The sequence below is a fragment of the Leuresthes tenuis genome, unplaced genomic scaffold (assembly GCF_036924035.1).
Source record: "Leuresthes tenuis unplaced genomic scaffold, fLeuTen1.0.hap1 SCAF_12, whole genome shotgun sequence".
NCBI lineage: Eukaryota > Metazoa > Chordata > Actinopteri > Atheriniformes > Atherinopsidae > Leuresthes > Leuresthes tenuis.
Window position 1 is genome coordinate 2,702,287 of NW_027325366.1, and position 144,179 is coordinate 2,846,465.

Consider the following 144,179-nt stretch of genomic DNA (forward strand, 5'->3'; position numbering starts at 1 on the left):
AGTGTGTGTGTGTGTGTGTGTCTTTTTATGAGAGAGAGAGAGTCTCTAAGGAGGGTGTAGATGAGCCATTGACTTCCTGGGCTCGAGGCCAGGATGAAACCATTCAGCTCTGGTATTCACAGACAGAACAACAGAGGGGATTAGAGCATACAGTGCCTTGAATAGAAATATAATGGACAATATATTTGCTTTTATTATTTTTGCAAAGGTATGCGGAGGATTAATTTATAGAGTGAAATAAATTGGACATGGAACTATATTTGCAGGATATTACTTTTGTCTTGAAACCAAAGACACAAAGAATAGAGAAAAGAAGACATTTCTTTATAATTCCCTTTATCAGAAATTGAAAAAAAAAATGTGCATCCACCAAGCTCGGATGCATGCATCCAACTCGGATAATCCTTGCTCTTCTCCAGATTCATCAGCCAACCTAAGTAGAGTTTTGATTAAATTAGTTAAATTGAAAACAGCTCTGGCAGACAGCAAAGGCATTTTGTCTGAGGGGAGTTCCTGGCAACATTCTGAACAACACCCAAACAACAATTGATCTCGCTGCCTTTCTCTGCTGCTGAATCCACATCTCGTGGAAGTTGGTGGTCTGGAACATTTACATATATTTCTTTAATTACATCCATCAAAGAAAAGAATCCCATTTTTCTAAAGTGGGGATGCAGTCACTTCCGTGTGTTCACTGAAAACTCACAGCATGCTGTGAGGACACTTGTGAGCCAGTCCTCCACAGCTGGGCCTTCTCTGTATGCCTTGACCCAGGAAGAGTGAATATCTATCTATCAATCTATTTCCATTTCCCGTTTAATCCAATTTAGGGTTGAGGCGGGGTCGGGGGGCTGGAGCCTATCCCAGCTGTCATTGGGTGAGACGCGGGGCACACCCTGGTCAGGTCGCCAGTCCATCACAGGGCCACACAGAGACAAACGAGACACACACACGCTTACACTCACCCTTAGGGTCAAATTAGAAACATCAATTAACCTAACAGAGTGAATATATCCCTTAAAATATGTTCTTTCATTAAATGGAGAAGCTGTACAACATAGTGTACACAACAATGTGTAACTGCAGGGACATGAAATCTCAAAGACTGCACTCATATGTTGTGCAGGATCACTATAATCAATTAACAGAACTTCCGTTTTGTATTTGAGGAAGAAGATCTTCTGTCATTTGTTTTAAAAGTCATTCTGCAGATGTCCAAGTTAAGTCTTCAAGACAAAACTGAGTTTTACATCTGGTAAATCCTATCTCTTGTCAAGTATCAAATGTACAGGGTAAGTTCAGGTCAATTCTTCACTGCAGTGTTGAATAAGACGTAATTCCATTTAAAACCATTTCGGTAGTATGTGAGTTACTAATGCTGCTTCAGATCTTTGAAGAAATTATTCCAATTTATGAATCAGTTAGGCCATTAGAACATTTTTATTGTAACATAATCATCAATGATCACATTAGTGCATGTTTCTTACATTTACTTTTGTACATATTGTGAATGTGATGTTATAAACTGAAGACTCAACTAGCCTGTTCTCTCTCCATCAGCATCAGGTGTCATATCTTGCCAAAGTATTCAACAAAGTATTGTTTAAGCAAGATTTCAGGTCTGAGGGTGTTGAATGATTTTTCCATATACCTTGCCAACCACTTTAAAGGTGCATGGCATTTTGAAATGTGAAACAAAGTCAGAAAACAAACAAAAAAAGAATGAAAAATAGAAATTTGGTTGGATTTTGCACAACTGTTCACTACAGCAAAGTTGATACTTTTCAGAACATCTTTTTACACCATTTGCAGCTGCAGGTCTTTTGGGGGATATCTCTACAAACTTGAGACATACAGCCCCTGGGATTTTTGTCCAACCGTCCGAAAAAAAACAAAACTGCTCCAGTTCCTTCCAGCTGGAAAAGCCTTGCTGGTGTACAAAAATCTTTAAGTACCTACGATTTTCAATTAGATTGAAGTCTGTGCTTTGATTGGGCTTCTCCAGTACATTTAAATACCCCCCCCCAATGAAAAACATTGTCATGACATGATGCTGCCATTACTATAGATGGAGCAGAATGCAAAAATGGTATTTGCAAAGGCACAACTATCTGTTTTAATGAATATTCATCTGTGAGAACAGTGGCTAAGCTGACAGTGTGCTTAGTGTAAAATAGGAGTTGTAATTGATTGGCTGCGGTCTACCAAATAGTTTCACAAATCCCTACTTTGTAGCTAGTTATATTTTGCCCATGAGAGCCTGTCCTGCCTTTTTGTCGAGCTCCTAACAATCACTCTGTTACACATTGTGTCAAGAGCGGTGTTGAAGGGAGGACCCAGATGCAGAACTCAAGAAAAACGAGATTTATTCAGAATTTCAAATTTAGAAAAAAGCAAGAACAAAAAAGCGTGGCTGAGCCGGATATCAAAAAGCTTAACTGTGGAAACAAAACAAGACTAGACTAAATAAACAAGACTAGACTATGAGGCAAAACCTGACCTGACAAACCGTGAACATACGTGACTCGAACCATGGGAAGTAAGGTGAGGATTCTGCTATGACTTAGGGAAACCTGGAAACTAAATACTGTGGGGAGGTGATAAGTGATGTTGTGCAGCTGTGAACAAAAACAGGGGACGTGAGTGAGCCTAACGTGACAGGGGAAGAAACATGACAAGAGAAATTAACCTAAAACCTGAAAACAAGACCAAAGAAAACAGAACTCAAAACGTGACACACTGAGGAGAAGATGGTGCACAGATGTTAGAAAGAGAGAGAGAAATGGTGTGCGGATTACTAAAAACCATGGATAAAACAACGTCAAGATGGTGAGGAATAAATAAAACAGTCACTTGAAGCAGTTGCATCAAAGTGCATCAAAATGACAAACCTTTTGGAGTTGCTCCTTCTTCTGCTGGAATGATAATAATAAGAATAATAAACTTTATTTATAGAGCACCTTTTAAAAACAGAGGTTACAAAGGGCATTACAGACCAGAGAATCCAAGTGAGTTCCCGTTCAGACAACCAACAAGAGGGAATAAAAGCACCACATCAGTGGAATTCAATGTGATAATAGCAGTTACAATAAGTTAGTTAATGAATTAAAAATAATAATGAAAAATAAATGGATAGATGAATAATGGATATAAAAGATAAATGAAAAGACACTGTCTCCTGAATGCCAATCTATAAAAATGTGTTTTAAAAGAACATGTTTTCAAAGCTTCTCGGTCATCCAGGTCACAGTCAGGAGTTTTAATAAGGGCAAATAAACTTCTTCTTGGATCGTGAAGATGTTTCATCCTCTCATCCGAAAGGCTTCTTCAGTTCTAAACTAGATGGTGGGGAGTATCGGCTTATAAGCAGAGAAGGTTGTTACAGTCGCATATTTCACTGAACTCCCTGACCAATATGCGTGTTGTTTGAGCCATTATCACCTATCAAGTGTCTACCTGCCTGAAAGGGCGAGTTTTGGTCACAGGATCCAAGGTGTGAATGGTTGTGAAAATGCCTGGGGAGGAGAGATAAAGCTGCATTGTAGGTGCTGGGAAGGTGATACCTGAGACCACCTCCTCTGTTCAGAGATGGTTTCAGTAAAATCAATTCAAAAACGTAGAGTTTAAACCAATGAGCTTAGCTGCTGCATTCTGGTCCAGTTGGAGCCATAATTATTTTGGCTGATCTCAGTGAGGAGGGAGTTACAGTAATCTCAACTGGAAAATATGAATGCATAAATAACTTTTTCGAAATCTGAGGAGGGAAGTAGAGCTTTTATTTTGGACAATGTTCTTAACTTTATACATGCTTCCATTAGGTAACATTATCAGACAGCATGGCATAAATTTCCATTGTTATGCTGATGATACTCAGCTGTACTTATCTATGAAACCAGATGAAACCTACAGGTTGGTCAGGCTACAAGCCTGTCTTAAAGACATAAAGACCTGGATGACTCAGAACTGTCTGCTTTTAAATTCAGACAAAACTGAAGTTGTTCTCTTTGGACCTGAGCGCTTCAGGGAGAAATTGTCTAGTTATATAGTTACTCTAGATGGTATTTCCTTGGCTTCTAGTTCTACAGTGAGGAACCTTGGAGTTATTTTTGACCAGAATTTATCATTTGACGCACATATAAAACTGGTTTCTAGGACTGCCTTCTTTCACCTTCGTAATATTGCTAAAATCAGGAACATCCTGTCTCAGGGTGATGCAGAGAAACTAGTTCATGCATTTGTTACTTCAAGATTGGACTACTGTAATTCCTTATTATTGGGCTGTCCCACATATTCTCTGAAAAGCCTCCAGCTGATCCAAAATGCTGCAGCCAGAGTTCTGATGAGAACTAACAGGAGAGATCATGTTTCTCCAGTTTTAGCTTCTCTTCATTGGCTCCCTGTTAAATTCAGAATAGAATTTAAGATTCTTCTTCTGACATATAAAGTTCTTAATGACCGAGCTCCATCATATCTTAAAGATTTAATTGTAAGATATTTTCCTAACAGAGCACTTCGCTCCCAAACTGCAGGTTTACTTGTTGTTCCCAGAGTTTCTAAAAGTAGAATGGGAGGTAGAGCCTTCAGTTATCAGGCCCCTCTCTTGTGGAATAAGCTGCCAGTAAATGTCCGGGAAGCAGACACCCTTTCCACTTTTAAGATTAGGCTTAAAACTTTTCTTTTCGATAAAGCTTATAGTTAGGGATGGCTCAGGTAATCCTGAAACATCCCATAGTTAAGCTGCTATAGGCTTAGACTGCTGGGGGACCTCATCTGTCACACCTTTCCTCACTTTGCTCTCTTTTTCCCTGTTTAATTTCAAAATTGATTTTATGTACATGTGACATTATTGTGGTTATTAACCTATGTTTCCCTGTTCCAACAGATATCCTTTGAATGGCGTTATGGTGTTTTTCCCCCCTCTTTTCCCTCTTTTCTGTCTTCTCAAACCCCAGCTGGTCGAGGCGGATGGCCACCCTTCCTGAGTCTGGTTCTGCCAGAGGTTTCTTCCTGTTAAAGGGAGTCATTCCTTTCCACAGTTGCCACAGGCACGCTCAGGACGGGAGATTGGACTGAAGACACATTTCGGTGCAATCTGTTGGTTTCCTTAGCTAGGATATTAATTTTTTGAATTAGCTCTATATGAATTAATTGGATTATGATTACAATGAATTGAATTCCAATTGGCTTGAATTGGACTATATTACTTAAGTGCCTTGAGATGACAATTGTTGTAATCTGGCGCTATATAAATAAAATTGAATTGAATTGAATTGAACTAAAGGAAAAAAGATTGGAAAACTTTTTTCATGTACGGGTGAAAGGTGAAGTTTCTGGCTTAGGGATGCATGTTTATGGATAAGGGACCAAGATTATTTGTAAAGAGATTGGTGGAGTTTGAGGGGTAGAAAACTAAGATCTCAGTTTTGGACTTGTTCAGCTGAAGAAAGTTGTTGATATCATTTAAGCATTCAATTACAGCGGCTTCTTGGATCATCAGGTCTAAGTGAAAGGCATGTCTGCATAGCAGTGAAATGAGCCATCGTGACACACAGTTATTCTGCCATGGGGAAGCATTTAAATGGAGAATAAAATCGGACCTAAAATAGAACCCTGCGGTATACCACAGGTAGTAGGAGTTGTAGAGGACTTACTGTTACCCATGATGACCAGGTGGGCTCTGTCTAAAAAGGTAAGATTAACTTTCAGTTTCAGTGCTGTGCAAAGCTCTAAAGTCCGACGGAAATTTCTCAGTTAAGAAAATTGGTCTAAAATTGTGGTTTCTTTAAAAGTTGGACAACAGCATGTTTTAAAGAAGATGGGAAAATACCATTTGCTAAAGACGTATTAATAAAATATTGGGAGCAATTGTGCCCAAAAAATCAATAAGAAATTTAGTTGGAATGATATCAAGGCAGCATGTAGCCAATTTCATATTTGATATGATTTTGGCAAAAAGCAACAAAGAAATTAAAATGATTAAGATTAAAATGGCTAAAATAAGGATTTTTCTACCGACCAGCGGGCAACTTTTGTCTGATATCATAGACTTCATTATGGAAAAAAAAAGTAAAAACTCCTCAAAGTTTTTAGGAGGGGTTACTGAAATGGCAGGTTGAGGGATTGCTGTCCAGGTCTATTGCTCTGAATAAAAGTGTTGGAGCCATTAGCTAAATTAAGTTTGGAAAAGAATGAAGCTCTTTCAACTTTTACTGTGGAATGAAGGTATTTCATGGCTACTTTCTATTTCATAGAAAAAAATGTAAACCACCTTTCATCCATTTACATTCTTTTCTTATACATTCTCACTTTAACTCTTGGATATAATCACCCATCCTTTGCTGGGGTTTATTTTTTAAAATTTTATCCTTGTAAGGAGCAACAGAATCAAGCACAGTCAGGCAAGTTTGGTGAAAACAGGAGACCAGCTCCTCTACGTTAAAATTAGGATTGAAAGATGAAAGATGATTGAAAGTAATAAGAGTAGAAAAATTGTAGGTAGATAAAGAGTTAAAAGCCTGGTGAGTTGATGAAGACTTATATGGGATAAAACAACATTAAATAAAAGACTTCATGATCCAGGGCTTTGGGGTGTGTGGGTTGAATGAGAAAAGTTAAAAGATTATAAAATGTCAAAGTCAAGTTTATTTATACATTCTCAGTTACATCAAGTTTATTTAACCATTCAAAGTGCTTTACATAAAATAGAAGCATTGCAGCAGGGAGCGGAAAAAGCATTAAATATACGTAAAATAATATAAAGGGAAAGAAATAAAGTGATTAAAATTAATAAAAACAAGCAACAGTCTCGATAAGTTAAAAGTTACCATGCAGATTTCATGCATAGACACCTGAGAAAAGAAATGTAATCAGTGCCTACATTTGGTGACAGTTTAATCTCCTCTGGCAGTTTGTTCCACTTGTTTGCAGCATAACAGCTAAATGCTGCTTCTCCAGGTTTAGTTTGGACTCTGGACTGGACCAGCTGACCTGAGTCCTTGGGTATAAGAGCTCTGCTGGGTTTATATTCTCTGAACATATCACAGATGGATTTTGGGCCTAAAGTGTTCTGTTTGGTAGCAAAGAGAAGAACGATCTTAGTTTTGTCTTAATTTAATTGTAGAAAATTCTCTCTCATCCAGAAGTTTATTTCCTCCAGACACTGACACAATATGTCTACTGGTCTGCAGTTGTTTGGTGACAGAGACACATGAAGTTGTGTATCGTCTGCATAACTGTGATAATTGATGTTAAAGTTCTGTAATAGCTGACCCAAAGGGAGCATATACAAGTTAAACAGAAGAATTGACCCCTGGGGGACTCCACAAGTCATGGCAACACACTCCGATTCATAGCTGCCAATTGTAACAAAATAACAGTTCATAAAAATCAGTAACAAGAATCTGATCATGTGCAGAATGACCAGAATTAATCAAAGTTGTGATATAGCTGAGACAGGCCATAGATATGAGGACAGTGGGCATCAAACAGAGCCAAACAGCCCTGAATGAAAGCCAGCGTACCCCCCCAAAATAGCTAAGGAGGTACGAGACATGAGTGAGATGGCTACCTTCCTTCGTTTAACAAGCTTTAAAAGAAAAAAACCTCAAAACAAACAAAATACAATTTTAGCAGTTTATATTCTTGCTTGTTTATTAACATGGATCAGAGGGCAGATGTTCCTTGCCTTTTATAAAGTAGTACATGTGGTGTCAGTTTAATCCATATGTGTAACAGACTTCCTCCAATGTGTAGGTTCAGATTCATTGAATTAATCATCTATTAAACTTCAAATCACATAGATGTAAAGTCTGTACAGATTTTTTCTATTTCTTTAGGCCACATCTTGTCACAGGGTTTTTTTTTTACACAAGCTCATTTAAGTTGGATGGGTTCTGCTCGTATGGAGCAATCTTAAGGTTATGCCACAGATTCTCAGTTGGATTGAGGTCTGGTCTTTGACAAGGAGAAACACGTTTAAACGTTTCCCAATGAAACACTGGAGGTTTGCTTTAGCAGTGTGCTTGGGGTAATTATCCAGCAAGAAGGTGAACCTCCTCCAAGTCTCAAACCTTTGGAAGACTGAAACAGTGTTTCCTCAAGACCTGTCCTGTATATAGCACCATCCATCATTTCCTTGACATTTCATTTTCCTTGGGATTTCCCAATCCCTGCCGATGAAAAACCTCACTGCAGCGATATTGTTCTTGGGGTGAAAAAGTTGTAGGTTTAATTTTAGTCTTATCTGACCAGAAGATCATCTTCGATATGCTTGGGGAGTCTCCTACTTTGGCCCTCCACTTTTTCCTCTAATCAGTGCCTTTTTTCTGGCCACTCTTCTATAAAAGAGCCGACTCCGTGGACTGTACAGCTTACAGCAGTCCTGTAAACAGGACTCCCGTCTCTGAAGCTTGTTGATATAGTTCATGTTCATAGTTCACCACCTGAAATTCTGAACTAAGTTCCCAATTCCATTATTTCACACTCATTTATGAGCTCATGAATTATACTCCTTGTCCTCTCAGTGCATAATGTTATGGGGGTGCTGAAATGGGGGCACAGTGGTTACATAGGAAGTAAAATAAGTAAATATCACATTGTGCATCACATAAAAACAGAATATGAAACAAAAAAAAAGTTGAGAAGATACACTTGTATCTCTATATCTACTTTACCACTACCTCAACTTAAACTATGATTAAAAAAATAAATAAAAATCAACGAAAGATGTCTGCTTGTACAGGGACATTTTCTGATTCTGTTCAATTAATTTTTTCTTAGATGTTCTATTTACATCACGACAGCTATAAATATATCTATATGTAAAAAAAATATCAGTCTTCTGGGTCTATCACAGGCATTTAAAAAGGTCAGCCAATCATTGCATTTGGCTCAAATCTATGATTGGATGGCCTACCAGCACCTCTTCCTGTATACCTTCCCCTCTGCCTTTGCATTTGAGCATCACCCATGTCTACAGACAGTATATTTATCACAAAAAAGATCAGCTACTTAAACCTTCCACTGTAATTATTGACACAGGAGCTGAAAAATGACAAGTGAATAAGAAAAGGCTACAATCGAAATTAGGTTTGGATAAAGAAAGAGTCGGAGTCAACATAGGGAAAGTTACTATTTACAGTAGTCTGCCTTCCTCTTGTCTCTTGACCTGTTACGTGCAATCCAACATTTTAGCCCACAGTTTTAAGCCGGCAGAGAGCCAGGGAGTCCTCAGTCCCACAGGTAACAACACACTAACATAGGCTGGGTATTCGGTAACAAGTTTAGGTATTGGACAGCAATTCCAATTTCAACTTTCGTGACCAGATTATTTGGTGCCATTTGTTATTTTCAGCAGTGTATTTAATGGTGCTCCTTTGTATAATAGAGTTCATAAATATAAAGTTTATATACATGGTTTACACTGTGTTTGTGGTACAAATCTCCCCTCCCATTGCTTTGGTAAACTCTTGTGCCTTTCACAACAGGTGTCCCTAGACTCAGATCTTGTGACACATTGATAGAACACAGGTGGAATTTACTGAATTTCTTATGTGACTTCTAAAGTCACAGATGTTAATTAATGGTACTTGTGGACTGACCCTGCGAAGGAGCCGTGTAAACGCCACACAGAGAGGGATATGAAATTCAAACCAGGAACCTTCTCGCTGAAAGGGGACAGGGATAACAAGTCTATTTCAGAAAATTCCAAGCTCTTTATAATTTCAATTGCATATTGTATTTCAACAATAATAGTAACAAAAGGGTACTTGGCTCCTAAACCAACTCGTTTTGTTTATAGTGGGCCAATTAGGAAATTGTGTTGCATAAACTAATGAAGTTATGATGCCAAACTAACCACATAGTGAGTGGAAAGAAAACAAAAAAATCTCATGATTCTAGACTAGAATGAATCTCTCTCTCCCTCCCACCCCGGTCAAAAAGTGATAGCTGTGGCTGTTAAGACACTCGCACCAAAGGGCACTTCATGCATGGCCCTGAAATGCAATAAGACTTTAATTCTATTCAAATTACAGCATTTCTTTCCCAAGGAATTAGAGTAGCTTTGATCAACACTGATTATAAATGAGCCATGTAAATGGTTTTGGTAAAACAACACTAAGAAGCACAATAAAGAACATTTTCCTGCTCCCCCCTCCTTCAATGGCAGGGCCCTAATCAGAGACTGACTCAGTTGACTTAGGTAAGCGATGACTGATTTGAAGAAAAACTGAGAAATGCTCCTCATCCAGCCTCTGGGATGTTGACTCCCATCTTGAAGACAAAGGACCTCAATGAAAACAGATCCAAGGCCGACTGAGTCCCCTTCCTGATGCAAAATCAAACGAAAAAGGGTTCAAGTTCACACAAATGATCTTCACTGACCACAAGACAAAATGAGTTTGCCCAAACTACACCGCATGTGAGCAGATGAACTGGCACCAACTGGAGAACAGACCCAGGCTTAGGAGCAGGAGGGCCGTCACAGGTGAGTTGCATCAATAATCAGCCAGGAACAGGAGGAAACATTATTTCTTGTTTTGCCCCTAAAACAAAGCCAAGTTAGTGAAAACATCCATCCCTCAGCTCATGCATAATACAGCCACAGAGTGAAAGAGGCCAGTGACAGAGTTGCAGACAGGACAACCTCAGACAGGCAGGCAGGTCAGAGTGCTTGGTAAGTTGGTTGGGTCTGTGTGCAGCAGTATAGATTTTTAAGTGGACCTCAAAGGAGTTGGAGTGCCGAGTGTGTGAGAGTAGATGTTAATATTTTATAGAGGGGGTGGTAGTGAACCAGCGTCTGGATACAGTGGACATTCAATGTTTAATTCTATGCAGCACAGCCTTAGATTAGCCTGTTAGAATTTTAATGGGGTATAAAGCTTAATTGGTGGGCATGCTTGTAAGACAGCTATAACGTTTTAATGGCTTAGGAGAGGACAAAAGCAAGAAGAAAATGAATCAGTAATGAGGGGACAGAGTTATCATTTGCTGCTGTTTGGTGAAGAAGTAAATAACTTCAACATGTTTGAAAATGAAAACAGTTCTGCTCTCTGGTTAAAACACTTCAGTGCAGTCCCAAAGAAGAAGTTAAATCTCAGGGAATATGTGACGTGATAAAAGCATTAAGGATGGCGCAGTTAATCGCTCTGCAAGGAAGTTTTGGATGAGAATGGAAGGTAAAGGGGTTTTCTTTCTTTTATATTATCATTAAGTTTGAACAAAAATGCCTCAGTTTGCTTCCTTACTGTCAACAAAACTAAATATTATCACTTTGCATTTTTCACATTTTAACATTTAGAATTGATTTTTGTTGGTTTTTCACATTTCAACCAGGTTTGCATATTTTTTTCTCTGCTCCTTTGTTTTCCAACCCTTTTCCATTGAGTTTCTGTGGCTTCATACCATTAACACCGACTAAGTGGACTCAACCCAACACATCAGGGTGGCCTTGATGCCAAGCAACAAAATGATTGTAAATGGATCAATAAAGTCAGCGCATCTCCTGCCTGGTCATCAGCTCCACTTCCTTCACCAGTGTTCACTTATCCTCAGCTGCCTTCATTCACTAATCACTCTCCCTACAGTATTTAAACTCCTGGTTGTCTTCATTTCTTGGCAGATCCTCGTCGTTGTTCCCATGGCTTTCCCTGTCTTGTTTTTACTCCTGCGTAAAACAGTCTGGTTTTTGCTCATTCTTCTGTGTTTTTGGTTTTCCAAATTTAGTATTCCAGCGTGACTGTGATTTTTGTTTAAATTCCAAAATACCCTGAGTTTAAGTAACCTCCTGGCTCCTGCTCCATGTCTGCACCTGGGTCTTCCTTCCTCGCATCCACGCTGCACCGTGACATCTATGTATTTACAGAGGTTTACAAGCTGATTGATAGGCTGAGACAAAAAAGAAATAAAAGCACAAAGTTGCAACATGCTTATGAAAGTTTCTATATAATAATAAGAACTTTAACAGATTAGATTGAAGTTGATAATGTTTAAGTTGTAATGATACTGTGCCTATGTAGTGTACTTCTATAGTGTTTATACTTAATATATATCCCACTTAATCCAATTTACAGTCGCAGAGGGGCTGGAGCATATCCTAGCTGTCATTGGGCGAGAAGCAGGGTACATCCTGGACAGGTCGCCAGTCACTTAATTCATAGAACAGCCTAAAACTTTCTTTTAATCAAGCACTTGGGATTAAGTGTCAATCCAATGGTTTTCGGGCTACAAAGTGGCTTCGAGTGAATGTTTACTGTTTTACTTTGCAGGCTGTATAGGAAATACTCGGGTTTCATTGTTTTTTCCATTATGATACTTGTATCATGGACATAGATATACATATTTTTGTGGTTGTTACGATGGCTATAAAATATTCCATCAATTCAGATCCATGCAAACACTGAGAGAATTCAGTTTGATTATCTTCCCATGTTATCTCAGCGGCACGGTGTAGCTGCAGGAGAGCCACATCGTGCAGATTCATTGTCATTGCAATCAATTGTGCAAATTACTATTTTTCTTTTCAACCAGAACATCAATCAAATAATACAACAAACATGAGGGATCTTTTAAAAAAAACTTAATGCAAGTCACCTTGAGGACACAATCCAGATGCATGCGTGAGCAGATCACTGATAATTCTAACACTTATCTCAAGCATGCTGAAAATTTGGTGTTAGGATACATCAAACTCCCAATTATCATACTCGCACAGACAATACAAAAAAATGTGTGGGTGGGTAGGCTTTCATTAACTGGTGGGAATGCACTGCTAGCTCATTATCACATCCTAATCGTGGTGATGAAAGAAAAAGTGGAGTAAAGCTGTGTTAGGACATATTTTGTTGCAAATCTTTCAATCAGATTGTGATTGAATGTCACAGCTATATTTAAAACTCACTTTGTCAGCCTCATCCACATATGCTGCAGCACTGAATGTATCTTTCATGTAACTGTTTATATAAGTTTTTCTTCACAATACTATGTTTTATTCAGACATTTTCCGCTTCATCTTACATTTAGGGATGGGATGCTACCAAGGTCATCTAGTGGTCCACAAAAAACTCTATTCAAGAGCCAACAAATGAGTGGAAGAGCTGTATTTGAAAAAATCAGGGCTGGGCACATGTTATTTTTGCGTTAACTAATGAATTCATTATCGCCGACAATTATTTGTTTTTATTATTTTTATTGTAAATGCCTTTTATTTTGAAAAATTCCATCGTGAGTGAGCCAAGTATGTTGTTTACTGCTGCGGCTCACAGGAAACAGTCGGATGAAGTGAGCTAAACAAACATGGAGAAGGTTAGGGGACTTTTACATGACCATTTTCATTTCAAAGTTCTTCCAGACGGCGACAGAGCCAAAGTTATTTATAAGCACTGCAACGTTGAATTGTCTCATCACCGGAGTAGTTCGATCATATGACTGTGCAGTTCCAATAAAAGTGCGTTATATGCTGCTTTTGAATTAATTACTGGATTTTGTGTATAACAATGCGATTAATCGTGATTATTAACAGGAAATCATGCGATTAACGAAATGTTAATATTTGCCCAGCCGTAGAAAAAGTAAAAGCTTCTGATGGAACACCTCCAGCTATTTTAAAGTTAATCCTAACATGTTTAACTATATAGTTTTTGTAGATATGTTGTAAGTATACAAAAAAGAAACCATAGAAAGTCAAATATTTCCGTGTAAATTCTTGTCCATTGAGTTTATGTAAATATCTTAACTATGAGGTGAAAGCACGAAGGTTAAGCATAAAGACATAAAGACAAAAGTTACCCTTAAAAAAAAAAAAAAACTTTTTTCAGTGACCAGTTAAAACACAAGCAGCATTATGTGGAGAAAAAAAGTTATAAAACTGTCCACTAAAACGTTCTTTTGAAAGAAGTTGAAAGCCTAAACACTGAACGTCAAAGAAATTATCACATGATCATCAGGTTATTTTGATACTGATGAATTCAAGAAGAAAAAGAAAGCTGATTCTTGCCAGGCATCAGATGTGTGTGTTCAAACTTTGCTGAGTTCGAACTTTGAGAGGAAGTGAAGTTTTATCTCAGTTTGAGACAGTGAAGGATTCAAAGTGCTCCATCAGCTTACAGCCATGATCTGTACATCTGCAGCTACATCTGACCATTTGTTTAACTTCACACTGATTTTATAAAGCTTGAATGCATGTGATCCCCCAATAAATTATTAAACACATTACTAACAGATTGTATTATAATACAGTAAGAATTACAAATAGGTGTTTGCTGACTTCCTTATTCAAATATTAGTTATGAGTAATCTGCTGGTATTAGTTGACGAAGATTGATGTTGGGGTAGTAGTTGGGTTAGTTTTTAGTCCTTAATGTTTAGAAAACTTCAGTAATAGCCAGAAACTCGTCTTTAACCTTAATGTTTTAATAACTGAATTAATCTATATCAATAATGGAGCAATGCTCTTATTCAGCCAGTGGTAGCCTGATAGCTAGTAACTATTATAATAACTGTGTCCTTTCAACTGAACATAGTCATCAACTCCAAAGATTTTGCACATCAATGAAAAGTCAAATCAAACTCATTCATATCAGAGGCCATCATCTGCAATGGCAACAGACTGAAACAATGTAGTAAATTAATATTAATGATCTCAGGTCAGTACCCTTGTAACAATTACACTTTGCGCATTAGATCACACTTTGTTCATGTTCCCTCTTAAAATCTATTTGCATGCATAATAAAGGATTTGAATAAGAAGCCATCTTTTATTAATACTGTCATTTATATTTATAACCAGTGTGTATTTGTAGCACAAGCACGCTGTCTGAGAGTTCAAGATGAGGACTGCCATTTGATCAGAACTTCAACCAGCCTGGGTAGAATTACAGAACACCTGTGGTTGGATGGGAACAAGATCACAGAGCAAATTTCACTGAAGACACCTAAAAAGCTAACCCATTACAGGGCTGCAAGGTGGAAATTACGAAACAACAATTCAGATTTAGTGTTTTATTTTGGGGCTGCACGGTGGTGTGGTGCTCAGCACCGTTGCCTCACAGCAGAGGGTTCCAGGTTCAACTCCCGGCTGTGGCCTTTCTGTGTGGAGGGTGCATGTTCTCCCCATGTATGCGTGGGTTCTCTCCGGGTTCTCCGGCTTCCTCCCACCATCCAAAAACATGCTGTCAGGTTAACTGGTGTCTCTAAAATTGTCCTTAGGCGTGAGTGTGAGCGTGTGTGTGCTTGTTTGTCTCGTTTGTCTCTGTGTGGCCCTGCGATGGACTGGCGACCTGTCCAGGGTGACCCCGCCTCTCCCCCGATGACCGGTGGGATAGGCTCCAGCCCCCCCATGACCCGACCGACGGAATAAGCGGGTATAGAAAATGGATGGTTTATTTTGTTTTGATGAATTTACAGATTTTATCTCAATTACATCAGAGCAGCCGTATTAGATATCCACTGATAGCTGGTAACAAATGTTTGCCACCATCTTCTCATGATAACATTAAGATGAGGCTGATGTAAGGCTGGAAAAGTTGGAAATATTTACATCTCATAGTCATAGTTCTCACAGCAGCTGGTGGCTAATTCACTGATGCAATGTAATTTTGGGAAAAGGAGTGACAAAAAGCGATTTGCTTTCACTGTATTTCTGTGACGCTTCATCCTACTTCATTTATTGCAAAGAAGTCTCCCACACCTGGAAAGGTTCAGGAAAGGAGGGCACAGACGAGCATAAGATATTACACTGTGCAAAAGTCATCATCGTGGGTCAGTGGTGGAGAAGTATGTGCAGAAGGAAAACACTGGCTCTTTAGTCCGTTCAAACAATAAATTATTTGCTAAATAAGTGTCTCATGCGCTAAAAACACTCTCTGCAATCTTAAATGGTTGCAATCATGACATGAATGTCCATATTTGGAACTATGAAATGTAATGCAGTGAATTAATTTTCAATTTCATGGGTTCCAACCTTTGCGAGAGACATTGCCTTCAATGAGAGCACTGCAGCAGATGGGCGAGTCATGCAAACAGAGTTATTTATACTGTGTTTGACACTGCAAATTCACACAAAAATATCACCCCAGAGAAAGTGGAAAATATGGTGTAAAACAACAAAAAAAATCTTGCACCTTCTCAAAGATGTGTCATACTATAGATAAGAGACTCTGTGCACAGGGAGGGGTATAAAGTTACAGCCCCCAAAATAAACCAAGTAAGAAAAAAGGAGCTTTCACATGACCTCAGTGGAAGCAAAGCAGATTTGCCGCCATCTGTTTGTGGCTCAGACAATGATAGGAACTGAGTTTTTAATATAGTAAAGGAGGCCAGGCAGTACTGTGGAATCCAAATGAGAAGCAGTGCAAACATGTCTGTTCTTATTATATTGAGCTGAGAACACTTTATGCCTGACTACATGTGTGTCAGCCTTTGTGTAAGCTCATGAAGAAGTAAGAGTGGGAGTGGAGATGAGTTCAGACTGAGTTTGTGGTTGTGTGTGTGTGTGTGTGCTAGAGCGAGAGCGAGGACACATTCTTCAGCCACAGGAATGTGGGAAGGTTGAAGATGAAAGTGAGGGAAGCCATCTCCTGGAGTAGAGAAAACAAACATATTCTCACTTCAACATCACTTCACAACTTATAAGAGCGGAGCTGCGTATTCTCTCACACTGAGCATGAGATTCACGCAATTTCCCCTCTTCTCACGGAACACATGCGTTTTCTCACAAAGTGAAACCCTGTGACTAATTGCTAACTGGGAGCACATACATAGACAAGACAAAGCAGCACCTCATTGTACGAGTGAGGTTTATACAACAATTAGGAAGAAATTGAGAAATATTGGGTGAACGTGGCTGCTGGTTCATTCTGACACCATAGCCGTGTGTCTCTGAATGTTTAGTTCATTTATGACATCTGAGCCACTCTAGTATTGGACTGTAATGTCTCTTCTCCCCTGCCTGCGAAAAGGCAGCAGCGCAAGTCGGAGTTTTTATGGAAACATAACTTTGTCGCTCCCTTACTTTGCTTTTCAAATGAATTTACTTAAATTTGTGGCCCTGTGATGGACTGGCGACCTGTCCAGGGTGTAACCCGCCTTTCGCCCGATGACTGCTGGGATAGGCTCCAGCCCCCCCGCTACCCGATTAACGGATTTGACGGTATAGAAGATGGATGGAAATTTGTGGCCTATTTTTTATTTTAGCATTTGTTAGACTTTGAAGTCGACCTATTAAACTTTGCCAATAGGTTTTACACTATTTAGCAGTTTGAATTAGCCAAATCCTTTGGTGCAGTTACGTGTTGTAAAGCATCGATAGGAATGACCATCCAGTGATTAAACATTTTCTGAATAGCTCCGGATCTTATGACAGAAGAAATATCAAAAGCAGATCTATTGTAGTGTAATCACTGTAGTCATGTATAAAACACTCACATAATTATATGACGGCATGATATTTCTGCTCAAAAATCCAGACAAGCAATATTTAGATTTTTTCTGTATTATGTAGGAGAATTGTGTGCTTCACACTACTTTGCACAATAGACTTCCTGCGGTGTGGTACGTGTGTATTTTGAGCACCTTGACAAAGAAAGGGAGCACCTGCACAGGACAGCTAAGTGTTGCCACCGCTTAGCTGTTATGCAGATAATAGATGTTTTTTTATAAGGCAAAGAGGTGAGAGTTCGGTTGGAGTCTCCAGTTGCTACTGCAGCTAAAATGATTTTCCATTTAAGTTCAGGTTGGTGAAGAGAATGGACTTGTACTTGTATAGCGCTTTTCTAGTCTAACTGACCACTCAAAGCGCTTCACTACATGCCGCATTCACCCCACTCACACACACTCATACAGCACGTCTTAAGATACACATAACTACGTGCTTTCTAATCATTCACACACATTCATACCCCCAATGATACACTGGGGGGGCAACGTGGGGTTCAGTGTCTTGCCCAAGGACGCTTTGACATGTAGCCTGGGGAAGCCAGAGTTGAACCACCGACCTTCCAATTGGTGGGCGACTGCTCTTCCTCCTGAGCTACAGCCGCAGGAAATGATTAAACTTGCTTGGAGCACTCTGGAAACCTTTTTTTTTTTAAAGAGAAGAAAGACAAAGCACAGACTAAACACAGATGATAAAAAATTATTGTACTTGTCAAAGATCGACTTTTTTTGGTTACAGGAGATGAATAGAAAAATAACAACTAACTAAAATAATTTAATGAGATGAAACAACTCAATAAAATGACCTAAAAATTGTAGTTTGTAATAAACAGTGTGCAAAGCGGAACAAAGAACAGTGCGTCAGTGCAGAAAACATTATTAATAAGATTCAAGAAAATTTTATGGTAAGCTTGTGCTCAAATATTTGTTCACAGTTCAAAAGTAACCATCTGAGACATGAATTGGTACAAAAATTGACTGGGGCCCCCATTTTCATCCACTTATCCCAGGTCGGGTCATGGAAGCAACCCCAACGACAAGCTCATCTTGGGGGATCCTGAGGCATTCCCAGGCCAGAATGGACATACAATTCCTCCAGTGAGTCCTGGGTCTACCCCGGGGCCTCCTCCCAATAGGACATGCCTGCAAAACCTCAAGGAAGGAGAAAAAAAAACAAAAAAACAGGAGCCTGAACCACCTCAGCTGACTCCGTTCGATGTGGAGGAGCAGCAGCTCTACTTTGAGTTTCCTCTGGATGGCTTAGCTCCTCACGGCTGTGAGGCTGTAGCTCAGGAGGAAGAGCAGTCGGAAGGTCGGTGGTTCAACTCTGGCTTCCCCGGGCTACATGTCGAAGCGTCCTTGGGCAAGACACTGAACCCCACGTTGCCCGTGGTATGAAGGTGTGTGAATGATTAGAAAGCACGTAGTTATGTGTATCTTAAGACGTGCTGTATGAGTGTGTGTGAGTGGGGTGAATGTGGCATGTAGTGAAGCGCTTTGAGTGGTCAGTTAGACTAGAAAAGCGCTATAAAAAGTACAAGTCCATTTACCATTTACCCTACCGCTAAGGCTGAGCACAGCCATTCTCCAAAGGAAACTATTTCAGATGCTTGTATTAACAATCTTATCTTGTTGGTCACTATCCAGATCTCACAACCATAGGTGATGTTTGAAACAAAGGTGGACCAGTAAATTGAAAGCTTTGCCCTCTGGCTCAGCTCCTTCTTCACCACAATGGACTGGAGCAGCATTACAGCTAATGAAGCCCCAATCCATCCATCCATCTCTCGCTCCAACCTGTCATCACTCATGAACAAAATACCCAGATACTCAAACTCCTCTGCCTGAGGCAGGGACTCATTCCCAACCTGGAGACAACATTCATTTTTTCTCCGGTTGCGAACCATGGTCTCGGATTTGGCTGGCTGCTTCGGCTGCAAACTGCTCTACTGTGCTCTGAAGGTCTTGGCTTGAAAAAGCCAACAGAACCACATCATCTGCAAAAAGCAGAGATGCAATCCTGAGGTTCCTAAACCAGACGGCCCCCTGTCCACGACTACAACCTGAGATCATGTCCTTGAAAATAACAGGATTGGTTAAAGGGGCAGTCCAATATGTACTGTAAACAAGTTTGACTTTGTGCCAAGTATGCAGAAACAGCTCTTGCTTTGGTTATGCAGGGACCGGATAGCTTGTAAAAGTGGCTCTGGTACCCCATAATCCCTCAGCACTTCCACGATCCCTTCAGTAAATGCAAGATTAACGATCTAGCACAATGTTCCATGACCTGGGCGTAAACCACACTGCTCCTCCTGAATCTGAGGTTCGACAATAGGTCGAAGCCTCCTCTCTAACACCCTGTAGTAAACCTTCCCAGGGAGGCTGTTAATGGGATCCCCCTGTAGTTGGAGCACACTCACCAGTTCCCTTTCTTGAAAATGGGAAGCACCACCCCGGTCTGCTACTCTACAGGTTTTGCCAGACATCCATGCAACATTGAGGTGCGTCAGCCAAGACAGCCCCAACATGTCCAACATGTCCAGAGCCTTTAGCTTCTCAGGGCAAATCTTGTCCACCCCTGGTGCTTTGCTGCCGGGAAGCTTTTTGATAACCACAACGACTTCCAACAAGGTTATGAACGAGTCTTCCCCCAATTTCTCAGACTCTGCTTCCTCAATGGAGGACATACTATCCGGATTGAGGAGAACCTTAAAGAGCTCCTTCCACCACTCGAGGATCCTCAGTTCAGGTCAACAGTTTTCAGAATAGAATTTAAGATTCTTCTCCTCACATATAAACCTCTTAATGACCGAGCTCCATCATATCTTAAAGATCTCATTGTTGGATATTTTCCTAACAGAGCACTTCGCTCCCAAACTGCAGGTTTACTTGTTGTTCCCAGAGTTTCTAAAAGTAGAATGGGAGGCAGAGCCTTCAGTTATCAGGCCCCTCTCTTGTGGAATAAGCTGCCAGTAAATTTCCGGGAAGCAGACACCCTTTCCACTTTTAGGATTAGGCTTAAAACTTTCCTTTTTGATAAAGCTTATATTTAGGGATGGCTCAGGTAATCCTGAAACATCCCATAGTTAAACTGCTATGGGCTTAGACTGCTGGGGGACCTCATCTGTCACACCTTTCCTCACTTTGCTCTCTTTTTCCCCCTGTTTAATTTCTCAAATGATTTTATGTACATGTGACATTATTGTGGTTATTAACTTGTGTTTCCCTGTTCCAACAGATATCCTTTGAAAGGTGTTATGGTGTTTTTCCCCCCTCTTTTCCCTCTTTTCTGTCTTCTCAAACCCCAGCCGGTCTGGTTCTTCCAGAGGTTTCTTCCTGTTAAAGGGAGTCGTTCCTTTCCACAGTCGTCACAGGCACGCTCAGGATGGGAGATTGGACTGAAGACAAGTTTCGGTGCAATCTGTTGGTTTCCTTAGCTACGATATTATTTTTTGAATAGGCTCTATATGAATTAATTGGATTATGATTACAATTAATTGAATTCCAATTGGCTTGAATTGGACTATATTACTTAAGTGCCTCGAGATGACAATTGTTGTAATCTGGCGCTATATAAATAAAACTGGATTGAATCAGCATAAAGGCTTATTTTACGCTCAATATTTTTGTGTTGGATGCCTTTAATATTTATATCTTGTCTGATAGAAGAAGCTAAAGGTTTGATTAAAGATAGCAAAGAGTGAGGGAGAAAGTGTGCAACCTTGTCTTGTACCTCTCTGCAGACTGAAGCTTAAAGAAGTTTGATCATTTGTCCTGACACATACATTTGGGGAGCTATATAATATCCGCATCCAGTTGATGAAGCATGACCCAAACCCAAATTTGTTTAATGTTGCAAATCTGAATTTCCAGTTAACTCAATCAAATGCTTTTTCTGCATCTGGAGATACGATTATGGCTTCCAAGTTGTTGATGGTAGAATAGTCTGAGATTAATTAGCCTGCATGTGATACTGGATGAGTGTCTACCCTTTATAAAACCCTTTCTGCTCAGGATGTATGATAAGGGGAGTTATTTTTTCTAGTCTCTTGGTGAAGGCGTTACAAGGTCTACATTTATTAGTGATATTGGCTGTTAACGAGTAGCCATTGCTGAATAAATGGATTTATCCCTGGCCCTGTGGAGAGGTATGGTGAAAATCTTTCCATGTGACAAGTGAATCATTACTCCCTTAACACCTTCTTTCCTCTATTCTTCCTTTCCCTCTCCATCTATTCTTTGCCTCTGTCTTACATATCATTAATATGTCAATTTTCATTTTGACAGTTTTTCTGTTCTATTTCTTAAATGCACTAGTGCTGTTTTGTATTTCATTCAACATCCTGGATAGGCTGACCTCCTCCTCCTCTTCTTGCACTGGCTGTCTCTCCTTTATTTATGTGTATAATGAAAGCCTATAATCATATTCTACACGCCCACATACTGTATGAGGCTTTAAGATTATATGTCTGAGGCTGTAAGAACAACAGAATCATTATATTAATGGTAGTGGTGGAAGATTCTAATCATTGTTGCAGTAATGCTTATTATCCACTCTGTCTCTCAAACTTGGCAGTTATTTCCTAGACCTACTGGTGGAGGAGGGAGATAAATGAGACACAACAGATGTCTAAGAACACAGACTCAGAAAACAAATCCATGAAAGCAGCATTCTCTTCAAAATTAAAAAACATATACAAGTCTTTGAGGCTTGCAAAAACTAATTCTCGATCCCTAGACAAACACACCTGAGTCCGAACAGATTGTAGTTAATTTCAACAATCCTTATGAACAAGCTGCCTCCAAGATGATCATTAAATCCTGAGTAATTAGTGCAGAGAGATTATGACATGTAGTGACATGTCATAATCTGATGCACTAGAGTAACAGTATAACGTGTAGTATTCTAAACCTGAATACAAATCTAACCAAGTAGTATTGTTTCCTAAACCTAGCCAAGTACTTTTTGTGCTTAAACCTAACCAGGAAATATTCCTAACTTAGCAAAGTAGCTGTGATGCCTCAACCAAATCAGCCAGAGGGTGACACCAAAAGTGAACAATGAATGAGTAAACTTGCAATGACAAGGTCGTCACAATTGATTAAGTATTCAATTTAAACTTAGCATATAAATGCAGACCATAAAGACATCACTTCTGTATGTCAGCACTCACAAAATTCAAACAGTTACTTATTTCTCCAGTTACCAGCCTGAAAACACTGCATAATGCAGCTGAGGCTAAAAGCACTGTGTTTGTATATATTCCATAGAAGTATATTTACTTTTGTGCACTTGTGGATGTGTGTCACTTCCTAGCAGCTCACTTCGTGTCCCAACCCCAAAACTAAATAATCAGTTCAACACTTTTCCTGCCTCTCAGTCTGTGTAAATAGCCTCTCTGTGATGTTTCTTTCTGTGGGGTCTGTCATCTGTGCTTAGTGTGGCTTCGTCCCTTCTGTACTACATTATCACTGTAGAAATGAGGACTTGCAGTGGGTATTAAATAACTGCTGAGAGAACTAATTGGTCAAGTTCAAGTGTATCACCTGTTTAATTTTTATATTAAATATATTTTAGGGTCAGAATCATTACAAACATAAATTTCCATTGCTTTCAGCCATAAACCCTGGGAACTTGGTGAACACAGACACATACACTAAAGAAAAAAAAATACTGTCTGAAAACCTGATCTTAACACTAAAAAATATCAGACTAAAGTCTCATCTGTACAAGAGAACTTTATTTACTTTATTCAATCAATCAGTTTCAATCATGGGGAAATTATTACATTGCAGATAATAGCAACATGTAGTACAAAAATTGTTTATTGGCTCAAAAACATGACATGTAATCACAATTTTTGCACAACAAATGTGCATATAAATCAAATCAAATTTATTTGTATAGCACATTTCATGTATAAAACAATTCAAAGTGCTTCACATAAAATAAAAGCATTGCAGCAGGGAGCGGAAAAAGAAGCATTACAAATACGTAAAAGAATGTAAAGAGAAACAACTAAAATAATACAAATGAATAAAAACAAGCAACAGTTTAGATATGTTAAAAGATACCGTGTAGATTTCATGCATAGACACAAGAGAAAATAAATGTTTTTAACCTGGATTTAAAATGTCTACATTTGGTGACAGTTTAATCTCCACTGGCAGTTTGTTCCACTGGACTCTGGACTGGAGTCTAAGATCTAAGAGCTCTGCTGGGTTTATGTTCTCTGAACATATCACAGATGTATTTTGGGCCTAAACCGTTCTGGGATTTGTAAACCAGTAGGCTTTTAATATCTATTCTGTGACTGACTGGAAGCCAGAGTAAAGATATTAAAACTGGTGTGATGTGTTCAGATCTCTGAGTCCTGGTTAAAACTCTAGCAGCAGCTTTCTGGATGAGCTGCAGATGTTTAACGCTCTTTTAGGAAGTCCAGTTAAAAGACCATTACAGTAACATTCGAGTCTACTGGAGATGAATGCATGGATGAGTTTCTCCTGGTCTTTTTGGGAGACTTTTAATTCTGTTGATGTTTCTTAGTTATTAAAAAGCTGCCTTGGTGATAGCTTTGATGTGGCTGCTGAAAGTCAGATCTGAGTCTATCAACACTCCAAGGTTACCAACTTGGTCACTGATTGTAAGGGCCCGAGTCTCAAGATATTTACCAATGATGACCCTCTTCTCTTTGCTATCAAACAGAATGATCTCAGTTTTGTCTTCATTTAATTGTAGAAAATTCTCTCTCATCCAGGTGTTTATTTCCTCCAGACACTGACACAGTACGTCTGCTGGGCTGCAGTCATCTGGTGACAGAGACACATAAAGTTGTGTATCGTCTGCATAACTGTGATAATTGATGTTAAAGTTCTGTAATATCTGACCCAAAGGGAGCATATACATGTTAAACAGAAGAGGTCCAAGAATTGACATCTGGGGGACTCCACAAGTCATGGCCACTCGCTCAGATTCATAGCTGCTAATTGTAACAAAATAACTCAGACTTTCTAAGTAGGACCTGAACCAGTTAAGGACTGCTCCGGAAAGTCCAACCCAGTTTTCCAGCCTATGCAACAGGATTCTGTGATCTACAGTATCAAACGCAGCGCTGAGATACAACAGAACCAAAACTGAAACATAACCAGAATCAGTATTCATCCTAATGTCGTTTAACACTTTGACCAAAGCTGTTTCAGTGCTGTGATGACGTCGGAAACCTGATTGAAAGTTATCGAGACTCCCACTTTCATTCAGAAAGTCGTTGAGCTGGTTAAATACAACTTTCACAATAATCTTGGATGTGAAAGGGAGGTTAGAGACAGGTCTGTAGTTGTTCATCACAGAGGCGTCTAGAGTTCTATTTTTAAGGAGTGGCTTAATGGCAGCTGTCTTTAGTGACTTGGGAAAAATGCCTGATGCCAGTGACTACTTTGTGTGCACTCAGATTTAAACAACTTCAACCTTCAATATTACTGAATTTTTATTTCAACTGAACCAAACAAGACAAGTATGAAAGTCACAGAGAAACTTCCAGATGAAAAACTTTGTTTAAATAAAACTGTTATGTTTTGCACTGGCCTTACCTTCAAGGTTCATATAAATAGTGTTATTATAGTTATTGTGAATAGTATGACTTACAATCCACTGGAAGAACACATTTGAGTGAGATGGCCATCTTTTTTCTTTTCTTAGCAAGTTCACCATCTCGTTAAGGACAATTTAAGCTTCCGTGAAAAGAGCAGCTGGAGCTTCAGACTTCTAACCCAAACTCTAATGGGTCGCTCCTTGTCCCACCTGAGCCACATCTGCTTTATTGTATAGTTGGATGTGCACTTGTGTAAGATGGAGGGAGGGAAAAATCCAAAAGAAGACAGAATCAACTGAAACTGAACTCACTGTATGTTAGTTCCCTTCAACATTCAATTTTCCGACTAACACAACTATCCATATAGAATTGTTATCCAACAGCCTTCTCTGTTCTACAATTATTTATTTTCTGTGTTTTCCTCACACTCCCATGCACGCACATACCCACGCTTACAACCACCTATATTTAAATCGACACTACATTGTGTTCACAGACACAAACATACTTTTACTCCTGAGGCCAATTAGTCAAGGTAATATGTCTTCATCTTTCATTTGAGTGTTCAATGATGAGTGTAATTGGAATCAATAAAGTAATTTCATTTGGCAGAGATGGGAGTTTTTGGGACTTGTTTTGAGCATCATCACAGTTGGTTACAGGGGAGGAAACCACAAAATAAGGGTCTCATTAACTGGGTCAATTACAATCGAAAAACATTACCATATTAATCCTCCACTACCTGAAATAATAACGATGTTTTTGTATGTTTCTCAGGCTGCTGCTCATTATGCCTTCAGCACTGCATCCAAACCATATGCTCATTGCAGCATAGCAATGAACCAAATCTATGTCTTACATGGTTGTCTCATTTCTTATTGTATACAATAAACAATGGTTACACTTATCAATGATTTTCAGCTTAACAAAGGATGTGAAGTGTCACAACAATTGTTACTAACTCTTGCAATTCCACTTAGCATCAAGATGAATTTAATTTTCATTCTTTCAACTGACCTCAGAAGCTAGCTGTTTTAACTAAAAAAAAAAGGAGAGAAAAGAACTCTTGTCTACCAAACTTGCCGTGTTAAAAGACTTGAGGGGTAAAAAGATAAAATACAATTCAATTTGATTTAAAAAATAAAATAGATGAAAGCCTCATATTTCTATATATAAAGTTCTTAAGAAAATAGTTGCAGCTTAACTTTGTGATCATTTGAGTTTCAGTCAGGATTCAGAGTGCATCATAGCACAGAAACAGCACTGGTGAAAGTTACCAATGATCTCCTCTTAGCCTCTGATAGCGGACTTGTTTCTGTGCTTGTCCTGTTGGATCTCAGAGCTGCATTTGATACGATCGATCACAGCATTCTGTTACAGAGACTTGAACATGTTATTGGGATTAAATGAACTGCATTAGGCTGCTTTAAGTCATATTTATCTGATAGACTTCAGTTTGTTCTTGTAAATGAAGAATATTCCTCACACACCAGAGTAAGTTATGGAGTTCCTCAGGGTTCTGTGCTTGGACCAAATCTTTTCACTTTGTGCTTCCATTAGTTAACATTATTAGACAGCATGGCATAAATTTCCACTGCTATGCTGATGATGCTCAGCTGTACTTATCTATGAAACCAATACATTGGTCAGACTGTTTTTCTTCAGCTGATGCAGCCCCGTGGCATTATTCAGTCTGGTATTTCTTCATCTGCAAACCATCATTCAGCAGCAACAAAAGGAATTTGGGCTCAGAAGCTGAAGAATAAACTATGAGAGAGTTTTTAAAACCTATATGTTTAAAACATGTTTAGTTTGGAACAACCGTCAGCTGTGTTCTCACCTGCCTCCACAGATCTAAAGCACAGGTTCCCTGTCATAGCTCTACACCTCAACAATGAATCTTAGCAGCCTCACCTACTAATTGTGTCTTCTAAATTAATCAGGACTTGTGGTCGTGCTTTGTTTCCAGTGGCAGAAGCCAGAGCACCTTCTTTTATGTGTGGTTGCCCTCTGCAGGTTTGGAGTGCATCAGAGGACCTTGTGAACGAGCTCTTGTGAATGAATTGGGAATTGGGATTTGACACAACAATGGTTGTTGCTCTCGGTAGGAAGGACCTCCTGTATCTCTGTGCTACAGTGGAAGAATAACCCTTGCACAGATCCCACTCCGTTGTTTTAACACATTCTGAAGAGCAGTGTTTTTCTTTATGTTAATTAACTTGTGTGGCAGTCTTCTTGTAACAATCAGGTCCAGGGGCTCCAGAGCAGTCCCCAGCACAGAGCCTTCTTTATACAGTATTTCTGGGAAGACAGGTTTTAAAGTTGAGCAAAACAAGAAAGAAGGCAAAAAAAAGAATCAAAGAACTATTACATGATTAAATATTGAACAATGGTGATTATAGAGCTAAGACAAAGTCCAGACCCAGAACAACAAAGTCAAATACATTTGAGGATAGTGAAAAGAAGCAGAAATAATTTTCAAAATATTGACACTTTGGACAATAGATATTCATTCTTACTTGACCTCTCCTTAAATAATTGATGATAAAAGGGATGAAGGGTTTTCACAGCTTGAATCAGACTCTACAAACTAATCTTTCAGACTACACAACTTTAATATGAGCAGACAGGTGAGTGTGAATGGAAAATGCCCCCCATAGCTTAGCCGTCTGCCTGTCTGACTCCACACACACAAACATTTCAGATTATAGGTGATCCAAAATAACAAACCTACTGTTTCAGACTGGTGAATGAGAAGATTCTTTGTTCTTCTTTTTTCATTAATACAGTTTGTTTGGCCAGACCAGCAAAATAATCATTAAAAAGCACAATGTAAATTAGAGGTAGTGTGCTTCAACTTCATGCTAATATGTCAAGTCTGGTAGCATGAAGACTCAAGCTCTTTTATGTACTCTAGACTGTAGTAAGCTGTGCCAACATGGAAAACGGTCTCCCTTTGACTTAAATTATTAAGTCAAAGGGAAAGCTAATTTGATGCAAGGAACAAACTTGGGGGACTTGAAATAATTAAGATAAATAACTGGCAGTAAAATAATTATGATATTAATTGTTACCCCCCATCATACTTTGCTAGAATTTGATTTTTTCACACCAGAAAGTTTCATATTTTTTATTACAGTGGATACAGTCTGGTTTGGTTTAACACTGTACTTTAAGAAAGTGTACCAACAAACTTTATACGACATACTGCTGTCATCACCTACATAATAATCCGCCCATCGATCTGTTTTCTATACCCACTTAATCCAACTCAGGGTCGTGAGGGGGCTGGGGCCTATCCCAGCTGTCATTGGGCAAGAGGCAGGGTAGACCCTGGACAGGTGGAGAAATGAGACAAACAACTCTACAGAATCAGCATTTCCCCAAACTTAGAGACAGACATAAGACATAAATATCCAAAGGAAAACAAATCAACAGATGAATTTTGTTTCCAGTGTGATAACATTATTATTGCACTACCAGAAGCACAGACTTAAAGCCCAGAACTCAAGATTAGCCAGAAATATGTTTTCATCATTCAGATAAAATTGCTGCCAACAATCTTCACTGTAACATCAACTGTTCAGCTTGTTGAAGAAGAGTCAAGTATGTTTTCTAACTTCTTATAAAAAGTGTGACAATTTGGAACAAATGAGTTAAGGGTAAAAGTGTAATATGACTGACTGGAAAATAAGTTTTCTTTGTTTTATTCTTTGACATGTTAGTAAATCCAATATGATGTTAGATTGTAATAGTTTGTGTGTGGCCTCTAACAAACAACATTATTTGTTTAAAATATTCATAGATTTCTGTTCTTATCAAAGACCCAAAACAATGAATGACTCTGAGTTCCAAATGGATTCATGGGGTTGCGTATCCTTTAATAGTATCTGAGAAATAGGTTTTGTGATTCACAAAAGCTTAAGATAGCTTTGTGTAAAGTAACACTGGGAAGGGATTTCTTATCTTTTCAGAAGATCACAGGTAAAAATCAATTGAAACAATCACAAACTTTAGGCAAAGAGGGATGAAAAATAGAAGTGTTATGCTTTCAAACGTTTAGAATTGTAAGCACAAAAACCCATTTCTGAAATGATTTGAGACAAGAAAATATCCCTTTCATCTCTGTTTCTGTCTGGTCATGCATCACTCCCCCACTACCTCCTTCCCTCGCTCTCCAGGCAGGCCAGCACAGTGGTCCCATTCAAAGCCGGGAAAGTTGAGAGGGTGGGCTCTATCGACCGTACGGAGGAGAAGTGTGATACCTCAGCGCTCTCCCTGAGTTGCCAGTCATAATGAAGTTCCCACACACAGGGCATCAGGTTTGACTCTCACTCTTGTCTCCTCACTTTTCACCATTCATCCCAAACTCTGATAAGAAGGGAGAGAGAGAATGACAGAGGAGTGGAGTTTTGTGAGGAGAGACAAGAGGGAGGTTGCGAAGAAGGCATAAAGTTGAAAGAAAGCCAAGAGGGATCTTAGGAAAAGCAGAAGCTTTTGGGGAAGAGTGAAAGGTAGTCAGAAAGGAAAGAAGAGATGAGAAAAGGTGGAGGAAAGATTATAAGAGACGAGAATGAAGAAGAGAAGACAAAGAAAGGAGTCAGAATAAAAGCAAAGAAAAGGGAAAAAAGATGACAGAACTGTGAGTCTCTGCTTGTTGAATGTTATCTGAGAGTTGTTCATGCAGGAATGTGTCGCAAATATCTGTCTGTTCCAAGTGATCTGCCCCTCCGAAGTGGTCTCAACCTGAAATGGCATGACACACAACAGAAACTGCCTCTCTGGCTGCGGGAAACCTTTCAGCATGTCTCTGTGACACACACACAAACTTGTACTTATATATTATATATTTCCCAACATTTTAGGAACACCCATCCATTCATTATCCTTTTATCTACGGTTGGATCTGAAACGCAGGGACAATCTTCTCTGGTCGAATCTGGAAGGGATACACAGTCCTTCCAGCATGTTCTGGGTCTGCCCAGACGCCTCCTCCCATTTGGACATGCCAAAAAACTCTGAAGAGAAGCAACTAGGAGTCCTACTTATTTACCTGAACCACCTCAGGTGACCTCACCTCCAAGCTCCCTTCAAATGGTTGAGCTCCTCACCTTCTCTCAGGCTGAGCTCAGCAGCCCTCCAAAAAAAATTCATGTCAAATAAGGAAACTAAGATGGACCTGTAAATCAAAAGTTTCCCCTAACGTCTCGGCTTCCTCTTCCCAACAGGGCATCAGCATATCGCCCTTATTACAGCTGACAAAGCCCCGATCTGGCAAATTTCCATGATTCTTAAACAAGATCCAAAGATATTTCAAAAGATACTCCTCTTCTTGAGGCTGAGACTCATCCCAGACTGGGAGAGAGTACTCCACTTTTTTATTATTAATGTTTTATTGTATTATTATTTAACATTGCTCAAAGCTTTGCAAAACAAAATGATATATTCATATCAAACTTCCAAACCACCAAAAAAAAGATACACCCATCTTGACTGTGATTATTATGGAGGAACGCCGCCGCCGCCGATCGATACAAGAGAGTTTAATGCGAACCAACAGGTTGTTACTGAACTTTGCCACAAAGGTCTCAACAAAAGTCTGGATGAAGATCAGAAGCAGTGGTTTAGACTGAATACGGAGTGGAAAAATAACTTTTGCATGACTCGCAGGTCCTTCAACAAATTGTGTGGGACTATGGAAGGAGTCCTGAAGCCTGAGGTGGTGACTGATACCGCTCGAAATGAGGGTCGTCAATGTTCTGTACAAATTGGCCAGTTGTGCAGAATACAGAGCTGTGGCCAACCAGTTCGGTGTCCACCAATCAACGGTAATGAAGATGGTGTACCAGTTCTGCACAGGAATGGTTACATAATTTCATCAAGGTGTCCACACATAACGTGCTGAGGCAGTCAACGTAGTTTAATGAGGCACATCTGCTACCAAGATATATTAATGCATGCATAAAATAGTATTCATTATAATCCCCGTGTCTTCCACACACACAAGCCTCGTGTGTGACCCTTACTGTTCAGAACACTGCATGAAAAGTGTTGCGTCTGTGGCCAAGCTACTTGATCAATAATGGAGTGAAGCTACTGAAAAGTTGTTGATGCAGGAAATGGTGCAGCTACTGAAAATGTTACTGGCTTAGCTACAAAAAGTGAAACTACTGCCCAGCTCTGGTAACCATTTTGTGTTTTTACTTCAGGAACCAAGAGAGATCAATTGCGTCTGAATCAGCCACTTTTTGTTGGGAGATCCAGCGTATCCTCTCATGGACTGGCTCATGAAAGGCTGCATCCATCACCCTGAGCAGGAGTCATTCAACATCTGTTTAAGCTCTGCAAGGACCACAGAAAAGACTGCGTTTGGGAGACTGAAGTCACGTTGGAGAGTTTTGATGAAGCCTTCCACTTTTCATTCACCCCTAAAGTCATGGCTACCTGTTGTGCGTTGCACAATTTCTGTAAGAACGAGGAGGCGGCTGTGAATCCCACCTGGTTAGTTGAAGCGGCTCCACTTGAATCAGACCTGCCGCAGGCAGGTGTCCGTGCTAACAGCCACACAAATGGACAGAGGATCAGAGCGGCACTCACAGATTACCTGAGTGCAAACGTCCCCCTGCGCCAATCATACCTTTAGATGGGCATTTAGGAAATAAATCTTTACAATTACTGAAGCGTGTTTCTTTTCACAAATAAACAAACACTCATCAAAGTTGTAGTTAAGTGTTTTATTTATAAGAACTGTAAAACAAAGTATAAAAGGTAAAAAAAAAAAAAGGAAACGGGACTTTAAAAAATGTTTGTAAGGTTGAGGTAGACTTGTGCAGTATGATCGTGCTTCATGGCAGCGGTGCAAGGATGGTGGAGAGTCCAGCATTAAATATGAATAATATAAAATATACTGCAGTGCAAAAATATCATTTGGAAAGACAAAACGGGAACGGTTTGGGGTACATGATTATATGTTCGTGCCTAAGTTCCGCATACCCTCCTTCAGTGTGGCAACCATTGATGCATTGCTCTGGAGGATGGTTGCTATTAATCGGTCCTCTCGCGCCTCACTCCTTTTCATATGCCCTTCCCATCTTCGATTCATGTCCCAAATCCCCTGGACAAGCACATCGATGTCCCTCTGGCGTCTCCTTGAATGCTGGACCCTTCTCCCTTAAGAAATAACAGGTATAAAGTCAGTTATGTATCCCTACTGATCAGGCATGTGATGGTATCATGTAATCATCTTGAAATCAGCTGTTTGCTACACAAAATGAGTGGATGCATCACACTCTGATTCTGAATGTGATGCAGCCGGAATATTGCAGAACTTACCAGGTCTATCAGAGGTGACTGCAGGCAGTGGAGTGCTTGATGTAGGTCGGGGAGAGCTAGCTGGAGTCGACCTTGTCGGTGAGTAGGATCCAGGAGGGACTTCAAAGAACGTGGTCTCCTCCAGCTTCACAGTAGTCTCTATAAGAGGGCACAGCACGGTTACAATCAAAGTACACTTTGCATGTTATGCTTGCAAAGGGAAGGTCTACTGCACATGTTTCAACACATATATATTTAGCACTGCTAACACGTTTGCCCCCTCCTCTCAAACACAACAGGCCGGCTAGCAGCTAGGTTAGCATTAAAGTACACTTTACGTTTTATGTTTGTAACTTGTTTTCATCGTGGGTTTAATTCCTCGCAAGTGAGGGGAAAGTCTACTACAAATGGTTCAACACATATTTAGCACTGCTAACAAACCCGTTGTGTTTGAGAGGGGGGGCGCTAGCATGTGGCATCTAGGTTAACTTTAGGGTGATGTTATAGCAACTTACCCGCCGCATGTCGTGCGATTCCCGAATCTATTCCGTGGTGACCGGCTTGAGACTGTGGTCGGCTCCCAAGAAGTTCATCTAAGAGGTCGAAGAACGGGCACAACGTACGACGACGACGACCACTTGCGCCAATGTCTCGTTTGGCACACATGTACGCCTTCTTTACATTTTTCCATCGGATTCGGACCTGCTTCGGGGTCCTCGGAAAACCGGCTTCTTCCATCTTCTGTGCTACTTTTATAAATAGATATTCATTTCTAGTTTTCCTCCCATCCATGAACTTTAAAATGTTTAAGTCCTTGAGCTGGTTGAGCATGAACTGAGTCTGCTCATACGTCCAAAAGTGTGCGCTGCTTCTTGCGTTCTCCATCGTGTTGTTTCTTATTTTCCAACTGCAGCAACAACAACAGTAATGTCGTCACCTTCAACTTCCGGGTGACGATCCCAGGAAAAAAATCTCGAGCATGCGCAGAACGCTCAACCCAATCAACTGAATCTACATGCACGTTCAGTGGGCATTTGCAGGGCCGGCCCTGGGTAAATATTATATTTACAAATAAAAACAGATCATGAAATGTAATTGTACTTCAGTCATATTCCAAAATTGAATAAACTTCCATTCTTCTTCATGGAAAGGCTCAGCTGAAGACTGTGAGGCAGGCGCCCCAGGCAGGCTCCTCAGGTGCCTGTTGTGCTTTCAAATATTTTTTCATTGCACCTGGAAAAATCCAAATATTAAACACTGATTTATTTGCATAATAGGTTACATTGCAGCAAACAGCCAAGCTTACAATAAATAGAGTTTATTTTAGGATTCCTCTCTTACATTCCTGGTGTTTTGGCATTATTCTGAAGCTTTTATCCTCTATTTACTGCACAAGTTCAGACAATGTCAGCTTGGCAGCCGTTTGCAAGACATTTACAATCGTATATTGTAATAGTATATTGTAAATGTACATTTACAATAGTATATTGTAATAGTATATTGTAAATGTACATTTACAATAGTATATTGTAAATGTATAGTAGAGTGTAATAGCTAGGGAACCTGTCTGTGAGTAGTAACTTCAGCAGTACTAACGACAGTATAGTACTGCTATTTATCACAGCTTGCTTAGCTTTGCACTAGCTGTTAGCCAAAATGAAGAAATCAACACCTAATGCTTTAAAAGTGCATTAAAGTTACATACCTCTGCTTTGGACCAGTTTTTCCTCTTCCTCCTCCTTCCTTTGCTTTCTAAAAGCAGCACATGACGGCTTGGGTGCCCTTTTCATTTTAAAAGATGAAAAAAGAAGTTGCAATAAACAACGTCCTTGTTTATTAATTATTATTATCATTATGATTATTATTATTAATGAAGCTGGGATGCGCTGCCCCTCCCCCACCTCATCTTCCACTAGCCTCAGGTTCAGGGCGCATGTCAGCCGGATTTTTCATATTGAGCTTTTCTGTTCTTTTTATTATTTATTTAAAAGAAAAAGTGTCATGAATAATAAATTTCAACCTATTCTTCAAATTTCTTATCTCAGAGGATAATTTTCTTTTTATTTATTTTCACTTTGAGAATTAATTTTTTGTGCCCCTCCAGCAGATGGCACCCCAGGTGACCAGAGCCGGCCCTGGGCATTTGGATCGAGTTACCTCGGGGTCTTAATTTGATCGCAAGTAACCCGATCCGATTTGATTTCTTGTCAGATTAAGGTGCCTTCATGAACTGAATAACTCAATCTTATTCTAATTTAGCCATTAATCCGATCCGATCCGATGGTACGCATGTAACTGCACTGAGTGGTGTCCGTGAAAGATCTCATGGACAGTGACCTCTGCCAGATGTTCCCAGTTCACCCTCCACAGCGCGTTTAGGCTTACCAGGTCTGTCCAGCAGTCTTCCCTGCCAATGGTTTGAACTCATCACTATGTTTCATCGCTATCAGTTTACAGCCCTGCCCCTCTCTTCACCTCAGCATTGAGGACATAAAGCTGCAGGTCTGATGATACAATTACAAAATTGATCACTGACCTTTGACCTAGTTGCCCTGGTACCAAGTACACTTAATTACACTTGAACATGGTGTTTGTGAACTTCAGTTCAGTTCAGGAAAGCTATTCCTCTTAATTAAGATCTTCAAGGTCACTGTGTCATTGTCAACATGGGCACTGAAGTTTCCCAGGAAAACCCAGGTGACACCCCACCAGGATGCCACCTACAAACTCCAAAAAGGCTGAAATGGTTTGAACTTCTGTTATTGTCATACACATAAATCACAGTCAGAGCTTGACTAACCTTCTACCACAAGGTAACCTTCTCACTCACTGGGAAGAGCTCTAACATTTAGGTGCACAGGCTGAGGCTTGTGAATATTCTCTGATTATGAGCCCAGGGTGGCATCCTGAAGCTTCTTCAGGCTGAGCCACCAGATACCCAAAAGTGTTAGTACCAATGGGATGTCTCAGTTTTCCCTTTCCAGGTGAGCTGACTTTAATAGTCTGGTTGTTTTTGAATTGCCCCTGGCCTTAGGAACAATGATAATACATTTCTCGATTTGTCTCTATGACTTGTTTCATGCTCAATTAATTATAAAATGTTTGTTAAAATAAATCTTTTGGGTTTTTTAATGGTTAAAAACAGGAAACAAACAAAGATGCAGTTCAAAATAATGTTACCACTCTGTGATATTTGCACCAACAACATGGAAAAAAGTTTAGAATATTTTCTTTGTTCTGTGACACCTGATAAAACCTCTGACTCATGCCACATCAAGGGGTGTGAAACATAAAAAAAATCTCATGTGGAAAAACATTTGCTTAGAAAATTTTGTCTAACCTCAAGCACAGAGTTGGAGTATTTTGATATGACATAAAATTCCAGTTTCAGTCAAACTCAGAGTCCTATATACATCTAAATAATCTAAAGTAACACAGCATCCGCACTTCGTATACTTAGACAAAGTAACACGAAACCACAAATAAATACTATCAGACGCATATACTCCCAGAGAGGACAACACTCTTGATCTCTCTCACACAGAAAGTCACTACAGGCGAGCAGTCCTTATAATGAAGTGGATTAGTCTCCACAATGCCGTCCTTTATTCCTGATGGAATGTGCCTTTTTGGCAAGAGAGGACCTCCACCATCCTCCCCAATCAGTAAAAACCTTCCAAACTATTTTCACTTTTAAAAAACAATATCATCAATCAAGGCAGGTGGGTGGCTGTCAGGGGGTCAGGAATGCCCTACTTAGCTGTCACATGGTGGTGATTATTATCTTCAACATTGGGGGGAAACACAGGGAAGGGTTATGACAGACTGCTCCAAATAATACATCTATTGTCTCTTTTGGATGAACAGCTCTGCTATCAATTAAGCCCTCCACAAACAATGGCAACATGCTTTTTTCAACCTTTCATTGGTGTTCAAATTAAACTTATAAAAATACAACAATTAGCAAAATAGAAATGTGATCAGAAAGTAAGGCAGCTGCAATCAAGGAACTGATCAGAGAGCTATTTGTTGTTTCTATGGGAAATTCGCAATGTGGCTTTTGCATTTGTCCCAACTCACATAACTGTGAACATCAAGCAGGTTTTTTTGAAAAGAGTAACTTTTGTTTCAAGGCTGTACAATGGACTTCAAGGCTGATCTCCCACTTAAAATCTGACCTATAAATATGCTTAGTTGTGGTTATTACGGTTCAGTGCAACATACACAATACATGCCCCTGAAATAAAAATTAGGGCAAGAAAGAAGCGAGTGACAGAAAAGAATCTTGTGAAAACATTTGTAGCTTCTGTGTCCCTGTGTTACATGTGCAGGCTTTACCCACAATCCATCACTTTCACTTACATTGCATTTCAGTCATAATGCATGAGTCACAAAGTTTGGCTGTCAAATAAAATCGTTGTGTGAGCTGGCGCCCTACATGTTGCATGAACGTAATTTTAAAGGCATATAGTGGTGCAGATGTGATGTGACTGCTGCACGCACCGTAGTAATGAAGTCTGCCTTTGATATATAAAAGTAGACAGACGTAATAAATAATTCCATCAAATGTAAAGCAAAGTTTTGTGAAACTATTTATTCCCTTGGGGGTTTTATAATCTTACCAAGATGTTCAAAACGCCATCGTTTTTACTTTGTAGCGGATTATGGAAGACACCTTGATGTGCACAAAGAATTTAGACAAAGTAGGCAACAGGATCACAAACGATTAGCTTTTCAAGCTGTTACTCCACACTTAACACTTACTGAACAATACTGAAGTAAAATCCCCTCAGAATTTAATTGGATAAAAACCCTTTTCTTTGCAAGGCTTTCATTATGAAGGAAGAGCACATTGTGTGTTAGAGCTTTCTGGACCGATCCAAACTGGTTCAAAGTGAAGGACTCACATATAATACAACCAAATATTTGAAAAAGCATGGTTATTTCATTAAACTGAATGGACAGGTAATAAAAAGCACAATTTTTAGGTTTTGGTATGTACATTGACGAGATTATTCTTTTTCAAACGTTTAATTGGTTGTTTCTTTGAAGCTTATTCTATTTTTACAGGTATTACAGTTTACGAGCTTTATGATAGCCATAGAGCATAAGGATTGGGTGATGTTATGTTGATTTTCCACAGTCGTATTGCTAGTATACCTTCAAAGGCCACTTTAACCACATGAAATGATACAATTCATGTTAATATTCTCTTACAATGTGTTGTCTTTCTACTTCTTCCAAACTCAAACTTTCAAACTTGCATTTAAACGTTCATGCAGGAACACCAGAGAGTGTTATATACAAACAGGAAAGGCTCGTTGATGGGTTCAAAGTAGTTAGTTGTTTTTTTGTAATATGACATTTTTTAGCAGATTAGTTCTGTTGTGTTAAGGTCAGTTGGTGTCTGTCCATTTTCCATAACTAAAGTGCACAGCAAGATAGAAAGGCCAACAAAAAAGTGGAGCAAATACCATCTGAGTCACGTGAGGGTGATGCTAACGGGAGTAATGATGAATGACAGCCGGAACAAGGAGGATAAGATGAGAAAAGCAGTTGTGAATGTATAGATGAATCGCCTGCAGGATCTGAGGGATCAGTTGAGAGAAAGTTAAGGATGAAACTCCTGACATAGCTGAAGGGTGGGAAAAAGGTAGAGATGTCTGGAAAACCAAATACAAACCATGAATATGTCTCAAAACCCCTTTGCCTTAATCTTAAACCTTTTATTCTCCCAGAATAAGAAATATTGGGAGAAAGACACTGTTCAAGTTTGTCATCACCCATTTGTGAAAGGGTTGCACGATGCCCACACATCTATAACTTGTTAAAAAATATGAAAAAACAAACAATAAAAATGATATTAAATATTGCTGTATGTGCCCTTAGAAGTCACAGAGACTTAGACTGTTGAAATACAATCGAGCTGTACGGCACATTATAAAAACGGGGAAAAAAAGTCTCACTGACTCATGAAAAGAAAATGTGACTTTTATGTCTTATTGCTTCAAACATGTGATTTTCCCTTTCACATATTTATCATGTGTTTAACCTGAGCACACGCACCACACACGGATACCAGTCATGCTAAGAAGTGATAAATGGTTAGAAATGGATAGATAAAAGTGCATTCAAAGACACTCTTCTGTCTTTGAGTGTCATGTGTGTGTGTGTTTTCCCTGCCACCAGCTCCAGCAGTGGAGGATCAGTTGAGCAGATGTGTGTGATTTATGAAGTGGCAGAAGCGGTGGTGGAGAGGCCTCCTAAGTATTCACCATTATTAGCCGCAGATGGAGCCTGATGGTGTTTGCATCCAGTGTTCCCACACATCAGGAATTAGACAGGTTGGGGGAGGGAACTACCATTTAGGTTCAGAGAGGCAGGATATAGTCACTCAAACTGTCACAAGTTCTGATTAATGTTTTTCTCCTGCAGGGCATCCTCTTCAGCGTTTTTGCATGAGTAGATCAGTACATCCATTCAACTTTTCATAGAGACTGCTACCCATTCACGACACCTTTCATTTATCCTTGCATCCTTCCACTGGCCAGTCCATCTAGCTGACAAGGCATGTATCCATACCCAATTTTCAGATGACTGCAAGTTGATCCATCCATCCATCCATCCATCCATCCATCCATCCATCCATCCATCCATCCATCCATCCATCCATCCATCCATCCATCCATCCATCCATCCATCCATCCATCCACTTTTTAATATGGCTGAGATCATGCCTTAATGATTTTATACCTTGTTTTAGGGCAGTTGTAAGCTGTTAAAGCTGTTAAAAGTAAACTTCAGATTTATGCTATAGAATTACTGATGATAGTCCCATTTCTTGTTACTCAGTTTCTTTTTATCTTGCAGCTACCAACACAAAGTGACAGAAGCTAAATAGATAATGCTTAAGATTATGTTGTATCCAGATTGTTTCAGGTAAAACACAACATTACATTTAGCAGACACCAAATTAGTTTGTACACGAGGCACACTTTATAAGGACCACGGGGGTCAGTATCATGCGTAAAACATTTTGATATGAGGTCAAGCCAGCAACCCACTGATTTTATAAGAACAACTTCAAAAAGTGATGTTGGTTTTAGAATTTAGCCACTTCAGGCACCTTCTACCATCATCATGTTTATAGTAAACTGCTATGGAGCTGATCAGATGTTCAGTATGCTATCAATGTTTTTACCAAAGTTAAATCGAACAGGACCCTTAAGAAGAGGCTGGAGACTTCTGTACAGATTAACAAATTTATTTCACAAAAGTTAATGTTCAAATAACAGTTGGCGAGTTAAGATTTGTCAGTGTAATGATACCTGATTCCACAGAAGCAGAAGCAGAACTCAAGTAGTCCAGATCACTTCCATTTGGGGATGCATCGATACCACAGTACAAGTACTTACCTTTTTAGTACTTGCCGATATGAGTACTAATCACATTTTAACATTTTATTTCCTTTAGGCATAGTCAACCCAAGTACAACTTTATGCATTTTAGTAATAAACTACTCTTAGAGTAACATATTGTTTTAACATTTTAACTTTCACAACACATTGCAGAAAAATTAAGCTCCTGTCACACTGGTATCGGTTCTGCAGTATCAGAACACTTTAATGAATACTGAGTACGAGAACACGCACATGGTATCGGTACCGATGCTTCCATTGTTCCCAAGTGATGGCCAGGTGTGTGGACTTGCTGTGGCATGACAGGCTCCATTCAAGAGCTCAAAGGCTGAGTTAATGTGTTGACGGTGATACTTTGTTTTTACCATCATTTTAGTTAGTCCACATAAATTAATGCAAGGTCTCAGAGTTCTATCCTTCATAAACATTAAGAAATTCCAGCCCCTAAAGAAGATGAGTAGGAGGAAATCATTCAGACAGCTTGGGACTTGTTGATGTGTTTTTCTGCACAGCCTGCTGGCACCTCAGGCAGCAGGCTTAGGGTAAGGTACAGTAAGGTGGAAGTGAAAGTCTTTTCTCACTGAGGACCTCAACAAGACCAAGAAATGAACAAGGGACATGGGATAAATCCAAATCTCAACAGGGTGTATAAAATAATTTGGTGAAGGGATGGTGGAATAAAGGCAAGCAGAATGATAGGATACACTCCAACCAGTTATCCTGCTAGCTGCCCCATTGACCGTGGGTTACGGGACGTCTGTACCTTTGGAGGAGCTACAGACCTTTCCTTCAACCTCCTTATTCAGTTTTGTTTCTTGTTCATAAGCCAGCACTTTAGAATGCTACTTTCCTGTTGCCTTCTCCTATTGGGTATCACTTACTCCTAAAGATGAATAATTGGCAATCTGCAACAGTTTCACCTGCGTCTGGAAGTGATAATGTCGGGGTTGTCTGTACACTGAAAACTGATTTAAACAAAAAAAAACCCTCCTGACCAAGCATCAGTATGTGACATTGGGAGGTTGGAAATTATAGTGTATTGTCAAAACAGTCTGTGAGATCTTGTACTGAGCAGTTCAGCAACAGGTGGGACAGATGTCTTCATAGGATGACCCAACTTCACACAACCAGCCTCTCTCCGTCTGGATTGCATGCTGACCGATGAAAGTATCTGAGAGGAAATAAGGCTGTTTCGAAACAGAGGCTCCTCAAACCGCCACATCCCAAGTGTCAAACAGCTTCCCCTTTGAAGGTTAAAATCTGTCACACATGTAAAATTGACTGGTAAAAAGGTGTCAAACCAATTAACTCCAAGGACTGTTGCTTAAGCAGGCACAGATGTCTGTCAAATTCAAAGTGTCCAAGCCCTCCTCAGGAGCTCACAGGCAGTGTCCAACCACAGCAGGCCAAAACTACAGAGCACTCTCTGAGCTGTCTGTAGTCTGAAAGCTGTTATGCATGATAAATGAAACCCAACCACTTTAAACTATTAGACACTGTTCCTGCACCAGCTGGTATAGATCAGTTGATCTCAGTTAGTATCGCTGTGACCAAACAACCTAACCCCAACCCAACCACTTTAATTTAAATTTCCTCAATTAGGCTCTGAGGAGATGACAACACTATCAATCTATGCCAAAGAGCCAAGGCGACCAAATTATTGACTACCAGAATTATCCCTTGATTGGAAAGCTGAGGTAGCATCCATTTTCATTTAGACAGTCTAGCACTTACTCTCTTCATGACACCCTCCCGGTTCTTCTTCTGAGATTCCTGTGTACCCAGAGAGACACCTAAAACTTCCATCTATTGGTCTCCCCAGCTGAGGTTACCTGCTAACTTTTGTCTGTCTGTTCACTGTAAAACCTACAGAGCTTTACTTTTATGACAGATCTCTTTGATCCAAACCTAAACTTAAATACTCCATATTCCTCTAATAAGCAGACATAAACAGATAATTATTAATTCCTGTTAGCTTAGAATGTAGTCTATAGACAAAATCTTCACTTGCTACTGAGTGGAGCCATCTTGAAGTATGCCTAATGCCCCTCTGAACATTCTCTGGGCAGCTCAGTCTCCCAAACTTAACAAAACAGAAAAACAGAAATCTTCGTAATACAACAAACTCAACAGTGAAACAATCTGAAATTCAAAAGCAAAAGCTCTAAAAGTGGAAAAAAGAAAATGATCAAGCCTGTCAAAGGCCATATCCTGATCTCAAGAAACAATTCCCACATCATATAAACTATAAAAAAAACCCCACTAAAACTGACAGATATTAATTAAGTCTCCCATAAAAAAAAAGATTGCACATGATCAATCTGTCTCATACACAGTAAGACTGGTGTCTGGATATGATTATTTCCAAACTGCACACTCTAGAACCTCCCAGTGTGCTCCCAGGCATATCCAAAAGTGCTTGTAAAATTTTGTTGGCAATCCATCCAAACCAGGCGCCCTACCAGGAGTAAACTTATTCACAGCAGCCCTCCAAGCAAATGTTAGCATGCAGGACATCCCTATCTGCAGCACTCAGCTGAAGAAACCCCTCCAACAGCAGTCGCTATTACATTCCTCAAGCCTGAACCATGAAAATACCATAAAAATCCACAGTGTGTTGTCTCATTGTAACTGTGTTGGTTGTCATTGTGTCATCAGAGAGGTGAACACGTATCATCTGCTTCGTCTGTCATTCTATGAACCTTCATCTAACTCCAGACAACCTAACTGTTGTTTCTTAGGTTGAAGCATTTGACTGCCAGTACAGTTACTTGTTAACAGACTGTTATAACAATTCATTATTTCATTTCTAACTCCAGAATACATTTTCAAAATGATCACACTCAAATGACTGGTGTATTGTTGACAGAAAACACATATTTCAATCTTACCCACTTCCCAACACTGATTGAGAGATTTAAGATCCTCCTTCCTTCAGAAAACCTAAATTTTTTCCCAAAAGTAATTGTCCTGAGGAAGCTTAACATTTAAGTGTGAATATGAACTGCACCTGTTGGTTTGTAGAACAGTAAAATCTGGGGAGATTAGGTGGTTGTCAGTGAAACTGTGGTTAATAAAACAGCATAACTTCCTGTTTTTAAAAACATGTGCGATATAAAACATTTGCTACTCTCACTGTCTGGAATATCTCTGGAGCTGGAGATATTGTTTTATCTGTGAATGTTTAACCCTACGTAAATCAACCATTCCAAACACAGAAATGAGCGAAGATAAAGGGGTAGATGAATGCAAGTGTGGTACCTTCCCGGTTCTGTCTAGAATAAAACTGACTCTACAGTCCCAGTCTCTCCCCATTACTATACTTCTTTGAGACATTTCTTATTTCATGAAAGATATTCAGCCTGTTTTCAACCTAATTTGGAGCATAAATGTTGAGGAAAAACAACAGATATGTTCCTTAGTCCCTGCCCATCACTATTTCTTTGGTGGAAAAAATGTTCACGTTGAGTCCTGGAAGAATAGCAACACCAGCAGAAAAATGAGTTTTTATTAGTATTTTGTGAAAAAAAAAAGATCAACTTTTTCTGAGTGACTATTTCTGACAGCTCTAACAGCTCTTTTCTGTTGATCCCTCCTATTGTTAACATTCAAAGAGCCCAGCCTCACCTTGTGCAGAAATGACAGAAGAGAGAAAAGGGAAGGTAGAGGGACAGAAAGAAAAAGATCCCCCAGTGCAACACAGTGTCTGAACATTTTTTATCCTTTTCCTTTGTTTCCTTCTAAGATTACACCTGCATAATCCAACGCAGGGTCACTTATCCCAGTTGTCACACCAGTCCATCACAGGAGATGGAAATTCGGGTAAATTTAGAGTCACCAATTAACCGAACATGCATGTTTTTGGGTGGTTTGGATTTGTACCAGGAATCCTCTTGCTGTGGGGCGACAGTGCTAATCACCACACCACCGTGCGGCCCCTCTCTAAGATTCATCATGTTTGTCTTTTTTTAGATGGGGTGGGGTGGGGCTATCCACTTAAGAGCAGCGTCAGCCCCTGTGGAGTTTTCGATGGGCCAGGTTGACAACTCAACCCACTCTTCAGATGGCTTATTAGAACAAGCCATCGGCTTACGTCTTCACATTAAAAGCATTTCACGTTGCCTGTACAAGCATACACCATCTAATGACCTTCTCCATGCATCTATCATGGGGAGTTTCAAAACAGAAACACTGTCTTCTGAAGTCTGAACATGTCTCTCAACCTATGTGCACCAATAGGAATAAACAAGGGAAGACCAGAAATGGTGACTCGGGTGGAAGGACAGTACGCTATGAGACCTGCAGGTACAAATTGTTCAGTGAAAGACTCACAATCAATTCAGTCACTAAACGTTCCTCTTTAAGGAAATCAACCACACCTCTATTCGTGCCACTAAATCTTTTACAGCCAGGAGAACTGTCTCCATCTGGTCCACAGGTCGGGATAGATTCAAACTCCCTGTCACAGACACAGGGAGAAAAGTAACACAGCTTTAAGTACACCAACAGTGAAAAACTGAGTCAGAAAATATTCCTGTTTTTTATTCAAACTAACCGCATGCTCCACCACCAAACTCAGAGCAGAGCAAGCAGTGCATTAAGAAAGACAAAGGAAAAAAAAAGAAAGAAGGGGAAAAAAACGAAGAAAGAAATAAAGACAAAAGAGAAAAAACATAGAAAGAAGAGACAAAAACGGAGAAAGAGATAAAACAAAGGAAGACGAAAGAGAGGAAAAACAAAGACAAAATAAAGAAAAAATGGAGAAAGAAAGACGAAAGAAAGAGAAAAACAAAGAGAAGAAAAAAAAAACAGAAAGAAAGACAGACGAAAGAAAGAGAAAAGAACGGAGAAAGACAGAAATTACTTTCACAGTCCGAATAGAAACATTTTTTGTTTCAGTCACTTTAACTGGAGTCTTTAGAACTGATTTACTTTATTATATATATATATATAATAGAGTATTAGAGTTCTAATCTTTTCCTTTGCCCATCTGCCCTAGATCAGTAATTCTGATCTCCACATATTGAGTTGTCCGTTCTTGTGTACGTCAGGTCAAATGACCACGACCACATACTCCCTGGAAGTATATTTTTTCAACACTGTAGCTGCCAGGAACAACAGTATAATTTTGTTGTTTTATTTCAGTGTGTTTGATGTGTGTTTGGAATTAAACTTGTGTATCTTCACCATGTAAAGTAATACAGAGAGAAGAGGATTAAAGCAACAGTGAATACATCGTTGGAGTGGGGCAGAGGAACAAGGGGATGCTAATACTGACTGACACAGAGGGAGGTTACGGATGAATAAAAAAAGGAAAAGAATGAGCACATAGTCTTGTAGAACACTGAGACACAGAGTGTGCAAGGGTTTAAAGACGTACACAGACAGAGAAAGAGAGACAGATGAGGGCTCAGACTGAGCTGACAGGTGTAATTGGAATCTAAATAGCAGAGAGTGACGTTGACTGACAGCAGCTTAAACCTCCCTGGTGCTGCTCCTCCCACACAGTCTCCCCTACTTCCCCTGATATACAACACTCTTACCCTGTGAAAACAGCAAAAAAAACAAAGAACTAAATCCATGCACCAGCCTCAGGCTTTGACCTTTGTGCTCCTCCACCTCGCCCTGTGACCTCACATTTGCATCTCACCCAGTCAGTTATGGAAATGATGTTATGTGCAATCGATTGCCTTTTCTGATCAACTAAAGCAAAGACAACAGTTTTTTTTTTGTTTTGTTTTAAAAAGCTAAGTTGGGCTTGAATTATATGATGAACCATCTTTAAAAATAAACCTTCTAACAAAACGCTTATTACGTTCACTTATGTTAATTAGGTTCTTGTCAAGAGCTTTAATACTACACCTGTAAAGTTATCCCTCTTCGTAAACTAGCACCAGATCTGTTGTAATTTACACATTAGCCAACCAAATGTGGGTGTATGAAAGGTGGTAAGTCGCCAGTGCTCTGTTAGTGGGGTAATGGTGAAAGACTGTTGCTATGGTAACAGCTGTAACACACACTCACACACCATTGGATCTAATTAGTTAGAAAGCTGACAATGAGATGCTAACGCTGGTAATGGCTAGATGCGAAAGGAGCAGACGGTTTGGAAATGGCAAAGCATCATCTTGTTGAGCCACCTCCTGTTTTTCTCTCATCTCCATCTCCCGCTTGGTCCTCGTTCACTGTCAGTGTAGGCCCTTCACTGTGGTAAACATGAATGTTATAAAAGCCTTTTGAAAAGACTTAAGAGCCAGAATATAATTTCAGAATGCGTATTGATGTATGTCAGCACAGCGGGGACTGCTCTGGAAACACACAGAAAGCATCTATAGTACATTAGCAGAAGAGTAAGGTCCATTAGTATCCAGGAAGCAGAAGGAAAATATCCTCCTGTAAAGAGAATGGAAATTTGTGTTGTTTATCTGTTGAGAAGCCTGAGCAGTGAATGAAAATAAGTCTCAGCTGCATCTGGACACTAACCGATAGCTTATGTGACACGTTCTAAACTCTGACACATGGCATAGGACCAGTCATGATTTGCAAAAGGTTCACTAAAACACAGCATGTATGATGTTAAGTACATTATTTTTGTGTTTTGTTTTGTGTAATTCCTGCTCGTGGGTATTTTCACCGGCTGTTGGCTTTTCTGTCTGTCAGTAGTTGCTGGAAAAGTCTTAGAAATTAGCAGAAAACGGATATCTAATTTTATCCAGCAAAACTGATATGGAATATATTTATTTGGAAATTTGATATTAAATCCAAGGAAATGTTTCGAAACAATATTTATGGTTTTTACAATATTTTATGGTGACATTTTTCATCAGAGAAAAAAACCCACAAAGGCTGAAACCAATGAGCTGATTACATCAGCTCAGTCTCAAACTGTTTAGTAGCTAACTTGGTAGTTTTACAGTAAAATAAGTATAGGGTGGAGTGGTTTGGGCAGAACTTGCCAACGTTGGATAGCTGAAAAGCTGAAAATCTTTATCACAGTTATCACAGTTTATCACAGAGACTGTTGAGAAAGAGTCTTTTTAAAACTTAACCATTTACCAGAATCTAGTCCGATTGCACAATAATTCTGTTTAAATCAATTTACAAACAGCTAAAGATACTTTTCCCTTCTCAATTAAAACTCTTTCCTTTTATTTTCTTCTGACCCTCTTTTTCTTTCCTTCTTTTTGATGCTCAGTGTGAAGGTATCATGCACTGTCTTTTGGTCATTTAGAAAAATAGGTATTTTGACTTCAATGACATTCTATCTGCCTGATAAATAAGATATATGGGGGTTGCATGTTCAGTGTGTGTCAGAAAAAGCACTGCGTAGCCTGTAACACTGATTCAGAAGTGTTGTATGAGTGTGTGTGAATGGGTAAATGCAGTTTGTGGAGGAAAATCACTTACTAGAGACTAGAAAAGCTCGATATAAATGCTCTCCATTTACTCAAAAGGACAACGTTTTTTCTTAATAATGCATACCAATAAATTCTGTTGAATTTTCACTGAACAATAGTGTGAATCATTGTTTGAATGAGTGCTGCTCCTCATTGAGGGGCAAAAAGAGACTTACGCCAATGGTAATGCTAAGGCTGTGAGACTAATACTGTCAGAGATGACGGTATGTCTGCTATATGGGGAGAGGGATGCGAACACTGATCCATATTCTGTACTTGTTGCAATGGTGACCAAACAAAAGCTTTTTAGTATAATTGCGAAGAGTTTAATCAACATTCACCCACAGCATTGATGGAAAAGCAACACCCAGGAGCACATGCTAACTTCTGCTGCGGCTGCTTAGCTCTGAGCTCCCAGAGTGGGCACAACAAACTGTTTCTCTGTAGAAACAACCATAACACATTCACATGGAGAGTTGTGATGGCCCCAGCTATAGCTGTTGGTACCCTGGAACATTTACTTGTGTAAGTTGGGATCAGCCTGTAGGCTGATTTAATGGAGCCTGAATGGGTGGTTCCTGCCCTCAGTGTGGACTCTTTCATCACCTTCCTGCAACCATATGTTTTATTTGCTGTTTGACCTGTTTTTCACTTTACAACTCTACACCATGGGCTGTACGGTGGTGTGGTGGTTTGCACCGTCGCCTCACAGCAGAGGGTTCCAGGTTGGATCCCCAGCTGGGGCCTTTCTGTGTGGAGTCTGCATGTTCTCCCCATGTATGCGTGGGTTCTCTCCGGGTTCTCAGGCTTCCTCCCACCATCCAAAAACATGCATGTTAGATTAACTGGTGACTCTAAAATTGTCCTTAGGCGTGAGTGTGAGCGTGTGTGTGGTTGTTTGTCTCCTTTGTCTCTGTGTGGCCCTGTGATGGACTGATGACCTGTCCAGGGTGACCCCGCCTCTCGCCCGATGACCGGTGGGATAGGCTCCAGCCCCCCTTGTGACCCGACCGACGGATTAAGCGGGAATATAAAATGGATGGATGGAACTCTGCACCATATTAATCATACTGATCTGTTGATTTCATACATACCTTAATGTAAATAAACATTATTCTTTGCTGGCATCTTGTGTGTCTGTTTATTCAGAAGAATAAAACTAAATCAACATCAGTTACCAAAACTATCGCTGGTTTACAAGCAGGGAAGCTAAACAAGGCTTTAAAAGCCTTCTTTGCTGAGGGCAAACCTTTTCGCATTGCACATACATTTCACTTCCTATCCTGTCGTAGACCACATAGGGATTTACCTTTCATATATGCTCACATAATCATTTTATTAAGCATTTTTCCAGTTTCAGTTAATCCAGCAAAAGGTATAGTTACTTGGATGACATGACACAATTTTCGGGTATTTACAATGGGGCTTATTCATGGCTACATTTTCTGCACAGTGAATGCCTGGTTTTCCTGTTACCCCCTCAGAGCCAAGGCCAGTAAGCTTATTTGTGGACCTTCCATTTTGCACCACAACAGTCAGAGGGACTTACAGCCCTCTGCAGGGCTGAACGCTTCTGCAGTGGAGGCTCTGTTATGAATTATGTTGTCTAAACTGAGTCACCTCTGACATTTTCTTTCTTTAATCCTCACAAAGAAAAGTACCATCGCTCATTTTCTTGGAACAGTCTTCATACAGTAATAACCGTAATTAACATGCCATTGTTGGTTATTTGAGTTTTGATTGCCATGGCAACTGATTCACCTAAGCTTGTTGAAGGAGGCTGTTCCCCAGACCCCTAAGCTGCTGCACAGTAATTTATGAGAAGGGGAGGGAGAATAAAAGAGAAAGAAGGTATAAATGAGGGAGAGGGTGTGATAGACAGGAAGGGAGAGAGGCTGCATAATGAAAATGTGGGGGAAAGGAAGGAGAAGGTGTCGGAGAGAGAGGGGGGAAAGACCATAGCTGAGATGCAACACAAACAGAAAAACTGGGGAACAAGAAGTGCTTCATGCTTAATTCACTGAGGTTAAAAAAGATGTGACCAGCAGGTTGTAACCAAGACAAAATGATAGCTGTTTAATTCTATATGACATTGCACCAAATAAAGATATAGAAACAAAGTGAGAATGCATTGTAAACTCTTCCAATGTGTAGGTTCATGCTGCAACCTATATGTTATTGCTTTTGGCAAGCCAGACTAAGAATGATTCACAGGAAACGAAAGAAAGACACAACAACAAATGTAAAAACCTTTCTTCATTTCTGTGAATACTTTTATTGGAACTGTGATGATTAGAAATGGATTACAGCCAATGTTTACAGCTGCATGCAGAAAGTTAAGACATCCATGACATTCAAAAGTCATGAAGGTAAGATGACAAATTTATGTCATTATTCAATTGAAATTGTATATATCTCATTCATGGTTCATCTTTTACTATTTATAAGAACAACCTATGGCAAAAGAAAAAAGTATCACATATTGTAAACTCTTTTTACAGCCAGCCAAATGTTCCCTGTTCCAGAGGCTGCACCACAAGCACAAAGCATGACTGGTTCTTCCCAGTGATAAAGAGTTGTTTCATTGTTGTTTCATTAAATCATTCTTTAGCTCTTTGACTCCCAGCATTACTGCTACCATTTGATAATTAGATTACCAACTTAGAAAATGTCCCTAAAATGATCTTGCTATGCTCTCAAACTCTCCTGCTGTGTGAGCATCAATTATTTCAGTTCAGAGACTCGTATAGAGGAAACCATTTCTGAAGTACGGATTCTTCATCACATGGTCTTTGCTAATGATCATTTTCAACAAACTATAGACCCAGTACGCTGAATGATCAAATTAACAAATCTGTTGAAAAATCTTACACTTTTTGATAATTAGAAAAATTTAGAAATTTTATCATAACTTATTCATTTAACTTTTCAGGGCTACAGAAAGGTCGCCCAAATGTTTGAATCATGTTTGCTAATTGAATTAGTGTCTTAAAAACTCCCTCTTTGATCAACTACTGTCCTTTATCATATAACCAACTGTCGTCACATTCACAGGTTGAGAGAAAGATATGTTGAGTAAAGTCTGATTATGGATCTTTACAGAAACATTGAATGATTCAGCATTTTGTACCTACAACAAAGCAAATTAATTAAATACATGGCAGTGATCTATTTTTGTGTGCATTCGCCTTGACTGATTTGTTTTCTTTTTCTTCAATGGACTTAAAGGTTACCTCATATTATTCAGGACTCTCTATCATAACAAATGTCTTTGGACAGCTTCCTCACAGTGCCTCACTACATCAGCGTTAAACATGAGTGAGATTTGTTGTTCGTCTGAATTACATTGATTTTACATGACTGTAACATCCAGGGCAAGAGGGCAAACTCAGCTGTGACAGTGATGTACAGAGAGAGAAAAAAAGAAAATAATCAGTTTGCTGCTGTTGCAGTGTGAGTAGGAGTGGGGAGAGACAGAAAGAGAAAGTATACTGTGCTGATCAAATGAGTTTTTTCATTTTTGCATTTTCTGTCTGAACCCTGCAGCTGCCAGGGGAGTCAGATTGGCCGCAGGGTGTCGTGAATAATCATGAGCTTTCTGATAATTTCAAGATGAACATTTATCTAGCAAAGAAAGACAGAAAGAACAACACATACACCCCCTCTTCCCACAACATCTCATTCTCTCAAATCTGTGTGTACTCGCTAATTCTCTGTTTCTCACATACAATATCACATCGGCCTTGATTTGTGCCAAACTCCAGTAGACCAGTTTACCCCCTTTGGCTCATTTCTCCTGGAACTCCTCCAACAAGACTGGTTGTATATCGACAAATGATCATGGGGACAAAGGAAATTGATTCTTACAGAGAAGACATAGCATGGGCTTTACTCGAGAGCAACGTGCTGGAGATCTGCAGGTCATATGTAAATGAGATCAACGTTAACATTTACTTTGGCCAGAGGTGTTGTCTTTTGATGTGTGGTCTTGGATAGGTCCTTTTAACCTGTACAGCTTTTGCAATATTTTCCTTGCAGCTCTATCTTGACATATTTTTTTCTTATTCTGCATGTATTTACTTGCTTTTACTTGGGTAGAAAAAAGGAGACACACATTCAGAAATGGCTGTCTGAAACTGCACAGGGAAAAGAAAAGAATATCAAGGTTTTTTTCAGCTGCTGATACAATGCTGCGTGTGCACTATGCATTACATCAATGAGGTGTTTCTGCATTCTGGTCTTGTAATCTGTCATTTGAGTCTTCCATTTAAACTTGATTGCAACACCTTGATTCTTTTCTTTTTCACACATTCTGCTGTAGATCTGCTGCTGTGTTTGGGATCTTTGTCCTGTTGATGAGCCAGTTTCAGCCCAGCTTTAGCTGTGGGACAGATGGCCTCATGTCTGACTATATAATTCTTTGTTAGAGGACTTCATGGTGGTCTCAATGACTTCAAGGTGCCCGGTTCCTGTGGCTGCCTAGAAACAAGCCCAAATCCTCATCCTCCCATTGCCATGCTTGACAATTAGTATTAGAGGTGTTTGTGCTGATATGCTGTTTGGTTTTTCCCAAATGTGATGCTGTGCATTTAGGGTCAGACTTTTCCACTTTGGTCTTTTCTGACAACTGGACAAGTCCACTGGTCCACTTGTGTTTGAGGTTTGTTCAAATGCAGCTTTGCAAACCTTAGTCATGCTGTCATGTTCTTTTTTTGGAGAAAATAGGCGTTCTCCTTCAACCTTTCCAAACAAACCAGAGTTTTCCTGATTGTACTGTCAGGACGTTGAATAGTTAACATGCTAACTGATGCCTGTAGCGTCTGAGATGTAGCTTGTTTGAGATGCTGGCTGTTATCCACCTACAATGTGAGGTGTAAATGTCTTCAAGGGCAGAGAGGGGTGTGTTTGTGGTCTTCTAGGCAGATTTTATGACATTATGCCTTCTCACAGCTGTAGATCTGTTGCTATAACACACCAGGATCCCACAAATCATAAATAATCCTCTCAGGAGCATCAGTAGGAAAACCAGCAGTGGTTTTGAGAGGTTGACTTTCAGAGGCGTTCTCAGAAAATATAATGTGTTGGGCCATTTTGACTAGAAACTTTGTGTTGACTATTCATGTGAGGTTTTCTCAGATGTGGGTGTTCTTTTTTCACAATCTATCATGACTCATCCCCTTATTCTAAATATGACAATATTCTGATTATGATGTTTCCATGAATTGCATAGAGGATTTTTTTATTCCTATTCCCATCTACATATTATAGAACATTGTTAGATTCATGAGTCATTCACCACTCAGTCAATTTCTGTAGCTCATTTTCTAGAACCAGGAAATACAACCATATTAGTCCAGGGCTCACGTCTCTGGACTGGCTTCCTGTGGCTCAGAGAATAGACTTTAAAACAGTTCTGCTTGTGTACAAGTCTCTTCATGGTCCAGTGCCAAAGTACATCTCTGACATGTTAGAGCCATATGAAGCAGCTGGGACTCTGAGAACCTCAGGGAGGGGTCTCCTGCTGGTGTCCAGAGTCAGGACTAAAGAAGGTGAGGCTGCATTTCAGCTTTATGCTCCTAAAATCTGGAACAGTCTTCCAGAAGATGTGAGACAGGCCTCAACTCTGACAATGTTTAAATCCAGGCTGAAAACAGTTTATTTAGCTGTGCATATGACAACTGAAAGTATTTTAACTGCACTCTTCGCTTTTAATTTAATTAATTAATTATTTTTTATGTTTTTGGAATTGTTTTATTTGCTTTCTTGGGATTTTATGTCGCTGTAAAGCACTTTGAATTGCCTTGTGTACGAATTGTGTTCTACAAATAAACCTGCCTTGCCTTGCCTTACATTAGCAGATTGATAACCTTTTGTGGTCAGCCTCACTGCTATTACTTGTCTGCAAATTTAATAGTACAGTTAAAAGTGTACAGAGAGTCGAGGAAAGGACTGAAAGTGCTCCTATGCTGAGTACGGAATCCTAACTGAATGTTTGTTAAGAAGTTCTGTACCATTGACAGATGTTGTGTTGGAAGCCTAGGTTAGATATATTGTATGCTATGTAAATGAACTGTACTTATATGGTGCTTTTCTAGTCAATCCGACCACTCAAAAGCCCTTTCACACTACATGTCACATTCACCCTTTCGCTCACACACTCACACAGCGTGTGCAGTCGAACCATTGGCAGGCAACTGCGCTTCCTCCTGGGCTACAGCTGCTTATATGTATGTTTTATCAAACACAAATCTGTAGTCCATTAATAAAAGTTATGCATGCTCCACTCTCTTCCTGGTTGAGTTGTATAGTTTTGGGGGACAGTGGAAATGGTGTCATCTGTTGAGCTGTTAGATATGTATGCATAATGGTAGAGGCCAAAAATGTCACTTAATTTACTTGTGCACCAGCCTCTCCAGACTGTAATTACTGAGGCAGCTAATTACAGTCTGCTTAGGAACTACTACCATCATTGATGTCTTAAGGCAGATGGGGCAAGTGTTCAGTAATTGAAATTGGTTGAAGACACTTGGAAATACTCAGTCAACTCTACCGCTCAATTTCTGAGAGCCTGAGACTGTTCAAAGAGACTGGAAATGTCAGTAATGTTTTGGACCTAGTTAATATACACATCAGTCGTCCTCTATATGTAAATGTATTTAATGGCTTTCAGGCATATATATGTTTGTATATATGCATAAATATCATGAAATGTACACTATATTGTCAAAAGTATTTGCTCATCTGTCTCACACATATGAACTTAAGTAACATCCCATTCTTAAACCATAGGGTTTAATAGGACGTTGGCCCACCCTTTGCAGCTATAATAGCTTCAACTCTTCTGAGCAAGCTTTCCACAAGGTTTAGGAGTGTTTATGGGAGTTTTTGACCATTCTTCCAGAAGCACATTTGTGAGTTCAGACACTGATGTTGGACAGAAGGTCTGGCTCACAGTCTCCGCTCTAATTCATCCCAAAGTTGTTCTATTGGGTTGAGGTCAGGACTCTGTGCAGGACAGTCAGGTTCTTCCACACCAAACTGGCTCTTCCATGTCTTTATGGACCTTGCTTTGTGCACTGGTGAACAGTCATGTTGGAACAGGAAGGGGCCATCCCCAAACTGTTTCCACAAAGTTGGGAGCATGAAACGGTCTAAAATCTCTTGGTATGCTGAAGCATTCAGAGTTCCTTTCACTGGAACTAAGGGGCCAAGCCCAGCTCCTGAAGAACAACCCCACACCATAACCCCCCCCCCACCAAACTTTACACTTGGCACAATGCAGTCAGACAAGTACCGTTCCCCTGGCAACCGCCAAACCCAGACTCCTCCATCAGGTTGCCATGGAAACCCATTCCATGAAGCTCCCTACGCACTGTTCTTGAGCTAATCTGAAGGCCACGTGAAGTTTGGAGGTCTGTAGCGATCAACTCTGCAGAAAGTTGGAGACCTCTTCATGGCTGAGCTGCTGTCGTTCCCAATCACTTCCACTTTGTAATAATACCACTGACAGCTGACTGTGGAATATTTAGTAGTGAGGAAATGTCACCACTGGACTTGTTGCACAGGTAGCATCCTATCATGGTACCACACTGGGATTCACTGAGCTCCTGAGAGTGACCCATTCTTTCACAGATGTTTGTAGAAGCAGTCTGCATGCCGAGGCGCTTGAATGGAATGAACACCTGCATTTAATTATTTGGATGTGTGAATGAATACTTTTGGCAAAATAGTGTATGGCAAAAAATCATACAATTGGAAACAGACCATGTAGGATATAATCATCTGAAAAAGATCAAATTATTCATCTGACATAATCAAGGCAAAATGCAGCGTCGGAAGAACAGTACCTGACTGACTGCTTCCTTCCATACTACACTTGATGAGGTGTGAGCACCTCTGTAAAGGCAGAAGTTTTGCAAGTTTGCTGGTCTGGCAGAGCTTCTGCATTTTGGTTTAGTTTTTGTGAAACATATAACGTCTTGATATCTAAAACCTTGGAACTGAAACAGGGTATGTTCTCTTTACCCCTGACTATTGCCAGTATGGGGCTCTTAAATGGTAGTGGTATCATATATGTATATATTCAATAGTATATGGAGCATAGTTGTAAACATAAAGGTCTATGGGTGTCCGCAAACATTTAAAGGTCTCTGAGAAATGACAACTGCGTGAAGTGTAACTATCATAGCAGCGAGATCAAATCTAGAAGTAAATACTGTACTGAGGAGGTACAACAAGACAGCCATTGTTTAGTGTTCATGTGCTTTGATAGCAGTATTCTGAATGGTAAACTTGGATATAGAGGGCAAGATTTGAACAATAGTAAAGATAAAAAAAAGAGATTTCCATTTACAATTTCATTTAATTTACATCACTTGATTACATAAAAAAAAAAATTGACAGAACAGCGGAAAAGAATCAAGACACACTTTTTCACTGACATTCTAAGTCAGAAAGCTGTCTAAAAGAACTTGGAAACACATTTTGCTAACATCTAGTTTTAATAGTTTATGGTGTTGTCATTGAAGCCATAAATACGATAAAGTGCCTTCATTACCAGCCGTGATGCTAAAAGCTTAGTATTTATCAATGCAACTCTGCTGTGCAAGGAAGTTTCACAAAGAACAAATTCTCTGTGAGAGCAGCTATCAGGACACAGTATATCTTTGTAAAATGCTCTGGCAATTAACTTTCACAAAAATACTGGCATTGATTAGAGCAGCTTCTCCAAAGGAAAAGGAGGAGTTGTTACTGCTTTGAGCTTTTATTACCTACATGTCATGATTTATGTCTATCAGTAAAAACTGTGACTGCGCAGTGTGGAGGCAGCTAATGCGGGATGCAAAATTTAGAGAAATTAATAGAGGTGGTTAATCTTTTCATGAGTAAATACGTTGATTTAAACATGAAACAAACAGCATGAATTGTATTTCACAAACACAAGGTTGAATAAGGGCATGTTAATTTGCCAGAGCTGAGCAATTAGGTGGAACACAACGCTAATTTCATCTCTCTAGTCCTCTGGGATATGATAATGGGCTGTGCAGAGAAGCGATACACGGGTATGCACTACATGTCCATGCTTTCAAGTGACTCTTAATTATTCATGCTATATTTTTTAAGCATGTCCAACTGGGATTTTGGCCGACAGCCAGCTTTCTAAATAGAAATATCCAAAAATCTGGATATGAGAATGCCCCGTTACAGGGAAACAAACATCCAAACAAATGTGCTGCTTGATCAGATCAAATATCTAAGGGTGGGTATAGTTTCAAAAAATGCATTTGTTTATGGAATTATCTCATATATCTCTTTCTGAAATGTGTGTAATCCTGAGTACCCAGCCTGTCTAAATGTGATATGGGTAGAGATGAGGTTGTCACTCAGGAGTAGCCCACTACAAAGCAGCTGTGATGAAAAGATGAAAAATAGGGGAAGTGAGTATATTTTTTGCCATGACCTTTTCTGACAAACCGTCATGATGATGGAGTTTAGTGCAGTATACCAAAACACTAAGGGGTCTTCACAAATCAGGTGGCGATGAAAACCATCCTGACTTAAAGTGCTTCTGAAAGCAAAAGCCAAGGGGTCGAAATACTGTGGCTAATATAATTAAACCAGGTTCACACAGGTCTTGAGCCCCAGGCTTTGGGTCAGCCTCTCATCCCAGGGAATGTTTCTGTTCCGGGGACACAGAGCAGAGCTATGGCTCCAAAAACTCCTCATGCCCCCTTCAGACTTGCACATTTTAGTTTAATCCCTGAAACCAGGGGGTTTGGAAAAAGAATGGTAGGAGTACAGAGGCCCTGGCAGTGGGGGAGTAATGAGAGGCACTGTAGAGGTAAGTGTTGTGAAATATAGCAGGGGGAATGAGAAGCAGTCCCAGCTGAGGGGGGTTCTATAGACTCAGGACCCTGTGACTGACCCTTTAACCTATGACCATGCAGATTAGTCCCAGGGGCCTAGAGAACAACTTGGATGTTAAGCAACAGGCCGAGCTTCTTTGAAACAACACAGGAAATTGTCAGAGGAACAAGTCTCAGAACTGGGAAAGCAGCTTTATATTTTAGGAGGTGATAGATGTAGCTACATTAATTTTTAATAAGTAGTGTTTGTTCCTTTTGTAAAAGCCATATTATCTATGCTGCTTCCTGTTTATTTGTTTGAGTAAACCATTCATTCAGTATGCTTCAGACTGGTGGGTGTGTTGATGGGAAGCCAAATAAGGACAGTGTCTCAATTTAGAGGTCTCTCCTTATTCTGTTGTTCCAGCTTATAACAGAGCCCACTATAAACTGAAACAAGCTGCAACATCATCAAACACATAGTGACACATCCCTCTGTGACGTCATGATAATATTACCAATTTAGAGAACATGCTTTAATTAGCAGTCTGCAAAGTTACAAATCAACCAGAGATAACTGTCCTGTGACATCAGCTTTGAGGTCACAGATTAGTGCGACAGGCGGTCAGAGGACTCAGTTAGCAGATGGCAAAGCAGACTGAGAATAAATGCAGGCAAGGAGCTAAGATGAGTGAGCATGGCGAGGTGAGATGAAGGTTGGCAAGCAGATGGTGGAAGCTGGTGTGGCAATATGAGTGGCTGAATGATGGTTACTGTGGCAGGTTAAAGACGGCAGTGTAAAACAAGCAGTGAAGTTGAGTTGAGAAGGCAACAAGTGAAAATTGAGTGGATTTTAGCATTAGAGAAAAATATCAGTTAAAAGCATAAGAAAAGGAACTGTACTGCAAGGGATGAGCCAATGAATCATCCTTATCCATGGAGTGCAGGTGTGATAATTGTGTGTGGAGCCAGCCAGACTACATGTAATCTCCCCACAGACAGACAGAGACCAAAACACACACAAGACCCAATAAGATATGATGGCAATGAGGACATAAATATATTCTGGCTAATCACCTTATTCTAAATAAGACAACATTCTGATGCGGATGTTTACATGAGTTGCATATAGGATGGTTTATTCCTATTGCCATCAACATGTTACAGAACATTGTCAGATTCATGAGTCATGCCCACGTTATATCCACCATTGCTATGTTTTGCATTCATTCCTCAATCCATCCATTTTCCAACATTTGCCAACAGAAACAAGCAACCTGATGCCTTACAACAAGTCCAAATCAAATGACCAAATCAAAAAGAAGTGCAAAGCTGCTTATGTTAACAGATCTGTCAACAGTGGAAATGAATGTTTGCGTGATAAAGCAGCAAAGATGTAATATTGCAATGAACGTGTCTGCATAATGCTCAGTTTTGTGGTTTATTACTCTGAATATGACCTTAGTTGGAGTGATCAGAGAATAGTGCTGTAGTGCATGCAAACATTTCCAATGAGAGGACCAATGATTGTTTCACACGTCTGTTTACATAATTAAGTAGGTGCTAGCTTACAGTACATGGTATTAGATAATAGAAGATGATATGAATGACAAATATTACTACCACACATTGTTCCTGGTATGTTGAAAACTCTAGTATGCAAAGGAGCATCAGGATCAGTTTTTTTTTAGCAGTAGAAGGGCTTCCAAATGTTTGCATGGCAAATCATTTTTATTCTGACAACATCATTGGAGACAGGTTTGTGTTTTGACCCACATGTCACAGCATCTCTCCTGGACAACTAACTGCTGTCAAGTGGGCTCACCAGCGCCTTCCTGAGGACTCAGAGGAAGAATCTTCTCAGACATCCTGGTGAACTTCTACTGCTGCACCATCGAGTGCATCCTTACCAACTGTATTACAGTCCTGTGTTGGGAAAGTTCAATTTCTACATGAACTAGTTCAAAGTTCAGTTTGAAATTGAACTAGTTCAGTTCATTGTTCATAATTCAAAATTTTGAACTAAGCTCACGGTTCCAAAAATGAACTAGTTCAGAACTGCAACTAAGGCTGCAGGTCTCTGACAATATACTGCAAAACCAGGTTCTCCTGCTGTGGCTGGGAGATGAAGCCACGGAGCTGCCACTGAACGCTGTTATTTGGTTTTGTGTGGTAGAGGATCTGTTTTGGCACCCCGGTGCGATGTCTTTTGATTTCTTAGTGACTTGCACATACCTTGAAAGGTGAGCCGGGTGCTTTGTTTCAATGTGCCGTTTCAGGTTTGCTGTTGACGTTGTTGATGTCCGGAGTTACTTCTTGACACCTGGCGGGCCAAGTTTACACAAAAAGGTAAGATTTTGCCTTCTGGAAAGTGCGACAGGAGCCTCCAGACTAAGACCACCAGGTTCAGGAACAGCTTCTTTCCAACAGCCGTCTCTTTGCTGACCTGTGCTTTCCCGTCACTGTAACCCTCCCCCTTTTCATCACCACATGAGCAACCTATATTCTATTGCGCTGCCATTAAGTTCCTGTACTCGATCACTGCACTTTTTGTATACTTTAATATAGTCTAATTGCACTATTGCACGTAATAAATATCCAATTACTGTACCCTACTGTACATATTGTAATCATTCTCCACTGCCTATTGTATATTCTGCATATTTCCCAGTAATAATTTGCACCACTGTACATACTGTACTTACCACTGCAATTTTGTTATGTTCCAGAAACATGACAGTTAAAAATCTTGAATCTTGAACACTGAAATATAGTTATAGTCCACTGTAAATACCTGCACTTTTCCATATATCCTATTATACTACAATTACTGCTTATGCATTTCTGGTTAGATGCAATCTGCATTTTGTTTCCGGTATCTGTGACATGTGAAATGAGAATAAAGTTGAATCTAATCTAATGTAAAGGTGAGGTTTACAGAGCTTGTTAATAACAGATAGTGTAATCCTGGAAATGTCACTGGGAAGGAGTGTCTCAGCAACCCAGAAGTTGAACTGTTGGCTGTGAGTTTCTGTCCATGTTGTCTGCTTTGCTACACTTCAGCTGATTTCATTTGTATTTTGTTAAATTTGACAAAATCATTTCTCTTCAAAAATGTATTTCTTTAATTAATCTGAAGTGAAATGAACTGAATAGAAGATTTTCACTTACACGGTTGAGTTTAAAAATCATTGATATTCCACTTCTCCTTTGTACATGTAAAACAGATAAGTAGAAAACAAAATGCAGTGCTAATCAGATCAGATAAACCATTTATTTAACTGAAAAACAATGTGAACTCTTGCTTTCTTAAAGATAGGAAGGGATTATAATGAATATCATAATATATTGCATCATTCTCAAATCTTTCACAGCATCCCATCATGTTTAGGCTTTAAGTTTGCATTTCCTCACAGGATACCTCCACTTTATTTGAAATCGATCATGTAGAAGCTCATCAGCTGGAGTTCTCAGAGATAGTGTATGCAAAGGAGTTTCTTCAGGACTAATATCCACTTGATATGCACTTGGCTTCCATTGATTTCCCATTCTGGACACCTTTTCCCCTGTGGTGCCAGCCCACATTGAATAAATACCACCTAGTAAGCCATTCAAAGGCTGCTGCCCTGTTAATCTGCCTGAAACCTATTGACCACATAGGAACAATATTGTTCGAGTTCATCTTGCTTTCAGTGAAGGCATAATTATGCAAACTACATCTCTCATTACCTCTTTTCCTTGTCATTATCATTTCAAACCTCCTCACCTTCAATGCTGTTAGAAAATTTGTAAAAATGCTCAACAAGAGAGCAACATGTGACCAGGATGAGAGCAAAGAGAATAAAGCAACTGGAACTGATAATGCTCAAACAGCCAGCCCACAATTACTTTTTTTTCCTTCTGAATTTTTTTTAGTTTTGTTATGAATGTACACGGTTTGGAAAGCAAATGCCCCGGTGATTTGTGGCCTGCAGAGTGATATTATCAAGTGACAATTGAATGCAAAGGTCAGCTTACAACGATCAGCGTTAAGTCAGTGAATAGAAAAACCGCCTATTAATGGCAACATTATGCAAAGCCTGTTTGTGCACCTCTTCCCCACAATCCCACAGGGGATTTAAAACAAAGGTTGTACTTTGCAACTCAATAAAAATAAACCATAGAAGTTCATAAAGATTAACAGTTCATGGCAATTCAAAGAAGATACTTAATGCATTATTCTTGTTAAGTTAGTGTTTTATCTAAAACTAAAAGATCTTCCTCTGTGTGGGGACTGCAGTGACAGCTTTCAGATTATGTGATGCATGCATGTGTGTGTCTGTGTGTGTGTGGACATGTGCCTGTGTGGTGCATGATTAAAGTGAAGCAAATGAGAGAGGAAAAAAGCATTAAAGTCAAATTATTAGTCATACCATAGTGAGGCTAATATAATGGTATTATTAATCAGGTTGTCACTTTGGTCCAGACAGAAACATTTCTTCGAATATTGCATGGCTTGCCAATTTTAGTGGATTTTCACTGGCCGCTCTAGATAAATCCTCTCGAAAGTATGTATCAAACTGTTAACTATAAAGCGAGTGACTAATTATTTTAATAATTTTTTTTTAGCGTTTTGTACAGTTAAGAGATCCAAAAAAATTTTTGAAGATGTATGAATATTCCCTGCTTTGCATAAAACTTCCACTGTGGTCTTTCAGAATGAAATTTGATAAAACTATATACCTTAAAGGGGAACTCCGGTATTTTTAAACCTAGACCTTATTTCTGGCATGAAATACGTTCATCGACTCAACGAGAACAGTTTGGTGAAAGTCGGCGTCCTTCAGAAGATATTTAGATAACTCGCGATCCGTGTATATCCACATAACGGGAAAGAGCAGGGCATAGAAAATACAGCCTCTACATATCTAAATAAGTGTGTGTCTTTATTTCACCAATACCTTAAGCCGAATGAATGAACAAACGTGTACTATAGCTCTGTTAGCTCATAGCTGCTGTGATAGTTTTTAGTCTCTTTTAGGCATTATGACACAGCTCCTTCTGTCGAGCAAACTTCAGAACAATAATGTGTGTGAATATAAGTGTGAGGGAAGTGAATTGTCAAGAGGGAAGACTTGAAAAAGCAAACAACATCATTATGCAGTTTGATGAGATTTCCATTACTGTGGAAGAGGGAGATACGCAGCGAGTGGTCGAGATAAAAAATTAAGAATGACTTGCATGGAACTGACAGGGAGGAAAGGGTTTGGCAACAGCCATTTCATCTGTTCCCTGGAACATGAAAAAAAAAGAAACAAGCTCAGGACCTTGGCTCGAAATGACAGCTGATAAACAGGCTAGGCTGCTGCTTCTATTAGCTATCACTGGATGGCTCACCAATCCGTTTTTCAATACTGCACAGATCCCCTGAGAATGAGGAGGTCAGAATCTTGTTGAAGTGATATGTGATATTTTTCCAATCACTGTCCTGAAGTTACTGTGTCTGGTTATTTTCAGTAGCAGCTCTGAATATTCTCTTCATTCGTATGTTTGCATTGTATTAATTATCACATCAGAGAGTCATCACATCGTTTATTCAGAAACTGCTGAGTTAGTATGCTATTAAGATGTAATACATGAACAGAAATCATCACAGTGATTAAAAAATATATATATAGTAAAAGTAATAAACCAGTTGACCTCCATAAAATTGTATGATTTGGGGCAGAAAAATGGAATTGACCCCCCATTTCCCTACAGATTTGACTGTTCACTTCTTTATTGTGTCTGAGGAAGAAAAACACTAGAAAGTCCCCCCATAGCGAACAATGGCTGCTGAAAACTGGGGATGGCAGGCTAAGATGGATGTCTTTGTTTTTTCCCCCTTCTTTCTCCCACATCTGTTAGAAAAGCGAAGCCATTAAAAGCCTTTACATATGGCCTTGTCCACAGTTTTTGTTTTTTTTGGTAATTGCTTAAGTGCTGCTAATTATCATATACTTTAAAAAGATCACAATAAATCACAATATGTGTAATTAACTTAATAAAATCAAAGCTTTCTTGAAACCTTGAATTTTGCAGGTTTGAAGGTTGAGTATCCTGAAAGTTTGACATCATGACTGTATTGAAAATATCCACACAGAGGTAGAGTGATTTTTCTTCTTGAATACTGAATACTTACTTGAAAATGAATGAGGCTGGAGCTCCGGAGGAAGAGCAGTTGCCTGCCAATTGGAAGGTTGGTGGTTCAACTCCAGGCTTCTTCAGGTCCTTTGGGCAAGACACTGAACCCCACGTTGCCAACCAATGCAGCCATTGGTGTGAGAGGTTCTTATGGAATCTGTGAGTGAAAAGTAAACATTCAAATTACATAATAAACTATTATTATCATTTATTTGATTATTATCAAAAATAGCATGTGATAAAACAGCATGGTGAAAGTCAAGTTTGTCTATTTAAAGTATTTATTTTACATTCAGTATATATTTACACATACTATATATTGATTGATAAAACATATCAACTGTTGAAAGAACAAGGCTTTTATTGAATTTAGATATCGCAAGATGTCTAACGGAGGCAACAGAAGACTTGAAAAGTAGGTGAAACTGAAAAGAGGAATTAGGTCAGCTAACAGGTCAGGAAGATGAATAAAAAGTGCACCTTAGAGAGGCAGAGGATCTCAGACGTAAATACAGGCCGAGGTTCAGCAAACTGCAAAAATCACTGATTATGGAAATATATTTCAGAATAATGTGTCTCACTTTGAATAATAAAACATATTAAATCATATATGTTACATCGAGTTTCCAATAATCTGGAGACATTTCTCTGAACACGTCAGAAAATCCAAACTGGATGCATGTAATGTGAGGGTCAAAGCTTTAACCATGATTCTGTCATCACTGCATGGGCACGAGAAGACTTCAAGAAACAATTTCTCTGAATATGATTCACTGTGTCATCCACAAATGAAGGTTAAGCTCTATCATGCACTGAAAAAGTCATAGGAACATAGTCCAGCAATAACACCGTTTTCTCTGGACCAAAGCTTCTGTAAAATGGATTGAGGCAAAGTGGAAAAATGTTCTGTAGTCAGATTAATCAGAATTTGAACATTTCTTTTTTGGAAATCATGGATGCTGCGTCACTCAGAGGAAAGAGGCCATCTGGCCTGTTGTCCGCTTCTTTAAAAACCTGAATATCTGATGGTATGGGGGTAAATTATTGCTACAGAATATGTAACTTGTAATCATCTGGAAAAGCACCATCAATGCTGAATACAAGTTTCAGAGCAGAATATGCTCCCATCCAGACAACGTCTTCTTCAGGAAGGCCTTGCATGTTTTAGCATATAATGATAAACCACTACAACAGCATGGCTTCGTAGGAGAAGAGTCCGGGTGTTGGACATCTAAGGAGACTTGTTAAAAGAGGGGGATGCTGCAGAGTGGCAAACATGACCCCATCCCAGCATTTTGAGACATGTTGCTGCCAACAAATTCAAGATAGTTTTGTTCAATTGTAAAGTATAGTTAGATATATAAAAGATAGTTTGAAATGTAACTATTTATATGTTTTCTATGCTGTTTTGTGAATAAAACTTTTGGTTTATGCGATTTGATAATTATTGAAATCTGTTTTTATTCACATCTCTCACAGTGTCCCAATTATTTTGGAAAGCCTGTGTAGCTATAAAAATGAAAAAAGCTGACATAATGTAAGGTGTTAAATCTGAAAATGGGTGTTTTGTCATCTTGCTAATGGTGTTATGTTCTAGTGGGATACTAACATAATAATCCCAATGAGTAAATTAAGCTAAATATGACCCTGATGATGACAGAGAGCTGAAGTCAGCATATCTTCAAACTATTTTATTCTATTTAAGGTTTTTATAGCAGATGGAAAGACTTTTTCACGCTCTTTAAAATATAATTAGGATTGAGATGGCCATTGAAGTGTTTCTGTCGACGTGTATGTTGTGTATAAGCATTATCATTTTGTCCAATAATTGAAAGTTTAGCAAAGCGATAAACTTCCCCTCTGCAGCTGGCCTCATAAACAAGATCAGACCCCCACTGACACTGCCCCCCCACACCCTGCACATTACATTAATGCATAATGCATTGATGACTGTCTACACAATACCTGTACATACTTGTTCCATTGTTTCACTTTTACTTAATGTTCTTATTTATTGTTTTTAATTAATTATCTGAAAACAAAGCACCAGCACACCACAACAAATTCCTTGTTTGTGCAATAAAACTGTTTCTTATTCTAAAGAGCTGCAAAACATTTTGGTGCAGTGGGTGCAGGACTCAGAGATTTCCTCCACTTCTTCGGAATGTTGGTTGGAGAATTAAATAAAAAAGTGCCACTACATCTCAGACTCTACAGGCCTCTGTTAGCACGTTAGATGTTAAAGTTCATAAAGCTACGTTTAAAAGAAATGTACATGTTTATGTTTGCGAAGTTGCATCTGAACAAACCACAATACTTCTGGGTGAAAGAGGAGACCAAAGTCCAGATGAATGTTCATACTGCACAGCACCATCTTTGGAGTAATCCAAATGAATCATATTGACAGCAGCATCTCATACCAACTGTAAAGCACGGTGGTGGAGGGCTGATGATCTGGGCTGGTTCTGCAGCCACAGGACCTGGGAACCTTGCAGTCATTGAGTCCACCATGAACTCCTCTGGATACCAAAGTATTCTAGAGTCAAATGTGAGGCCATCTGTCCCACAGCTAAAGCTGGGCTGAAACTGGCTCATCAACAGGACAAAGATCCCAAACACAGCAGCAGATCTACAGCAGAATGTGTGAAAAAGAAAAGAATCAAGGTGTTGCAATGGTCCAGTCAGAGTCCAGATAGACTAAAGGTAATATTCACCTGATTGTAAGACCTGTAAGGACTTGTTATGTAAAACTTTAGAATTGAAAGAGTGTGTACTTTCTTCTTCATGTGACTGGATCCCTCAGTGTTTTTAATACACCTGGAGGATAACCGAAGCAAACTAACAGCTGTGGAGCTTGATCATGGCTAGCTGCTTTTAGGTGATACTTAAACTAGTCCTACTGAAAGTTTTCACTCAACCAAAAATGCCTGCTTCATGACGTCCTGACACCGACTGTAAATACAGGAGTTTTTCGGGTGGAAAAGAAAGTAGTTGATTATCTGACATTGACATCCACCGCTCATAAATCTGCTCAGATAGTGTCACAGTGCTGGCGCCGGCCACTTTAGAATCACTGGCTTCTTTGAGGATTCTGCTTCCTGCAGTGAATAGTCTTGATTTTTTGATGGGGGGTTGTTGTTGGGTTTTTTTCTCTGTCCTGTATGTCATTACTCATCCTCCGATAGTTTAAAGCCTTGCTGCTATGCTCATAATCTGCGGAGGACAGTAAAACTAACACAAAGGCTGTCACGGTTTGGAGGTGGAGGCAAAGGACGACCCCAATGCAGACATGGGTCAGGAGGAAACTTCAACGTTTTATGCATCAGAGAAAAGAAAATCAGAGCCATGCTGGAAAAACCAAGAAACAAAACACCTAAGAAATTAACAAAAAATAGACTGAACATTACGTGGAACAGGGACCAGATAGGCGGGGAAAACCATGGGTAGAATGACAGAGGATCTGACATGACTGAATGACAGCCAGGCGTTTAAATGCACAGGAGGGTGATTAGTGAGTGAAGGCAGCTGAGGGAAGAAACACAGGTGAAGTCAGTGGAGCTTAAAAGTGGCAGGAGGGAACTGAGGAAAGGTGGGGAAATGGCAGGAATAAACCAACTGAGGACGAACAAACAGAAATACACAGATCGTGACAAAGGCCACATTGCTATTGGAAGTTAATGCTAGATGGACACCATGAAAACTGTGCAGAGGGAAAGGAACAGTGCTCAAGATGAAAAATAGTGATGTGTATCAAACGTTTACGTGAACCAAAATGTTTCTGAAGAAAAAGTAAAGTTTACCAGCCATCTTAACAGACCTTTCCAATAACTGAGGTATTCCTTCCGTGAAAAAACACATGGCTTTGTCTTTTCTTTTTTTACTTTGGCTTTGTTTACCGAGTTTGCTCTGAGGTTATAAAGCACAGAGATATGTTTCTGACAATGTCCTGATGGCAGGTTGGGGCAGTTTGCTTAATAAAGGTGAGGCAAAAATCAAATCTCAACAAACATACAGGATGTGACGAGCACGTAAACACTTAAATGCATCTGTTCGTGCAGAATCTATTATTCCAAAGCCACGCTTTCACTTTCCTGTTCCCTCTCTCACAGAAAAGCAGACTATTTAAACAGTGTGGGTGGCATCTGACAGTGTGGCAGGAGAGCAGGCTCAGTGAGCTCAGTGGTGTGTATACACAACTGTCTTAGCCACTTCACTCTGTGTTTGCTGAACTTATCTGCATGAGGAGCCAGGTCACGAGGGGTCACAGCACTTATTTGCCATGCTGATAGACTGCGTAATAAAGAAGAAAAAAACAAGACAAATGCATAGTAGCACTCTTTTGAGTGTTTGCTCTCGGTGTGTGTGACTTTGACACTGCCAGCTGACACAGTTCTTTCTTACTTCAGTTCATTTAAATCATGAATGCTGGTTACATAAAACTAAAGATATATTGACTGAAATCAGATTTATTCATACTTGCTGCACCTGATCTTAAATGATTATGCAGACAGTCTTAACATCGTTTTATACATTTATTAATGTTACTTTGATTATTTATTTTTTTTGTCCACTGCTAATGCTAAATGGATCTTTATCATAACCAGCTAGCATCTTACCGTTTCTGCTTTTTGTTTGTCGCTGCGTAAATAAAGCTTTGCATTGTTTTGTTTTTTTTAACTTGGCTTGATGTCAGAATGACGAGGGCAGTGAAACACAACAAAAACAAAGCAGATGAACAAGCTTTGCAATGCTAAAATGCTACACAGACTGAGGAGAAAAACAGAATTAGCTTGCATTTCTATGGATGATCAACCTGATCACTGGAGAATGGTCAAGGGACTGCATTTATGTGGAACTATCTATTCTTGTTGATCACTCAAAGTCCTGTTACGTATAGGCCTCATGACATACTGTGACCACCTTCCAAGTGACACATCAGAGGTTAAGCACCTTCCCTCAGCTACAGCTTGAACTAACAAAATTAGTGGCCTTCTGGTGAATCACCTCTGCTTAGCTGTTTCTTTGAGTGATCTGCATTTATTTTTCTGGCTAGCTTCAGGATTAATTGTGCTGCTAGTTAACGCACAGATAACTAATTTCTGAAAGATTTAATTTATTTTTGGTCTTAATATTGAATGTTTTCATAAGGAATCTTCAGTGGGAGAATTATTAATTTGAAAAAAAAGATTTATTCAAAGGCTTTAAACCATGACCAGCCCTTAAGTATGAATGTTACATGGACTGCGACCACTGGCTGCTAAGGCTTTCCCAAAAGAAAACTTTTCTCCTTCACATTTGATCTTCTGATGCTTGGTAGGCAAAAGTGTGATTTTGTTTATACATATATGTAGATAGACTGTATATAACATGGCATTGCTTAGTTAAATCTCTCTCATGTTTTTTAAAAGTGTGAAATTAATAAAAATGACATTCATGACGGTAAAAATTATGAATTATAATTATAAACCCAACTAGGCGTGTTGGGTTTCAACTACGTGTTTCAGATGGAATTTATATTGGTGTTGAACATGGCTGAAAGTGTTGCATCATCCAACCGCCTTCCTCTCCCCTTATGCAGACTTTGCTGCTTGTTAAACAATTTACTTGACAGTGACCTCAGCTCTGATGTAGAAATGCATGTTAGCATCTCTAAAGTCAGTTGGTGGGGCAGCACTTTGCAGGATGGAAATATGAGTCAAATTTAAGGCTATGAACAAAGGAAATTATGACTAATTTGAAGTTTGCATATGGCTGCAGTTCAGATGGAGAGCTCACTGATTCCCCTGTCAGAGATCAAAAAGAGGCTCAGATTTTGAGGAGGTCGGAGAATTAGTTTGAGAACTTGATGAGATATTTATTGCAACTTAAAAGGAGGGCAGTTTGAGACTTTGTGCCTCTTACTGTTCTGGAGAAAAAATAATTATAAATAAGCCACATTCTAATTTTGGTCTCACAGAGAACTCATAGTTGTCTGGGAGAAAGAAATGAAACATTGTTTAGATCAATGTTCTTTTCTTCTGGGTTGTGACGTTCACATGTGTGGATGCTGCTCGTCAGTACAAATAATTTTATGAGTTTTGGAAGCACCTTATAATTGATTGAATGATGAAGAGATTTCATGTAGGCTTGTGTTTGATCATTGTCACACACACTCTGATTGTTCCAATGACTCTATCATCTCCTCGTTCTCATTCTCTCTGGTCTGCTGATGTGTGCAATGGCTTTAGTTGATATCTAATCCCATGGCTGACTTTCCATCCCTGTAGTCCATGTGTGGGTACGTGTGAGTCTGCCTGCTCTAACACTTGAAACTGACTTCTCTTCAGCCTGTATCATACAACCCTGCCAAAACATGCTTTTATGTCTACCACTTCAAAAGGTATAATTCATAATATCTCAAGTAAAATCATTGCTAAATCAATAATACAATGCGTTATGTTTTAATATTTGAATGTGTGAGTATGTTCATGCGTGAATAAAATTCAGGTTTATGTAATGAATGACTAACAAATACTCATTTTCACTCCATATTGCGTTTGAACAATTAAGTTTAAAATCTACTATTTTAGTCAACTTTAGCGACTCAAAGCTTTCCTGTGTTAACCTCTCATATGCAGCTTGTGTAGTTTCTATCCAAATGTTGTAAGAAAAAAAAAGAATTTAAAAACTGCAAAAGAATGAATTAGGAGTTTATTTTTCAAGTCAACAGCTGGTGGCAGCAATCTTCCAGTTGGTTCTTTCATCAGTATAACAGTGACGGTTCTAATATATGTAATGAGAAAACATTTAGAAACCATTGTTTGTTTCCTGGATTACATTAAAGCAGGTTCCATTTTCTTTTTCATTCTACACTGTTTCTACAGTGTTTTTAATGGGCTGCATGTCTCCTGTGAAGTGAATTTTGAGTTTGAGGTCAGGTCCTTGTATTTTGTCAAATATTGCTTTTGGTGATCAAGCAATCTTTCCTCACACTATTTAAGTAAGTATTGTAAGTGTTTCTTTTAACAAAGCAGTAACTTTCTGTATGCATGCTCTCCAAGATCTGGTGAAATGTTTGGAGGTCCTGCAGGAGCAGAAAGCACACTCGCTGCTCTCTCACATTGAAGGAAGAGGTGGTTCAGGTACTTGAGAAGGATGCCCCATCGGCACCTCCCTTCAGAGGTTAAAAATGCACAGCCAGCTGGGTGGAGGTCCTGGGCTGACAGAGCAGTCACTTAAGGAAGTTCCACTAACCAGCAGGCCTTGGAGCAGCTGGGGATACACAACACTCGAGATGATGTTGCAAAGGGTTTAATTACTATGGGCAAACCACCTTTGACATTGTTTTCACAGCTGATACTTAATTATTTTGAAAATACGGATGATAGATACTGAAGTGTAAAAAGCTAAGAATCTCAATTTGAATTCCATTTCACTGACCAGTTTCCAAAAACTGAAACAGGGCAGAGTTTTGACATCATTGAGGGGAGAGGTAAATGAGGCCAGTCCTAAAATTGAATTTGCAAACCTTATTATGGCATGAGCCTTTTTTAACACTGGAGACATCCTGGTTAGCTCTCTGTTTCATCTATAGCTCCTTTCCAAATGGCCAGTTCCTTACATCTGGCCTTTGAGTGAATGGTGAAAGCCTTTAATTCCCTTTCAATTCTCCTTTAAATATATCTGCAGTAGTATTTGCTGGCTCAAGCTGCCTTTGTCATTGTTGCCAACACAATACCCTGGATCACATTTTAGTGACAGTGCTGTGTTTAGGGCTGCAAGAATGGGAACAGGTCTGCCTCTCTTCCCAGCTGACGTTAACACCTAACATGGAAGCTCTGAAATTAACTGCAGCATTTTGTTGGGTTGACTGATGTTACCTGTTGGCAAGACAGCTGATCGCTCATTCTTAGACTTACTGTGTGAGCTGTCTTCCACGGTCCAGTCAAAATAAACAAATTTCACAATTTGTGCTTCTAAGAAACTGTGGGCCAACACAACCTGTAGGATACAAAGCAATAGCATCCCCTTCATGCTGTCTTACAGCCTGAGAGGTAGCCGTAACCACTGGATGTAACTGCTGTTCTGTAAGTATGTACACCCTAATACTGGCAATTTTAGACTCAATGTACCAATGATCAATAAACCTATTTAACCACACAACCTTTGGTATGAAAGTGGTGGAATACAGGTAAGTCTTCAATCCTCCATTTAGTTACAACAAGACACCAAATCTTAGTTTTACACATTATTTCATGTAAAAGTTTATATAAAAGATAGTAAAAGTTCCCAAGCAAAGAACACAAAAGTGTTTTTTTATTCATAATAAAGACGTTACATAGCTTCAACCCATCTTTAGCCACAAGGGTAGTACATTTGCTTCGAGTTTCAAATTATTTAATGTACCAAGGAGGTCGGACACTTTGAATTTGTGACACAGCATTTACAGAGGTTACAATTATGACACCTCCTCCCCATCTCCACCTTCTCTACCTGCCCAAGATGGAGCCTCGACAGAAGAGTCTTGACTCCAGGCATTTCCTACCATCCTTCATGTCATGTTCTGCCTTGATTAAGCATTGGAGTCCAACCACCAAACTTTATGCTGGTTCTGTATACACCAAACTTTGTTCCAATTAGTTGCACACCAAACTTTTTCTAATTATTTTACACTGATAAATTTGTGTCAACCATTAATTCCGCCCCTTCTTCTGAAATGGACTAAATTAAATATTTTTGAAAATCAATTATACTGGCTATAATGCACAGATGCTTGATATAAGTGTCATGTCATCTTTTCAACTCTCATTAAAAATGTTATATATAACTGTTATAATTTAGATGTGCTTATCCTTTCCTTCAGGGGTGATTATGTTAGTTCTGTCTATTTGAGGAGAAGCTGAGTTTGTGTTCATTTTTGGCCACAGTGACTAACATCCATATTACATGCAATAAATGTCACAAATATACCTCTTAACTCACTCTGCACATACATAGCCTACATTTTATCAGCTTTTACTTTTCCCCTGTCACTGTTTTTCTCCCTTTTCCTCTCACCATTTCAGACAGCTTCCTTTAGGGAATTCTCAGCCTCTCTATCTGTCACCACAACTATCGTGTCACCGTCTCCCTTTGCATGAGCAATAAAAGCACAGACAGTGCTAACACTAGCCAGAAAAAGCTCTAACTCCTTCAGTCAACCCGATAGGAATCTACTTAAAACTCAGCCGTTCACTGCTCAGCCAAATCCATCAGCGTAGGCTTAAGATCGGCAGCACGTGTAGCACTGATAAGATGTTCTCTGTGGTCAAGGCCCTCTACTCGGGAGCAGAGTAGCATCCACACCATAAACTGGATGGCTATCTGGAGCACTCAGAAAGTGAAAGCACTGATGATGGACAAGAACCATTTAAAGAATTCTTGTGGTTCTGGCTATGGTTTGCTTCTGCCAAACTGGAACTTTTATCGAATTGAGGCACTGGATTATTTCAGTGGCAAATTGTATAATATTATATTTCTGTTGATCTGTTAAAAGACTGAGAGCTAAATTGGATGCCTGCCCTTTATCACTCTTGTTGTCTTTGTCTCTTCTGTCTTTTGCACAGTAAGTTTCACTTAACATTTGAGAGCATAAAAGGAACATTATCTTTAGATTTGCTCTCAGTTGGGTTTGATAACCCTGTCCATTTTATAAGGTATGTATTTTGTGGATTAGCAAAGTCAGACAAACCCATACAGCTGCAAAAACTGGGGACAGATAGCCAAGAATAGAGTGTGTGTTCTCTGAACTCAAGCCTTCACAGATGGTGGGGAGAGAGAAACAGGGGCCTGCTGGGAGTTGAATCCAGGGGCTTGATTAAACACCAGGCCCATTGCAGGGGAGCCCTGGCATCAACACATCAAGGAACCTTGTTGGTAGTGTTTCTGATTCATGGACTATTTACTCATCTATAAATGTTTTTACAGATGAAGTCAGCGGAGATGAGCACAACTAAAATATGCTAAAGATATAACATTTATTTGTTTTATTTCTTAACAGAAGATGGAGCCAGGCAAAACAGAGACTAAGATCAATACGAGGTCAAACTGAATATGAAAACAGAAAAAAAACAATAAAAAGAATATCACAGACATGATGAAAAATGTTTCAATGACTCTGCAGATCTGCAGTGGACTCCTGCAGAGCCACTGCAGCAAACCCTCCAAAAGTAGATTCTACTTCTCCACAACTCTTTGATCAAGGAAATGCCTCGCTTCTGCTTCTCAGCCCACTGCAGAAATGCCAGGTCTCCAGCATCATGATGAAGATTGCAAATAAACAACCTCCCCTCTCCTGTCCTCTGCTGCATGCCTCAAAGAAGATCAGAAATTATTCAGTTGCTCATCTATCATTCATTCTGAAGATGAATGAAGGAGCAGAGTTCTTATCTTCTTTCTGGATTTGCAGAGATCTAATCACGTGGTTTTAGTTTTCCTAATCTCTCTGCTGGATTTTCTTTATCGCGAGCAAATGTTACTCACATTCTTCCTCTGTGATGGGGAAATCTAGTTTATTTATAATTCACCACGCAATCTACCTGTGGTGAGGTTTGTAGACCAACTGTAGAATAAATATGAAGCTCAGCACCCTCAAGGTGAAGAGGCATTCTTAGTCCAGTGACATAAACATGCTTTGTTCCCTTCTGCTCATTTACAATATAAGAGCTACTCATCGAGCTGTTATAAATTAAGTGATATCACAGTGCTAGAGTGTGTGACTTCATCAGGGCTCAGAAACATACCCGGAAACCACACATATAAATAGGACAGCACATGTATGTACATGCATCAAACAACACATTGCTAACCAAATAAAAACACCCTTGAAACCTCCATTAATCCATTCTGTGCACCGGCTTAATCCAATTCATGGGGGCTGAAGCTATCAGTGGGCGGGAGGCAGGGTACACTCTGGACAGGTGGCCTGTCCATCACAGAGCCACACAGATGTAAAAGAGAAACAACCAAAGAAGAACACGCTCACACTCCCTCATAAGGTCCATTTAAATCATCAATAAAACCTCCTTGCATGTTGTTGCACAGTGGACCTGGAGTACCTAGAGATAATCCACGTATTCATGGGGAGAACAAGCAAACTTCACACAGAAAGGCCTGAGCCAGGATTCAAACCAGAAACCTTCCAATTAAATTTAATTACATACGCGTAAACCAACAGATGAAATCAAAACTTCCCTTCGATTTAATCCCTCATCCTAAACATGTACAAGGCGACAGTGGAAAGAAAAAACTTCTTTTTAACAGGAAGAAACCGCCATCAGAACCAGAACCAGGAAGGGCGGCCATCTGCCTCGACCAGCTGAAGCAGTGAATGAAAAACTAAGTGAACCCTAGGCCAGAGATACCTGCTGAGAAACAGAAACACAAGTTAATGACAACAATGATGTCATATGTACATGGAGAATAAAGAGAGCAGAGGGAGGTGAGGTGCATCATGGGAGCTCCCCCAGCAGTCTGGGCCTATAGCAGCAGAACTATGGGATGTTCCAGGATTACCTGAGCCATCCCTAACTATAAGCTTTATCAGAAAGGAAAGTTTCAGCCTGATCTTAAAGGTAAAGAGGGTGTCTGCTTCCTGAAGCCAAACTGGCAGCTGGTTCCACAGAGAGGGGCCTGATAACTGAAGGCTCTGCCTCCCATTCTGCTTTTAGGGGTCTGATAACTGAAGGCTCTGCCTTCCATTCTGCTTTTAGAAACTCTGGGAACCACAAGGAAACCTGCAGCCTGAGAGCAAAGTGCTCTGTTGGAGAAATATCGAACCATGAGATCTTTCAGATATGATGGAGCTCGGTCATTAAGTGGAGAAGAATTTCAAATCATATTCTGGATTTTACAGGAAGCCAGAAAGGAGAGAAGCTAAAACTGCTAATTCTCCTCAGAGCTCTTGGTGCAACATTTTTGATCAGCTGGAGGCTCAAACAATGAGAGCTGCCTGAGAAAACAATAGATTGGATTATAAAACTACTTCAAGGAGGTAATTCAACTCAGAGTGTGGCAAAATATGTTGTTTGTTCCCAGTTAGCTGTGCCTGTGTTTTTGAGTAAGTAGAGGTCAACCAAGGAGCACATTAAAGCATCGATGTTTGAAGGTTTTAATGAGGTCAGCTGGTGTTTATCGTTCCTGCTCAAAACAGCACGTGTCAGTGTTCTTAGAACTGGCTCTAGCACTGGAACTGCTTTGGTTGAAATGGGTTAAGGTGATGTAAATCAGTATGTCCAGACATTGTTATTGGGTGTTTGAAATCAATAACAGGTGTACTTATAGAGAAGATGTGCCTGGGAGACGTGTCCTAAATGTATCACAACGGTGCATAGGCTTCAGTCCCAAGCCATAACAAATGGCTTCTGGATGATTTCAGTTTTATCCTGCAGTCTTTATCATATTTAAGAAAGCTGAATATGCTATCTGAGATATTTCAACAATTGATATTGCTCGAGCTAACAGTGGCCTGGGAGGAAAGGATGGAAGAGGCTCAAGAGAGAAAGAGGGAGAAATGCCAAGAGGTGGTGGAGGAATGTCGGAGGACCAGGTGGAGGGCCGGGTGGAGGACCAGGTGGAGGACCAGGTGTATGCCAGTGGAAGTAGGCTGTCGGGGATTTGCCAGCCACTCTTTGAGCAAGGCCTACAGCACACTGGGCATTACAGGTGCCAACCGAAGAAGAGCCATAAGCAACAAGGTGGAGGCAGCAGAAAAAGCACCCAGATGGCTCTGATTGAAGAGGGGGGAGCAGCGGGGGCAGTAGAATGCCACTTGGACACAGGCTGGGGTCTGATCAGCCTCAGTTGGGTCACCTGGAGTAGGGTGTCTGTTGTTATCCAGGAATCCAGGAAACAACACTGTTGTGTCCAAGGTAGTGCATCAGAAGATGTTTGTGTAACTGATATGAAACAAGGATAGTCTTGGGTTTCCAGGTTTCTGAATAACCTCAAGTGATCACATCATAGAATATAAAACCTTTGGAATATCTGGACGACAGCCCAAAGAAGAATAATGAATGTTACCCAAATAGGACCAAAATCCTCCAAGTCTCAAAGCACTTTACTAATATGAGTAGTACGCAAGATCAATTTAAAAATGCCAGGATGGTGTGTACAATTTAAATAAGAGATAAAATCAACCTCTAATTCACAACATACACAAAATATTAAAAGACATTTTTGCATTTCATGAAAAAACAATCTCATCGGTAACTTGATAGCAGCAACAGGGGCAGCAAAAGGCTGGAAAACTAAGTGGTTCTAATTGGGTTCACTGGCAACAGATCAGTAACAAGATTAGGTATAAAAAAGAGCACCCTAGAGAGGCAGAGTCTCAAAGACAAAGGTGGACAGTGGATCAGAAATCTGCAACAAATCTACAAATTCTAGAGCAAGGTCGGATTAATGTTTCTCAACATAGAATTGCAGAGAATTCAAATATTCCATCATCTACAGTACAAAATATCATCGAAAGATTATGAGAATCTGGAGGCATATCTATGTGCAAGGGACATGACTAAATAGATTTGGGTACCCATGATCAATGGGCACTCAGACGGCAATTTGTTAAAAACAGACACAATTTAGTCATAGAAATCACAGCATCAGGCCAGAAACAACATTGTCTGTAAACAAAGTTCATGTATCCAGCTTTAAATGCAGGCTAAAGCTCCATCATGCATCATTTTCAGAAGCCACATCATCCAGACGAAAAAGGATCATCTGGCTTGATATCATTGCTCAAAAAAAACACACACTAAAAAACATAAGTTCGGATCTTATGAGGATGCATTCAAGCCTATTTAACTGGCAACTTACTCATCTGAAAAAAGGCACCATCAATGCTGGGAGGTATAAAAGTTTATAGCAACGTATGCTTCCATACAGATGATCTTTTTCAGGGACAGCCGAGCATGTTTCAGCAAGAAAAAGTTAAACTGCAGACTACATCTTTTACAAAGGCAATGCTTTGTGATAAAAGAGTCCCGGAGCTGAACAACAAAGAAGACCAAGAACCAAACAGCTTGAATCCCATATCAGACATTAATGGGAAAACATCCCTCTCCCAAAGATGCAGCAGCTGGTCTCCTCAGCTCCCAGATGTTTACAGACTGCTGTTAAAAGAAGAGGGGATGCTACACAGTGGGAAACGTGGGCCTGTCACCATTTTTGAGACATGTTGCTGATATCCAATTCAAGATAAGCTAATCTTTTTAAGAAATGGTATGTCTCACCTTTAGCATTTGATGTTTTCCATGTTCTATTGTAACATAAACACTGGTTTATGAGATTTTCAAATCATTGCATTTTGTTTTTATTAACATATTACCAAGCGTCCCAACTTTTATTGAATTAGGAAAGTACTTGCTGTTGTTGGTTTTCCTTCAGCAACAAAGTCCTCATATGTTTACCTTACATGAACTGCACAAGCATAACTGTGCTGAATCAAAGTATCGTAGATGCCTTTCCTGCAAAGCTAGCTCTGGGAGGCTAATGTTAGCGACTACCATTAGCTATAATGTTATGAGCTAACATTCAGTATCAAAGTGTGACTATCTTGTTGCCCTGCTGATGCATGCTGTTAGTAAATTTCAAGCTGTGCTGAAAAACATGAGTTATTAGCTTGTTTCCTGCAAAGTTGAATAAAAACATTTGTTTATATAGTGAGAGATCCAAGGCAGGAGTGAAATAATAACTATTGTTGAGACGCCACAGAGTCAAATTGCCCCTCATTTACTAAAATCCCTGCTGAAACAAAAAGATTGAAAATTGAAAAAAAGCTCTTGTCATGTGCTTAGGAGCCATCATCAGCAGAATGAGGTGCACTATTTAGGTGATTTATGAGGAAGCAGTTGAGCATCTGTGTACAAGCTGGACTAACATGTACTTTGCATTTAAAGTAAAAATAAAACAACAATAACATAAAAACTCTACTCATCTTTTATATTTCTGTTTTGCTTCTTAGAGCAAACTTGACTGACATCACTGAGTTTTTTGATAGATGTGCAATTATGGATCAGTGATGCTTCTCAGAACCCCTTAGTGCAGCAGTTTTCTGTTCATTTAATGGTTTTCCTAACATCTGCCTGCCTCTTCCTTTACAAACTGCTAAAAACAGACAGAGAGAAAGAGGAGTGTGACAAAAGAAGATAGAAGAACTCAAAAGTAGGCTTATAGTGACAAAGTTTGTGCAGTCACAGCAAAGGAATAAGTTCAGGCTAAGATGAAAAGCAGGTGTAATTAGTGCATATCTGCTTACAATATGTGTGCTTCAGACAAATACACTGATATGTTTAACTGATTTTAACAAGACTGTGTTTTTTTGTGGCTTCTTAAGCTGTCATAAGAGGGAGGCATCAGCCTCACAACAGGAATGCAGGGAACTCTGTCTCCATCTCCCAGTGCTCAACTGAAATATTTGGACCTGCAAGGAGCGCACTCAAACACATTCATACTCACAATAATTCCATTACATGTGAATGTGCATTTGGAGTCAAACAAGCACAGAGAAATATTTCTTGCAAGACATCCTGCCCCCCCCCACACACACAGGTATGCACACATTATCTAAATTCAACATGGGGCCCTTTTATCTGACACACTCAGGTTTGCAGGGACATGAGTACACAAGTAGCTGCAACATGAATAACCGCTGTGAAGGCACAGTGCCTTCGCCTGCCTCCCCTGTAGTTAAACAACATTCAGCATAACTTATGTGAGTGCCAATCACTCCGAATGAAAAGCACAAATTAAACTCTCATGCTCTAATGCATAATTAGACCTCTGACTTGGCAGTGGAGCATGCATGATTGAAGCTGCAGAGATGTTTTTTTCTTCTTTTTTATGTTTGTAGAGGTGGATGCATATGAAACCTTATTATGCTGTGCTGGAGAATGTCACGGGGCAGAAATTCGTGTTGAATGTTTTCAGCAGATAGGGAAACCACATATTCTTACTAACCAAGAACACTTGAAAACCACTCCCTCACTTCCTGTCAGCAAATTTTCCAGACACACTGGAAAACAAAGGCCATGCAGCAGACTAGAAAGTTATGAAAACCTGCAAAAATCTTCAGTTCTATTGCAAAAATTTCAACCAGCCTGGTACATGAAGAGCTTTGTCATATTTTATGTCTGGCTCTTTCTCTACATTCCTAAATCCAAAAGACTCTGCAAGCACAAACACATCCATAAGATAACATTAAAATATTATATTTACATATGTATTATGTGTGATGATATCTAACAGCAACTGTCAGTTGCTGTCACCACCTTGGGTGGCTGCACAGGAAAAAATAAAAAATTCACTGCAATTCTTCATAAAAACTACAAATATTTACTGGGTTGTGGAGATATTTAAAAAATGAATGCTTATATTTAGAGCCCACCAAAACCAGAAGTCATTATTAAGTGTCGGACTCTCCCTGACTTAGGTTTTTCAGCATCAACTCATAATTGGGACCGTGGTCCAATGTACTGACTATGTTTGAAGATTTGTCATGACTGTCAGAGTCAGCTGAGTAAGACATCTTAGTAACTCTTAGAAAAAACTAAAAGGTGCAGCACATAAAACACTCACTTAGAAAACTACAAGCCTTTGAAAAGGCAGAATCACAAAGATCCTGGAAATCTAAACTGAAAGACACTTGGTAGCACTTGGATGTTGGAAATAAAACTAGTCCTGATTTAATCATGAAAGAAATGTGCTCTGTCAAAACTTTAGAGCTTAACTTACAACTTTGGTATGAAACTGTATGTATGAGAACAGCAGCTGGTTTTGTGTTCATGATGAAATCAAATGGTTTTATGATATAAATATCTACAGCACACTGGTGTTGTGCAGGCTTTCAACAGATGTGTTATATCACTTCCTCAAGCTATTTATGTTTTATATCTTTTAATTGAATCTATTGGAATGATGTGCCTAAGAAGAGGGACATTTTAGTCAGTTCATCCTTGACTTACGTTTACGTTTGTTCACATTTTGCTCTGCTTCCAGATGTTTGCTACTCAGCCAGAGCAACCCCAGATTTTCCACAATGCGCATTAACACATATTGCTGACATGGTTAGATTTGTGGCAGCCTAGACAAAGCTATGATTGAAACAACATGGTCCAAAATCGAGGAAACTTTGTCAAACCATGTTGCTTTTATTTTCCAGTCACTGCCAAAGATGGCAGTGTTATGACCTGAAAATGACTTTTAGGCAAATTGATAGTATTCATAATGATAAATCCCGATTCATGTTCAACATACATCCATCTCCATCGCTTCTGTCCATCCTCTCACTCTGTAGTCCGCAGCACGCTCAGATTAAGGCATCCCAAACAAATCTCAGTCCCATGGTCTGACCTCGATCACTGGGTTCTTTCTATAGATCATCTCTTCAGCCCTGCACTTCCTGCAAAGAAAACTGAACGTGGTTAGATACTCTTTCTGTCTTTAGACCCCATGATCACAGATGACAGCTGGAATGTAAATAAAGTGGATAAAGAAACGTTTGCTTCCTCTGTGCAACAGGAGTTATGGAACTCAGACAAAATACTCTGATTTACGACTAAAAATGTTCTTGTACCCAACAGCGACCACACCACCCCTCCTCTTTTTTCAACTTCAATCAACTTCATTACCAGTGTTATCAAGCCAGGATTCAGTTGGTGAATTCCATGAATTCCAGCTCATTACAAACAACAACATAATTAATAATGAAAGTCTTGTTTGCCAGAGATCTGACATCATGCGATGCAAGTTTCGATGTGCAGGGAGTGACATTAGTTTTAGCAAGTTGAGACGAGGAGTACAAGAGAACTTTTTTTTAGTCTTCAGTTGTGGGCATGATATTAACTGACTGTTTGGGTGTCTGGCCCAATTTACAACATAAACCACAGATATCTCATTGGTCTGCAGGGATTTCATATTCAAGATTGTTATATTTATTTTTTCTGCTGACTCGAGTTGAGCTCTGTAGTGCTCAGCTTCTATGATCACTTGTAAAAGACAAATCCCTCTTTAAACCCCTCTTGACTAAACGCAGGTCTATTGCCATTCTATACTCTTTTACGCTCCTCACTTGTAAGTCGCTTTGGATTAAAGCATCTGCTAAATCAATGAAATGTAATAAACACTCACACAGGGATATCGTGTGTATTCTCTGTGTCTGCACAGCTTTAGATGCAATAATAAAAAGCTGATCCCTCCAAGTCAAAAGATAACTGGACAATAAAGCAGTGAGGAGCAATAAGCTGAAGCATACTGTCTGGTACCTTGTAATGGAAAAACAAATCTTTCCTAACTCAAGCCCATTCACTTTTATATCGATAATGCAAATTTATAATGAAAGTCACTTCAGACCATGTTGCAGGAAATGATGTCAGTGTTTAAAAAAAAAAAAACTAAAAAAAACAGTGATTCACACCTAAAAAACGACAGGTCAGCGATATGAGCATGTACAGTCTATGCTTAAGGACATGCCACTAATACTGTTCGAATGTACACTAAAGCATCAATGCTGAAGATTAATGAATATTCTGCTAATGTTTCTGGGTTTGAGTGTTTTGTAATGCATCATATAAACATACATTTACATAAAAGTGTGACTGAGGACCTTTATGTTGACCTCACTTCACTTTGTAGAGTAATAAAATATGACTTGTTTTCAACACAAATAATGAAACTAATTTATAAATAAATAATTACTATAATTCCCGTTTAGATCTTAGTTAGTGGTTACTCAAGACAAACAGTTGGTTGGTTATTCTGACACAAAGAAATACTGAAGACTCCGAATAGCACTGTTTCCATGATATATTTGCTTCCATCATTGGTTTGGGGACGTCCTCGTGAGCAATCGATCTGCTGAAGTCACTGAAGTAGAAAGTGTCCGAAGAGGAAGATCTGAATTGAATCAAGCTCACTCAGGAGGAGGCATCAGCATCATATTTGGCACACTATTTGCCAGAATTTTTGTTTCACAGTAATCCAAGTCTGAGGAGATACAATTCAAGAATAGTGGAATTCCTTGAGCGCACAGACGAAGCGTGAAAGCACATGCAATAACGAAGCTCAGAGGAGACGCACAGTAATGAGGTGAAGCAGAGAATTTTTGCAAATGTAAGAAATCCCATAAATAGTTTGCAACTTTGTTGAAGTGAAAGTCAGAGTCTTCAGTGTCAGGAATGTGGATCTCTTTTAACCTGAATTGATCGCCATGGTAACTGAAACTGTTGAACTGTATTCCACTTTTAAATGTTAATCACATTTAGCATTTTTAATCAGCACATTTCATACATTTAAACAGATTCATTGTGTGCCTCTCATGATATTTAGAGCCATAAATGTTTTACTTATTGTTGCAGAGGGTAAATTTATAAAGACTTTCATTTTATATTTAAAAATAGCTAATGAGGCTGAAGTGCTTTTTAAAAGTAATTAAATAAAGTAGGCTATGCATGAAAAAACGTCATTGTTTCTATAATCACAGTTAATTTTTAGTATCTTGATTGTTAGTAATAAATAGATAAATTGAAAGATGTGCACGGTTTGCTGTGGTACTCATGATCCAGCACTTTATAAAGAACATCATTCAGAAGAGCTCATAAGAATGAGACATGGACATTAACAGTTCATTCTGGGAATGTGAACTTAGTTCAGAACAATGAACATGAACTTATTGAGTAGTTTTTATGAGGTGTGAACAACAGTTTACTGATTAGAGCAAATACATTTAACCAGTGACATTAAGATTAAGATCAGATTTATTGTAATGCACAGGGGAAAACATGACATTTCTCCTCCGCATTTAACCCATCCAGGTTGAACACACACATGCACAGGGTCACACACTCATGCACACAGACGCCACACTCTGGAGCGGTGGGCAGCCATCTTAACTTCTGCAGAACAAAACATACAGTATCCACTTTACATTTCAGGACAGCATTTGAGACTTTTTGACACAAGCACCTGTTATACCTCATCGGTGTTAAACTTTTAAGGTATTTCCACACCAGCTTCGGCTTCAAAATTGTCTTTTGCTGCTCTGTTCAGCAATTAAGAATCAATAAATAATGGTGGGCTACGAGGTAATTTTGGAAATGTGTTTTTTTTTTGTCTTAATCTTAACATTATAGATGCTGGTTTCCCATTGTAAAACCAGAAGAAAATGGGTTGCTATATTTCTTTTTTGAGAGCAGCAAATCCTTCTTAAAAGTATGCTTAAATTCACAAATGTCTTTGACAAGCTCGACTGCTTAACGGACCCAAACAAGGGAAGAATTTCTGAAAGTGCAAAAGTCCTTATTATTTGGACAGATATGGACACTGTGGTGCATATTTTTGTGCAATTGTTCAAACAGTATGGCGGTAGTTGAGATTTCACCGATCAGACATATCATCCAGTATCCTTAAAAGTAGAAATTTATTTCTTCTTTTTTTCAGTGATGTGTTATCTGGTCTATTTCTGTAGCAGGGTGAAACAGTGTGAATAACACACTGCTGCCTTGGAAACAGAAGCCCTGGAGAGGATAGAGAGCTGATTAGAGAGAGGCTGCTTGTCTACAATCAAACCCGATGTCTTGTCTGTTTACAGTGAGCATGTACAGAGAGCTTTTCACACTGACCCTGAGGAGAGATTGGGAGGTCAATATCTTTATTTGCAAACTATGAAAAAATCCAAGGGCAAAGATAATATGTATGTTGGTTTTGCTGAGGATAGACTCTAACCTCAGCTGGTTTCAGATACTGACTCGATCTTTGACATCTGAAAGCACATTTTTTAGCATTGTTTCACCGACATTTCAGCAAGAGAAAAAAACCTGCATTAATTATAGATACCACTTTACTTAAGATATGGACATTTCCAGATTCTGAGGTACATCACTATGTAAACAAATGATTCTGCTTCAATGCAATGGCAGAATTGAATAAAGCATTTGCATGGTGTAAAAATTCAAATATAAAATTTTTTTTTTTAGCCACAGAAGAACAATGAAGCTGTGGTTAAAATGGTGTGTTATGTTCAACGGGAACATAAAACTCAAATGCAGGTTAAAATGTAGCTACAAAAATGATATAAAACACCAACGAAGAAGAAGTTTACACAACATTACGCTAAAGCTATGATGTTACTATGACAAAAAGCAAGGCATGATAAAGGACTGCTGGACACCAGTCAGGTATGAACAACTTTTTGCAAAGCAACCTTGAGAGTTGGGGGAGAGAATCACCAAGTATGCGGCATCTTTATGGCTAAGGATCAATGGAGTTATTTGGTCATAAAGAACCCAGTTTCTCTAGCTACATGAGATCTCAGAGCTGTGATATAATCTGCTCCAACTACAGACTTAACTTTACAGAAACGGCAGCATTTTCCTATTTTACAGCCAAAATAAAGCTTGGTTAAAAGTCTTCGTCTTTTTATTGACAGTAGAACATAGAGAACATAATAATTTGAAAGTGAGAGGTTTTACTATTTCATGAAAAATAATTGCTCATCTTGAATTTGATAGCAGCAACACGTCTAAAAAGAAAGTGACGGGCCCTGTTTCCCCTCTTTCTTCAGTAACTGTCTTAGCAACAGTTCATAACTGGATGGAAACTGAGGAGACCAGTTACTGGACCTTGGGGGCAGGAATCTTGTCCAAGTCTGGTCTGATATAGGACTCTAACTGTTCAACAGTTCAGGTCTTCTTTTTGGTATTTTGCTTTTCTCGATGTGCCAAATGTTTCAATCAGTGAAAAGTCTGAACAGCAGGCAGGTCAGTCCAGCACCCAGACTCTTCCATTTTTATAATAGATGCAGTATAGGTTGTCTAACATTGTTTTGCTGAAACATGCAAGGCCTTCTTTGAAAAAGATATGGATGGCATATAGCACTCTGAAACTTGTATTTAACTCTCAGCATTGATGGTAAATTTCCAGAAAAGTTGCCTGTTCCGTGGGCCACAATGCAGCCCGATGCTTTCAGAGTGCAGGATTTTAAGCTGGGTGCTGACAACAAGGCAGGTGATCCCTATTGTCTTTGGTCCAAATGTATGTAATCAAATAAACAAAGGATTACTTTAATCACAGATTTCCTCAGTCCATCTTAACTATAAGAAGACGCCAGTGTTTCTGGATCATGTTCAAATATGGCTTCTTCTTTGCATGACAGAGCTTTTTCCTGCATTTGTGGATGGTTGGGTGAGCTGTGTTCATAGACAATGATTTCTGGAAGTGTTCCTGAGCCCATGCAGTGATTTCCATGACAGAATCAGGTCTGTTTTCAATCCAGCCACAGAAGAAGGGCATCCAATACTCATTTTTGGCTGTGTCCCTTATTCGCAGATTCTCAGAATGTTTTGATGATATCATGTACCATCGATGATAGAATATTAAAAGTCTTTGCGATTCTATGTTGTTCTATAATGTATTTCAAAGTTTGATATTTTCTGTTGTGTATTGGGAATGAAATATTGGTTTATGAGACCTAAAAATCAGTTTTTTTTATTCACATTTTACACAGCATCCTTTTTGGAATTGGGGTTATGATTGAGGTTGTAGTCAGTTGGATTCTAACTTGTGTTGTTGCATACCGACCTTTTGAATGTGGGTTTCAAATGAATATTGTCTGAATTATATACATGAATTATGTATGAAGACTGTTGGCATTGTGATTTACCATCTTTTGCTGATGCTGGTTCTTATAAGTCATAAACAGGCTTTGTAACACAGCTGGATATAGGTACATGAGGTCTTTCCTCTCCTGTCCTTGTTCTTAGGAGCAGTTAGTGAAGAAGTGATAGGAGCTGGATTTGCTTAAATAGAAAAAAGGCAACGCTGACTGTTTTTGTCTAAACATAAACCTGAGATATCTATCTGTCTTTGAAAGCTGCTCAAATTGACTTAAATATTAAAATTAGTCCTTAAGGAATGTACAATAGCTTTCTGTGTCCTGCTACTTTTGAATAATATTGAGCCTTTTCATAAATAATACTGGGCTGCAGGAGGATTATTTGTTGTAACAAAGATATAGAACATTACCAAAGACATCCTGCATATAAGACATTGTTGTAAATTAACCAGGGTAAAGATGAAATTACACTTCTTTTTAATCACTATTGCACATCCAAGCTGTTGTATGCCAACCCTTCCATTCAAGGAGAAAATCAGCATGCAAATCCACATGGGAAAGATCATCTTACAATGTCTGAGATATGAAGAGATTACGACTCATCCTGGTGGGGAGTGAATACCACAGGTGCATTCAGATCCCAAGCCACTGGGTAGAACATCAGAAAAGTGAGAATATATGTAGACACACTTCACCACACACAGTCTTGAATTAGAAATGAGCATGCGAGCTTCTGAGTACGCGTGAACACACACAGGCAGTGAGAAATGCAGCCCGAGCGCACATCCCTCCATGCTCGTACACAGGCAGACTTGGCTTTATTTTGGCATGCTGCTATGCGGTGAGTGGTGTGAAGGTTTAGAGGGATTGGATGGTGTTGACTTTGCCGTGAACCTGCAGAGCCTTTGCACTCTCGCAGCTGCCTCCCTCATCATTTGCAGAAGGCCTCCAATCACTGTGGAAAATAAGGGTTGGGGAGGGCAGAAGATATATCACTATGTCTCCTTTTCTTTCCAGCCTTCCTCTATCCCCTCTTATGCCTCACCCTCCAGCCGTGAGGGGAGCTTTTTATTGCCTCTACTTCAAGGTGGTTGTCATAATTCACATTTGTTTGAGTTTATCTAATATTCCAATTATACAGCTGCATATTCAACCACTACTTTTAAGAGCCTTCCCAAGGGCACACCTGCAGCTCAAACATTTCATAGCTAGAGGATCACAGCAAGTTGGCTGGCTGTGACAATTGGGTCATATCACAACCTCCCACAGGATTTTAAATACTCAGCCCACTGCAGAATGGAGAAAGTTCAGCACTTTCAACCCGAGGTGTTATTCAGTAAGCACAGCATTTCAGCTGACACTACTGAAACCAGAAACATAGGGGTGGGAGGTTTTGCTTGTCATAGACTGATTTGTTAATTCTGTGGTGATGCACAGAACTGATTACTCATCTTCCTCTCCATGTTATATGTCCTTCCTTTTTTTGTCCCTTTAGTCCTATTGTCCACATCTGTCCTCTCAACTGGATATTTAATTAGCAAAATCCCTATTCATCAAGCTTGTTGAAATTCGACCAGTTACTGTATCATTCTCAAATAGTACTTTAGATCTATACTTTTCCTGGATTTGGCATAATACAAAATGCAATGTTTGGCTTTTTGACTTTTTAACTGCATTATTTAATACTTTTGTATGAACGTGAGATCAAATGACTGTGTATGCTAAGGTATCAAAGGCAGAAACAAAGTCTCAGAGTAAACACAATGCACTTCACTTCGCTTCAATGTTACAAGGTTACACTATCTGCCACTGAGCTGACAGCGAGGGTTGGCAAAAAGCTTCTGAGCATTGTTAAGAATTAAGCTGTTTAAGCTTTTTCAGGCGAGTTGGTGGTAACCAAAGCTGAGCTAAGCCAAGAGTAAATACTGGCGTTTCAGCAGGTGGCTAAGTACATAGCTCCAAACAAGCGTCTGTTTGCAAACATGTATCAAATTCTCAAGATCTATATGTTTATAGCTCTGTAATACCTCTTTAGTAGGAGAGCAAAGCCTTAAAAATAGCCCTTTAAAAATAGACTTAATCATTTCTTTATTCAGATTATATGAGTAATTTATAATCAAAGTGTAATGATACATAACTAAACCAGAAACAGGAAATAAGTCAGCTCTGTCCAGTCCAACAGTACCAAATCCAGTTCCTGGAAACTGGGAAAGTTCTTTCCACACTGGACACATGCCAGGAAAGAAATGCACCATGACAATGTAATTAAGAATTCAAACATACAAAAGTTTAAATACTGCAAATTAATTGGCTATTTTATTTGGAGAAGTATTCAAAAAAGGTGATTTAATTAGTGCTGAATTTCTTTGCTGTTAAAAAGCTGACTCAGCAGAAATCATCTTCTCAAAATCTCTCATATATTACACACAAAAGTTACCCTCTTTATGCCATTGTGTCATACTGAATAGTTTTAGGCACATCTGGATGTGTCCTATGAATCCGATGTGATGGGAGTACAAGTTGCTTATTCATTTAAGATGGTTGATTTTAGTCTTTCATTCCTAATCCTTTTTTTATCATATGCATTTGCATAAACGTATCTCTTCTTTTCTTAATCTCCCTAAATGTATAAATGTCACTTTAATTATGCCACTCTAGTGAGGTGCAACTCATTCTCATTAGTCACAAAATGAAAATAATCTTCTTTGCGCTGACAAGCATGCATTTTGCTGCGTTTATCCTATTTTATGAATTTTACGACATCCTGTACCATGCACAAGGCACTATATGTCAGTGGTAGTCTTTGTGTGTGTGTGTTGGATGTGTGTCACTCAGCACCACCTTTTATGTCATTTACACAAGGGATAGAACCTACCCAGTCAACCAGAAAAAGGAGAGTAGTGTGCAGTAAGCCTTATTTAACCACCTGCATCAAAGCAAGCCATGATGTTTTCCTAAACCAAACCAAGTAGAAAGAAACAGAAAACAACAGAAAGAAACCGGTGGCTAAAATCAAAGTTAGATGGGAGACTAACTCAGGCATGCAGGCTGCGTAAAGAACCACTGGCATATTCTTGGTCTTTCCATTCTCTGTAGTCTGTTCTGTAATCACAACTTTTGCATCTCTGTGCTGTGTGTTGTTTAGTTACTTAGTTAGAGTAAGTTAGTTGGTAAGAGATATTACTTGTTCCTTCAAAGCAAGCAGCAGATGGGGTCAGAGGGGCTCTGAACCTGCTGAGCTTAGTTTGTTCAGTAATCCAATTCTAGGTGTACGATGGATGTTTATCTATTACCTGGAGATGAAAAGTAGGATAGTTTGAAAAAGCAATTGTGTTTAATTGAATTTCTATCCAAATTTTAGTATTCGCCTTTGAGATTGTGTTCTTTGAAAAAAGATTTTTGGCTCAGAAGCAGGTTTGATGCAATGGTTCCTGTATTAATGTAGTGTTAGAAGAAAGGCACCTGAATGGCATATTCAATCTGAGGTGATTAACTATGAATTTATTGAAATATATACTGATAAGAACAAAATTCCTCCAGAGCTTTTGCTCAACACTAGGTCTGAAATTGGATGGAGAGAGTAGCAACAAAGCCAACAGCACTGGCCCTTCTCCAGACTAACCACTAAAGGTATGTTTCCTCAAGCATTTGGCGTTAATACTTGGCCAGATTTCCAGTTGGCAGCTACTGCCTCTCTAAACCAAGACTTAGGTTCGACTTAGCAAGACATATCTTTTTCACATTTACGGACTGAAAACCTCAGCGACAGTGAATAGAGAAATGATCAATTTCAATTCATAATGCAAGCCAAGCAGAATTCTTTTTTAACTGTATATTTTGTTAGTGTCAGTGAAATTTAAGCTTTTCTATTCAGGCCAGGCTGACTAACCAAAAAGAAGAAAGATGAAAAGAAAGAAAGAAAAAAAAGTTTCCAATTGTACTCTTACGCTCCAGGCCTACATGACTTGTTGACCGTCTCTGGGTAACAGTTGCTATAGGTGGACAAGAAAGTCTTTTAGATGGACAGGGCTGGCGTCAAACCGAGACTGTAGCATTTCCGATGTGTTTGCTTTGCTGAACTTCAGCGGCTTCAACCTCCCTGTTGCGGAGCTGCTGCAATGCAGTAACTGTCCACACACTGGCTGAATACAGGGATGCCTCTGGTGATGACTATGAACACACAGATTTGTGAAACCTGTGCTCGATATGACTTGAAAACACAAGGCAAAATGAGCAGAAAATAATTTGTAATCAACATGGGAGCCAGAAGGAACAACCTGACATTCTGCACATGCCATGCTCCTGATGTGTGTAAGAAATTTGTCTGTGTTGAATACAGAGGATTGGAGGGGCTGTTCTGAAGCTTCTTCCATTTGCTCTCATACCTCTGAGATGCCTTATAAGCCACTCAGACCACAGGGCCAATTTCAGGTGTAATTTGCAGGCAGGCCAAAAGCAGCTGCTCTCAAAGACTTGGGCAGAGCTGTATGATCTGAAACCAAATGGAGCTAGAATTCAGGTTAACATCTGGTCAAATTTTAGAACGTGACAGAATTCTCGGAACATGCTGCTTGTTCTTGATGAAGACTGTAGATATGTAAGGCTGTGACACAGCCAAAATGCAAGTTTTTGGTTTCCCATCAACATCAACTTGATGAGTCTAGACCATTAAAAAGCATAAACTCTCATAACACTTGCACAGGCTTGTTGTATTTGGCTCCTGTACATACGTCTTACATGAGTCTGCTGGCTCCAGTCTTTGTCCTTATGGTTAAGGTCTGTGGTAATGTCATGTAAATGTTATGCTGGGGTGGCTTATTTGACATGTTTAGAATTACGGTTATATCTCATTGTTAATTTGGTCCGACACATTTTCCAGTTGAAACATTTGATCATCAAAATCAAGCAGCTTTTACAAAGTCAGCTCTCTTTCGAACAGGGTCTGACTCTGAGTTGCTGCCGGCTGGCCAAGAGGATATTTAGCTGACCTACTAATCTGCTGGTTATTCCATAAATAGAAATCAGCTATTCTGGAGCTCTGTATAAGCAGTTTTGCAAGGACAAGACATGTCCTCACTCTTCTAATAAAAGAGACACAAACCCAAGTTTCCATCCCCTCTTACTAAAAATATGAGCTACACAAAGCATTTCCTGTAAATGAGCCTCCATCAAAATTCCTTGAAAGGAAAGGTGTGGGTTAAAAAAATCAATGTTAAATTATCAGAATGATTAAAATAAAGATGCCATCAGAGAATTACAGAAGCTAGTAGAGAACCAATGTTTGCACATATTTGATTGTAGTGAGGCATGTACCTCATGTCTACATTTCAGTTCAAATTTGGAACTGCAAGTCTTACAGATACTGCATAACAAACAGGGTTTTCCAGTGCTTTCTTCTTTTTTTACTTCATCATTCTGATTCTAGAAAAAATAAATGGATGCCTGACTTTGTCCTCTATAGTATTCTTGCCATGGCATCATGATAAAACCGAATATGTCTTCTACTGTTTCATGTGAGGAAAGTTGGAAACCACTGAATCCTCCCAGCTGTCCCTCTGAAGCTAAAGATCTCAGACACAGTTTAGTTGACACTTGATTTATGAGCGCAACTAAATTAGAAAAATATTTTATGTAGCAATGAGAGGCATTATTTTTTTTATTCAGCTTTTTTCAGTAACTGAGATTAATCAGTCCTTTAGACTCACATGATTTAGCCACAGACTGTTTTAAAACTAATCCTCACTCTATTACCGAAGCACTTTTTAAGTCATTTTTCCTGTTTTTGCCACAGTTTTTGCAGTTGACTTAATTCCAAGGTTGGATGTGGAAGTTAAGTTTTGTTAAACAATTAATGACAGTTTTCTAACTTCAGCCACAGATGTCATAATAAATCTGCACCAATACCTCAAACTGAGATGCTGCTGGTTTACAGAGGAATTTGTGTGAAATTAAGCTCAATACTAGAGTGGATTCATCACAGATCACCTAAACAGTAGTATATTGCATTTGACTGGCATGCCATAATTCAAACAGCTGGAGACTGTAACTAGTTGACTATCCACTTATCCCAATGGATCTTTTATCATTGTCTACGCACCTTTGCTGTGTACGTTGCTGTTGTCTGCATGTGGATACTCAACATTCAGTTGAAAGCCCAGATTCTTGGGAATCAGATGATGCATTTCAAGACATAATCACTACAACGAGTAACACCACCAACAACAAAACATAGAATAAAAAAATGGAGCTTACTCATCTTTGATGTGGGGCAGCACCGTCGCCTCACAGCAAGGTTCCAGTTCCGATTCCTGGCTGGTTCTTTCTGTGTGGAGTCTGCATGTTCTTCCCGTGTATGCGTGGGTTCTCTCTGGGTTCTCCGGCTTCTTCCCACCGTCCAAAAACATGCATGTAGGGTTAACTGGTGTCTCTAAAATTGTCCCTAGGAGTGAGTGTGTTCCGTTTGTCTCTGTGTGGCCCTGTGATGGACTGGCGACCTGTCCAGCGTGTCTCTCTGCCTCTCGCCCAATGACCGCTGGGATAGACTTTCAAAAACTGCTATTGGTTCTTTTAACATCTCTTTAGTATTAACTAGTCATGGCCGCTAAACTTTATTGCTTACTTGGTGTGAAGCACAATGGTCCTGAATAATGAATGCTGGTTAGAAATCTTGTTTGACTTTTGCTGCCCCCGGAGAAGGTCACCCTCTCAGCCCCCCTGGACTGAGGTGGCAGCAGGCTGCACACTGCAGCTTCACTCATGCACATAATATCCTCAGATTAGTAAGTCCATCCTCTGTGGTCATCTCAAGTGTGGATGGCATGACTGAACAATGAGTTTCTACAGTGGACACGAAAATAAGGTCTTCTTCTGCTGAAAGTGTAATTTCCTTTTGTGAACACAATTACCAGCTATCCCTCTGATCTGCAACAGCAGATTTACCGTCTAAAAACAGATCCTCGTGTGTTTGTGATTATTTGATCCATTGTTCATTTGATTGACTTTAGAAAAAAGATTCTTCAATACAATGATTTTATTGTTTATTTCATGTGAAGTGGTGCAAAAATAAGAAAGAAAAACCTACAAAACGCAAATAATGCTATACCACAAACAATAGTAAATGATGAAGAGCTACTGAAAGTAAAACAGACTCATTTTTAGATGTTGATTGATAATATCAACATATAATAATAAGTGATTGATTTTCTAATGTACCTACACTTTGTATCTATATAAACTTTGGCATTATTTCTTGACAGTCTGTACAAACCACCCCATGTACTGCCAAAAAAGAAAATAAATAAATGATTCAATCCTAAATTCCACACCTGGTGTGGCCGAGGACACACAGATGCTGCACAGCCCTGGTGGAAAGAGATGGTAAACGAGGGAAGAGATGTTATGTTCTCCACATTTTCCCCCACATTGTGCCTAACTACAGAGAAATTCACCAGAAGGTTTAATCTCTTGGTTTTGTAAACATATGCCTTTAGCCGACTACAGCTGTGAGTTGTACGTAACCAGAACCACAGCCTGACGCCTTACCAAGTCCTACTCCACATTTAATAAAGCTCTCTCCAAAACTGGCTCCCCATGGTCCACAGAAATGTAGCTGCCTTTAGTTCATCTCCAGACTCATTACTGTCACCACGACTGCTTGTCTCCACGGTGATCTTGTGTAGTGTAGATTCAGTTCTCCTGTCTGTTCTGCCACATCTCAAGCACGTTTGGACTAATAAACCATTCAGAACTCAGTTTCAGTGTTTACCCACGAATGCTGACAGGGTGAGTTGCTACTTCACATAGAGAATTCTTTGCTGGACACATGACGTTACACATGGAAGAAAGATATCATCATTTTCGTCATTTCATCGTTGATATGACTTTAGTCCTTGGGGGTCAGCAGGGTGTTGATGGTCCTCCACGATGCTGTTTTGTTATGTGTTCAATAATTAGCTAAACTAATCATTTTCTGACAGAATTCCTCTCGTCTTCATTCATAAAATTTGATTTCTTTATGAATGAAATGTCAGGTGGCTGGTGTTTTTTATGTGGAAGAAGCAATAAAGGAGACATAAAACATATTTTCTGTGAGCACACACAGAACCTACAGGGGAAGTCTGAGTTAACAGAGAGAGCGTGATAATCGTTGTGGTATCAGTTATCAGTGAGAGAAATCTGAGCTTTACAAGGACACAAGGACAGCCTGACTGTGTCTGTTCGCTTCATATCATACCCTTCAGGTGAGTTGCCTCAATAATGTAATATGTTTTGTTATTCTTTTAGGTGTTGATTCTACTATTTCTAACTGATTACATGATATACAAAGCACGAGATTCCTTGTTTTCTCGTGATATGTTGCATGTGCACTCACATAAAGCACTTGTTAACACAGCAGATTACAGCTGATGGCCCACTGGTGAGCTGGCAGAATGTTCAGGGTTTATTACCCTAACCCTTTTACTGTCTGATATAATATAGTTATTTTGAATAAGCGAAGAGTGAGGTCTTGTTATCCTAATGAATGAGTTGATTTTTCCTTGAAGAATCAGATTCATGTACTATTGGAACAATGACTTGTTGGTGACCTTCAGGCTTCTGATTGTCAACACATCTGCTTATTAGCAACTCTGCACTAATTTGCCCTGATCCTGACAGATTGCTTTTGTCATTCCTGAAATTAGTTGGTTGGACACTCACTCACTATGTCTGATGTGTAAATGTATATTTATGCCTCTTCTGGGCCATAATGTCACAGTCACCCATTGTAAAATGGAGCTTCAAATTCAGAGTTATAATGCCTGATAAGTAAAAAACATGATGTATAATATCTTGATTGTTATGGTCAAACAATTTATTCCCAGATTCACGAATGCCTGACCTATATTTGTATTGGTACCAGATGAGTTGTACTGTTTTAGATGCCATGGAGATATATGAAAACCAAACTTAATGACCTTTTACTCCAAATTGTTCAAGAACAGCCCTCAGATCAATTTAGGAATGGTGTGTGCAGGCGTTTTTTTGCTAATTTTATCTAAGTGACAAGATGCAAGGACATCTGACTAATCAGCTTTATGTTGGTCGCTGGAATGCTGTCAAGCTACGTCCTAAAGTAAAATAATAATAATCAGAAACAGATTTATTGTTTTGAACTCCACACAAGGAAAAATTTAGGCTTTTTTTTTCTCTGCTGAAGGAAGTCCCCAGATGGTACCAATTATGGCATAACAGATCAATAAACCAACACTAAACAATCAAGATGCAATTTTCAGCTGAGGACGTTTTTGCTCGAATGCACTTTTGTTAAAAATGTTGTTTTACTTGGAGAGTAGAGTTTCACATCCAACCCACAGATATGCCTGAATAACTATAAAGTCTTAGCTCCATCATGCACAATTTGCCTGAATCAGAGCTAACATGGAACAAGCTGGTTTACACGTACAGTTTCAGAGTCTTAGTCACCACAAGTTTAAAGACAAAAATTAGCTATTGCAAAGACCCAACTCGAAACCTGGATGAGATATGTAAATACCATTAAATCAGAATTAAATCAGAATTCTGTAATCATTTCTACATTTTGTGGAAGATATAGGTAGTATAAGTATGTTGAGGAAAGGAACCGGGAATGGCTTCCATTTAAAAACAAAAAGCACAGTAATAAATTATGCATGTAAGATGCAATGCAAAGGTTGTAGCATTACACTCTTCTACTCATACTTCTTTGTTATTTTTCTTTCTGCAGCAAACCATTGGCAGATGAATAAAAAGGAAAATGGCTTGGAGCAGTTGCCGCTACTTCTGCAAGGTACTTGTCACGTTACCTTTCTATTCTGTCAGCATTCAGCCAGGCAGTTGCTTTTTATTCTGAGTGTGTCAGTTGTCAGTATCCTGATGTATGCAGGGTGGTTGCCTAGCAGAGCGGATGCAGTCTATTGTGAGTATCTAGGCGTGGTAATGGCCAGAAATGAAAATTACCACGCCATTGTGCTGCCTTTGCTCTGGTTTCCTGTGTTGCCCATTTTGTACTAGCACCCCTTCTTATCTACTATGAGTCATTATCTGATTTATTTGCAACAACATTAGCAGCTGTGAAGCCGTAGTGTTTTTACCAAATGGGTACCCTAATGGGCTCAACATCCACATTACATATTCTTTTCACATTTCCTGTGGTAAACATATGTACAGTCGAGTCCCAAGCTGAACAGGGCAGTTGTCTTGTGGCTGACAGGTCATGACATCATCCCTCCACTTCTCAGCACACACATCAGTTTCTTTTTGTCTGCCTTTGCTGCTGCATAAACACGCTGTCATGAAAAATGTGGGATTTTGAAAGTAAAAACATGTAGTTTTAAAATAAAAAGAGAAATTCTCATGCATTTAAGAAGAGTGTCTTTAATGACTACAGTCGTGTATAAAGGGATGTAAATAATAAGCAGAACACTGATTTTGAATGATGCTGTGTTTTAATGTATGAATTATTAGAATAATAGCACATCTAAGAATAAAACATGGAAATATAAAGGGAAATAAAATGCAGTTTGATCAGTTTTTGCTGTGAGCACTTTTCTTTTAAACAGGACACATTTTTCCCATGCACATATTGTTAAAGCATATTGAAGTTCCAGGTGTTTTGTAGATTTAGGCTGTCATAATTTATTTTGTTTCTTCATACAATAAAGAAAGGGTGACATGAAATGAGGAGAACAGGATACTTCATGACAAAATGGCACTACATTCACTGCAATGCAAGCTGCTGCAAGGTGCAGAGATTTGGGATACTGATTGGTCTAACCACAATACCCGTTTCCATCTATCCCAGACGCCACAGAAGTTGATACTCTGGACAAGGTAATACACTGAAACATTTTTAAGAAAACAGAAATCTGTTTTCCCCTTTTATGATATATACACGTTTCTTTGTATTTATTATTCCTGCCTACCTGAGCTCTGCCTACGTTGGCCAGGACACTCTTGGAAATTAAATTTTAGATCGTAACAGTTTTTTTTCTTTTTCCTGGTTGAATGAAGTTAAATGAAAAAAGTAAATTTCACTTCACAGTTTAGTGTCTAACAAATGTTTTCCAAAAATAATCCCTCGCCTTTGTGGTTATATAATCTGTAGATGGATGACAGATCTTTGGTGAAGTCTGAGGTATCAGAGAGGTCTCTCGTTTAGGCTTACATCCTTGAAACAGATCATCAGGAACAAGGTATTTGGTGACCAATTTCATGAAGACCCTCGGATTGATTATGATGTCCCAAAGTTGCATGTATATGCTTTCATATATTAATATATTATATATATTTTATATATATAATATATTATATATTCAATCGGCAAAAAAAGAGCAGAGACTAATTTTCTCTTTTTTGGGGGGTTAAGTCTCACAGTATTTTTGGAATAGTGTTGTGATGTGGATATGTAGTACATAACTTTGTTCCCATAAGGCAAGGGTCATTCTACCTGCAATAAAACATGGTGGTGAATATACGGTATCATGTGGTGGGGCTGCTTTTCCAGTACTGAGTGGATGTATCACAAAGGACTCATGCAGACTTAAAAGCTTGAGTAAAAACTATGGAGTGGCAGAAAAAAATCAAACGGATACAAAGCAGCTAGAATCATGATCATATTTTGGATTACCATGCCCTGGATGTCTGAGAATCTTTATCAACATAAGGTTTTAGGTGGCTAAAATAAATGTCTAAAGTCTGTATTTGGTGCCAAAACCAAACTTGCCTGTACCTGTCCAGACTACAAATTATCTATGCATTGTTTTCACTGTTGTGCACGGCTCTTTATTTACTTTAGTCGTGGACTTTACTTGGAGATTTTAGTATTTTTATAATATAGTATTTTGTATTTCCTCTGACAATATTGTGAATTAGGCACTTAAAATTTAGGGGTGACAAAAGTTTTAACCAGGATGATATTTTCAGACATGAACGAAGACAGATTTCTTGTTCTCCAGAGTATCTTTGGTAAAAGGTGTGTGTAGGACTGATTAGAAAGCAAATTGGTTTGTGTTCATTGAAATGCACAACTTTTTTTTTCAGGCTGTACAAACTTCTGAAGGATGATCAGTGGAACCAGGATGCACCTGAGCTCACTTTTCAGGGTCATTGCAAACGCTGTGAATACTTATGTAAAAATTTTATTTTTGTTTTTTAGTTTTAATAAATTAAAAACTTGGTCAATATGGGGTATTGTGTGTTGAATTTTGGCTGAATAAGGCTGTAACAGTGGATATTCTGGAAAATGTAATGCTGTGAATACTTCCGGATGCACTGTACAAGTATACCATTAAAAAGTGTAACAGAGTGTGTAACCAATAAATAATGCAACCAAATATGATACAGAGGAAGTAACTAGGACAGAAAAATAAGAGCAACCTGTCAGTTCAGGTCTCCCAACAATCTTTGATGCCATTTAATGTAACCATTATTTAGACACAGCCCTTTCCTTTGACTGAGTGATTTTAGCATAACAGAATCGATACAAAGAAAACAAATTAAATAAAGCTTTAGGCAAAATCATCCCACAGCTGACAAAACTAGGCTAGAGATTCAACATCTTAAATCGTTTTTTGCATAAGTACTGCTTTGATGTTGACTGCGAGCTCAGAATAAAGGATGATAAACTCCTATATGCTGTCACTAAAATTAGAGCATTCCATGCATAGCTACCATGTCGCATGCTAAAACACACAAATGGAAAATTACAGTGTACATTTATTAAGATGAAAAGCATATACAGTAGTAAAAGCAGCTTTAAAGATCACACATGAATAAAGGAGCTATTCACCAATGTGTTCATTTCATGATGAAGAGGCAAACATGAAGGGATGTGTTATTTATTCTCTGCCTCCCTGTTAAGGCCTTCAGCAGTTCTTTAAGATAGAACACTGTTATCTTAGCAACCTGAAACTAGTTGTTTGTGTTGGTTACAAGATAGATTGAAAGATTCAAGTATTTCTTCTTTATGTCTCTTCAATCTCGCTCTCTCTTCAATACATTTTGTGTACACAGAAAAGTTGTGTATAGATTAGTTAAAGGCCTGTTGATGGGCTGTTGCATTGGTACGGGGTTTCACTTTTCACATCATGTGGTTCATCACACAGACACCAACCCATCAGTAATGGTTACACAACTGCAGGAATGCAGGTTGGTGACCAGACTGCTATCAAAAGAGTGTGAGCCAAATATATACACAGGTGCTATTAAGGTGTCCGGAAACAGGTAGGAACAAACAGGCAATCAGAAGGGCAGGGAAAAGAACAAATACTACAGCTAAACAAATGGAAAATTCAATTTGTATTAGACAAAAAAATAATAAAGATGGATAAGAAATACATGTAAAATAGATCAGGTATAAAATCTCTGAGATATGTTTGGTCTTACCTACCAAGTGACTCACCAGCTGTAGGGTGTATCAGTGATGGACAAGAAGCTGAATACGGGGAATTGGTTGAGGTCCAGCAGGACCATAATTAAATTAAATTCGATTCGATTCAAGTCAGTTCTTTGAAAATGATTGAATTTTCTTTTTTTTCTACTGTCATTTATTTCAGGGGAATTCTCTAACGCAACGTGTGTTCATGATCAGGGACTTTTAAGGTCTAAGTTATTTTCCAGCTCTTTGTGTTCATCTGAAGTGGCTGGATTATTTGACTGAGTTAGTAGCACCAATTACCAGGGGCCTCATGTACAAAGGGTACGTTCATACAAAAAAGCGGCGTACGCTCTTTTTCACATCAACGATCAGATGTATCAAGAGCGAAATGACCGTGGAAATGTGTGGAGCCTCACACCAACTTCAGGGCTGGCGTACGCACTTTTCTAGAGCTGTTGATTCTTTGGTGATACTTAGAGGTGATGTTGGGAAACTGTTGTAATGAAAGTGAACACAATTAGTCATCAGACTGAGTGATGTGCATACTTGAGACACATAAACAATTAACACTGATGAACAATTAATACACCCATGTGTCTGCAATTACAGTTAGAGTGGATATAAAAGCATGCGCAAAGTGGTGCAATGCATACTATTAAAAACAATGGCTGCTTTAGCGGTTTTGGAAGACTTTGCAAATGCTGAAAATTGAAGAGAACGCGTGTTCAGAGACAGAGAGGATTTACTGGCACGTGATGGCAACTGGCTCGTCAGCCACTTTAGGTTCCCGAGGACAAGTTCGTCCTGGAACTGTGCGCAGGGCTGCGGCTGGTGTTGGAGCGCAACACAGAGGCCAACCGATTGGGACTGTGCCAGTCGACCCTGAGCTGAGCCATGCCAGCCGAGCGGGACGGAATTATCTGCATCTCAGCAGGTATATCAAATTCCCACAATGCAGTTGAACAGGCCAACATTAAAGCGCAATTTGAAGTGAGAGACGGTTTTCCTAATGTAATCGTTAGGAATTGTTAGGAACAGATTACAAGGTGGTACTGTGTGCCATGGGTGGCTTCTTGGTGAGTAACTTTATTCGTGTAATTGTCCTAATGTTATTCCCTGTGACATTGAGCATGTGAGCCCCCAATTTTTTTCTCTCTTCACAGCATCATTACTAATCTGTGGTAAAAGTTAGTAACTTGCTGTTTTTTGCCGGTTAAACTACAGGTTAAGATCTTTCTAACAAAACCCTGATCGTCTCTGTGTGCAAATGTTAATAACCCCGTTATAATAAAAACTAACACGCGCTCTCTTCGAAGTGTGAAATGTCTTAATCGGCCTCACTTTTATTGTGAGTTACACAATAAACAATGGGGGTAATCAGAGTCACCCATAGTTGTGCCGACTCTCTGTTCAAACAGGGTGGGCCCCTCTTTTCCTGTCCCCCCTGCCTGTTTTGGCCACACTTTGGCGGTGGGCAGCCAGTCTGCGTTCACATCCAAGTTAATGTCGGACCACTTCTTCTTCACCTCTGCTTGTGTGCACTTCTCAGACCCCACAGCGTTAAAGGCCTCTTATGTTTCCTGCTTATATCATAGGACAGCGTGCCAAAGAGCACATTTTTGCGGGCCTCCACTTCAGAAAGTAGCACCTCCATTTTTGCTTTCCGGGAAGTTCCTCTTTTTGCTTTTATTTTCTGATCCTGCAGAGAGGGGGATTGCAGGTGCAGGGCTCATTTAAATATTATTTGCATATTTAAGTAGGGGCGTGGACAGGGAGCAGTCGGGTACTTTGTACATCCCAATCAACGTGGAATTGAGTGCACATGTTCTAAGGAAATGTGCTTGGATTCATGCATACGCACAGATTATTGATATTTTTGTGCATAGGAGGGCATTTGGGTTTGAGCGTACGCCATGTTTCAGTAGGAAATTCACGCAAGTCTTTGTATATGAGGCCCCAGGTCTGGAGCTTGACGGGTTCAGCTCTGCTGTCTTACCCAGCCTGTCTGTGGTAATGTTGCTTTGTCTGGCTGGTTTAATTAGATAGTCACACCAGGCAATATCCTTCTTTTATTGTCTGCTTTAAAAACAACTGGGGGTATGAGGTGATGAGAGTAAACTCCTCTCATCAACACTTTTTTCTCATGTATCAAATGAGAAATCAAGCAAATCATTCAGCTTCTGCATTGCATTTATGTTGCTTTGATCCCTTCAGTGGAGAATGAAACTAAAGTTTAACAATGAACGTTATCTGTACACCAACCTTTACTGAAACCTTGAACAATGTGTATTTGTGGCCCTCTACTACTAAGTAATGACACGAAAAGGGTTTATTGATCTTCAGTTCCCATGGAAGAATGAAACCGTTGATTTATGTTCATGTACTAACACATCTTGCCAAAACAAATAATTTCCTGGGACAGCTGTTATTTTGAAAAATCACATAGTTCATTTCCTGATATTTTTAGCTGATGCATGTTAACTCTACTGAACCAGTTCTAAAAACCCTTTTTTGTTCTATGGCTGCTGCTGTAATCTTTGTCGGGCAGTCTTTGCAATGAATTTAGCTTGGGCTGCTGTTACTATTTTTGCACTTTTCTTCAGCATCCAACGTACTCTTTTAAAGCAGTTGGATGCGTAATCGTGCGATGAAAGCAACACATACGCCACTTTGCTTGACCTATGCTTTAGTACAGGGAATCTGAGCCCTCAAATACCCACTTTAGAAAAAATAACAGCTGTGGACTATTAAGCCATTAAAGGTGCGACGAGAGGCTGTAATACTGCATTACTTAGTCATCTATTTGTATTGAGAAAGGTCTTTGTAATCTGATCTATTTTTTATCATTTACATCATCATTATTCATTTTTAAAATGCTATAAAGTTAAAAGTTTTTCCTCTTTTTACATATTTAGATTTTTCAATGTCCCAACATTTTTGCAAGAGTTTTGAGTCATGCACTCCAGACCTTAACAAGCAACATTTTTAAAATATAATCAGTTATGAGCATATTTTGGTAAATATGTTCAAATGCTGGTTTACTTTTGACATGCCTGCTATGACTGAAGAACATATCTTTTATAAATGTTCCTGAATCTTAATAATTTCTCCCTGGTGCTGAGAAACATTCCAGCAGTAAACCCACGGTTATGATGGGGGTAATCGTCATTTGGAATGGTTGCTAATATATCAGATCCGTCACTGTATGTGACATGTAACAAACAATTCTCAGTTAATCTCAGATAAAAAAAGAAGAGACATAGCAATTCAGATGCCTAATAAATAAATGACCCTCATCATGCCCTTCTCCATGATTCCAGTTGTAACTAGACTGTCATCCAGAGAATTGTGTCACCAGCTGCAGACAGAGATGGGGAGACCGTTTAATAATATCTACTTTGCATTGCGTCTGGCTCTTAATGGTGCTTCAGAGAGGTGAAGAGCTGGGGTTAATGTGGATATGACTGTGAGAGTGTGAAACTGACACTGGGCCTGTCCTTCATCCCTAAAGCTGAAGCTCTTTATCATCCTGACCCTCTCTCTTCTTTAAAAGGTTTATTAGAGAGAACTTACAGCTCAGGCACACCCGGCTAACTCAACCGTGTGGCATCATATAAACCAACCATTTTTTTGTAACTTTTTTTGCAGCTATCAAGCATCTCCAGCTGAACTGAACTATTAGATCTAAAACCCTAATAGTTTACCTTTCCTAACAATGGCTGATAAGGTTACTGCAATGGCTTGAGACAGTTTTTCTTACATCATAGATCAAGTTTGTATCAAACTGATAACAGACCCTTCATTGGCCTTGTTACTGTCAAAACAATGATGTGTTGAGAAATGTGTATTGATTTATCAGCTCCAGTATCTGAGAGCACTTTGCTCTTGATTTGGCTTGATACAGTATTTCCTAGTATGTTCATTACATCAAGTTACAAAACAGTCATACGCAATTCACATTCAAACTTTATGGCTAATAAATAATTGGCTGTTCATCTACTGCTGCTTTACTCCGTATGTATAGGACTAAGTTCCTTTGACCACCTGGCCTCTTTATTCTCGCAAATTAATCTATCACTTACCTAAGCTCCTCACACAGAATGCTGTATATATGACTTCATCCACCCATTCTCAAGTTATCCACCAGAAATTCAGCCATTTAAATTTGGGACCTTGGCCAAGGCTATATGTCAGTGGGAGTGAGGTGAAAATTTCAGTCTATGACTGAAAGCATTGGCACACAACCAGCTCAACAGTCAGGGTTAAAGAACCTGGAGCTAACGGCTCTGGAGTTTTGTGCTCAGACCAGACATTGTGAATGCATGTTTCCCAGCATGCTGGTTTCAAGTTTTCCTACTGATGGGCGGAAATGCTGATTTAATTTCAGCCTCCTTAGAATTCCTCTGGAACTCTGATTTACAACCCTTGATACTTTATGATAATACACAGAGGCCAGGCCACATTAGTTACAAGACCAGGGAGTATTGAAATTATTATTCACACTGTGCTATAAATACAAGTGAGTCAGAAAAAGAGCTGCAGCAGATGTGGAAGGTTTCAAATTGAATCCCTGAAGTTGAAGTTGAAGTGTATAGCACATACTTTTGAACCACCTCCTTATGGAGGGAACATTTCAGTTGGTTATTAGAAAGGGAAAAAAAGCTGTTGATTATTTAAAAAAATAAAACTATTATCCTAACAAATTATCCCTTTCGGTTTGCATATGCATTTTATAGAATTCTCAAGGCAGATTCCAGTTTACCGCATTAGAAAAATACAGCAAATGAGGAGACTATCCTCCTCTCAACCACAAATCTCATTTTTGACCATGGATCTCTTAGATGAGGTCTTGCAGTTTTATAGCCTATAAATGTTCTGGGCTATAACAGTAGATGTCATTATACATCCCACGGCCGATTGGCTCTTCTCGTCTGTTCTCTCCCGTTAAGCTGCAGGGTGATCTTGAAAGGAGATATGCCATAGATAGAACCCCAGAAAATGAGATGCTGAGGTCATTAACTTTTATCCTTCCTCTGGGTTATTGATTTAAGTAAGAATGCTGAGGACCCACTCAAAATGTTGCCCTTGTCATTGACTGAGATGCACTGTCAAGGCTAACTGCTTTTCCCAGTTTCCCTGCTGGTTTCAGAGTGGCTCTCTTACCATGTGACAGTGGCATTGTTCTGCCAGCTTTGCTTGTTACACGATGCCTTAATAGAAACTGTTCACCCAAAGCTCAAAAACGGGCAGTGGGTCATGCTCGAATATCATAAAGACCATTTAATCATTTTCTCACGTGAACGCTGTAGATTTTCAGGAGAAAGTGCAGACAGTTTGGTCTGGACTTTTTCTTGAGTTGCTGTTCATACAGGCATATCACAGCAAGAGACTTTCTGTTGGTCATGCTCTTTCCCATCTGGAAATGTGAGGGAGGGGTTGCAGGGGTAGGGTTGTCCAGAAGATGTAATGCAAAAATTACACTGTGGAAATCGTTGTATTTTCTCAACAATAAATTGATAGTATATTAACAGCAATGGAGCAAGCATAAAGGTTGGAGGTCCGTACAAAGGACAAACTGTCACCAGCATTCTGGAATATTTGCTGATACATTCATACAGTGTCTCACCTGCTGATGCTCAGGAAGTTTAAATAGAGTTTGGGAGGGAAATCTCAGCAAGAAGTCCACAACAAGACAGATATTTGAGTTTTCACATGCTACCACCACTTCGGAACATCACAAAATTACATTTTAGGACTCCAGTGTATGGTGAAAGTGGCTTTTGAGTGAGCACCGAAATACAAACCAATCAGTCCTTCAACCTCTCAACAGGTTAATAGATGGTTCCTCTATAGAACCGATACAAGGAACATATATCCCACTGTCGTTAAACTGTATATAAATCACTGGGATAGCACTGAAATGCCTCTCTTCTGAGAACGCATTTTTTTCAGGTTTGCTATCACTCACTTTTTGGTGTGGGTTTGGTTTTGGCACAGAATGTACTCGGTCAGGTCAAGACAGGATCATGTAAAAAGGCACAAAGTGCGTTGCAGTGGTCCTGATGATGCAGCAGTATTTGACATATTGGTAATGTGACCAGGATCCAAGTCAGTAACCTTTTCATGACAGTGAAAACTTGGCTGGATTTAGGAAACACTAATATTCAGGTCTGGGGGGTTAAAATTCAACACTTGTTAGTATGAATGCTGGCATGAAAAAGAACACTGACAGACCCAGGTCTTCACTGTTGTGGTGACCAGTTTTAAACATACAGCCAGAAACAGGCCAAACCAGATACACAGATTGATTTAAAAGTAATATGAAAATAGCATTATTATGTTAGTGCTTCTTACCAACTATGGATTTTTCTATGTCTATATTTTGTCTAGAAAGAAAAAGGTGCTTTAACTTTGTAGAAAGGAAGGCTAACTTTTCATATTCTCTCAATAGAGAAAGTACCAAAAAATGATCTAAAACACACATATGACCTATATGATCCCTAAAGCATCCCTAAATAAACATTCCTAAAGCAAAATGCAAAATGTAATGTTTATCACCCACAAACGCATGAATGGGAGCAAACAGAAGGAAGGGAAATGAGATAACAACGAAAGCTCACTAGGACAAGAAGTACACCACCTGTCAGTCAGACTCACCAGCTCCCATGATGCTGACAACATGATGTGTAAGGTGGTAGGACAGGAAGGACAGTGCAGCGCCTCACATGCCTGGAAGGTTGTGAAAACAGTAGATGGTCGCAGCGGGCTTCACTCTTGGGCTTTCTTTTCATCTTCACACTTGTGGAGTATTTTGTTTTTCATGGGCACTGGTGCTAGTAAAGACATATGTGTGTCAGACTCCAGCAGTCCTGCTGCATGCCACTTTGTGTCTGCTTGTTTCCCTTTTTTTTTTTCCTATACCGTTATTATTTTGTTTTCACTCCTCTCAGTAAATGGAGAAGAAAAAACAAAAACCTGTTACTTGGTTGTTCGGTGGTTCATAAGAACTGAGCAGGAAATCAGTATTTACCTCAAGAAAAACCCAATGGACTAACTATAAAGTCATCACTTTTAGATATCTAAGGGATATGCGAGACACACTTGTCGCTAAGGTAATCCGATTTATCCAGCATTTTCCTAAGCTGCAAAGGGAAAGTTACTAACATCAGGTCTGGACTGATGAAATGAGAAGTTACGAGTTTATTGTGTAACTTCAATAAATTTAATTATTTTCTTCTTTTTTTTTTTTTGACAAAGGTTCACTGAAGGTGTTTGATCATGACACGTCTGTATGGAGATATTTTGTTTTAAGCTGTGTCTTTGCCTCTCTGCTTGCTACTGTTACCTTAGTTCAACTTCCACACAGATGTCCTGAACCAGAGTGATGGAGGGAGGGGCTGTGAAAAAGCAGCAGTTGAAAGAAACAATGTGAACAGTCGGCATGTGTGATTGTGTGAATGTGAGTGTGAAGTCAGCAAGCGTGTAGCAACATGTATCAGCTTGAGAGAAAGGGAAGTAGAACAGATAATCATGACAGTTCATGGATAACCCCGGGGCTGTCAGCCAAAATGGAAATAAAAAAGGCTTTAAGTGGCCCCAAAGCATGTTAAAATCACAGCAATGTAAATAATATTGGCAGAATATGCTGCAATTTGGGGACTATTTACCCAGCCCTTTCTTTACATAAAGTAAAAAAAAAGACAAATTGTTCTTTGAAGGTTAAAAGGTACATGTCAGCCCTCCAGAAAGAAAAGAGCTGTGTTAGCTACAGTGAAGACTCTGAGGCAAGAGCCTAAACAGGCCCCGCGCACTTCCTGCCTGGCCCGAGCCCTGAAAATCATTACTCCACCATCTGTCTGTCACGACTGTGGCGTATATTCACTTCACATTTATTGCGTTTTTAACTAAAAACATATGCACGGGGCCTTTAAAGAGAAGTCTGATGTACCATTTGGGGCTAATGGCTCAAATGTGTGAATGTTGCCTTAGAGGAGCCTAATTCTGCCTGCTTTAATATTGAGCCACTGACATTAAATGGAAATACCATACAGCATTGAAAACCTTGGTCTCATTAAAAAAAAAAGTACATCACAGATTCTCTCGTTGCTGTGTAGTGTGTAACTGTGTTGAGCTGCAAATTGGACAAGGGACTATACGACTTTGAACTGGTAAAGACTAGCAACAAAAAAAAAACCAGAAATACTTCAGTGTAATTTTAGAGAACAGAAATTAGGCTCTAACTGTGAATTGAAAAGGAAGGGAAATACTTAAATATGTATAGGGTGAGGAGCTCTGAGCAAAGCTGCTGCTCCTCCGCATTAAAAGGAGTCAGCTGGGGTGGTTCATCTGGTTAGGATACCTCCTGGCCCCCCAACCTGACCCCCCAAAACCTGGAGGTTTTTCAGGGACATCCAACTGGGAGGAGTCCCTGAGCAGACCCAGAGCTCACTAGAGGAATTATATATCCCATCGCCTTGGGATCCCCCAGGAGGGGCTGGAGAGGATCGCTGGGGAGAGGGATGTCTGGGTTTCCCTCCTGGAGTGGGCACCTCCACATTCTGACCTCAGATAAGAGGAGGATGATGGATGGATGGATGGATGGATGGATGGATGGATGGATGGATGGATGGATGGATGGATGGATGGACAAATCTCAATGAACTGAAGGAACATTTGTGTGTCTAAAGTTTGGGAATGCTCTGACCATCAATTACATTTGATGATGGTGAGATTTGATTGGCTGGTGCTGAAAAATTGTTCTTAATTTCTCTCTGCAAGAAATGCTACCAATGCAAATCAAAACACTCACAATTTCATGAGAGTTAAACCTGTCAAAGTGATTAATTAATTTGTGTGAACACTACCTGGTAGGGAACAGGAGATTCCCTCAACCAGAATGCATCTGTTACTAAACTAAAGACTTTTAAATGTTGCACTTTGAGTGAAGAAGCTGCCTCGTGCTGCTACGACTACATTTTGGGTAGCAATGTTGTGCTTTGTGTCTGCTCTATCAGCTGTTGTTTGCATTTTTTCAGATGTTTTTTAATAATTTAATACAAAGAGACACGTTGTGATATGATGTTCTTATTGTCTTAAGTATTTTTGTTGGAACTGAGTTTTGGAAAGCCCTGACTCATCCAAAATAAAATCACAAGAAAATGACACTTATTATAAAATGAATTAAAAGCAAATGAAAACTGAATACAAAAATGTCATGCTGACACGTTTTAGTGATTCATGATGATTTACATTTCTGTTTGTTGGTTGTGTTTATTAAAAATTACTCACTACATATGCCAGCCAAAATCAGTGTTTGTTTGGATTTGTTTATCACTTTATTTTCTTATGTCTGTCTCTCTCCTGAGGATTATTAAAGAGCTTCAACCCCAGTTTTTTCTGTTTTTAATCTCTTAGTGGATGCTATCTCTTAGTGGGGAATGTAGGTCTACAACCAGTCACCCTTCTTCTTTTATTGTCAGCCATTAAACCACTTAAAGTTGGACTGGGCCAGTAAAACCCTTGGACACCACTAATTTTAAACTTTTTAAGACTGCCTTAAAGCAGTCTGTCAACATCCCACATTCATATCTATTCTCTAAAATAGTCCACCTTCATTTCCCTTGTTCTTTCTCTGACAGCCTTATGTGTACATCTTCCTCCCCTCCTAACTTAAGATAAGTTCTGTTTGTTTTAAACATTTCACACAAGATCATAGGTATGAAGAGAGGGTACTTGTCAACTATAAAGGAAGTGCTTTCAACATGTTTCTGTCTTTTTCTACAAGCTGAGTGAGCGGGCACGATGAGACTGGTTGATCACATTAGCGGACTGACTGACTATCCACTGTGCCAGTGTAAAACCTTTGTGTTTGCACCTATCATATGTTTGTCTGGCTGGCTGTGCAAGTGAATGTGACCAAAGGATTCCAGCGATGACAGTCTCAATCAATCACATAAGCCACTAGAGTACAGAGTTCAAGAGCTGTTTTGGCAGCAGGCTTCACTGGAGGGCCTGCCAAGGCAAAGAGACTGAACTGGAGTAATGATTGCCATTAGGCAGGTTTATGAATATTTATGATAAACATCTGCATTGAAAACACTGCACGGATGCAACACAGAAGTGTGAGTTACAAGAGCTGTACTTCATTCAGATTGGTTGTTGAAACAGAAAGAAGGAGTAAGACAGCTTACATCCGACAAGCCTTAAAGGTCACAAGTGAGGTGTTAGGAGAGAAACAAGATTATCCTACCTGGTGCCTTTCAATTCAATTCAACTCAGTTTTATTTATATAGCACCAAATTACAACAAATGTCATCTCAAGGCACTTAAATAATATAGTCAACTTTATTAATTTATTTGTTTATAAAGCCCTTTAATATATATGGTATGTGGTTTAGTATTTTTGCCCTAAGTGTGCTTCGTGTGAAGTTACTCTTCTGTTACTGTCAAAGTTTACAGAAAACACCTGTATAATACACACCACCATTAAAGTGAAACTGTTCTTGAGCTGTTTGAAGCAATTTTCAAAAGACTAATGAAAACCACCAAGTAACCAAGTTCGTGAGATGAAAGTGAATTACAGTGTAATAAGACTGTAGACAGGCAGCAAACGTAGGGCTAGTATCAGAAGAGACCGGAGTCGAGAGCCAAAGAGTTGAGCAGCAATAATAAGTCGAACACAGAAACAAAAACTTGAGTAGCAACTCTTATATTTTTACACAGCACTAAAAATGGTAATGGTGTACAATTAAACCAAAAAAAGGTGTGAACACAATATGAAACAAGAGTGTCCACTGGGGCCCTTATGAAACAGGAAGTAGTTGCAGGTGCTCCTGATTTCCAGAGTTCATGGAAATGGAGTGTGTGTGTGTGTGTGTGTGTGTCTGTGGGTGTGTACGTGTTTATCACCTTCTCTGCGTCTCTTCTTCAAGGTCCTTTTAGTTCTCCACCTAAATAAATTAGGATCTCGTCATTTCCCATCCACTTAAAAAAACTTGACCTATAGATAAGGTCATATGTATCTATTACTTTCTGTTCTTGGATGCATCGTTAAAGGCTCAATATCAAACGCAAATTATTTAACTAAACCTCGTTCATAAATCTTACTCTTTAGTTGCACAACATTCAAAGACATCAAAATGTCAAATATGAGGGCTAAATATTCAAGTACTCACATGTCTTACTGTTCATGTGAACGGTGTTTCACTGATTCATATTACTCAAACAGTATTATGATGGCTTATCGTAACTAAAATAATCATAGAATGCAACCAAAATAAGAACAAATACACATATGGAGTTTGTTTCAGAGGCTGAAAGTGTCAAAACTACGTGGAGAAGCCACTCAATCAGCACAATTTTCAAACCTGTTGTAAATTTGGAAGTATAACAGTGAAGGAAGTGGAAACATGGCTGAAAACAATAAAAAAATTACCATTAATACAAAGGGTGTTGTGTTTGCAACATGGCAGTGAATGAGCTGAGTACATCCAAGGCAGTGGCAGGTAAGGTTTAAATGGCTGCTAAAATCACACAAATGATCACTCTGCTTACATAGAATAATATGGATGGAATCTCATGGCTACCAGTTCAATGTGATGGACTCATTTTTTCTCCTTGACAGTGATATTTCCAGAATTATACCATCTGTTGTTAACAAACCTTTGGTTTTGATACCTCTTTTGTAGTATCTATTTGCACTGTATAGTACAAAAGCTGGGTAGGGACGCATTGGAGTCGAGTGAAATAAAGAACTACAGCAGAGTCTTGAGGTAACAAACACTCTTTTGCTGCATCACCCTTGGTCAGGGTGCTCAATTATTTTTTCAATATTATGAAGGTGACAGTAGACGGCCCTGGAAACCTGTCTTATATAAAATAAATAAGATAAATGCTGTCATCTGTTTAGCCTTGCTGTCTATAACATCATATAAAGGAATCATATACAAAGAAAAATAGTCAGTCGTGCATAGAACCCAGAGGAACTTTATGACTTACCCTGGTATGTGAGGAAGACTCATTGTTTACATGAATAAATCGGAATCTATCAGATAAATATGACTTAAACCAGCCTAATGCAATTCCTTTAATCCCAATAACTCTTTCCAGCCTCTGTCGTAGAATGTTGTGATTGATTATCAAATGCAGCTCTGAGATCAAACGGGATGAGCACAGACACACAGAACTGCCTCATTCGTAAGGCTTTCCAGCCATCACACAAGACTATGACACACAGCTGCAGAAATGTATAGGATTTACAATTAAACAAGTATATATTATAAAAACTGACAAAAACTCAATCAGAAAAACAAACACAATCACACCGTTCAAATTTTTTTGTTTTATTTTGATGCCCCACCCCCCCATCTCCACATTTCAGATCAGGTTTCAGTTGCTCTAAAAAAGTTAAATTGTTTTTGTCTCCATGTATCATTTGTACATCAAGTATTTTTATACTCTCATTGCAACTGCCACCCTGAAATGAACAAAGTTAGTAGGAGAATGATGGGGAAGCTGTTTTAACGTGACCAAGTGTTTCTCCAAGACTTGCTTTAAATAACTTCCGCGTGTTAATTTCTTTTTTTTTAATCAGCAATGAGCCATGGGGAATTTCCTTATATGTGTTAGGTCAGTTCAATCATAGAGCACCTTTCGTGTGTTTTATGGAGCATTTTTAATCACACTTAGATATCACAGATATAAATGAATAACTGTCAGGCAGAACTCAAGCAGTTTGTATTATTTATATGATAATTATGGTGAATGTAAAAAGATGGGTTGACCTAACGGGTGAACGTGCTGCATATAATGGAGTCACTTGACTGCCTTTTTTATGTTCAAAATCCAAAAGCAATCACGTTTTATATCGTAACAGCAGCCATAAGGAACTAAAACTGTTTAAAACGCTGGACATGGGGACTGTGAGGACATATATTGATGACTGCGTTTCAAATAGTACCATGAACCCTTCTGTCAGTGTCCCTCCTTCCACCTTTTGTCTGTGAGTGGCGCTATATGTCACAGGCAGGCCTCCAATGATGCTCGCTGAACCCTTTCCTGACCCCTTTCCGCTGTTGTTTAATGAGGAAATGTCATCCAGGCTCTTATTATTCCAGCTGTGCAGGGACTATCTCTGCCACAACTGAGTTTGGCCTACAACAGAATATGTGAGCAGCACTAACACACAGTCATCTGTGCCAAATATCTTTTTCATCCTTTCTGTCTAAACTCAAAGACAATAAACAACGGGAAGTCATTTTACTACAGCTCACTATCAGAGAGTAAAACTTAAAAAAGGTTGGATGACCCTCGTGAGGGTGTTAACCGCTTTCTGAGCACTCTCCTCTATGTCTGAAGGAAGGTGGACCACCGAGGTGTCAGAAATGAGGTAAGAAGTTGCACGCCAGGGACTTGGAGGGTCAGTCAGGGTCGGGCTTGTTTTTCAAGCGTATACTGCCAACTCCTAGCCTTCCACTGAGTCTGAGGGTCTTGACGCAAGGCAGCTTCCTGCTTTGAGCCTTGTGTTCATGATCTGTTCCAGCACAGATTGGCAAGTCAGCAGTGCCTTGTGAGGTGGAAGTGAGATTTAATATTGGGGCTTTCCTATGACTGAGGAACGTTTGAGCTCTCCTGTGTTTGAGGAACATTATGCCAAGTTAGTGGTGGCACCTCAATTTTTGGGGGATTAAGAAACTTGATTTATCCAGACCTTTTTAGAGCCCACCTCCACACTGTATAATTAGCTGTGGACAGGCTCTGTGGATCATGCTCGTTTAACCTCCATTTTTCCCTAAAATTCCATTCAAACACCTTCTATTCTTATCCATTTTCCAGGAACAGTTTTAATACTTTTCAAGTCTTCAGTTTAGAGATGGCTGCATTATACAATACAGGTCAATAGATATGTGAAGCACATTTATAACATATCTAATTAAATAAACATAACAATATCTAAGCTATGAAATTAAATTAGTTATTAAATGTTCATGTTCAAGGTTTCAAGAGACCAAAGAATGAAGTCGTATGTTGCTACACTAAAACAGAAAAGCTTTTTAGTTCATTAAGCATCTGAATTTATAATAAAGGACACCCAATACTATCCAGCTATTGTGTCCACACCCTCCCCCTTTCAATGTTCAGTCATTTTGACTAAATCTGTAAAATTTATTGAATAAAATCAAGTAAAACTAGATTTGGTTGAAAATCATGGTTTTGTTTCTCTTAGCTTTGACCATCAGGTCTAGAAGTTATACACTAAATTACAATTATCTGACTGCTCTCACTCTTTGCACCACTCGCCGATATATGTTGTTTCTGGATTCTTGGTATTAATTACAACATTGTCATATCTAACTGAAATGATGGCAAAAGCTACAAAATAATGTATATATTAATAGATTATTTCATGCCATTACTATACCGTCAAGTTTAGAATTTTAACATGCTAGAATTTTTTAATTAATAAAATAGTGGAAAAAAAGGCATTTTGATAGAGACTATAGAGACTGTGCATGGCAAGCTGTTCAGATGCAGTTCAGATGTTGGAATCAAAACGGTCAACCCACACACAAGTAGGCTTAGCTGACTTCAAAGTGGTCCTCTGTCCTCTCTCTTATTATAAGAACACCAGCTAATTATTTTAAATTGTAGCATGTGTTTAGATATAAATCCATCAATCTGGATCTGGGTAAGCCTCAAGGCTGCATGACTCATTATTGTTTGCTCCTCTTTATAGAAATCTTTCAAACCAGTTAAGTCTGGCCTTGTATTTGAAATGGTGGTGGAGAAGCTTCCTCCCCCTAAACAAGCCACTCAATCACACCATTTAATGCATTCTGAAACACATTAGAAGCTGGTTGCTTTTGCTTTTGTGAGTGTAGCAAGTAAAACAGACTTGACGTGTTGGAGCAAATTAGCCAGTGACAATTAGAAAGATTATCTAAAACCAAATAACCTCTTTTAATTATTTAATATCTGTCCTTTGTTCAGCAGAGTCTGTCCACTCTTTGCACCAGGCTTTCCCCTCACAACAACTACTTTCACTTGCAGATGGACCGACCTCACCTAACCTCCCTTTACAGTTTCTCACTTTGCGTTTTATTCCATGTGTGTCTTTACAAATCGCTGGTAATTAGCCCAGTGAGAGACAGCGGAGAGTTTTTTAGTGAGTGAGTCACTAATTGTGTCACTTTATTATTTTTCTTTTGTCACACACATGAAAAGGGGTGTTTAGTAAAATAGAGCAGTTCGAACAGCTGCTGCATTTATCCCACTTATTTGTTTTGACCTTCACTGACAATTCTTCCTATGTTTCTCTCTGTTTGTGTACCTTTACCACATAATGCTGATGACAGTGGGTGGGAAGAAAATGAATGGCGCATGGAACAGAAAACACACCACAATAGCATTTTTCTCTGAAAGAAGGGGATTATGAAAATTACATTTACCGTTCCACTGGCATGCCTCATTGACATGAACACCTCAGGTAGTTGCTCATATGCACATTTGATGTGTCCACTGCATTGGTGGGTGTGCAAATGTGACATTGCCTGTGTTTGCTGATTGGAATTTGTGTATTTGTTTAAGTTTCCCTGTGAGCTTGGATGTGCCCCTGTTGCTCATTCATGTGTGTCAGTGATAGTTCCTCTTTACTACAATGTGCCTGCTCTAGTTTGCATTCTGTGGCTACAGTGTAAGCATATTTCTGTGGGACTGAAAATGTAACCAGAGGTCAGTCCAGAAAACTTCATATGCCCCAGTTATGTACAATGTAGAGGTAATTTACAACAAGCTCTAATCTACACAAGCTAAGACTGAGGCGGAGGATGGACGAGCAGTCATCTGCTGACCGGAAGGGCAATGGTTTGATTCCCCGAACCACATGCTGAAGTGTCTTTGAGCGAGACACTGAACTCCACTGAATCCTACGTACGTCCATCAATGTCTGTGAATGAGTTTTTACCACCTCGCCTTGCTCGCTGTTATCATCTTTGTCAGCTCATTATGAACAATCCTCAGTAAATCACTGTCTCCTTCCATGAAGACTTTCTTTTTAATGTTCAGCAGCTTTTTTTTAGGTTACTAGTGATAAAGGGCTTGTTATTGGGAAAGTACCTCGCTGTCCTTGTGTGGTCAATACACTTAATGTGGTCTGTCTATCCCCTCTATGTGCCATGCATTCCAGTCTGTGGCCTCAAAGAATCCCTGTAAATCCTCTTCTGCTTCTTGAGTTCACTTCTTCAAAGTTTGTATTATCAGGGGTTGTCGACGGAAAAAAGGTGTGAAGTGAAAGGTGAAAAGAACAGGTGAGCTTATGACATCGCAGATGACATGACTGCCAACAATCTCAGGGTAAGATCTATGTAAGATATACATCTGCACTCGAATATCAAAGGGGAACTCTGTCGATAGATAGTATACATGTCAACTCACAGCTAACAGTTCACTGTTGTAGGTACAGACCCTCTCCTTTAAAGTAACAAGTCCAGGTTCCCACCATCTGTTGTTAACAAGACCTGCAGTATCTCTTTACCTTTGTCTCTGCTCTCGATGTATGTCTCCCCATATAATCGGAAATAACTTGCATGGCGATTTTATTAGAACTCGTTGGGTATTTGGGACCTTTTCTTTAGGCATAAGTTGGCATTTGGAAAACTCAATCAGCTGCTCCTGTTTGTAATCAACTTTTCCACTGGCATGGTAATTCATACTAACAGACAATGAAAAGTGTTGAAGTATATATTGCTTGAGTGGATTCATGTAGAGTGAAGAGAAATAAAGGATAAATCATTTAATTGGAAACGATTACAATGCAAAGTTCCCATCTGTTCTGAGCTGAATTCCTCAGCACTTCATGAGTCATGCAAACGCTGATGGAAGTTGAAAACCACAGAAAAAAGTGGACAGCTATCTACTTTCAATTTCACATTATTTTGAAGGCTTCAACATTCCATCTGGAACTCAGTAAAAGTATCCCAGTACATAATCCCCTATCTTAACAAACAGTCATATTTGTTGACAGAAGTGACAGTGAAGTCACAACTCTTCACCAGTACAAAATGTACCTGTGAAGGAAAAGTAGCTCTGATAAGTCAGGAAACCTGGTCTTTGTCATAGTGATGAAAAGTTGGATAAAAGACCAACCAGCTCTATCAAAAATCCACTACTGCCTAATGTATACTGTACAGAGAGCAGAAGAAGAGATACTCAACCATGTTACATAATATTATGTGTTTTTTTAAGCATTACTCATAATGGCTGTTTTCTGGATTTTTGCCTTCACATCTAATAAAATACATTCAACTTTGAAAGAACTTCTCAAACATACATTTGGCAGTAAATAACAGTACAATCAGCATTGTATATCAGCAATAATTACAGCTTAGTCACAATGATTCATTTGAATACTCTCCTGGCTATTGTACTCTGCTCAGACCAGGGACAAATAAGGTCAAACAATAAGGTCAATTTCAATGCTAAAAATAGCTTTATAACAGGTAGATCTAATCTTGGTATCCACCCGACACAAACCTTCCTTTGTTGTTAAAGAGCTACTGTCAGATTTACTAATGAGGCACAGTCATGAATTATTACTATAAGGATAAGAATATTTTTGCGCCTGACCCTTTTGCTCATAGAATTATATATATTCCTATCTTCGACCACACACTTTTGTGAGGGAAGTATTGAATTTAGTTTACAGACTGATTTAACAAGTTTTGTGCAATGCTATTCACTTTGGGCCAACTTTCAGTTTAGGGCATTATTTCTTAAAGGTGTCATATAATAGAAAAATAACCTTTTCTGTTCTTGGGAGCATATATTAGGGTCTCTGAAGTCACCAGCAAGTATAAAACTTGCAAAAGATTTTTTTAGTTCCCCATTGTTTGAAAGATCCTCATTTAATGAGCCGTTCTGATTTTCATTTCAAAAGTATGTCACCAGTCAAGTCTTCTTTGCAAAGCCCCACCCACTCACATCCACCCTACTGTACCGAAGAAGCTAGCTTCTGGTGAAAAGCTGTAGGAGGATATAAGAGCCCAGTGGATAAATCATATTTGAGGAAAATGTTCGAGCTAAAGAGTTAGCTAAAGACTGGGTCTGTGCAGCAACCACTTTTCATCAGACTGTTTTAACAACTTGGTCCAGTTCAACGCTGGACTGAAGAAACTGAGCCACAAAGAGGGATCAGTTCCAACTCTCAGAGCCTGAACTTCAGAGCACAGATATGGAAGTATCTGAGAAATTATGTTTTGAAGTGAAATTAGGTTTTTTTCGGTGTAAATTAACAGTTAAAAAAGAAGCCTTTCTGTTATTTTCACCAAAGCGTGTCAAATTCCATTAAGACCAAAGGAAATTGTGTCACTTTGTGGAAAAAAAGGCATAAAATGTCTGCAATTGTTCTGCTCTTTGGCTCCCCCTACAGTTGTGGGATGTTCTTAAAATAAAAAATGTTAGAACACTGTACATGCACAGCTATACGCTTGAATTTGTTGGCATGCTTTAGATGCTGACAAAACCAAATGAAAGAAATGACAAGGTAGTGTTATGTTACATGACCTAACAAAAATAAAACTGTTCACTTTAGATACCATGTTGTATGTGATGAATAAACATGCTCAGAAATAGAAAAATTAACTAAATGATACTTAATCCCCAGATTAACCCTCAAAAGGGAAATTATATTGTGTTAACATAAATAATTGAGGAGCAATATCTAAATGCATATATAATTAAATACAAAAAAATCTGATGACATAGTCTTGATGTGTAGAAGAGAGAGGTGTGGTTGAAATCTCCAGGGATCACTGTGAAAGCACCGGGGACTGTAGCTGTGTTTGTAGCTTGGCCAAAACTGAGCTGATTATGTCGCATGCACCATTGGCAGCTAACAGAGCTGAATTCTCTTAGTAGCCAACATCAAAGGAAAAACTCGAAGTTCACAGTAAAACATAAGTGCAGGGACACTCCTTCATGGTAACTTGTCCAGGATTACCCATCTGTTGTCAATAAGCACTGCACCACAGTACCACTCTGTTTGCATTCTCTGATGGGCTATATATGTGCGGAGAGGTGACGGAGTCCAGTTCCTACAGTAGGACTGTGATGTGTGGCTGTGATGAGGACTATGGTTACCTATTTAGAAATTACCAGAGTAAGAGGACACTATGACATGTCACAACAATTTTTGCATTTATTTTTTATAGTAACAGTGGCTTGACTAGGAATTTCACACTCATGTCTGTCCAGGCACGCTAAATTAGTAAGTTTTGACATAACATCAGCAGGATGTTAGTGTCTTCACAAACCCTTCAGGAACAACATGTAGGCAGCACTCCACCATGCTAGCACTCTAGGATCACATATTGTAACTTTTCAGGGAAAACCTGTTTCAAAAGGTGTTGAAAACTGGTTAAACATTTTTAAGCGTTACAGAGTGAACAGTCAGTTCAGAACGCCAAGAAATTAAAATGGCATTAACCATCTGTCTGTATTATCTGGCCTTCCACTTATCTCTCTCAATTTTTAAGGAGCCACTGTTACGCACCTGTTCCAATAATTACTTTGAAATTTAAATGACCTACAATCAAATCACTATAATGATCACCAACATAATCTGCCATTGCATTTCCTGAGTTTAAAGTCAGCCTCACAAATGCAAATGAATGATGCATGCAGATGACATGATATGTGATGCCCTTAGGTCAGCTTAGGTAAAGCACTCTCTGAAATTTGTCATAAGTAATTTTCTGCTTTTATTAGCTTTAAGACTTGAAAGCAAAATTAACTCTGTAAAAAATATGTTTCTAATATTCTATGTCTGATGATAATTCAATTGTTTACAAAGTATTTATGATTGTTAAAGATGTGTCAGTCAAAGTAATTTGACACAATTAAAATTCTTATTGGCTGCATCATGAAATGCAGACTTGTGATTGGAGAGGGAGATTTAACTGTCAATAGCATTCACTCAACTGGGTGAGAAACCCATATAAATAAACTAGTGTTGATGGAGTAAGATGTTTTTAAGCTGAAATGAGTGATGGTGGATCAGTGTGTTAAAATATGTGCACACCATACCTTTAAAGAACACGTACGAAATGGAAGACATGAATTGAGGACTTTAGCACCAGGAGTAAACAGCCTTTTGTGGCATCTTTGTGAGTTAGCTGAGTTCAGTTAGCTTGCTAATGGTGTTATAATCAACTGGTGAAACTTATGTGAGACAGATACTACATAGGCGGGCTTTTCAAGACGCATTGTCGACAAACAAGGAAATAAGCATGTGATTATTTCTTTAAATGAAATTTGAAATTTTGAAATTTGAAATATTCAAACACCATAAAGCTAACTCTTAGACAGATTGGAGAAATTCCTAACCTTGGTGAAACTGATTCTCTGAGATCGTAAAACGAGAGGTGTATGAGCCCAGAATGCTTGAATGTTTACCACATCAAGAAAATGAAAAGGTAAGATATGGCTCTGTAAAGCCCCAGAGTGGGAGGATAAAAAACTGAGTGGATGGACTGTGAAAGGGAAGATATGCTGCATTTCCCCTAAGGCTTAAAAAGACGGAAGCATCACAGGCTTGTCTTAAGTGATTGTAACATAGTGGTCATGGACACAAAGCTGTTGGGACTTTTCAAACTGTATTAGACTCCAGTTGCCACCCTGAGGGTATATGTCTACACTCATCTGAGACTAATGTCATTTTATAGGAAAAACAAATTCTGTGAAGCCTAAAATGTATTAATTGTTCAATCAACACATATACCCTGCCAGTTATCAGATACTCTGCTAGTATCATAATCTGACCAAAGAAGGAGATGGATGCCAAGACAAGAGAGCTCCTCACCATGCATGGAAGGTTTCATCCAATTCAAGCACCTGAGGTGTATGTAAAGCAGAAGGAGGCAGGCCGGGGACTACTGAGCATTAGAGTCACTATCAGTACTCCATAAGATTCAGGAATACATAGGGAAGATGCTGCCCAGTGATTAACTGCCAGGTAAATGCATCAGGAAGCCTAAACCTTCAGAAGGGAGTGCAGGAAAAAGAGGCACCGTCATGGAATGGTAAAGCCTCTGCAAGGTATGTACCACCGACAAAGTTGAAAAAGTGCCTGATATTGACATTTTAGATCAGTAGCTATAGGAAAAGCATAGGAAAAGGTGCTAAGCACACCAGACAGGACCCCAAGTTCAGGCGCTGCAAAGAGGCCTCTGGGACAGTTCAGCACATAGTAGCAGAGTGTAGGATGCAGGCAGGTAAACATACATGGTACACCATAACTAAGTAGACTGAATAGTGTAGAGAACATCTGCACAGACTATGGGTTTGAAGTTTATGCCCACAATGTCTACCACTTTATTGGCTTTCTCTATTACTTCAACCATGTTTCACTATGCAGAGAACTAACTTAAAGCTGCAAGATAAATTCCCTAGAAAGACAATGAGGTTCTGTTTAGCATAACTCTACCATATACGTGGTAAGCTTGTGATACATTGTTGGCCAGGTGGAAGTAGGTTGTGAGATGGACAAAGCTATCACAACACACACTTGATATCAGTTGGTGCATAGGCATTTGTGTTTCCATTAGTGATACAGAGAATGGGAAACCATGCAAACCCATGGCTCATCTTAGGGAATTACGACTTAAATTCATTACGGCCTGCTTCACCCAGATCAGTGAGACTGAAACTGACAACTGAGATTATGGGAAAAGAGGGATAGGGAGGATGGTTTCTGGATGGTTGATAGCTATTTTAGATGGTCGTTTTGAAACAATGACAAGTCGATGGATTGTGTCACTAAGAGGAAAAAAAATGTTAAGAGTAGAAGCAGGGTCAAAAGCTTCTTAGAGGGAATGGGGTCAGATAAGGTCATCTTTAATTTAACTGAGTTTTGATAAAAAATATCATACTCAAAATACTCATTAAAACAACTGTTATATGGCAATACTATACTGATAATTATAGTATTTCTGATTCACATTGCTGGTAATGACAGCTAATTAAAGAAAACAAATATTATTAAAAATGATTTGGAATCCCTGCGTAGTTTTGTTTTAATAATATTTACCAGTGATGTGATTGACACACGTATCAGACAGATATGACAGATACTGTGGAGCTGCTTCTCATCAAATAATGTTTTATACACAGCGAACTTCCTGGTGAAAACTTTCTGATTTGGAGAAATAGCATCTATCTCACTTATGATGGTGCCTTTCTTATTTCCAAAAACACAGTTGAATTAAGTAGTTTTCCAACATTGTTGTGCTCCAGGCATGCCATCTTAAACGGGTGAAAAACAGTTCAACAAAAGTCTGGCTTAAGGCCATCGGATATTCGATGTCTATCATAAAGAGAACATAGAATAAAAGATATCACAGAATGCTAGGTAATGTGGGTCAAGTAATGGCTGGAATAAGAGCCCAAATCCAGATGAGTTGAAAAGGAAATGTCTACAATACAGGGCAAGAAAAAAACAGAAAAAGCAGAAGGAAGTTTACAGCATTTATGAGAATGAAATGGACAAGCTTGGAGTCCTGACAAGGACACAGCTGGAATTTCAGGAGGGCAATATATTTTTCACCGAGACCTGGCTGCAAGGACAACTAACACCACTCTGCTCAGCTTTAAGACTGGGCAGGCAGAATCTGCAGACAGGGAGGTATCTGTGCAGGAGGAGGGATTACAGTCTGTGAGTATGTAATCCCAAACATATTATTAAGAAGGAGCGTCTCTGCAAAAAAAAAAACAAAAAAACAACAACACCCCAATCCAGTCATGGTGCTCTCTGAAGACTTCAACTTTCTAAAAGTTTGTCAGGTGACAATTATTTTCTTTTCTTTTGTTATCTATATCAAGCACTATATCTTTAATAATAATAATCTACTCTGCAGCAGTAGAATTGTACTTACAGTAATGAACAGACACAGAGATCGAAGGCCCCTGAACACAATAAGGTCACAGGCATACAACCACTCCGGCATATGAGTACAAAACCAAAATCCTTTGCCATATTGGTTTTTACTTAATTGCATCCAGGAGATTGGAGAAATTGCAAAGACAGGGCAATCCATCCATCCATACCCGCTTAATCCATCGGTCGGGTTGCGGGGGGCCTGGAGCCTATCCCAGCGGTCATTGGGCAAGATGCGGGGTCCACCCTGGACAGGTCGCCAGTCCATCACAGGGCCACACAGAGACAAATGAGACAAACAACCACACACACACACTCACACTCACTCACTCCTAGGGACAACCTGCATAACATGCATGTTTTTGGATGGTGGGAAGAAGCCAGAGTCCCTGAAGACATACACGGGGCCTCAGGTGGGGATCGAACCTGGAACCCTCTGCTGTGAGGCAACGGTGCTAACCACCATACACAGCATATATTAAGCCAATGTTCATTTCTATTAGTTTCAAAGACATGCATTTTTTTTGTTTTATTCAACACTCTTCTATTTTTGGGAGGACTACAACTTTAGTGGAATCTTTTTTTTAGGTTTTATGTAAAGTTATCTTTAAGAAATATTTGTAAAACAAACAAAAAAAAATTCAAGGATTTTTTAAAGGAGGCAACATAACTTTAAATTTCTCATGGGTTAGATTTAGTTAGATATCAATGTACCCTCATATGGTGCAACTGGCCGCTAACCTGGGGCAGATTGAGCCGTGGGAACACTTTTTTAAAAGGAGCCATAATTTTAGTTTTCTTTGTTATCGAGTAATTCTGATTGTTTAAATTTATAAGATACAGCCTGAAACTTGGTGGTTTTCATTTTACTTTTCGTTGTCTCATTTTCTCTTATCTTATCTGAGCACATAGGAAAGAAATGTCTCATCTTATCTACTATCCCACAACTACTGTATCAGTAGTTCATACTTTGCTTCTATTGCTAAAAAGCACCAAGTTAGTGGCCGATTATGAATAAGAGTACCGACTTTTGGCTTACTTTCATCTCATATGCCGAACAAGACACACAAATTATAAAGGAAAAGTTAAGACAGACAGTTTTCTATTCAATTAAATTAAGCTTTCTCCCCTGCTGCCCCCTTTTCCTCCTGTGTTGTCTATCCTCTGTGATGCCTCATCTTCTCCGTCTGATTTTCTGTTATGATTGGATATGACGAGCAGAGACAGTGTTTGGGATTTCTGCAAGCAGAGTTTTGGTAGCATGAGCTACAGCAGAAGGTTGTAGTTTATCTGACACCGCAGGCTGACCCACCGTTTCCTCACTGGCCCTCTAACGCTGGGATGGGACTTCCTCTGACAGCCTTATCAGTTTAAACCACAACCCTGGAACAGACCCACTGAAAAGGATCTTGTGAATAAGAAAAATATATATTTTTTTAAAAACAATCTGTTCTCACTACACTATGTTAAACTCAGAGATATGCTCCATTTTGTATTGACAAATGAGTGATACCCAGTAAATCTTGACCCGAGTATCCGCAAACATCTGACAAGAACATTTTCATGTTATAGATGAACACTGGCTGCACCGTGATGTCAGTTCTGTCACAGACCGTCCATGTTGCATTATAATGGGTTTAGCATTAGATACAGTAGGAATGTAGGAGGCAGGACCACCACGCTACGACTTTCTTATTTGTTTTTGTCCCATAAAAATAACTTTATAACCTAAGGATGTGAACAAAACACAGATGAATGGCCCTGGCTTACATTGTCATTGTGACTCACCGCTGGTGAGCTGTTATGACACTTCAGCATTTGTGGCGCTAACACAACCAAAAGCGTAAAAGAGTAAAAGCCTGTGAGTTATGTATTCCTTTGGGAGCTCCTCAGTTCTCATTTTACTTGTTGAGCTCCTTGAAATGTTTGGTCCTAAAGAACCTGAAGACACACCGAACTGAATCTGTGACAATCATCAGAGAACCATTCTTGATAAGACAAGATGGATTCATCCACGTCCGTGTCATAGAAGCCAAGAGGATCTTTTAAGACCCCAACAACTTGTAATTAGAAAAACTATTGATCTGTCAAACTTCTGCACGTTGGCCTTTGAGTGTTATAATTCTAAAATTTATATTTTAACCTTTTGTTATCACATTAAATAATGCACGTTTTAGCCATTTAGTTCTTGCAGTTTATATAATGTTTAAAATGTCCTCTTTTAACCCTTACTTAACACTGTGTAACAAAAACCACAGTTTTCAACCATGATTTAACACCTCTGTCTATAGCACCAGATTTTAGGGGCTAGACCCTAAAATAAAAGAAGACCAATAGCTTATCATGCTTCATGCCATCTTTGGATGTGATGATGTGTTCAATTACAAATGAAAACTTGGAATTTCCCATAGAAACATTGAAATAAGAATAAAGAGGTGGCGAGAATGAGGGAGCTCACTGAATTGCATATTTTAGGACCGAGATAGCCCGAAATAAAGTTTTTGTTTCGAGTCGTTAGTCATTTCAACACTACAGCCCAAATAAATGCCCTTGGGTACAGAAAAAGTTTCACTATATTGTGCTGAACTATGCTGATTTATAAAGGAAAGAAATGATAATGATAACAGGAACAGCCTCCACTAAGGGTAGCCTTAGACTGTTGTGTGAAAGTGGTTGTATCAAAAAGACCGTAAAATACCAGTTTACGCATTCAGAAACATAATTAGCTATCCACAGCAATTAACAGCAAGGAATAATGTCCAAAATGTCTCAGTATACTGAGAGTGAGTGGAGCAAATGAAAAGGGAAAGCTCCACCAGGGAGAAGAAATAATTAGTTTGACTTGATTTTGGTAGGTGAGAGTTTGGACAAAAGTCAAGCATGTGGTTTTGGATTGTTGAGCGAAACACAAATGACTTCAGGCTTCTGGATTTGATGGCTGGAGCTCTATTTTTCTTTGCTTCGTTAGAATAAACAGTGCTGCTCTGAGCCTGACTGTGTTGATTCCAGAGGGAAGATAAGCAGGGTAAACAAAGCTGAACCTAGAGTGGAAAAGGTTTCCTCTCATTGCTGCTCCACTGTTTTACTGTTTAACCGCCTCCAGATGGCTGTGTTCAGGAAGTATCATTAAATCACTTCTTTACAAAGAGGTATTAGTGCAACAGACAATAAGATAGAGCATAGACATTTAAAAAAAGTACAGTTTTATTATATTTCTAGAATAAAGTTGAAATCTTTGACCTGAAAATATTGTTCATTTTTATAAGTTCTAATAACAACAAAATTATTATTCTTTTATTAGCACATAAACACAATGTGTTAATAAGTATTAGTAACTGTGTAAGAGATTGTTAAATTTAAATTACGCCTGCAACAAATTGTCGTAAGCCTGGTGCAACGGTGTGAATAGACCTAAAGCGGGTATGAGGGACTGTCCTTTTTTTGATAAGGTTTTCTTATCTCATCCCTGTAGGGCTAGATGGGGTTTTTTGGATTTCATGGGGCATTTGTATTTTGTGTGTGCGTCTGTATCAAAATACTAATAATAAAGTTATTTTCAGCCTAGAATATAGTGTAGAATATATGTATTGCTCTAAGTAATACGGTGTATATTACACATTCATTAGTTATACTTCTGAGAACAGGAGAGCGATGTTTGATCCCTGCTGAAGCTTAAATTCACTTTCACACTGGTCAAAAAACCTGCAAGTGTTGAATCAGTATTCAGACCCTCGCCAAATTACTTTACTGTAGCAGCTCAGGATCAGTGGAAAACAACATCCTGGTGTAGAAACTTATTTCACTAAGGACCATAGGTGCCCAATCAATGGTGAAATTGAGCAACTTTGTCGCCGTTATTCCAAAAGGGGGGTGAAAACTCTCCCACCTTTTGTTTAAAGGTGTTTGAAAACTAAAACTATAATCACTAAAGTCCCATGAATCATGCCACCACATTTAATTAGCTGTCAGTGTGTGTGGGTGAAAGTAGCAGAGTAGTTTTCGCTTTAAACCCACTTTATGCTTTATTGAAAACTTACTGCAGCTATGCCGGACATTCACACGGGAGGTTAACTATAAGTGGCGGGGGAATGTAACAACAACAGACAGCATGCCTAGGCACGTCCTCCAAGTACGGTGTTTGTTGAAGCCCATATAGAATACATACACAATAATTCACCAGAGCTTTTAAACGTTCCACTCTTCTAATATCAGTTACAACCAAAAACACAGACCAACACCACTTTCTGTTGCCGGGCTGGTCACAGGTTGGTTTGGCACACAGGCGACCTAGTTTACCGGTAAGGACAGTGCCATGTAGCTTAACTGCAATCCCTAACTGAAATACACAGGATATTAAAATGGACAAGTATATTTTATATTAACCTATTTGGGCCAGTCACTGCATTCAAACGGTAAATTAGCTGAAACCTCCTGTTATTGAAAAGTTTGTTGTTCTGCTGTTTGCAAAAACTGCAAATTTGTAACTTCAAACCACCATGTTCATTTTGTGACATGAACAGTGACTGTAACAAGAATAAACCTGACAGAGCATGAATGATGAGGATCTGACAATGAGTGAATGACAACCGGGAGACTAAATACTGTAGAGGGTGATTGGTGAGTGAGTGCAGCTGATGACCAGACAGGAGGGAACTGAGGAAAAAGGTGAAGGTGAAGGCAAAACTAAAGACAAGACAAAATAAAACATGACAAAAAATGCGAAACATGACAGATGGGTCTGATTTAAAAGTTTCTAAATTAAAAAACAAGTTCAAAGGTTCCAAAAGACCATTTGAAATGTTTCATATCTGTCAGTTTCCTAATAGGCATAAATGTGTACTTTGCTTAACAAATAGTTTTTGCAAACTTTATAATATACTATAAAAAAAACATGAAACTGTCCAGTTAATTGTAGAATTCATTTTCATGTGCACGTGTTGTTTAATCCGGCAGAAATTGGCCTCTACAGATAGTTCCAGAATGAAAATGTCTATACCATCTAACCTTTTAAAAAATGTCGGACTCGATGTGTGAGTGATCTCAAAGTGGTGAGATTCCCAACCTCCTTGCCAGTCAAGTCTCTGACAACGACTGCTGCCCCATTTTACAACATAATCAGAAACCCATCCTAAAGATGGGCTTGCATTTTATTTATGGAAACATGTCTACTGACAACAACGTCATACTAGCTCTGAAACTGACTGCAGTAATTCTAAAATTAGACTGATTTTCTCCTGCTGTGTGGTGCTGATGCGTTCCGTTCAAAAGTAGTAAATGAGCCTGATTATCGCTGAGTCGTGATTATCAGAAACGCAGCCTATGGGATACAGTGTATCGACATCCCTTCCTGTTATTTAATGACATGCCTGTTCCTAGGAAGGTAGAGGTGTCCTGGACTGGTCATTTAGCCAACAAAGCATAAAAAAAACCCTACTGCACAGTAGGAAAGACTTGAATTGCCATTTTTTAGCAGGTACTTGTATTAAAAAAAACAGTTTGAACATATTACTTTTGTTATAAAAACTGTATCCAGTCACAGGATTGGGTTGAAGCTAATCTTTCCAGTAGCACTACATTACAACTCCATAATAATGTCGTAAATACTGGGGTAATAATTTATCTGAACCAGACATCCTACGGAGCTCTTTTTAAAATGGTAAACTTCTCAGTTAAATTTTAAATACGATAATGAAGAAAAGTTGGCTAACAATGGTGTAACGTTACCCACTCATTACCATTCTGAGCTGTCCAAACCTATTTCCTCGCAGATAAAAGGTAAAATCAGAATATGTTTGCTTACAAGTTAAATCAAAATTTATTTTGTAAACTACATTCAACTTACATGTTATAGATGAGTGGATGGAAGCTGCTGCAGTTCACCAGCTTCCACACTCAAATGCTCCTGCAGTAGCCTCCTCTTTCAAACAGTCTTGATATTACAGGAATTACACAACTTGTCTGTAAGTTTATTTAAAGAAAAAAGCTGTACTGTACTCATTTTGAAGCAATATACAGTTAAACTGTAAATGTTGGCACAGAAATCCCAGCAATTTGTTACACTGTACTGCAGTATCTAACCAAACTTTTCCAGTATGGAGACAGTTGGAGACCATTTACAGAACATCTAACTTGAATATCTTTAGTAGGAGCATATTTGTTTGAGGAAAGTTTGAATAGAGAGCGTTTGCTACTTAAAGTGATTTATTTTCAAAATTACACTCCATGCAACAGAACTGCCACGAACTGACTGACATGCAACAAATCCAGGAAGATATTCTGTCAATCAAATATTACGAGTCTGGTGGTTATTGAAGAAGTCATTATACATTATATTTAAAATACACCCAAATCTTATTATCAGACCGAACCAAACAAGATGCACAACATAGTCTTTTAAAAAACAACGTGTAATAGCGTTTAATGATACTCTGACAGCAAGTACAAAACCTTGAGGCAAACAGATCCAAATTGTTGTTGGTCAAAAGGCTCTAAGGTCAAGCACAGAGGAAAAAGCTGGGACACTTTCTTCAAACAAACGAGGCGAACTGGCAACAGATAGAGGAAACACACAGACTGTATCCACAGAGGAGGAGTAATAATGAAACACATCAGAGTTGGGCAGGTAATCACACAAGAGGGAATCTTGAAAGGATGTGGACTCCTATCAAGGGTAAGTATTACAAAATAAAACCGGAAATAAAGAAAAAAGAGCACCAGGAACATGACCTTCTTCAGGATGTAACATGTATGACTGTACTCCTATTTTTGCTTTAATACATTTGAGTCCCGAGCAGATTACTAAAGCATAAAGAAAACAGAAAAAAAACATTTGCAAATGAACTTTCCTTACTGTATTACTCTTTTCTAGTCTAACTGACCACTCACAGCGCTTTGACACAACATTCACACATGCACCCGTTAGTCTATTCATTCATACACTGGTGGACACATCGGGGGCAGTCTGGGGTTCAGTGTCTGGTTCGGGGAATCTAACTGCTAACCTTCCTTTTGGCATAGGACTGCTCATCCTCCTGACCTAAAGTCGTTTTGCGGGGCAAGTAATTTTCTACAAAAATATGTAGTTCTTGAAATAGAATAAAATTTACATCTACTGAAATAAAAGTCCATTTCTGAGACTTCCCCTCAAAAGGTGTGAGGGGATGAAGATTTCTTTATCTGCAACATGGTGTAGGATGTGTGCCCCATCAAACTCAGCCTTGTCCCCATCATCAGTGTATGGTATATCTCATTTTAAATGGCAACAGCCATTTCTTGACAACTAAAATTTAGCTCATCAAATTTTGAGTTATCATGTTAACATGATTATTCACAACAATCCCTCTCTTAGTCAAACAAAGTCTGCAAAGCAAAAAACAAGCTGATGTCAATTTTCATCTGAATCTACAAATCTGTAAAAAAAATAATGAAATGTCATAATTGTTATTTACTCAATTATTAGGCAATTATCTTCTATTTGAAGGATGCTCATATTGCATATAAAGCAATCAATAATGCCCCCCCCCCCCCCCCCCCCCCCCCCCACAAAAAAAAGAATTGATCAATCGTGGCCTAATATTTAAAACAGATTTTGTAAATAGTTCTCTAATGAAGTGGTGACTGAAAATGTTTGAAAGTTAAATCATCACAGAATGTTGATAATATCTGGAATATATATTGAGAGTTATCAAATCACACAGAGTACAGATCTGTTGACATACTTTCTGCATCATTTGCTTTATGCTGAATATGGGTTAACATCGTATTTCAGCTGTTAGAATGTACATTTAGCTTGTTGTCTATCGTAGCATATATTCTTGCTCAGTTAAGGAAGCAGTTTTTATTATAATAATTCCTAAACTTGGGAAACAGTCACAAAGTTTACACTAATATAATCAAATTAGAAAAAAAATGCTTCATGATATCAATCATCTATCAGCAAGCAGAGGCTGGTATATTGACAATAGGCTATGGTGCACATCAGTATCAGCAACTGTATAAATAGAGTTGTGGAGACAGTTCATATATGTGCAACTAAATATAGTCATGTAGCAGCTGGAGTGCCATAATTTAAAAGAGGAGTTATGGTTAATTCTCAATATTTCAACTTTATTCTTGATATTGGAAACTCTTCTTTTCATGCGTAAAGCCCAATACTCCAGACTATTGTTTTACTGTGACACCAAAGACAGAGACAGAAGGAATGAGAGGGAGTAAAAACTTTTAATTATGCCTTCAATTTCAGATATGTGTCATCAGTAAGTGAATAGCTAGCGGAAGCTCTGTGAATATATCCATGCTGTAGTTTGAAGATCTTATGTAGGAATGATCACAATGGGTGATTTTTCAGTGCTGAGTGGGAGCTTTGTGGGCAGGTGATAGGTTCATAATGACTTATCATGGGCAAACCCCTTACAACAGCTACCACAAAACAGTTAAGCAATCTTTTTGATTTTTATAGGAACATCAATTCTGTCTAAAACTCAAAATGATGAGAGGTTTTGTGAAAGCTGAGTTACTGTACTATAGTATTGATTGTCCAACTGAAGCAGTTTGATTGCATTAGCGCCACTTCTCTTCTTGGTTTTTCATCTCACAGTAAATGACATTTAATATGATTCAAGTCCCTGATTGCCTTGACAGAGGCTTGTTATTCTATTAAAGGTACCCCCCTAACAACTTACAGGAAGCAGAAGTGATGACAAGATAAAATAGATTAATTAAGGTACCTCAGCCACAAAGCAGATACTTAATCACAGTTTGCACTTGTCACTGGGATTTAGGATCTGACTGACTTAAACAGATTTGGCCTCTCTTAATTTTACGACTGTGCAATAAAAAAATTAATTCTCAATGACATTTGGTTGTATCCACCATCCTCTTCTTCCCTCCACCTTTCCCAATCTCTGCCTCCCCAATTAATTAGCTCTTTTATATTTTCAATCCAAAGACTCTTTTAGAGATAACACAAGACAGAATAATTTCCTCAACTGCTGATGACAACATTCGTTTCTGACTGAGTGTAGAATCTAATCATCAGTTGTTGCAGAGATGATTTTCTTCTCTCACACTCAGAGTGCTGTGTCAGTACTATTACCCTCTCTGACACACAGCACACAGATGCACAAACGTGCTGTCTGAATGACAGCTGAATAGTGAGAAGGGTCTGGTCCATCTCAACTCATCAATCATCTAGAGTTTCGACAACTCAATTCAATGAACAGGAGGAATAAAAGTGATAGGAGATGGAAAAAAGAAAAGAAAAGAAGAGGATAATGGAAAGAGAGGTGAAGGGATGACAGAAGAGTACTACTCATAGGAGAAGTGAAGAAAAAGACTGGAATAAAAGAAGTGAAGAGAGGAGACGAGCTGGGGAAAGGAAAAAGGGAAACAATAGATAGTTAATTGTCATTATATGAATACATACATATACATATATGAGTACATTAAGATTAAATTTGAGTGCATTTACTGGTGCCAAAAAAAACCCCCAAAAAATCAAGGATAAAGTGCAATAAAATTATTAAAATACATATGCTGAAACAAATACATATAAAAAATGAATAGCTTATAAAATCAATCAAAACTCCATTACACTCACATAACTTTGAATGATCCTTATAAAAGGATGTTCAAGTTTTTGGTTTGTTAAGTGCACTGATGGTCTAGGAATGACATATGCACATGTAAGATGTGCGAAGCAGCATAACCGAAACAGCATCATTTCAGCGTGAATTTTGTATGAAACTGCTTTGTTTTATATCATCATTTTTTAAAAAAATATGTCCCCGGTGATATTGATTTAAAACTTGTACATGAGATTGGGACACAGCTAATCAATAAAAGGACACATTAAAATGGGTTTCTCAACAGCTATGGTAGGATATGTACTTATTGTCATTATCACCTCATCTCATACCTACAGTACAGTGAAACTCTGACAAGATGACCAAATGTGGGGCACCGCTGGTGAAACCACAAACTGACAACATCTGACAACTACAGATGAGGCTCTTCTTGTGTTGATAGGAGCACTTTGTGTATCTGTACATATTGGGAAATAAGCAGAAAGCAGCATGCAGGTCAGCACAAACTCCAAACTCTCCCCAACACATACACACTCTGAGATATTTGCAGCCATATTTACATATTGTCTCACCAACAGTAGTTTAAGAGATGGGTGGAAAATCTCAGGAGAAGGTCTTGAGTGTTCTCACTTGCCACCGCAATGTTGAATATGAGACATTTTGCAATTTCGTGAAAATCATTAGCTCATCTTACCATTAAAAAGCTCTCCCCTTCTTTTAACAACAGCCTATAAACAAGTGGACAATGAGGAGACACGTTGCTGGGCCACTGAGAGAGTCCATTTTGTCTGATATATACTAGAATACAAAAGTATTCTGCCTTTACATGCATATGAACTTAAGTGACATTCCATTCTTAATCCATAGGGTTTAATATGACGTTGGTCCACCCTTTGCAGCTAAAACAGCTTCCGGACCATTCTTCCAGAAGCGCATTTGTGAGGTCTGTCTAGTTCTTCCACACCAAACTGGCTCATCCATGTCTTTATGGACCTTGCTTTGTGCACTGGTGCGCAGTCATGTTTGAACAGGAAGGGGCCATCCCCAAACTGTTTCCACAAAGATGGGAGCATGAAATGGTCCAAAATCTCTTGGTATGCTGAAGCATTCAGAGTTCCTTTCACCAGATAACCTACAGGCATAAATATGGAGTATTTTTTACAGCATCATGTTTTTCAATATACTTTGAATCTCATGAAAGAAAGAATAGCAAAAGGGCTTGTTGAAATGTGTGCAGGTAGGAAGGTGGAGAGACCACCAACCACATTTCATATTTCTATAGATAGTTGAGCCTTTGTGTATACCTCACAATGTATAACTCCTTTTGTAAAGTGTAAAAGGAAGGTCAATCTCTACATCTCATGTATCTCTTCAATGATTTCAAGCCAACCGCAAACTGTTGGTGGATCCTTCTGTAACCATTTATGACCAATTGCTTTCTTTGCAGAAGCAACAAGTATTTGTAGAAGGTATCTGCCTTGCTGTGTTATCTTTTCTGTTAGATCACCCAGATAAAGTGCTGTTCAGTTCAATGGAATTGTCCCCCAGGAGTATGTTGCATGTTTCTTCATGCAAAATAATTTTGGGTGAAATAAAAAAAATTGTATGCTCAGACCATTCCAAAAATGTGGTGGTGATTCCCCTCATCAACCCTGCAGTGTCTCCAACATGTCTGGTCCATTGAGGTAAAATATGTTGTCATTTTAGGAGTAATGAAGAAACAAATAAACCTCTTCCCACAGAATTCATTCCCATACATAAAGGAAGATGTTTCACATTTATTTTCCCATTGTTGGGTAGTTTTCCTTTCAACAACTATATGCTATGGACAGTCCAGATCTCCACTTGTGTTGTAATATTATTGCATTCGCTTTCCATAGGATAGAGTAATGGCTACAGTGTTTAATAGGGAGGGAAGATGATAATCTCTCAGATCAGGGAGAGACATACCTCCCCTCTCCCTAATGATAGTTAAGGTTTAGTCTTTGAACCTCAGCATTTATCCATTCCAGGTTAATCTGGAAATTAGTTTTTTCTATTCCTTATTAATTCTTATTTGGAGTGATATAAAGTGATATAAAAGTCTGGATAAAAGAGCCACTTTTATAAACTCAGTTCTTGCACTGCAGTTCAACAAGGGTGTCGACCAAATTTTAAGATTGTCTGTTAATTGTTTCATAACTTTTTTTCATACAGGTTACTGTAGCAAGGTGTTTAGCAGACCCCACTGTTTCACGGTACATCAATATTTTCTTTACTGGTAAAATGTCTGGACTGCTGGCAGTTGAAAGGTAGGGTACACCATGGATAGGTGGCACTCCATCAAATTTGAATCCATATATTATTCCTTTGTTGTTCAGTTTTTAGCTTTTTTTAATTTCTCATTTCATTGTTATTTCTATGAACTTGTTTTTTCCTTCTTCTGCTTTGCTTTTGCTCTGAGCCATTCAGAATTGAGCCACCTGGGTTCCCTTAACGCCAAAGGAGCTGGTCACATGAAAAGCAAGAACACAGTTCCCCCTCTCCTAACAGCCCCTTTGAGGGAAATGATAAACAGGAGTCTGCACAAAGCCTGCACTCAACTTTAATTGGACGAAAGATGGTTGTACCCTCATACCATAAATAAACTGGACTCAGGAAAACTGTGTGTGTAAGTGTATGTGTTTTTGGGGGGAGTTGGGTGGGGCTAGGAGAGTCAACCATAATGCAGTCTTGCACTGAGCGTAACAGAAGCTGAGGCTGCCAGGACCTGGTGTAAATATCCTGTGTGCTAACTGATTTGTCTACGGTCGTAAACACGACATATAGAGCTAATATACAGGTCAGCACCAGCATGATTTATTGCCCCAAAGGCTAAGAACTTTCAAAGCATTTAATTTCCCTCCTTTTCTCCCTTTCATGGAACTCTCCTGTAAAGTCTTTTTTCCCCCTTAAGCTTGACTTAAAATAAAAGAAAGTTTTAGCCATGAAATTAGTTTTGTTGCTAAACTTAAAAAATTCACAAAGAATCCAAAAGATTCACCAGATATAAGGCCTTTTAATCTGCCTGTGGACTTGCACTTATTATCAATCAGACTGAAGCCCAGAGACTAATGCATCTGCCATTATCTGAACTATTGTGAATTCAACATAATTACAAAAAGAGATTGAAGGAGCAAAAGGAGGAGAAGCTTTTTTAGCAGATGGCATATATGAAAACATCCTAGAAACTCCATAAAGTAGCTTAGATCATTTACTAATCAGGATGTTTAATGACAAATAAGCTTTTAGTTGTTTGCATTTTGAAATTGGAAATTCTCTTTATTTTCTCGGTCGAATTTAGCATATGTAACAAGTTTACAGGGCACTATATGCAACAGTGCACATAGTTGCAGGAAAAGGTCAAACAACACGATAATTGTGACAATATTTTACCAAAGAGTTGCTTGTTTCCATGCCCATGTGCTCATTCACTTCCTCTCTTTTAATAAATTTCAAAAGAAAAAACTTTTTTTTTCCTAAGCATTGTCTCATGACAAAAAGAAAAGAAAAATTTTAATAGGAAACAGGCAAATACAGTCTAGAATTACTGGTTATGGTATGACCATGACCCTCAGCATCCTTCTAAGCTGATTTATGGCCAAGACAAAAGCAGTCAGCACTGTCAAGTCTCTGCCCGTGTTTTTCTGCTGGAATGCCCCTTCTGCTGCTGCAAGTTAAGAGGCACAAACTGGCTACTTGGACAGTTAACAGTTGTGAAACTATATCGCAATAAATTGATATGAGGTACACCTGCTTTCAAATCTAAGGTGTTATTTATCAGGACTTAATAAGATGATCTGGTTCTTTACCTCCTAAAATCAAATGAATGCAACCTCAGACCAACTGACCCTCGGAGTGAGTGTGCATGGTTGTTTTTCTTGTTCGTCTCTGTGATGGACCAGACCTGACCAAGGTTTACCCTGTCGCCTGTCACTGCTGGCAGCTTGGATGGCCTCCAGCTCACATGCCTTGGATCCTTTAAAAATGATGATTCCCTGTAATATGTATAATTTAGTATAATTAATCTCCTTTGTTTGCCCTTCAGGAAACCACGACATGTGTCTTTTCAGAGGAAAAGTGTTCAGGACACAAAGGTCTGAGAAGTAAAACTCAATCACCATCAAGCTTTTTTCTCCCCTACCAGCCCTAATTGCTTTTTTCTCCTTGTGTCTGTGTGTTTCAGACCAGGTGTCCATATATAACTTACAGAGGGAGGGACCCCCCACCCAGGCATGCCATCTGTCACCTGAACACCTGCAGGGACTAAAGTTTTGTGCTTTGTATGAAGGCAAAATCATTAAGTAACTAGAATAACAAATGTCTAGTCATGTCTGACTCTCAATCACATAGACTAGTTCTGGATTCACACCTCTTTCAGGGTGATAAACTGTCTTGTGTTACTACCTCCTGCTTAACTGAAAAAGTTGATCACGGGAACTCACTTAAATATTTATTGTCTTCATGTCACGTCTGATCACTGTGGCTTCTTGGCCTAAAGCCTGCCAGTGGTCAATATTCATTATGTGTGTCACATTTAGCTGGAGCCACTGTCCTGCTGAGAAAAATGAAAGTAGCACCCAAGAACGTACACATGACCACATTCCATCACTCCTTTCAAACTCGTCTTTCCTTATTTTTTTTTCTTAACCCATACGGGCACAGACCCAAGGTCAGCGGGGGTCTGACGGGACACTGATGAATGGATGTGAAGGGTGTCATCCTGGATAAACAGTGCCTGGGCCCACATGCTGCTACATCCTGAAAAATATATCTGTTACACCGGCAGCTGAGGGAAACAGTTTGGAGGTCTCTCACATCCTCTCTGTTGCTCACTCTGTCTTTTACATGGAACAAACACATTTTGTCATTCCTTTTGCACTGAAAGTGCAACATAACACCTCTAGACAAATTCATAATTCCCAGTTATACTCCTTTCCAAACACAGACAAACACACACAAACTTGTTTTGTCTGCCTTTGTGCTGAATCACTCGTAAATCAGAGCATTCCATGACCCTTTACCCTCGTCCTTATCATCACAGCTGGATGCTTAATGTAAACTCTCAGTTAAACCTAACCATAACCTACATTCTAACACTATAAAATTTAATTTTGTTACCTTCTAAACATAGTGGGCTCCTTTTGGACCTTATATTTACTGAAAAGTAAATACACACACACACAATGAGATTGATCATGAAGCATAATGTCCCGTGTGTGACACAGAGAAAACACATTCTTTCTCACAAAAGGTCACTCCTCTCTGACAAACTGTGGTTCCAACAACATTCATACCTTCCACAGGACGTTCTAATCAAATAAATGTCTGCCTTGCAGACTCTGTGGGTGTGCAGATAAATTGCTTTAATGTTAAACAGCCTCTTAAAATTTGACATTGCCATGTTTTAAGTAGAGTAAAGAGGAGGAATGGGGAGGGGAATGGACATGGTGGCAGAAGATGGTGGGGACAGTGATGGACACAGATGATGAAGCCTCAAGGATAAAATAAATCTTATCAGTGTGTAAGAAGCCGTGAGAGTGTAGACCACTCAAACAAACCAACTAACCTGTAATGCACAAGACAAAAAGATGACAATCATTCCTTTTTTTTATTTTTCACTGTGCTATGAGTAACATACGGACTAATTTTGTCCTCCAACAACAGGGCTGGCTCTGTGCAGGTCTCCATCCTGTGCCATCCCCTGCTGCACCCAGGTGTAGCATCACCTACTGGAGGCCATAGCATTGTGTTCAGTCATTTGACTGTCACATGACTGCATGTTTTTATACCCTGAGTACTTCAAGAAGAATTCTTATTGTTATTTAAGTGGGTTATTTTTTTTTAAATCAGATTATTTAGTTAATTAAAGATAAATCTCTGAACAATCAAAGTGATATTAGTGGGATGTTTAACAATGTTTCTTAAGCTTTCCAACAGAAGTTTACAAAATAGGGGCAATCTTTCCTTGGTATTTAGAAAATTCAATCACAATGACCGTCCACTTCTCTCTTAAGTCATATTAGTCAGAATCCTCTGAATCTTCAGACATTATGAACGCTGTGCAAGTTGGACTCCATCTGATTGCTGTGCTTATGAGTTGGTGAGATCAGTCTTTGTATGAATAATGAATGTCCAAATTTTCTGAGTAAAACTGGGGGCTCCTGGTAGAGCTAAGATAAAACTGACCCTTCAGCTGGAGATACTCCCAAGAGGAACATGTACAGTATGTACAACCCCGAGCAAAAATGATAAAATCCCCACAAAGAGTTATCTTTTTTTATTTTGTAAAATAAAAAAACATTGCTATGACAAGCATAATGGATTAATTAATCCATTCATCTGGTATCTACATTTTCTGGTTTTGTAAAACACCTAAAAAATGTTGATCCCTGATTTGTAAAAGAGTAAAAGAGAGAGCTTGTAGAGCCTAATGAGCTGTTGCACCTGGCTGATGCACAGGAAAACGACCCCAACAAGAGCTCTTATTGGAAACAATGGAAAGGATTATAAAACTTCTTCAAGAAGGTAATTCAACTCGAGTGTGGCAAAAGATGCTGGTTGTTCCCAGTGAGCTGTGTCTGAATTTTGGCACAAGTAAAATCAAAATGAGTAGACAAAGAAGACATCAAAGTATCAGGAAAGAAAATGCATAACAAAATCAATTGAAAACAAATCAGCAGAAACAGTGTTTGTGACAGAACCGTTAAAAATCAACCGAAATATAATAGATTTACAAACAGAAAAGCTCAATAAAGACCCTCACAAAAATGAAAGAGAAGAAAACAAGGTTACAGGGGGCTAAGGAGAAGCAGTCATGGACTGCTGAGGATGGTTGGATGAAAGTCATATTCAGAGATGAATCATCAATCTGCTTTGGACAAACAAATTATGCTGGAACTTTTGCTTGGTGCAGGTCCAGTGAAAGGACTGAGGTGAATGAGGTTGATGTCGGGTAAAAACACAGGTGAACATTCAACTTTTGCACACTTCCATTCTATCAGTTTACAGGAGGTGATGCTCCAGTTATTTTTTTTCAGGATGAATGTTGAAATGTGTCCTCCAGAAAGGTATCTCAACCAGTAAACTGTCTGCAACCTGATCCAGTCGAAGATTTGTGGTGGAAATAAAAATAAGTGACCCATGAAAAGGCTCAGTCCTACAAAGCTGCTCTATCAACAGCTTTACAAGAACACTGGAACCTGATCAATGATGGATATTGTTTTTCATTGGTGAAGACCATCGTTCAAAGAATTAGAGCTGTAATAAAAACCAGAAGAGGTCCAACACCGTACTAACTCTGATATTTCTTGTTCATGATTCATTTTTTTCCATATTAAGTGATTTTATGTGTAACAGTTTCATAAACAGTTGCATTAACACTTTTCTTTGTATTTTTCTACAAAACCACAATGTTCAGCTCTTAAATAAAATTGCCATGTCAGACTTTTTTTTTTCACTCTCAGTGTGGCGATTCCATTATTTTTGCCAGGGGTTGTATTCGTCTGCTGCTGAAATAGTCCCCAGCAAATGAATAACATATGCTGAAAACAGCAGTGTCCAGTTGCTTTGGGAAATAACTGACCTTTTTATGAAAAATGAAACTACAAAATTGGGAGGTTTTTTTATGCTGTTCTTCTACAGGAGAAACTAACAGACTTTCGGTTCAGGAACACAGAATATTTTTTCTGTCTTACACACAAACTATTTGCTGCTGGTTATGTTATTTTCTGTCATTAATAGGGTTCGAACCGTCTACACCGGGACAGTGGCAAGACGAGGACTACACAGGGTCACGAGTCAATCGTGGAAATGTGATGCATGTATGTAGAAGCTGTGCTTTTATAATTAAATGACTACACAAAGCACGCATTAGAAACATATCAGATCACCACCACAAAGTTGATTTAACATTATCTGGAGTGTTTTGTTGTGCAGCAACAGCAGAAACAAAACTGTCCTCCTATGTAAGACTAATTGAGAGAAGAATAATGTGATTATTATTATTTTTTATCTTGATCCTGACTCTGACTTGACTGAGGTGATCTGAGTGGAGCATGCTGCTGAAGGTGCTCCTCCTCACTTGGCTTGAGGAGCCTACTGGACCACAGAGAGAAAATAAAACTGGCTGCAAGTTTCGGACCATGTAGTGGAGGAAGAATAGAGGATGCAGGGGACAGGGTGCAAAACTAGCATTGTTTCCACACAGTACACAGGGTCAAGGAGATATATGAAGTCTTGTCACATGGCAAATGCTGAGTTCCAGCCTCTATTGGTCCAGACAGTGACTGCTGGTTCAAGGCCAAAGCTTTTCCAGATGTCTTCCAATAGTATTAGTGGAGCCACTTCCATGTGCAAGTTCATGATATGTGGGGGAGGGTTATGGGGAGTGGGAGAGTGGTGAAGCCTGCAGCACTTTGTAAGGGAGGGTAATGAATAGGAACTCAAATGGCAAACTCAGACATTAGGATTCACAGAGCTCAGGAGAAGGCGTAAGCAAGTTTGGAAGAAGGCGGAGGACACTGTGTGTGCATTTGAATGTGCATATCTACATGTTAGTGAAATATGGAGACAGAGACATTTAAGTGCTTTAAATTTCTTCCCTCTGTGCTTTTTGCCCAGAAGGGAACCTTTTATTCAGCTCCCCAGCATGCCAGCTTGCTGAGAATCCAACATCAATCACAGCGTTTCATTTTTATGTTCATTTTATATCACCATTTTGCATTTAGGTTTGTCATTACTTGTGATAAATAGGCAAACGCATTGTCTGGGCAATGGTTACATTAGCAGTGATACACCAGGGAGTCTGAATTATGAGAGGAATCAAATCGTCTGGTAAAAGCTTCAGCAAAAATGGAATTTAAAAGTTAAAACTCAAGGGAGGAGAAACCAGAATTCTCTGCAGTTCAGTCTCATGTGGAGATTAAAAGTGGACGTTAAAGCAGATCAAAATTTCAAACTGGATCAGTCATGTTTTGCATCATATGTCAGAAGCAACTGGTTTCTGAATGATTAAATCTGTTGTTTTAGCGGATTAAGATAGAACAGAGTTTCTGAAATACTTCTCACGAGTGTTTCTATCTGAACTTGCAATGCAGAACATCTTGAGATTACTCACATTGCATTATTCCTCCTTATGAATGAAATGTCTTTAAATTCCCAGAACAGTAAGGAAACTTATGGTAAAAGAAGCAGAGGCACAGTCAGAAGAAATATTTTCAAAAGTTGATCCCCTGTTTCCTTTTCCAACCAACTCCTCCACGAAACCCACTGATCTGGCCCCTTGGCACTGAGGTATGTTGGTGAGCCTCAGGCTGTCTCTGTGGGCTCTCTGTTTCCCATTGCATCTCACTTCCACCTGTTGGTGAACCTCTTCATTCTGCCTGCTACACCTACTGAATTGAAATAGGTTTTTTAGACAAAGGGAAATCTTTTCTGTAAAAGACAATCCAAACATATAGGCTGTAAATTCAACAGGCCTAACACTGCCTATCCTGAACTGCCAGGTTACAGTATGATTCAAATGTGTACACTCGTGGAAATTAACGGCAACTTAAATAAAAGCACCACCAAATTTCTTATATTAAAAATACAGCTTTACAATTTTTCATGGAGAAATGTGTTGTAATAGAGGCAGTAGCATGTAACCCCAACAGAATATGAAAAGAATCCAGAGACAGCTCTGCAGGCACGCACAGCCAATCAGCTTTAAGGGTCACATTTGATTAAGTAAATTCAACTGTACAAGAAATGAATTAAAATTCTTCTCTGTGTATCACATTAGTTTGTCTTAATTTAAATGTTTGCATCGCTCCCAATACATAAGAGGGATGTATGAAATAGTCTGAGACTTTACAACAGTACATTCTCGTAGCACAACTAACTGCAAACCCGACAAAATGTTAACTCGTCATATAACAAAAATCCAAACGTTTGAGCTCCTAAAACATTTGCGATAGACACATATTGATTTTTTTTTTCTTGTGCTTGTTTTTCAAAACAATGTATTTCAGTAGGAGGTTTAGTTATAGTGTCCAAAAGAGCTTCAGTGTCTTACAGAGGGCAGGACTCATCACTCATTAAGACAGGAAAAAGAGAATGTTATCTTTTTTTCAATATCAGTTTATAAGCAAGCCGTGGTGAATGAGAAACCATAACTATGACATTTCTGCTGGAAACATGCTAGGTGCTCCATCGAGTGTACAACTGAAAATAGCTGCAGATTATTGCAGCTATTGCACATATTATCATTAGTATGAACATTAGACCAGCATATACTGCTGTGCTTGCCAGCCAAACAACAACTAAGACTAACTGACAGCTGGGCATCAGCACCAAGAGGCTGTCTACGGAGAAGAGCGGGTATCAATAGAACAGGAGTTTTTTACTCCAAAAGAAAATGTTGAAATCCCTTAAAATGTGTATGTTTCATTCCATTCTGCAAAAGATATCTGCCCTATGAACACCTTGTGTAGTCATTCTTGGCTATTCTGTGCTATAGATGTGCCTCGAACAAGTGAAAGTGATTATAGCAAATTATTCCTCATTAAAAAAGAAAAATGCCTCAGCCCACAATGATGTGGTGAGGCTCTGTTGCACTTTGATGTTAGAAGTGTGTGTATTTGAGTATGCTGGAGACCTGAACAACACAAAAGCAGTTTAAAAAATACATTAAGAACACTCCATAAAGTAGTGTTTACTTCTTAAAGTTTACAGGTGTTGCAATGAATGGCAACTCATTTTAAATTTGTCCACACAGAATAGAGAAAACTACAGCTCTCTGATTTTATAAGAGGAATGTGAAGCAGAAGAGACTGGCCAGGCTTGAACTTGATCCCTTAGTCACAGACTCATCTGGGTAGCTGGCCTTGATATTGACGCCGTCTCTGCAGTGAGAAGCTTATGTTCCACTGACCAGAATAAGTGTAACGAAAGGGTAATGCTCTTTACAAATAGTGAGACAGCCTTTTTTTCTTCAAGGGTGTAAGATGTATGTAACCATCTGCGGTACCCCCTGCATCTTTGCCACTGGAGTCTTCTTCTTTTCAAATTCTACATGGAGTTTGAAAAAACAGCTCATACAAATTATTTGACAAGTCAATACAAATGTTCACAGGCAATACTACGCATCATGGCAGTTAAAAACAAGATACAACAAGATATGTCCAGAGACGTTATGTACTGTTTTTAAGAGGTCAAGCAGACTTGATAAAACTGTACTTCTGTGCAACCCTTAGCCTCCACCTTCCAAAAAGAAAAAAGAAACAAAATTGGATTTACCCCCTAATGCTCTGATAGATAAGCACTTTATTCATTAGCATGGATTCAAGGGCTCTGGAAGGAATGAAGCAATCAAACAGTAATTCCACAGACAAACACAGACACCATAAATCACTCACTCCCACACACTGAGTTTTCAGATTACTTTGCTACCATGACTGCCCAGCAAATCCCAACCTGCAAGCAGTCAACCAGCTGGAATGACCTCTAACAACTTTACATAGCTCCCAATGGCATGCAACAATCAATTACATTAAGGTGTCAAGAAGGCAAGAGCAGAGGGTTGATAGTGGTTAATGGGGTGAAAAAATTCCAATCATTAGTTAGATTTATGTTGGTTATAAGCTGTACAGAACAAAAAAAATGAATCAATAAAAAATTGGCTAGTTCAACCAGGCTACTTTTTTAGATCTCCACTCTGAGGATAATTAGGAAGCAGCAATGACAAAGGCTCTTTCCTTCCGCCTGTATCCAAACCTTGAGTTTGTGGCTGAAAATGTTTATTAAGTAATTAGTAAGCTTGTACCGGAGCTGTTGCAGACGGTGCTGCCATAAATAAAGAGGATTGGAGAATTTGAGTCAGAATCCTTTGAGATGGTGTAAAAAGTTTAATAGATTTGATGAGATGGAGATTAGTTTTATCATGATTAAATCTCTTGGATAGGAATAATTCGTTTTTTAAAATAATTGCTGGAGACAACCTAAAATGCACTTTTTCAACAAAATGAGAGGAAATTCTACACAAAGCTATCTACAATAATCAAAAGTTCTTATCCTCTAAGTAAAATGTGTATCTACCCAAAGCTCACAATAATATCGTTGAGAGATGGAAAGGAGATCACCTTGGTTGATCCAAATGGTCAAGACCCAGGAGTATACCCATAATATACTGAGATATCACATAATGTCTGCTGTCAGAAAAGGACAACCCACATGCAGAAAGGCGAAGCAGTTAAGTTAAAGGGCCTCTCAGAAGGTGGTTCAGGGGCAGGATGTAGCCAAGGACATGGTGGTTGTAGGCAAACTAACTGGAGACAATGGAGCTAGCTGGTAGATCAGATCAGATCACAGGCCTGTCCTACAAAGCAATTTCAATATATACAGGGTTTCTTTTTGTATGTCAGACCGAGTTCAAGGGTAGGATTTTGAGAATGAGTAGGTCTGTGCACATTTTGAGAAAAGCCCATTTAATCTAAAATGG

The 144,179-nt window shown here is 39.1% G+C and overlaps 1 protein-coding gene across 1 annotated transcript; it reads right to left on the reverse strand.

Moving 5' to 3' along the window:
* Positions 1-31,814: 31,814 nt before the first annotated feature.
* Positions 31,815-33,250, reverse strand: LOC140319835 (myb/SANT-like DNA-binding domain-containing protein 7). The gene is made up of 3 exons (XM_072397621.1): positions 32,846-33,250; positions 32,352-32,489; positions 31,815-32,189 (listed from the first exon to the last, which is right to left on the reverse strand). Exons 1-3 carry the CDS (start codon positions 33,213-33,215, stop codon positions 31,984-31,986), a joined length of 714 nt encoding a protein of 237 aa, XP_072253722.1. The 5' UTR covers positions 33,216-33,250; the 3' UTR covers positions 31,815-31,983.
* Positions 33,251-144,179: the final 110,929 nt, after the last annotated feature.

Excerpts from the sequence above, each read along its gene's own strand:
- LOC140319835 (XM_072397621.1), bottom strand. The coding sequence starts at position 33,215 with ATGGAGAACGCAAGAAGCAGCGCACACTTTTGGACGTATGAGCAGACT. Across the intron at positions 32,490-32,845 it reads AATCGCACGACATGCGGCGG|AGACTACTGTGAAGCTGGAG; the intron begins GTAAGTTGCTAT and ends GCCCTCTTATAG. Across the intron at positions 32,190-32,351 it reads AGTCACCTCTGATAGACCTG|GGAGAAGGGTCCAGCATTCA; the intron begins GTAAGTTCTGCA and ends TTATTTCTTAAG.